This window comes from Vulpes vulpes, chromosome 2 (genome assembly GCF_048418805.1).
Source record: "Vulpes vulpes isolate BD-2025 chromosome 2, VulVul3, whole genome shotgun sequence".
NCBI lineage: Eukaryota > Metazoa > Chordata > Mammalia > Carnivora > Canidae > Vulpes > Vulpes vulpes.
The window spans coordinates 51,821,776-51,964,593 of NC_132781.1; the positions used below are offsets into that span (position 1 = coordinate 51,821,776).

Genomic DNA, 142,818 nt, shown 5'->3' on the forward strand with positions numbered 1-142,818 from the left:
TCGGGCGCGTGTGGGGTGGCAGGTCCCCGCCCAGCACTGCCGGCAGCGAGGAGCGCCGTGTTAGGGAGGCACCAGGTCAGTGTGAGCCCCCTGCCGTGAGGACGCCCTGCGGGGCCCGGGCAGCGAGGCCCGGGCAGCGAGGCCCGAGCAGCGAGGCCCGGGGGCTCTCCGAAGCCTCCCCGCAGACACGTGGCCGCGCACGACGCGCCGGCGGGAAGCGGCGGGGGCTCCCCCTGCGGGGCGGGGGGGGGGGGGCACGTGCGCAGAAGCGTCTAGAAACCCGGCGACCAACGGTCGCTCCGCCGTCCGTTCAGCGGCTTCAACGGACGGAGGGGGAGGGGCGCCCCAGCCTCAGCCCCGCCCCTTCTGGAATGTTCTCCCGCCCGCGGCCCCGCCGTCCGCTCAGTCTCCAGGGACTGGTCCTGCGGTGAGGCCGTCGCTGGCCGCCAGTGCTCGCCTGCGCCCGCCAGCGTCAGTCGGCCGGTCGGCAGCCGCCCTCCGAGCAGAGGCCGCTGGAGGCACCGCGCCGTCGGGGTCAGCGGCAGGCGGCGGCTCGGACGGGGCAGGCGGCGGCCTTCGCCGGACTTCGTGTATCCTTTTTCTGTAACGCGAGGGGTATCGTCTACCCCCACCTCAAAGTAGGCGCGGATTAAATATTATATCTTAGGTATTTAGAAATCAAAAAGCGGAAAAAAATTCTCGATTCGTAACACACCGTGCGGAAGCACCCGAGGCGTCGAAAAGAGAAGAAAAGTCACGGAACGGAAAAGACAGGAGGGTACGCGCCGGAGTCGCCGCGGGGTAGCCACATCCGGGTGCTGCCCTTACCAGGAGGTGGGCCTGGGCGGGGCCGCGCTCAGCGCTCCGCGGCCCACGCCCCCCCGTCCCCCCTCCACGGGCGCTCCCGATTGGCCGAGCCCGGCATCCCGGAAGTGACGTCCCACCCCGGCCTCCCGGCGGAGTCCGGGCGCCTCTTCCCACGTCCCGCCCCTCTTCGCACCAAAACAAGAAAGCGGCGGCCGGGGCGGGGCCTGCGCTTGGCGGACGCCGCGCGCCGGAGGTGGGGGGCGGGGCCTCCGCGCGCGGCGCCGCCGGGTTGGGTGGCCGGGTGGGGACGGAGGCTCCGGGGTGCTGTGCCGCACATCCGCCCTCGGCCGGCTGTTGAGCCGAGGCATGGAGGTGGGCTAAGCCGCCGACGCGAGGCCGAGCGGGGTGAGGAGAGCGGCGAGCTCGAGGCTGCGGGCCCGGCGGCCCTGAGCGCTCGCGCGGTCGGTGGGCGCGGGGCCGCGTGGAGTAACCGCCGCGGGGCCTCACGCGCCCGAGCGGCGGGTGGGGGAGGGGCGGCGCGAGCGGGGCCGCTTCCTCAGCAGGGCCGCTTCCTCAGCAGGGCCGCGGCCGGCGGCGGGAGCAGCCCGCGGGGCCGCCTGCAGCCGGGTCCCGGGACCCCCGGACCCCCGCCCCTCCCTCGCCGTCGTCTCCCCCGCGGCCTCGTGCGAGCTGCCTTCGGTCTGGCCACTGCGTAGTTTCTTTGAGGATGAGTCGGGGGCTCTCCGGAGACCGCGTCGGTGCTCGAGCCCCGGGGTCCTGCTCCCCGTTTCGGAGAGAGTGCTGGTCCCGGATGGCGCCCCCCCTTCCCCCTGAAGGTCCCGGGGCTGGAGGGGGCGGAGGGCGCGGTTGCCCGCCGCTCGCCGACCTGGGGTGTGGGCGAGGTGCCCAGCCGTCTGTGCGCGGGGACCCCTTCCCCGGGCCCGGGCGGGGGCGGATTGGCAGCATCTGCCTCCGCTCTGTAGGATTAACGAGAATGACGCTCACATGTTGTAGAGAAGCCACTTCGTCAGTTTCGTTTTGTTTTCTCTCTCATTTCAGAAATGTTATTTTGGGGCCAGACTTTGGGTATATAGGAGTGCAAATCCTCACCCGTTCACAAATAAGCCTAGGAGTCTCGACTGAGAGGATCACTTCTCTGTAGGCCATTAGCCCAGGTAATTACTTTCTAAAGAAACATTTAAGACGTTTTTCTGTCACTGAATGTGTGTCAGGCACTGGAGTAAAAATACACAGAACGGATCGCTGCCCCGACAGACTCAGAATTGGTGGGGAGGGAGCAAGTAGGTGGTGGGGGTGGGAGACGCAAACCAGCTCCAGCGCGGGCAGGGTCCTCCCAGGCGGAAGGGGGGTGGGGACGCCCAGGGACGCACTGCACACGGTAGCTCTCAGAGCTCTGTCAGAACCACCCGGACGTCGTTTTAAAATAGGGAACCTGAATTTTATGTCTCCTCTCCTTAAGCTCCTTTGCTAACTCCGGTGTGCATTTAGGGTTAAAAACGAGGCAGAGGGACACAGGGCAGATTCGGTTCTCAAGGCAGGAAGGAGCTTCTGTAAAGGGAGGGAAATGCCAAACACTATGAAGCATTTTAGGAAGAGCAAGTGAGGGAGGATGGCAGGAAATGCTGAAGCTGGTTAGGGAGGGCCTTCTGTGAGGAGGTCAAAAATCTGAATTTTATTCTCAAGCTGTGAGAATTGAAAGCTTAGTTTTCGCTTTACCCTTCAGCATTTTGGAGGGAGAATTCATTGGTGATGGATGAAACAAGAGCCAGAGACATTATTTAGGCTTCTGTAACGCACACAAATAGTGGAAATGTATTCTACTAAGGCGGTGGAAGTGTCACTGAGAGTGAAGTACAGATGTAATCAAGGGGATAGACTTGATGGAATTTATCAGTGTGGGGGCTCAGGGTGGAGACTGTACATGGGTAATTACCAGGTTACTGATTTGAAAACTGTAGAGATTAGTGATGTCATGAATATAGGGCACACAGGGCAAGTTAACAGATACAAGGGAGGGGTTTTATTCTGTTTTTGTCTTTGAGGTGCCTGTGAGGTGACTAGAAGTTAACTTCGTGCAGCTGGATATTGAATGTATCTGAGAGGCTAGGATATGCTTCAAAAGAGGCAAGTAATAAACGTTTGGGATTTGGTAATAGGTTATTAGGGACTTGGACTGCTTAGTTCAACATGCAGTGAAATGTAAAGGTGGAAGCCAGATTGCCAAGGAGCTGAGGCAGTGAATCTAGATTAGTTTTTTTCAAGAAGTTTAGCTGAGAAAGGTAGAGGGAAGTGATTGCTATTTGAAGTTTCTGGCCAGCTAATAATGAGAAATGGCCCCAGGGCACGTTGGTCCGTACTTCTGGCAAAGTGTCCTATTTTATTGACAGATTGGCTCCCTTCTTGATGCTCACAGTGTGGCTCTTCTGTAGTTTGAGGGTGGCTTAGTAATGGTTCCAAACAGTTAAAATCTGAAATGAACAAAACTGACTTTCAGAAGAACTAAGTTGTGCAAAAACTTACGTACTTTGTGGTCATCTACCTGCAGTTTTCCCTTAAAAAGAAAAATTTACATTATGTGCCTCATTTAGATTTTTTTGGGCTCACCTATCAGGCCAATGATGATTTTAGATTTGGGGATATAACCACCCATTTTTATGGCCTTTTGAGAGGAATCATGGAAACTTTTTTCTGCTGTTGACATGCTCTATCCTACATTTTGGGGTATGGGAGAAGGCTAGCTCTTTGAGTGAAATAAAAAGACTCTTTAATTTTCTTAATGGAAAGTTTTTTTGGCTAAGTGTTAATTTTATTTTGTTTTGTTTTTTAATGATTTTATTTACTTATTCATGAGAGACACAGAGAGAAACAGGCAGAGGAAGAAGCAGGCTCCATGAAGGGAGCCTGATGTGGGACTTGATCCCCGTACTCCAGGGTCATGCCCTGAGGAGAAGGCAGATGCTCAATCGCTGAGCCACCCAGGCGTTCCCAATTTTTTCAGTTTTGATTGACTGCACAAATCCTGCTTGATACAACAACCATTGAGAAATCTCCAAGGAGTTTCACTTTCTATTTTTAGATCTTCTAAGTTCACTCCCCACTTTGAATTAGATCACCAGAAAAAAAACAGTCTCTGCAGACTTTTAACTTCTAATATTGTGATATTGGTCTTTTAATGTAAGAAACTCTTTCTTTGAATAATTTTATATTATTCAAAACCATAATACCCATTTTGCTATTTGGTGTTCCCTAGTTGGCTGTACACTTGCCACAGGGTGGGCATTAGTAGAAAAAAATTGAATTAGAATTATTGTCAGGAAGGAGTAGGATTCTCCAGCTAAACTAGCCTACTTCTTAAAAAATTTTCAAGTGAGCAGTGTCTATCTCACGTTATTTTTGTTCCTGCATTTCGGGAAGCTCCTCATTTAGGACTTAGTGAAATAGTCTTCTAAATGAGTTTTGATTTGTCCTTTTTAATGTCCTGTTCTGTATGTTTTCTAAATGTCCCTTTTTGTATGTCCTCTTCAGCTTTAATGTTGAAAGCCACCCTGAGTTCTTTTAAGAACTTAGCATGAGAAAAACATACAATTAGTACTTAATAAATTTAAAAACCTCACATGACAGATGCATGTATTTGATTTTACTGAACGCATTTTTACATAATTCTTTAATCGATGTAAAAAAAAAAAAGAAAATTTTTTTTTAAATCAGCTTCTTTTAGGAACTGGCATTATGCCAAAAAAGCCTCAGCAGTGAAATAAAATTTGTATCAAGATGTCATTAATTTTCCATTAGCAGAGATTTTTGTACTCTTGAGCTTCAGGATAATGCATTTGACAACATCACACTGCTGTGTTTCTGTACCCAAATATTCAATGACTTGGTCATGTTTCTTACTTAACCTTTTAGTGTCTTTTCTCCCTCCCTGAAAGGAAATTTTTTAGACCTTTTTTTCCTACGAATTTCCTATGAATTTTTTTTCTTTTTTTTTTTTTCCCATGAATTTTAAACCACCAATACATTATATATCTTTTTAGGTACTTTATGCATATCTGTGCTTTCACATAAAAAGAGGTAGGACTGTTTTGTGTCCCACTAACCAGTTTTTGTCTCCTTGAGGATGATGTCACCACTGATGAGAAATGCCTGGGTTAGGTCCATCCAGTTATGAAATGGCCTTATTGTTGGTGGACACTTGGGTTTCTGACTTGTTTCCCATTAATTTGGCTGATATTTTACATTTGTTGGATAGTTAATTTGAGGTTAAATTTCTGTAGATCAGGCTTGTTGGATATTTTCCTGGCCTGATTCCAATAAATCATTTTCATAGGAAAGAACACTTGCTTAATTCCTCATAGGTGGCGTTTTCTTCCTTGTTGCAGACCGGCTCTTAATTGTATAGGTAAGGGTCACTTTGGCTTTGTCTGATGTTTTTCTCGATCATAGACTGGACATACGGGTTTTGGAGAAGCATCTCACAAAGTTGAAGTTCCTTCCTCAGTACATTATGTGAGGGGTTATCAACTCTGGGGTTGTGAGCCTTGATTACTTGGTTAAGTTTGTATTTGCCAGATGTCTCCACTGTAATGTGACAGTATCCCCCTTTCCATACTCCATTCTTTGACAATGAGTCACCAAGTCCACACTCAAGATGTACCTCTTGGAAGAGAGAGTATCTCTATGTATTACTTGGAATTCTTCTGTAAGGAAGGTTGCTCTCCCACCTTTATTTATTCATTCATTTATATTGGAATGGATTCATGTGTATCTATACTGTGGGGTATAATCCACAATTACATTGTTCGATTTTGTTGATCAGATTGTTTCAGTTTTGGTCATCCAGAGGTCTTTCAGGTTGGCTTCTATGTTCCTTTGACATGCCCACATCCTTTTGTATTTTGATTACTTTATATTTCGAGGCTCACCTTGTATTTTTGTTTAGCCATTATACACTGCTTACTAATTGCGAGCTTTGTATTTACTTTTATATGCATTTACTTAGGGATAAAAAGATTGCATCTTTTTTTATTACAGCTCATTAGAATTGGAGATCTCTTTGGATTTTGGCTTCCATCCTGTTTGCTAATCCACTCAGTGTCATGCTGTCTGTAGTTCTCATAAACCTGCCTCATTCGTGTATCTTTACTCAAATCTTTTGACACATTTGGTTCTTGGGATTTCCTCATTTCCTGGTACCTTCCTGTTACTTTGCTCTTTTTGACACTGCTAAGGTTTGGAAAATTACTTTATCTTAACCCTTTCACATGAGTTTGGTGGAGGCTCTGGTGGTATACAAACAAAAAATTGGAGACAGTCAAAAATTCTAAGTAACAAACTTAGTAGCAATAGATGATTAACATTTGTAGCTGTTACAGTTTACAGTGGGTTATGGGCAGCAGTTCATACACATATGTGCAGATTCTTGTATCCATACTTTTTTAAACCAGAGAAAGTTCCCTGAGTTTTTGTTACTGGTATGAATTAATACTTAAAGGTTTTTACTTTTTCACGGGTTTCTGGAAAACATGTCTTCTAGGAATGTAAAGGTTTCCTGAACTTTTGACTTGACTCCAGTATATCACTAGAACACCGTAATCATTGATAAGTCTCTGTCTCTATAATTTTCCATCAATACTTCCCAGTTTTGAGCTTTATCTGTAGTACAATTATGTATTGCATGATTTTTTTTACTAAGTGCTTTGCCTCATATTTTTTTACGTGTCAAAGGTAAAGTTTTTAAAAAAAGGGCTTAAATTTGAGTTTAGTCAGTCATTGATAAGCTGGCCTGCAGAACATTCTGGATATGGTGGAGTCACATGCTAAGTTGGAGACAACAGTCACACAGAAGATGCCTGAAGTATTATTTTTTTTTTAGTCTTTAGATGTTGTCTTTTCTGGATGCAGGTGCAGAATGAGCACATGTTGTTGGTGTACGCCAGGTGGCATTTCCACCGTTGACTTCCTGCAGCGGTATGCATCCAAGATCTACTCCAGTGAGTTTCAAACAGCTGATGAAGACCTCTGCTACTGCTTAGAGTGTGTGACTGAATACCACAAAGCAAGGGATGAGCTGCCATTCTTGCATGAGGTAATTTACATTTGATGGACAGTACTTTCCAGAGCTTGGTAATGATGAAGAGAAAAAACTGTGAACTCTTTTGGAAGCATTCAGGAAACAAGATTGACAGATGGAATTGAATTGAAACCTAAAGCAGAATTTTAGGATCACTCGCTTTTAGTCATTGTGATATAAAGCAATTTTATGACTTGATGTATGGGGTCTTTTTAGTTTATGTTTTTAAGTCTGTATATTTGACAGTGTTGCATTCATGTGTCTAAATGGCTTGGGTTGTTTTTTTATTGGTTGATTCTTTTTTCTCTTTTCATTTTTTAATGGATAAATGGTATAAACTTTTAAGGGCAAGTGTATTTGCTGGTCATGGTGACCAGAGTGAAACAAATTTAAAAATGTGGCTTTGAATATTTGTTTTATTACATGAAAAACACAATCAGACTGTAGAGATATGTACAGATATATAGGTAGGAGGAGAGGTTAATTATGAAATCTATCGAGAAATTTTCTGTATTTACAGTTTCCTAGTTACAAAGCTAACCAGTATCTTTATGCTGACGCTAATTTTTAAGGTAGGTACCTGTGGCTAGTCCATGGAAGTGAAGACAGAGAAGCTCCAACTTCTCATCCCCTCCTATCTTTTTGGGGGGAGTGGATGGTGGAGCTCATCTCAGGACTTGAACTTATGACCCTGAGATTTAGACCCGTGATCAAGAGTTCGATGCTTAACCAGTTGAGCCACCAGGTGCCCTATCATTCCCTTTTTAATAGTTGATAAGGGATATTGAGATACTTATAGCAAAACTCTGCAAGAGCAGTGTTTACACACCTCATGCTGCATGTAGTCATGTATCATAAGAGTGGCCTTGTTTTAGTGACTGTTTCTTCAGATAAATCTAATGTGATATCTACTGCTTCTTTAAACTGTATTTTTGTACTCAGGTTTCTAAAAAGATCATGACATCCAGTATTTTGTTGATAGTAAGATATAAAACATACAACTGATTCTTCTTTTTCTGTAGGTTTTATGGGAATTAGAAACTTTACGTCTCATAAATCACTTTGAAAAATCCATGAAGGCAGAAATTGAAGACGATGATGAATTGTACATAGTAGACAATAATGGAGAGGCACAGCTGTTTGACTTTACTGGCCAAGACTTTGAAAATAAGCTTCGAGTTCCTCTTCTTGAAATACTGAAATATCCTTATCTGCTTTTACATGAGCGTGTTAGTGAGTATCATGGGTGTTAAACAAGTTTTATTAGTCTTTTTTTTTTTTTTTTTTTTTTTTTTAAAGATTTCACCTATTTATTCATGAGAGACACACACACACAGAGAGGCAGAGACACAGGCAGAAGGAGAAGCAGGCTTCATGCAGGGAGCCCAATGTGGGACTCGATCCCGAGACTCTAGGATCATGTCCTGGGCGGAAGGCAGGTATAAACCGCTGAGCCACCCAGGGAGCCCTTTTTATTAGTCTTATTTTAAGAATTGTAAGAAGTTTTATCTATATTGAAAATTTGCTTGTTAAACATAAAGTTTTAGGATATTAATTAGGATATTTAATAGTTTTTCCCAATATTTAGTATGGAAGTTTCAAACATACAGAAAATTGAATGATATGGTGAATGCCATATATTCAGCACATAGATTCTATAGTTGCTAACATCTTGCCATATTTTCTTTATCACACATTTACTTATTTATCCTTCAGTTAATTTTCATTCTTGTAATTTGTCTGTAGCAGAGTTTTTCAACGTTGGCACTAATTGGTATTTTGGACTGGGTACTTGGTTGTGGGGGCTGTGCTGTCTGTTATAGGATGTTAGTGGTATCGCTGGCCTCTTTTCCACTAGGTGCCAGTAGCACTCTGCTCTTCCCCCTACCTGGATTGTGACAACCAAACTGTCTCCACATATTGCCAGGTGTCCCTTCAGCATTGAGGGGGCAGGAGTGGAGAGAGGCAAAAATATCCATGGTTGGGAACTACAGGTCTGTAGTAATTTCCACTAATTAACTGCAGTATGGCATATTACAGCTGCCTAGATTTGGGTCATTTACATTAGCATTTCTTAACATGAATCTCACAAAAGTAAAGATATTTTTGTGATCCTTTTCCCCCCCCCCACAAATAGCAATACCTTTAAGTTCTCTAGTATGTAGTCCATATTCAGATGTTCCTCATAGTTGCAAAATGAGGTTTTTGGCAGGTTTGCCTAAATAAGAATCCAATCAGGGACCCATATATTACATGGGTTCATATTTTGTATATCTCTTTATTTTTTTTTTATTTTTTTTTTATTTTTTAAAGAATTTTATTTTATTTTATTTATGATAGTCACAGAGAGAGAGAGAGAGGCAGAGACACAGGCAGAGGGAGGAGAAGCAGGCTCCATGCACCGGGAGCCCGACGTGGGATTCGATCCCGGGTCTCCAGGATCGCGCCCTGGGCCAAAGGAAGGCGCCAAACCGCTGCGCCACCCAGGGATCCCCTGTATATCTCTTTAAATCCAAAACCGTCAACTTGTACACATACTCTCTCTTTCTTTCTTCCTTTCTTTCTTTCTTTCTTTCTTTCTTTCTTTCTTTCTTTCTCTCTCTCTCTCTCTCTTTCTTTCTTTCTTTCTCCTTCCTTCCTTCCTTCCTTCCTTCCTTCCTTCCTTCCTTCCTTCCTTCCTTCTTTTTTTAAAATATTTTATTTATTCATGAGAAAGGCAGAGACACAGGAAGAAGGAGAAGCAGGCTCCCTGCAAGGAGCCCGGTGTGGGACTTGATCCTGGACCCCAGAATCACACCTTGAGCCAAAGGCAGACGCTCAACCACTGAGCCACCCAGGCGTTCCTTTTTTTCTTTTATTTGCCATAACCTTGACTTATTGAGACCATATAGTTACCCTGTAGGATAATGCACTTTCTGGATTTTTCAGATTGCTTCCTTGTGATGTTAATTTCTTTGTTCTTTGTATTTTCAGTAAACTGAAAAGATCTTAAAAGTCTTGGTTAGGTACGTCAATTGTTTCTAAATAAGTTCTAAATAATTAGGTTCTAAAATTCTAACAAGTCAGTTTCCAAGCATTTATTGATGGATACTGTATCCAAGAAAAATACAGGAATGATAATTTTTCACCAAACAAACACACCTATGTAGCCAGCACCCAAACCAACCATTAATAGGATCCAAGTGCTTCCTTCATGCTTTTCCAATCATTACCACTGTTCCCCAAAGCTGTCCTCTATCACTAACAATGCTCTTAGAAGTTTGAGAAATTAAAGATAAGGTAAATGTAGGACATTTCTCAAAGATTAGTGTGAAGATTTCCGTAAAGCAACAGAAACAGAACAATGCAAGCCTGGATAGACTTGTGAGATGGTGTTGAGTCCAGAAATGAACTAATCATATTTGGGAAGCTTGTTTGATGACGGTAGCTTTTCCAAGCATTGGAGAAAGTGGAGTAGTCAATAAATGAGGGTAGGACAAAAAAAGCCATTTTGGGGAAAAGCTCACTTTATCACGCTGGTACCAAATAAAGCCCATGTGGATCAAAATGCAAAATACTAATGGACTAGACTTATAACCATACTTCTAAAAAGATACCCTTTGGATATAATTATGCCAAGTGTAAAGAAAAATGTATATATCAGGAAAGAATAGTTCATAGGAGCACACTGTGATCAATTACGCTTAGCTTAGTCTTTCAGATAGGTAAATATTGTTATGCAATGGGCATTTTTAATGCCTCATTAAAAAAAAAAAAAAAAGTTTATTTATAGAACAACCAAAGGAAAAAAGAGTCCCTAGATTTAGGGACTCTTGATAAGCTGATAATATTTATATCTTATATCTACTGTCTTATATTTTCTATTTAGGTGAACTGTGTGTTGAAGCACTTTGTCGGATGGAACAAGCTAATTGCTCCTTTCAGGTTTTTGACAAACATCCAGGCATCTATCTGTTTTTGGTCCATCCCAATGAAATGGTGAGTATGAGTGGTAGGCAATGAAAGGACATAGATTTTGCACATAGCTCGCTATAATAGAGAGTTTGGGGTATATTTTGTTTAAAATATTAAACTGTTAAAAATGTATAATCATAGCTCTCAAAAGGTAAATGTTTCTGTGGACCAGCAATGGAGCAGAAACAGAAAGTGACCAGTGGTGGAAACCTGTAGGCCTAGGTGGCTGTAGGTAGCTGGGGATATAGTTTGTCAGGCTAATAGGAATACAGTCAAGGCCTGTGCTCAACATAAAGGTGAGAGACTCCCCTGCCTGTGCAAGAAAGTTGCAGAAAGTATAGCCAGGAGCCCTCTGGGTCTGGCCTTGTACAGCTATATAGAAGCAGGTCCAGCTGAGCACCCAGGACCTGGGCCCTGCACTCACGGGCTTCCAGACTGATTCTGCAGTGTCCCTTAAGTGACCATTGGTTTGGAGTTCTGAGCTGCTGGTGTTAAAGTGCTGAATGAAGTACTTGAGAGAGAAGAATTCAGATGTTATTGGGAATATATAAAATTGATCGAATACTGTGATAAAGTTTATTTAAAAAAGAAACCCACTAAGATCAAGGAAAGTGAATCAATCAGTAACTTGGACTAGGTAGTATCAATGTGATAGGGTTGGCAGGCAAGAAGATGAAAGATGCGAAAGTATGCATGCTAGGTTTTCAACTGGTTAGGGCAAAGCTAGATAGTGACTTATTTCAAATGATGGATTTATTTTTAAAATGCTTTAAAAGAAATTGGAAAAAAAATAGTTCATACATGTAAACAGGTTTAAACATATCAATATTTAATGTAAGAAGGCTGAAGTTGTCAGTTAAAAGACAAGACTGAATTACAAAAGAAAATCCATATCTTTATTTCTAAGAAAAGCACACCTAAAACATAGGGTACAAAAAGGTTGATGTAAGAGATGGAAAAACAATAGGCAAATACCTAAACAAAGCAGTGAAGCTATTGTAATATCAAATAAAACAGACATTTAGACAAGGATGGATAAGGTTACTTACTACATAGGAACAAAATTTAGTTCATCAAGGCCATATAGCATTTTAAAATAATATGCTAATTAAAATAGCCTCAAAAGACGCAGTTATTGGTAGAACTACAAGAAAGGATAGTAGATTTGTTATTATAAAAGATTTCCATGTCCTTTTTTTCAGTATTGAAATCAGTAGACAAAACAAAAACAAAAACAAAAAAACCCCAGCAAGAAAGGGAATATGCATATACACTAGTTTACAAACATAGCTTAATAGATATATATGTGAGCTGGGCATTTAACCATTTTTTCCAATATATGTTGAACATGATAAAAGTGATCACATAGCCCTGATAAATGTTTTTTTTTTCTTTTTTTAAGATTTTATTTATTCATAGAGACACACACAGAGAGAGAGAGAGAGAGGCAGAGACACAGGCAGAGGGAGAAGCAGGCTCCATGCAGGGACCCCGATGTGGGACTTAATCCCCAGACTCCAGGATCATGCCCTGAGCTCAAGGCAGGCACCAAACCGCTGAGCCATCCACGGATCCCCAAGATAAATGTTTCAACACATTTCAAGGACTGCCATGATCTCTGATCATAACACAGTTTATATAGAAGTTAATGAAAAGATGAATGAGTTTCCACATTTTGAAATTAACACATACTAAAAAAGAAATCATCAAGACTTTAAGAATATCTAGAACTGAATCATAATGAAGATGCTACATAAAAAAATTATAGGATGTAGCAGAAGAGGTGCTTTCAGGGAAATTTATATCTTTAATTATGGAAAAGAAGAAAGCTTCCAAATTAATAAGCTGATTATTCATAATAGATTATCCTGCTTTTATGTATGTACTCCAGAAAAAGAATACTCTTAAATTTATTCTATGAAGCCATTATGATACTTATAATAAAAACAAAACACCTAACACATTAAGAGTAAATTATGGTCATTAACGTAGATACAAAAAATTCTAAACAAAATACTAGAAAATTTGGAAATAGAATTTCACCTTAGTAACAAGTTAAAAAATCCATGTTGATTGGATACAGAAAAACCATTTGATAAAATTCAATGCCCATTCAGATTAAAAATGCTTATCAGATCAGAATGGAAGGGAATTCTAAGATACCTAAAGAAAACATCCAAATTTAACTTTTAGCGAATCATTCCCTTTATTATTATTATTATTTTTTTTTTTAAATAAAAGAGACACAGGCAGAGGGAGAAGTAGGCTCCCTAGAGGGAGCCCAATGTGGGACTCAATCCCGGGATCAGAATCTAAGCCGAAGGGAGACAGTCAACCACTGAGCCACCCAGGCATCCCGTGAAGCATTCCCTTTAAAATCAAAAGTAAAAAAATAAAATAAAATAAAATAAAAAATCAAATCAAATCAAAAGTAGACAAGGGTGTTCACTATCACCACTTTTTGTAGTGTTGGCTTTTTGTCGATGCAGTTAAAAAAAAAAAAATCGAGAAAATGAAATTAAGAGGCATTAGAATTTGAAAGGAAGAAATAAAATCCTGTAATTTGCAACAGTAAGATCATTTACAGGGATCCCTGGGTGGCGCAGCGGTTTAGCGCTTGCCTTTGGCCCAGGGTGCGATCCTGGAGACCCGGGATCGAATCCCCCATCAGGCTCCCGGTGCATGGAGCCTGCTTCTCCCTCTGCCTGTGTCTCTGCCTCTCTCTCTCTCTCTCTCTGTGTGACCATCATAAATAATAAATAAAAAATAATAAAATAAAAAAAAAAAGATCATTTACATAGGAAACCTTGAAGAATCTACAAATTTTGAGAAATAGGTGTTTGTTTAATAAGGTAACTAGATAAAAGATTTTTTTTTTTTAAGATTTCTTTATTCATGAGAGTCACAGAAAGAGAGAGAGGCAGACACAGGCAGAGGGAGAAGCAGGCTTCATGCAGGGAGGCTGATGTGGGACTCGATCCCAGGACTCCAGGATCACACCCTGGGCCAAAGGCTGATACCAAACTGCTGAGCCACCCAGGGATCCCCAAAAGATGTATTTATAGAAGTCAGTAGTCTTTCTCTACACAGCCAGCCAAAAATTAACAAAGATAAGTTTCCATTTATTACAGATTGACAAAATATTAAATACCCAAGCATAAATCTAACAGATATAAAACTTCCACAGGAAAAATCACAGAACTTAATTAACAAATGAAAGGAAACCTATATAAGAAAGACCCTGTGTTCATGGATACGAAGGTTTAGGGGGATCCCTGGATGGCTCAGTGGTTTAGCGCCTGCCTTTGGCCCAGGGCGCGATCCTGGAGTCCTGGGATCGAGTCCCACGTTGGGCTCCTGGCATGGAGCCTGGTTCTCACTCCTCCTGTGTCTCTGCCTCTCTCTCTCGCTCTATCATAAGTAAATAAATCTTAAAAAAAAAAAAAGGTTTAGTAACAAAGATCTGTCCATTTGCTCCAGATCTATAGATTCAGTGTTTTAAATAAATTACAGCAGAGTTCTTGATGTAATATATTAAGATGGTTCTTTTTTTTTTTTTTTCCTTTTTTATTAAGATGGTTCTAAAACATGTATATAGAAGAGGAAGGATCCAAAGTTGCCAGGTTGTTTCTGAAGACTAGGGAGACTTACTATGGAACTATGGTAATTGAGACCGTGTGATATTAGTGTGTAGACAGACACTTTGGCCAATGGAGTAGAATAAAGACTCAGATTCACTGATACTTAGATCTTTGGTATTTGATAGAGATGATGCATAAGATCAATGGGAAAAAGGAGTGGAAATGGAAATATACAAAGATATCTCTATGGGGAGAATCATATATATACATTCACACACACAGACATACACATAAACATTTTTTTAAAAGATTTTTGTTTATTAATTTATTCATGAGACAGAGAGGCAGAGGGAGAAGGAGGCTCCTTGTAGGGAGCCCAATGTGGGACTCCATCCCAGACCCGGGATCACACCCTGAGCCAAAGGCAGATGCTCAACTGCTGAGCTACCCAGCTGTCCTGAGAATCATATATTTGAATCATATACTTAAATCATCATGTATTTAAAAACTCTAAATGGATTAAATGGCAAAAATAAAATGGCAAAAATCTTGGCAGAAAATACACATATATGTCATTTAGATCTTAGGGCAAGATCATTGGTAATGAAAGGAAGGCTGATAAATGTAACTATATCAAAATTAAGAACTTTTATCAAAAGACATCTTAAAGTGAAAAGACAAGTTAAAAATTGGGAGAAGCTATAAATAACACCAAAACCCCAGAAAGAAAAATGGAAGAAGACCTGAACAGGCATTTTCCTGGAAGAGAAAGCACCTGTGGCCAATAGACACATGAAGGAAAATTTAACATTAATAACAAGGAAATAGTAAAACCACAGTGTATATTCTGTGGTATGTGCGAGTTTGATGCTACTAGTATTAGGATGTGGATCTGTAGGACCTCGTTATTGCTGGTAGAAGTGTAAATCAGGGCAACCACTTTGGAGAGTAGTTTAGCTTCATCTAAATTTGAACATTCATATGTCCTGTGATGCAGTAGTCTCATTACTGAGTGTATATGTAAGAGAGAGATACTCTTGAACATTTGTAACAGGAGGCATATATAAGACATTTCATAGCACACTACTCAGAATTCACAAAACTTTCAAACAGCTGGGATGCCTGGTGGTGGAGGATCCATAAGTAAACTGAAATACCTTAACACAGAATGTCATGTAGCAATCTAAACCATCAACTTGAAACAATAGGTGAATCCTGGTAATATAATATTAAGGGAAATAAAGTCTCTAAAGATTACTTATAGGAGGAAACCCTTTTTATAAAGTTAAAAATAAAACATTTATTTAGGAATATAGCTAGATGCCATAACTTATATTTCAGAAAACAAGCAAGGAGGATGAGGAACATGTTATTCGAGATGACGGTTACCTCAGGTTGGAAGGGGCAGGAAGATAGGGGGATGGGCCCCATATAATTAGATGCATGTTATGGTAAATAGGGCCTTAGTTTTGTATTGGATGATGAGTTTATGGATGCATGTTGGATTAGTAATAAAATTTAAATGTGGGCTATGATGCATGGACCAAAGATGAAAGTGTGTCATAAATGAAAGATTATAGTCTTAATTTTGAGGTCTTCTTCCCTAACCCTCATCCAAAAAAGATGTCAGCAAAAGACTTCAATTTCTGACAGTCTATTGTCTCTATAAATTGAAAAAAAGTGCTCCTTAGATATGCCAGATAAAATATGACAGGTTTTATATGCTTGTCCAAGAAGGCAAGAGTATAATGGACAGGGAACTGGAACCCAGAGTAGAGGTGGACAGTGAAGCCACAGCCACCCAGAGATGCATTAGCCAAAGTTGGTAAAACCTAAAAGTGTGGGTTTAACAGATGTATAGTGAGGCATTGGGATAGGGAGCTAGAGGCTCTACCATAAAACAGACTTTTGATGAGCCACACCTTCAGTCAAAAGGATAGTGGAAAATAATTCCGGGTGACAGAAATATGCCTGTCTCTGAAATCCGGGTGGGGAAAAAAAGGCTTCCATGAAAATTTTTAACCAAAGCCCTCTCTTCATAAGAGAAGTTCCTGTTTGCATAATACTTGCAGAAACCATTAGCAGCTCTTTCCAGAGAGACACATCATCAGCTGAGTCCTTGCCAGTTTCCCACAGATATATCCCAACTAATGGTGCCAAAATTAAAACAACAAAACTACTGTGCATGAGTGGTAATAAAAATAAGCAAGTGTACCCAAAGAATTCCTTTATTAGAATGAGCAGATACAGAATATCAAGTGCTTCAATAGGAGAGAGACTTAAAACCCATTATCAAAAGATCCAGGAGTATTTTTTAAGGATTAATTAAAATATGTAAAAATGAAACCAATTAAACACTTGGATTGAGTGGCTAGTTAAGTGTGGCTAAAGAGAGAATTCATGAATTTGAAAGGTGAATAGGTTACTTAGCCAACAGACAAAGGGATGGAGGGGGGAAAGCTGAAAAGGGCAGGATACAGTGGGAAGGTCTAATCTAGTTCACTCTGTTGGGAACAATATAGAGGCGATAGTGGTGTGTTACTTTTCAAAGCCAGTGAAAGACCAATAAGCCTGCACAGAGCTCCTGAGGTGGAAAGATAAAAGAAAAACCCACACCAACTCACACTATAGTAATACTTGAGGACACTGAAGACAGAGAAGTCTTAAAGGAGCCAGGGAAAAGATCGCCTACAGGTGAGCTACAGTTAGCTTCTCAGTACAAGAGTAAAACTGGAATGATAGTGGAGACTGTATCTTCCCTGTGCCGAAGAATGGTAGCTGTCGGATCTGGAACCAAGTGCACAAGAGAGAAGGGGAAATAAAGACCTTTCAAACTAGCTGGGGTGCTTTGCCACCAGCAGTCTCTGTGCAGAGTTAATGTCAAGCCTTTTCATGTCATTTGGACAATCCCAAGAATTCCATGACATGCTGCTTGTTTGGTTATGGGTTTTTCATGACAGTAAATATTTAGGTCCACTCTATTTCGGATGCACTATTGTATAGTTTCTGGATGCCAGCTCATTTAAACCTTACAGCAACTCTAAGGCAGGTCATGCCCACATTTCATAGATGAGGAAACCAAATCAGACTTGTCTAGTCACACAGGCTTGTGTGTGGTGGTCTGGGTGTATATATGGGCAGCTGAACTCCAGAACTACTAGCTTTGGTTTTGTAACTGTTTGGAAATACCCTCACACTTTGAGAAAATTGTCAGAAAATAAAAACAGTAGAAAATATTATGTTTAATCTTAGGCCATAATCACTAATTATTAGTGTTTCACTCCATTCAGTTTATCATTTACTTTCAAGTGAGACAGCTTTTTTTCCTGAACCATTTGTTTTTTTTTTTAAAGATTTATTCATGAGAGACACAGAGAGAGGCAGAGACATAAGCAGAGGGAAAAGCAGGCTCTCGCAGGAGCCTGATGGGGAACTCGATCCCAGATCCTGGGATCATGACCTGAGCTGAAGCAGCTGCCCAACCACTGAACCACCCAGGCATCCCTTTCCTGAACCATTTGAAAGTTGCTTGCATCCATCAGTGTGCTTTACCCCTAAATACTTGCTGTGTATATCTGAAGAAGAGGCTCTTTTCTTTCTGTAACTACAGTGTTGTTACAAGCTTCAGGGAATTGAACACTGATCTAGTAATGTCCATCTTCATTTGTACTTTGTGCCCTAGCATTCTTCGTAGCTCTGATGTCCAGTCCAGGATCAGTTTTTATACTGGACCGTTTCCTTAGCCTTTGTCTTTGATGACATTTCTAAAGAGCATAGTCATCCCTGCCCCCACCCCCTTTTAAAAAATAGAATGCTCCTCATTTTGGGGTTGACTAATATTTCCTAGTCTTTAGAGTCAGGTTATGCATTCCCAATTGGGATATTCCATAAAAGTGATATTAGGTCCTTCTCAGAGTTGTCCTATATAGGTGCATGCCGTATCATTTGCCCATTGTGGTTACGTTAATTTTGATCAGCTAGTCAAGATGTTGTCTTGTTTCTTCACTGTGTAATCTCTTTTTCTTAGATACTGGAGATCACAGAACTGTCCTCCTCATCATAGTTTTCTCCTAAATTTAGTGTTACCTGATGCTTTTGCCTGAACTAGTTTTTCTAAGATTATAAAATAATTTTCCAGTCCCAGCACTCTACCCCTTTGCCAGTTAGCACTTGACATTGATTTTACTATAATCAAGAGCCTTTTGCCTTTTTCTCATTTATTTACCTATTTATTACAGTGTAGACTCATGAATTCCTTTGTATTTTTCTAAAAGCTTAAAATTCATTACTTACGATCATATCCATTAGCTCTGTGTTTTTCAAACTTTTTTTACCATAACCTATAATAAAAAATGTTTTTCTTTGGGTATGCATGTAAATATGCGTATGTAATGCAAACATTTCCTAGAATAATTCTCCATGCAGGATGCATGCTGAAATTTATCTGTATTTTCTTTATTTGATTATTTTTTGTTTTCTTTATTTAGTTTTAAAAGATGGGTTATGATTACTAAATTTAATCCATAGCCCACAAGAAAGTTTTATACGATTAATTACTGTCGAGAAGAGTATGCATGCACATGCATGGGGCTGGAGGGAGCAGAGGGAGAGGAATAGATATTTTTTTTTAAAGATTTTATTTATTCATGAGAGACAGAGAGAGAGAGAGAGGCAGAGTCACAGGCAGAGGGAGAAGCAGGCTCCATGCAGGGAGCCCAACATGGGACTTGATCTGGATCTCCAGGATCAGGCCCTGGGCTCAAGGCGGCACTAAACCTCTGAGCCACTCAGGCTGCCCAGGAAGAGAGAATCTTTTTTTTTTTTTTTAATTTTCATTTATATATTCATGAGAGACAGAGAGAGAGAGACAGAGACACAGGCAGAGGGAGAAGCAGGCTCCATGCAGGAAGCCCGATGTGGGACTTGATCCTGGGACTGCAGGACCACGCCCTGAGCCAAAGGCAGATGCTCAACCACTGAGCCACTCAGGAAGAGAGAATCTTAAGCAGGCTCCATGCTGAGCTTAGAGCCCCACTCGGGGCTCCATCTCATGATCCTGAGATCATGACCTGAACCGAAACCAAGAGTCGGGCACTTAACTGACTATACCACACAGGAGCCTCTAGCCCATGAGAAATTTAATATCACTTCCCTATGTTATATTGACATTTAGAAATGACTTGATTTCTTTTGAGGCTCCATTTCCTCTCCCCCTTTTAACTTTCTATTATGGAAAATTATAAACCTACAAGAGTAGAATGGTATAATGAAACCCCATACATCCCATCACTGAGTTTTAGGAATTATGAATACATGGTCAGTATTCTGTTCCTTTTTGAATTACTTAGAGCAAATCTTAGACAGTAGAGCATTTCATCCATAAAATACTAAGTATCACCATCATACCTAAAATAATTCCTTAATATATATCTAATCAATGTTTAAATTAATAGAAGTGACTTATATCCTAAATGTATTTTTAGGGTTAGTTCAAATCTGGATAAAATAGGGCCCAACCATTGCATTATTAGTATCGCAGGTCTTTTAAAGTCTATAGAGAATCCTGTATTTTTAATTAGGTTCTTACTGCTTGTAGACCATTGTTTGTTGAATGAAGTAGTGAACATGTTATGCCTTTAGGTTCGGCGTTGGGCTATCCTCACTGCCAGAAATTTGGGAAAAGTGGACAGAGATGATTATTATGACTTGCAGGAGGTTTTGACTTGCCTTTTTAAAGTCATCGAGTTGGGGCTTTTGGAAAGTCCAGACATTTATACTTCTTCTGTCCTTGAGAAGGGTAAACTGATTCTTCTGCCCTCACACATGTATGATACCACCAACTACAAAAACTATTGGTTAGGTAAGTATTGTTCCTCCACAAATATATCTAGCATTTTTCCATAATTCTTAATGAGTATTCCACAAAGGATGTAATTTCTTTGTGATCTGATCAAGGATTTCATAGTTCCCAATTCTTGTTCTGTTGTTAAATTGACTTAGCCATTACACATATTGTTTTTAAACATTATTTATCCTAGAAGCCATCTTCATAAGAGGTGCATGTTTGGGTATGGCAAATCTCCTATGTAAAGCAGTATTACGTATAACAAAATCTTAGTATAGCAGTTTATTTTAGGGGCTTGATACATTTTAAAGAGATTTTCCCATCTATAAAGTATTTCCTTGATTGAAAGAAGTATTAGCTTGGTTTTCAACAAGTTCTATACTGATTCAACAATGTTCTACCCTACTTCGCTGCTTCTGAGTCTTATAGTCATGGGCCTTTGGCAGTGATTGGTACTCAAAATATGGTGATCTTAAAATTAAAGGCATCTTAGATTTGAGGAGATAGAAATTTTGTGGCAGTCACCTTAGAAATTGTTTTCTAACCAAGTTTGTACCATTTTCTCTCTTGATTTTCAAATCAGTTTAAAGTCCTGTTACTTGGGAGCAGTTGTGTATGAATATCTAAGACTTAAATGTTTGAGGAGTTGGATACTGGTTTGCTTCATTTTACCGCCTTGTTACTCTTTTGCCAACTGAACCAGAGAAATCATGAAAGCAGTGTTATTTAATCAAGTTCAGAAAACTGTAAATGAAAAAAAAAAAAAGAAAGAAAGAAAACTGTAAATGATCTTACAGGTATTTGCATGTTGCTGACCATTCTGGAGGAGCAGGCCATGGACTCACTGTTGCTCGGCTCAGACAAACAGAATGATTTTATGCAATCAATACTTCACACCATGGAGAGGCAAGCAGATGGTAATAACTTTTATTTGCTAACTACTTCTTGAATACTGTAAAATGCTAGTGTCATTTTAAGAATTTGGGAGTACAATGTGGAGAAAAGAAGTATGAACATTTGTTTGGTTAAGTCACAGATTCAGATTTTTAAGTTGGAAGGGACCTTTAGAGTTTAATTTCAATACCTTACCTTCATAAAGGAGGAGACAAGCCCAGGGAAGTTAATTTAAACTGTTTCATGTTTTTTTTTTTTTTTTTTTTTTTTTTTTTTTTAAACTGTTTCATGTTGAAATGGCCAGTTAGTGGTAGAATCAAGACTAGCAGATAAATTTCTAATGACATGGTAGTCAAAATTGTAGAGAAATCCTCCCCTGTTCCAGTGTCTTCCTTTTTCTTCATTTAACTTTGGTTCTCTAGGGTTCCACTGTCCAGCACTATTAGCCAACTCTGGCTATTTAAACTTAAGTTAATTTTAAGTTAAATAAAGAATTCAGTTTTGCAGTCCCACGAGCTATACTTTGAGTACTCAGTAGCCACATGTACCTGGTGGCTACTGTATTGACCAGTGTGGATAAAGAATATTTCCATCAGCACAGGAAGGACTCTTGGACAGTGCTATTTAGGTAGTCTAGAAAATAGGGTGTAAAACTTGTAGTAATGTTTATTATCATACCTTAACTTTCTTGTGCTCATGGTTGTATCAGGCTGATCAGGGAGGATCTGTACTGAATATTTCTAATCTTGATGAAATGAACAAAGGTCAAGGATGACACATCCTGTGAAAACATAATATCATTTCTCCCCCACATTCACTTCTCTTTAGACAACTCCAGCGTAGATATAAACTTATCTGTGCAAGATTCTAAAAGAACTGTGTAAATGTTAATCTTTTTGATTGCATTTATTTTCTTGTTAGATTAATCTTGAAGCTATTAGTAATTTGTTGTCCAGCATTTACTACATTAATAGTTCGTTTCTTTTTGGCTTGCCCCTACAATACTGTCTTTTCCTTTAATCCAGCTCCCCTAACATTCCTCGAGATGAAAGTTCTCTCTTTAAGAAGCCTTTCATAATGGTCTTCACCTAACTGATGACTTTGTTCCTTACTTGAGAGCTTACTAGGCCTAAGATACTGTGTCGGTTGTAGCAGAGAATAAGAGAGTGTATGAGAAAGTCTACACAAATGCCTATGGTAAAGATAGTAGAGTTTAAGACCCTTGAAGGAAATAAAGCAGAAAATTCTGCAGTGACCAGATAACCTATCATCAGGAACTGAGTGAGTGAGAGCACCTGTGTCAGAAGAGTGCTAGAGAAGAGTGACCAGGGAACGTTTGATGTAGTAGGAGCATATGAGCTGGGCTTGAAGGATGGATAGGATTCTGAGAGGTGTTGGCTAATAGTGAAGACATTCTGGTTCTGACTTGGGAAAAAAGCCAGCTATTTTTGCTATAACATAGAGTGCTATGATTGGAGTATGAAAAATAAAGCTGGAAAGAAATAGAAGAATAGGATGTTCTCTAAGTGGATGACTGAGGACTTTGAATTTTCTTGGAAGACATTAAGGAACAATTGAAGGCCTTTGAGTAGGGCAGTATTTTACTACTGCATACCTGATAGAGAAGAGGGAAAGGACTGGAGGGGAGTAATGGAAATTCTGACCAATTGGATGAAAAGTACATAGCAAAGCCAAATTGAGATATAGATGGATGAAATGTGTGTGTATCTGCCTAGCCTAATATTAGCTAAGGGCTTCAGTCCTTTACAGCAGCCAGATGGGATACATCATTCAGATCATGTTAAACCAGAATTTCTGGTATCATGGGCTTTTATTCAGTAGGAAGGGTTGTTTCAGGTAAAGCAAAGAGGGTAGGGGAAGTGAGTTTACCTACAGTATCTCAATTTGTTCCCCATTAAAACATTTCTTAGAGTTGTATAGTATCAAATGAAAAAAATGCAAAAATAGCTGTGAAGCTTACCAGGTTTTTAAAACCTGTGGTTGGCAGCACTTTAAAGTACTTGCTGCTTTGCTTTCAGTTTTATTGCTACCCAGATAAAGAATGCTTCATTCTCAGTATGTTTTAATATCTTTTTCTAATCGCTTTGTGTAATCCAGCAATTATTTCATTGTATTTCAGATGATAGTGTGGATCCTTTCTGGCCAGCGTTACACTGTTTCATGGTGATTCTGGATCGCCTTGGATCTAAGGTCTGGGGTCAACGTATTGATCCTATTGAGGCATTTCAAACCATTATCAACAATGTGAGCTACAATAGAGAGATCCAAAATATACGGAACAGCTCTGTAAGGTTAGTTCAGTTAATGCATCAGGATTTTAAAAAATAATCCCAATGAGGAAATCTGTTGTAATTGACTTAACAATAGGGTTTTTTTGCTTTTCTTCTTCATTTCAGTAATTTCTATTTATTCTTACTCTTTAAGGACCAAGTTAGAGCCGGAGTCATATTCGGATGATATGGTGACTTGCAGCCAGATTGTATACAACTATAATCCTGAAAAGACCAAAAAGGTATAAAACATTTTGAAAATTCAGATGACCCTGTATTGCCTTTATTATTGTGTAATTGATGTTATAGATAGTTAATTACTGATGTTATGATAACATTGTTGTACTGAATCCATTGCTGCATAGGGGCTTTCTGATTGAACAGATGTATTGTGCATGGGGAAAATGGACTCTCGGTACAGGGTGCACACTTTGGAAGATTAAGGGCAGTTAGGACGGGTGGAAAGGTTGCAGGATGGAGGAGATAAGTAACATGACTAGAGTCAAAACCAGCAAATGGAAGGAAGACCAGAGTACATAGAGGTGTACTCATGAACCCTTGACCTTGACATTGAACTGTGTTGTCCATTTCTTGGAAGTATGTGTATAAATGTGAACCAAAATAGGAAAACTGGGCTATTTATTTTCTTGTTTACAGCCATGTGTTCAACCCATCATGAATGCTGCTTGCTTATCTGACGTCAGTATTTCTTTCATTTTAGGATTCGGGGTGGAGATCAGCTATTTGCCCAGATTATTGTCCTAACATGTATGAAGAGATGGAAACATTAGCCAGTGTGCTTCAATCAGATATTGGTCAAGACATGCGTGTTCATAACAGCACGTTTCTGTGGTTCATCCCTTTTGTTCAGTCCCTAATGGATCTTAAGGATTTGGGTATGGCTTACATAGTAGAGGTTATTCATCATCTGCATTCCGAAGTCAAAGATGTCCTCAACCAAACAGATGCCGTATGTGACAAAGTTACTGAATTTTTTCTTCTGATTTTGGTGTCTGTGATTGAGCTGCATAGAAATAAAAAATGTTTGCATTTGCTGTGGATTAGTTCCCAGCAGTGGGTAGAAGCCGTTGTAAAATGTGCCAAACTTCCTACTACGGCATTCACAAGGAATTCTGAGAAATCATCTGGAAATTGCTCCAAGGGAACAGCAATGATCTCATCTCTGTCTTTGCATTCAATGCCGTCAAATTCTGTACAGCTGGCTTGTGTGCAGTTGATTAGAAGTCTCCTTAAAGAAGGTTATCAGCTTGGGCAGCAAACTCTATGTAAGCGATTCTGGGATAAGCTCAACTTATTTCTGCGTGGAAATTTATCTCTAGGTTGGCAGTTGACTACTCAGGAGACCCATGAATTACAAGCTTGTTTAAAGCAAATTATTAGAAACATTAAAGTCAAAGTACCTCAATGTAGCAATTTTGTGGATCTGAGTCCTACATGTAAAAGCTCTCCTGTATCTTACAATAAAGAAGAAAGTGAACAAATAGAGAGGAAGTCTAAAAAAGACCTTTTCTGTCTGGAAAACTCCAGTCCAACATTTCCTAAAGAATCAGTAAAAGCTGAGATGTATCAAATGCAAGAGAACATACTGATTAAAGCAAGTAACACCGTAGAAGAGGATAATGAACAAAATTACATAAAAGATTTGAAGCTAGAAGATCTCTCAGCTGAGTCATGCATAAAGCAGAGTAGTAAAAGCCTTTTCACTGAAAGAGCTCAAGATCAAGTTTGCATAAAGCAGAGTAGTAAAAGCCTTTTCACTGAAAGAGCTCAAGATCAAGTTAAAATAAGTACAGGGAAGCTGAAGTCTGTGAAAGAGAATTGTACTTCAAGAAGTGTACTGCAGAATTTTACTTCAAGAAATGGTCCAGAAGGGGCATGTGACGGAGGAATAATAACACATTTGTTGACCGATTCTAGCACCGATTCTCTGGAGAAGATGTCCACATCAAATGAGGATTTCTCTTTCAAGGATGATGTTCTTGGCAAAACCTCAAAAACAAAAATTAAGTCACAGAAAGATGAAATCTGTGCTAAGTTATCACATGTAATAAAGAAGCAACACAGGAAAAGTACTTTTATCAATAATATTGGTAACTTAGAGGAAAACCTGACTGTATCTAATGTTGACAATTTCTATTCAAGGAAAGATTCAGGCGATCAGAAAGGGGATAGCTTCATGCACAGTCTCTCTTTAGACCCTAATGGCATTCTAGATGATAAAAATGGGGAACAAAAATCTCAAAAGAGTCTATTGCTGAAAAAGAAACAGTTAAAGAGTGAAGAGTTTGATATCTTCTCTTACCATGAAAACAGCTATCAAATACAGGAATGTCATACTGATGATAAAGATTTGGTCTCATTTACAGAAATGACCAATACTTTTGTGAAGAAAACTTCTCCCTTCAAAGATCCTGTGACTATTCTTGAGTCAAGAGATAAGGAAATTAGCAAGAGTACCAGTCCGGTATCTTCTCACTTGAGAGAACGCATTACTGGCCTCAGTCCTCAGTCTGACACCTTAACAGATTCTCAGATAGACAGAGACCTCCACAAGTTATCTTTAATAGCTCAAGCCAGTGTTATTAAGTTCCCATCAGATTCAACTCAAAAAAGCTCCTCCCAGCTACGAAGAAAAGTAAAAGACAGAAGTTTCCTGGCCAACCAGAATAATACTGGCGAAGCCTGTTGGGGCCAGGTTATCATTATTTCAGATTCTGATGATGATGAAGAAGAAGAAGAAGAAGGAATTCTGGGTTTTGAGAAACCTATAAAACAAGATAAAATAGGCATCAAGAAAGAATATCTGGAGCAGCATACTTCAATAGCTAGTACGAATGTGGAAAAGAAGCTAATGAAGGAAGAGGAGACCCTTCTGCAGTTTGAGGAATCAGATTCTCAGTTTTTTGAGTTTGAAAGTCCATGTGAAGTGTTTTCAGTTTGGCAAGATCAGGAACCCGACAAGAATTCAGTTCAAGAGGGTGAAAAAAATTCACGTTCGACTGACATAGCTGATCTCATGAATGATTGGGGTTATGAGACAGATTATGTATCTGAAGAGGTTATTAAGAAAGTAGCAGAGGGCATTGAAAAACACACAGAACCACAGAGTAGTACTGTTGGGGAATTTTGTAAAATTGAAGTAAAAAAACGTAAGAGAAAACGATTTGAGAAACCTATGGCTGAAGATCCTGTACGGCCTTCATCATCTGAGAGAAATGAGGACCAGCCTGATATTCTTAATGGGAGAGGTCTGACTGAAAATGATTTAAAAAATAGGGACCTGAGGATGGCAAGTCCCAGTTCAAGTGCTCGTAGAGACAAAAACACTACAGTTTCACTAAAGAAGTCTTCTCCAAAGCTTCGTACTTATTCCAAACCCATTAGGAGAGTCCCACTTTCTAAAACTCCCAAGAAGACACATTCAGATACCAAAAAAGGACAGAGTAAAAATTCTAATTACATAAGTTGTAGAACAACTCCTGCTGTAGTTCCACCGAAGAAATTTCGCCAGTGCCCTGAACCAACTTCGACAGTTGAGAAACTTGGCCTGAAAAAGGCTCCTCGTAGGGCATTTGAGTTGTCCCAGCGATCTCTAGAGTATTTAGTTCAATTACGTGACCACGGCAAAACTGTTGGAGTGGTTGATACTAGAAAAAAGACAAAGTTAATTTCTCCTCAGACTCTCTCTGTCAGAAACAATAAGAAACTGCTGACCAGTCAGGATCTTCAGTTTCGAAGGCAGATGAGACCCAAATCACAACAAAATAAAAAAGGACTTTTGGATTATGAAAGTAAAGAGACTACAAGAGCAGGTCCTCGTCCAGCACAGAATTCTGACATACTTGTCCCAGAATCCGATAGCTCAGATTATAGTTCTAAAGGAGGAACTGAGGTGGTTGCTAACAACACTGGGAAACAATTAATAAAGCGTGTGTCTTCGGAACCAGAACCCATAGAAACAAAATATGCCTCTCGAGTGACTGATGATACTTGTCTTTTGAACCAGTGTGCCTCTGTTGTGTTAAATGGAAGAATACCAACAAATGAAGTCATTGTCTCTGCATCAGCGGACCCCTTAGCTGGAGGTGACCCAACAATACATCATTTAGAGTTGGCAACTTTGAAAGAGGGAGAGCCTGAATACAACAGTGATCCAGAAGATGAGAATATATTTCTAACCCAGCACCACCCTGAAGATATGGATTTATGTTCACAGATGGAGAATGGTAATGAGAAACTCATTGAAATAGTTCATAGAAGAGATACAGCTCAGGTGGAAGAAGATTCTGTAGGTCAGCCTCAGTTGGCATCGTGGAGTAGCACAAAATGTAAGTACAAAGATTGTGTTGAAACCCCGGAAAACCAGGGTGAATACTGCTCAAAACACTGTGAAGCTAAAGCAGCAGATGAAGATGTATTTCGTAAACCTGCCTTGCCTCTTTCTGCATCTAAGCCTTCGAGACCTTCCACTGCTAAGATTTTTAGCTCCAGCAGCACCTCACGAATTGCTAGTCTTTCCAAGTCTTTGGAGAGTTCCTCGGGGCTTCCACCAGCTCTAAAAAATAAGTCAAATGGGGGACAGGCTATTTTGAAAGCCCCACAGCCAACCTCTCTATTGTCTCCAAAGGCAGTGGGCGAAGTGAAGAGTCTGTGCAATGTTCTTCATCCTCAGACTCCAAATAATTCCAACAGGCAGAGTTACAAACTGACATTTGGTGAAAACAAATCTTTCTCAGCTTCCTCTCCAGTAAACATTCTCTTGTCATCACAGTCCATTTCTGACACCTTTGTCAAAGAGATCTTAAAATGGAAGTATGAAATGTTCGTCAACTTTGATCAGTGCGGGCCCCCAGCAAGCCTTTGTCAGTCCATCTCAAGACCTGTGCCTGTCAGATTTCAAGATTGTGGAGATTATTTTAATGTTTTCTTCCCTTTGATGATATTGAATACTTTTGAAACCGTAAGTATATGTTAATTGTACACCTGCCCAGACTTTGAAGTTCCTTCCTTTTTTTAATTTCAGTAGTAAGTAGAGTATTGTTAAAATAACTGCCCTCATTTTGATTTAGATGTAGCTCTTAGATTACATGTTGAATGGGCATTTTTGCCAGATGTCGTCCTAGACGCCGATGATGCAGAGAAGCACTCTTAACCTCTGCCCTTCTGGAGCTTCTAGGCACAATTCAGAGTGCTAATGAACCAAGTCCAGAGGTAGCATGGGAGTGTTTTCTGATACAGAGGGAAGGGAAGACTTCTCAAAGGAGATAGTCTTTCTTTTGCATTTTTTTTTTAAAGATTTTATTCATGAGAGAGGCAGAGACACAGAGGGAGAAGCAGGCTCCATGCAAGAAGTCCGACATGGGACTTGATCCCAGGATCCCGGGATCACGCCCTGAGCCAAAGGCAGACGCTTTAACCACTGAGCCACCCAGGCGTCCCTGCATTTATTTATAAAGTAATAGAGACCTTTACTGAAGTTTTCTTGAGGAAGTGGCCCTGAATAACACAAAGCAGTAAATCCTAAATTTCCCTTTATGTATCTGTCTTCCCAGCTGCTTACTCATCTTAGCAATTGCTCTCTCCCTTTAACTGCCTCCCCTACTTCATTGTATCCCATTCTACTACTTCTGTCTTCCTTACTCCTCCTGACTGGGATTGCCCCACATAAAATGCAAGATTCCCAGTTAAATTTGAACCTCAGAAAAGCAGCTAATAAATCTTCAGCGTAAGTGTCCAACTGCATTTTGAAAGATGGTTTTGCTATTCTCAAAGTTGGCTAGGGATCAGAAGTTAGATTTTTACTTTTTCAAGTTATTTTAAAAAAATAACCTGAGTGTGTAACAACCTGAGATTCTTAAAAACCAAGAACACTGAGGTAAATATTTATGTATTCATTTACCTGCAAGATAGTCGGGTGCCTGATAGGTGCCAAGTTTTATTACAGGCCTGGGGAGTAAAGTGGTAAACGTGGCAGACAAGGCCTCTGCCTTCTGGATGTGATCGTTCCAGGTCAGGAGAAGGGCTCTTGTGTGATCCAGCACAAAAAGGACAGGGCACTGCTGACGGGAATGTCTGACAGCCTCTGCAAGGAGTAGTATTTACACTGAGATCAGAGTAAATAGAAGGAATCAACCATGGGAAGCATATTCCAGGCAGAGTGAATGCAGACACTAAGGTGAGGTCAAGCTTAGTGTGTTGAAGGAAAGAAAAGGAAATGTATTGCAGGAAGGGGCAAGTATACTACATAAGGTCATCAAAGAAGTCGTGAATATTTGTTATAAAATTTTAATCAAAACATCCTTAAGGGATCCCCGGGTGGCGCAGCGGTTTAGCGCCTGCCTTTGGCCCAGGGCGCGATCCTGGAGACCCGGGATCGAATCCCACGTCGGGCTCCCGGTGCATGGAGCCTGCTTCTCCCTCTGCCTGTGTCTCTGCCTCTCTCTCTCTCTATGTGTGTGTGACTATCATAAAAAAAAAAAAAAAAAAATCCTTAAAATGGGACTTCTATTCAATTTATGCCCCCAATTTTAGCCATTGTTTTAAAAAGACTTACTTTAATAGCATTTCAAAAGCATTAGAAACAACTATTCAATAAAGGATCTTTAATATCTCCATAAAATATCTCCAACAAAGTGAAATATTGATTTAGTATTAGAATTATTTTCTTCCCATAGAAAATTTCTTGGCTCAGTAAACAGCATATGTAGTTAAATAAGTTGGGAAAAATAAGTTTTATTCATTATGAAGCTTAGTAATTTTTATTGTTGCTGGAAAGCACTAACTCACTGAGAAGCTATTCACAGCCCTTATATTTGGGACAAATGTATTTTTTTATTTCTTGTTCCCTGAGTTAAGAGGTAATCCTACAAATCTCTATAAGGTTTCTTCCTTTCAGGACATTTTTGTAACTCTAGCTTTTTCAAAACAGAATAGGCACAAGTTCCATTTATACATAAAGGTTTTTATTTTTTTAAATTTATTTGAAAGAGCACGAGAAGGGGCAGAGGGAGAGAGAAGCAGACTTCTCAAGGAGCAGGAAAGCCCAGTGGCTCTGAAGCTGGGCTCAATTCCAGGACCCCGAGATTGTGACCTGAGGTGAAGACAGATATTTAACCGAGTGAGCCATCCAGGCACCCCTTATGTAAAGTTTAAAATAGTCGAATGCTTTTGTGAAAAATGGCAGGGCACCCCTTACCCCCTCGGTAACCAGTTTTTAATTATTAGTGGATCCTTATGATATTTACTTCCATATTTCTAAATAATAACACATCACTGTTGTGACTTCTTAATTTTTCAGTTTTAGGCATCTTCTTTTGCTACAGGTAGTACTTTTTCTTCTAGTCCTGTATTCTCACACAACTTTGCTGTTCCCTCATCCTCATTTTGGATTTGTCTTAGGATTTTTAGGTCAGTGTTTGTCATTTTGACTTTATAAACGTGCCTACAGCTAAGTCCTGTAAGTATGCTACTACTTTTCCTTTCCTTCCCAGCTCTTGGTTTTCTCTCGATTTACTGTCTGATTTTCTATATGCTTAATATAACTAAATTAGCTTCAGACTCTTTTGGATGTTTTAAATCTCTCATGATCAGGTACATGAGGTAATCTGAATTTCATATTCTTGGTTTATAATGGTTATCCTGAAGTACTCACGTTCTTCATCCTGGGGCTTGCATTATCCACCGAGCCACCCAGGGATCCCTGAGAATAAAATGTTTTAATAGTCACTTTGAAAAAGAAAAAGAAGCAGGGACACTCATCTTACATAAAGATATATTTCAAAGCATAGTAGTAGATAAGAGAGGGGCATGGGGGCAGACAGCTCACTGAAATGGAAGAGAGAGACCCTTTGGCTCCTGAGACCTAACTCTTCCCTGCATGTATGACAACTTAGGAGAAGACTAATAGGCCGCCACAAGTCAGCAGGGAAAAGATAGATAGTACTGGGAAAATTGGCCTACTCCAGAAAAAAATTAGCCTAGATCACTGCCTTACAGCACATAATTTCAATTAACACATATATTTGAAGGGTAGAATTACATAAGATAGAATAAACTATCAGAAAATACGTCAATTTAGGTGACTAAAATCTTAAAAACCCAAGACATCTTAACCACAAGATGAAAATACGGATTTTACTCTGTCAAAGTTAGGAAATTTTCAGTGAAGGGCCCCATATTCATAGTTAACAGATGGGAAGAAGAGTTAAAATATTCCAAAAGTGACAAGAGACAGAATATTTAAGAAGCTTTTGGAAATCAAAAAATACAGGGAATATAATAGAAGATGGATAAAAAATACAATTAGTCCACAGAAGAGAAGACTAAATGGTAACTACATGAAGAAGGAAAGTATGTGAAAGTAACTAACAGGGTGGTGAGCCAAAGTTTGTGACCCCTGCTCGCTTCTTAGTCTCACATGGGGTTTAATCACCAGGAGAACATTCCCGTGCCCCCTCCATAGGGATCTGTAGGTCTTAGGATGTTATTTCCAGGATTGTTTATGGAATTGGAACCAGTTAGGATGGATGAGTAAAATAGGAATTCCAACTGCCATCAGTAGCAAAAGATTCAAGGATTGATTGGGGAAAAAAAAAACCTCGTACCTACTAGGATGCATTTTAATAGCTTTATTGAGGGACACCTGGGTGACTCAGTAGTTGAGCATCTGCCTTTGGCCCAGGGCGTGACCCTGGAGTCCTCGGATCGAGTACGGCATCAGGCTCCTTGCATGGAGCCTGCTTCTGTCTCTGCCTGTGTCTCTGCCTCTCTCTCTTCGTGTCTCTCATGAATAAATAAAATCTTAAAAAAATAATAGCTTTATTGAGGTATAATTTGCGTACTGTGAAATTCACCCTTTTAAACTATACAAATGAATAATTTTGAGTAAATTCAGTTTTGTAGCCATCACCATAATCCAAGTTTTAGACATTTCCAGTAGCACTAAAACCATCCCTTGAGCCCATTTTCAGCCATGCCCATTCTGCAGCCCACCCCCTGGCAGACATGAATCTACTTTGTGACTCTGCAGATTTGCTGTTTCTGGATATATCTAATAGATAAAATGATAAAAAATGTGACCTTTTGCATTTGGCTCCTTTTACTTAGCATGATATTGAGGGTCATCCATATTGTTCAGGCCTTTTTATTGCCAAATAATACTTCATTGTATGGATAATATTATGTATGTTTTTCTAGTCACAGTTGATGAACAAAACATGGATTGTTTCCAGGTTTTAGCAGTCAGGAATGATTCTATGAACATAGAATAGAATGTACCTTTGAAGGTGATTGTTCAGACTTGCCATACTGTAGGGCACTCTGGATGTGGAAGTAAGTGATGCAGACTGTACCTGTGTTGGACCAGAATCTGACCTCACTAGCAAATAACACAAATCTAGTGCTCTGCCACATAATTAATTGCTGGAGAATCTTGGTTGGTTAACCATTGTGCAGAAGCAGCTTACCACAAGTAGTCTTTGGTAATAAGTCTCATCATTGATGAAAGTCAATTGTAGTTTTAAGTACTCAATAACTAAACTGTTAACATTTAGATAAAGCACATAATTAAGCCCAAAAAGTAATTTCTGTTAGGTGGATTTTCTTTTTTAATTGAAACCTGAAGAAAAAAAAAAAAAAAAAAAAAAAGAAACCTGAAAGCACTTACTTACACAAGTAGTTTACTTTATAAACTTGGGGTTGTCCTCTTTATTTTTTAGAAGATCCTCAAGGGCGCTTCTGAGTTTGAGGTTTTAGGAAAGGATTGGGAGATAAGTGCAGGGAGTTTTAGAAACTGGATGGCTAATGTAACACATTGATTAGAATTTGTGACAGACCTAGCTAGGTCCTGTGGACTTGTGAAATGGCCTGGCTGGGAAGTAGCATCATCTCAGCTATCGGCTGTCCGATAGTCCTTTAGGCTTTACTGGAAATGCTTGATAGCTACACTGCATTCCCACCAGTAATGAGAGTTCCCATTGCTCCATGTCCTCTTCAGCATTTGGTGGTGTCAGTGTTTTGGATTTTGGCTATTCTAATAGACATTTAGTGGCATCCTCATTTTAATTTTCATTCTGGATTTTAGACATTTTTTTCCATTGTTTACTTGCCATTGTGTATCTTCTTTTGTGAGGTGTCTCTTCAGGTCTTTTGCCCAGTTTTAAGTGATTTTCTTATTGTTGAGTTCTCTGTTTTAAGGGTTCTTTATAAATTTCGATAATACTCCTTTATCAGATGTATCTTTTGCAAATATTTTCTCCTAAGTCTATGGTTTCTCTTATTCTCTTGACAGTGTCTTTCCAGAGCAGAAAATTTTAATTTTAACAAAGTCCAGCTTATCAATTTTTTCTTTCATGAAATATGCCTTTGGTGTTATATCTGAAAACTTGTCACCATACCCATAATGTTTAGGTTTTCTCCTGTGTTATCTTCTAGAAGTTTTATAGCTTTGCATTTTACATTAGATCTATGATTATTTTTGAGATAGTTTTTGAGAAAAGTGTAATGTCTGTGTCTACCTTTATTTTTGTGGATGTGGATGTCCAGTCGTTCACCATTTGTTGACAGAGACCATCTTTGCTCCATTGCCAAAGATCAGTTGACTGGAGTCAGATCATTTATGGAAGTCTATTTCTGTGCTCTCTGTTCTGTTGCATTGATCTACTGTTCTTTCATCAGTACTACATGTCTTGATTACTGTAGCTTTATGGTAAATCTTGAAATTGGGTCTTCTGACTTTATTCTTCAATATTGGGTTAGCTACTCTGGGTCATTTGTCTCTCCATATAAACTTTAGAATTCAGTTTTTTGATAACTTACTGGGATTTTTATTGGGATTGCATTGAATTTACAGATCAAATTGGGAAGAATTTTTTACATTTTGACAATATTGACTCTTTTTATCCATGAACTTGGAATATCTCTCCATTTATTGAGTTCTTTGAGATTTTTCATCAGAGTTTTGTGGGGTTTTTTCATATAACTCTGACATGTATTTTGTTAGATTTATACTTAATTTCATTTTAGGGAGTACTAATGTAAATTGTTATATATTGCAAGCTCCACTTATTACTAGTATATATGGAGTATTCTTGTATTTTACCTTATATTCTGCAACCTTACTAGTCTATTGATCATATAGATTACATTAACTGATTTTCAAATCTTGAACCAGTGTTACGTACCTGGATTGATCCCACTTGGTTGCTGTGATGTATAATTTTTTTTTATGTTGTTGGATTCCATTTGCTAATATTTTGGTGGGGATTTTTACTTCTATGTTAGTGAGAGATATGAGCTATAGTTTTCTTTTCCTGTAATGTCTGTCTGGTTTTAGTATTAGGGTAATGCTGGCCTCATAGAATGAGTTAGGAAATATTATTCTGCTTCTGTATTCTGGAAGAGATCGTAGAAAATTGGTATAATTTCTTCCTCAAAAATTTGGTAGAATTCACCAGTGAATTCAGCTGTACTAGGTGTTTTTTGTTTGGGAAGATTCTTTTTTTATTGATTCTATTCTGGATGTGGCCCTATTCATGTTGCCTGTTTCTTTTCTTTTCTTTCCTTTTTTTTTTTTTTTTTTTTTTTTTTTTTAAGATTTTGTTTATGAGAGACAGAGACACAAGCAGAGGGAGAAGCAGGCCCCACGCAGGGAGCCCAATGTGGGACTCGTTCCCTGGTCCCCAGAATCAGGCCCTGGGCTGAAAGTAGGCGCTAAACCCCTGAGCCACCCAGGGTCCCCCCCTTTTTTTTTTTTATGTTGTCTGTTTCTTGTGTGGATTTTGACAGATTGTTTCTTTCCAGGAATGTGTCCATTTTACCTACGTTATCTGATTTGTGGTCATAGGGCTATTCTTAATATTCCTTTGTTATCTTTTTCATACCTGTGAGATCTATAGTCCTATCTCCTCTTTCATTGCTGATGTTGGATTTTTTTTTTTTTTTTTTTTTTTTTTTTTTTTTAAGATTCATGAGAAACACAGAGAGAGGCAGAGATACAGGCAGAGGGAGAAGCAGGGAGCCCGATGCAGGACTCAATCCCGGGACCCCGGGACCACGCCCCGGGCCGGAGGCTTGTGCTAAACTGCTGAGCCACCCAGGTGTCCCATGGAAATTTGTATCTTGTTTTTTTCTTGGCCTGGCTAGAAGGCTCATCACTTTTATGATCTTTTCAAAGAACTAGCTTTTGGTTTCATTGATCTTATTGATTTCCTATTTTCAATTTCATTGATTTCTCCAATTTTTATTATTTCTCTTTTCTGCTTGCTTTAGATTTAATTTGCTTACTTTTTCTAGTTTCCTAAGGTGGAATCCTAGATTACTGATTTTAAATCTTCTTTTCGAACTTATGCATTCAGTGTGGATTAATTTCCCTCTAAGCGCTGCTTTTGCTACATCTCAAGAATCTTCATAACTAAAAAAAAAAAAAAAAAAAAAAAAGGGATCCCTGGGTGGCGCAGCGGTTTGGCGCCTGCCTTTGGCCCAGGGCGCGATCCTGGAGACTCGGGATCGAATCCCACATCAGGCTCCCGGTGCATGGAGCCTGCTTCTCCCTCCGCCTGTGTCTCTACCTCTCTCTCTCTCTGTGACTATCATAAAAAAAAAAAAAAAAAAAAATCTTCATAACTTGTATTTTTTTAAGGTTTTATTTGTTTATTTGAGAGAGACCGAGACAGCATGAGCTGGGGGGGAGGGGCAGTGGGAGAGGAAGAAGCAGGATCCCTGCTCAGTCCCAGGACCCTGAGATTATGACCTGAGCCAAAGGCAGATGCTTAACTAACTGAGCCACCTAGGTGCCCTTTATAAGTTGTATTTTTCATTTTCATTTACTTCAATATATTTTTAATTTTTTTCTTGAGATTTATTCTTTGACCATGTGTGTTTAATCTCCAAATATTTTGGGTTTTCCAGTTATCTTTTGTTGATTTCTGGTTTAATTCTGTTGTAGTCTAGAACAGACAGTGTGTGATTTATTCTTTTAAATTTGTTAAGGTGTGGATTTTGGCCCCAGATGTGGTCTGTTTTGCTGTGTGAGCTTGAAAAGAACATATAGTCTGCCTCTGTTAGTCTCCAGATGTCATTTATTTCTGGTTGATGGATGGTGCTTTTGAGTTGTGTCTTTCCTAATTTTCTGCCTGTTAGATCTGCTCATTTCTGATAGAAGAGTGTTAAAGTATTTATTTTTTTCTTTCAGTTCTGTGTTTTGCCTCACCTATTTTGATTCTGTGTTCTTAGGCACATATATATGAAGGCTTATTATGTCTTCTTGGAGTATTGATGCATTTATCTTGGAGTAGTGATTTATTTGTCAAGCACATGATATCCCTCTTATCCTTAATAACTTTCCTTGCTTAAGGTCTCCCCCCCCCCTTTTTTTTTTTAAGATTTTGTTTATTCATGAGTGGCAGAGAGAGAAGCAGGCTCCACGCAGGAAGTCCAATGTGGGACTCAATCCCGGCACTCCAGGATCATGCCCTGAGCCAAAGGCAGACACTTAACCACTAAGCCACCCAGGCGTCCCTTTTTTTTTTTTTTTTTTTTTAAAGAGAGCTCTGCTCTGTTGGAAATTAATATAGCTTCCCTCCCACCCGCCCTCCCTTCCTTCTTTCTTATTTAAAATGCTCTTTCTGTTGACTCTTAGAAAATGTAGATATGTTTTTTTTTAAAAAAATACTATCTGGGGCAGCCCTGGTGGCTTAGCGGTTTAGTGCCACCTTCAGCCCAGGGTGTGATCCTGGATGAATGAATAAATGAATAAATAAAATCTTTAAAAAAAAAAAAAGATTAAAAAAAAAAACCTACCTGGTCATTTACTAGCTGTATTGTTTTGGGCATGTTATTTCAACTGGAACTGGAATCTCCTAGCAGGTGGAGTTGTGTTAAATACACGTAGATTGCCTCATGTGATAACTATTCCCTTTCCTTTGATTAGTGTTAGTATGGTTTATCATTCTCTGTCCCTTTACTTCTTTTTTTTTTTAAGATTTATTTATTTGAGAGAGCGTGCCACAGCAGTGGGGGAGGGGGGAAGGGGGAGAGGAAGAGAGTCTTAAAAAGACTCTGCTGAGCACAGAGCCTTTCGTGGGTTCAGTCTCATGACCCTGAGATCATGACCTGAGCCAAAATCAAGAATCAGGACGCTTAACTGACTGACCTACCCATGCCCTTCCATCCTTTCACTTGAATCTGTAGTGTCTTTATATTTAAAGTAAGTTTCTTGTAGACAGCATATAGTTGGGTCTTGTTTTCTGATTCACTCTGACAATCTTTTATTTGGTATATTTAGATCATTGATGTTTAAGATGATTATTGATAAAAGTGGACTAATTTCTCCTGTATTTAACTGTTTATATGTTACCCTTGTTCTTTGTTCTTATTTTTGTCTTCCATGCTTTTTTCTGCCATCATGTTTTTTTTCTTTTTTTAGAGAGAGGAGGAGTGGAGAGGGGCAAAGACAGAGAGAATCTTTTTTTTTTTTTAAGATTTTTATTTATTCATGAGAGACAGAGAGGCAGAGACATAGACACAGGGAGAAGCAGGCTCCTCACAGGAGCCCTGAGCCAAAGGCACTCTACTGAGCTACCCAGGTGTCCTGAGAGAGAGATCTTAAGCAGGCTCCATGCCCAGCCCAAGGCAGGGCTCAGTCTCACCACCCCAAGTTCATGACCTGAACCAAAATCAAGAGTTGGACAGTTAACCAGCTGAGCCCTCGGACACCCCTCTGCCACTGTGGTCTTAACTGATCATTTTATATGATTCTATTTTCTCTTTCCCCTTAGCATATCATTTTTTATTTTTTTAGTGGTTGCCATAAAGCTTACAATACATATTTACAACTAATCTGAATCCACTTTCAGATAATACTTCATGGGTAGTGTGAGTACATTATAATAATAAAATATTACTGATTCTTCCATCCCTTTTATCATTGTTGGCATTCATTTCACTTATGTATAAACATACATATACACACCTAAGCAAATGTAATTGAATATATCATTGCTATTATTTTGAATATTAGATCAGTTAAGAAAAAGAAACATAAAGATTTTAATTTTACCTTCATTTATTCATTCTCTGATGCTCTTTGTTTCTGTAGATCCAAGTTTCTGACCGATATGATTTTCCTTCTCAAGATCTTTTTTCAACATTTCTGGCAAGATGGAATTTTTTTTTTTTTTTTTAAAGATTCTCTTTATTTACTTATGAGACACACAGAAAGAGAGGCGGAAACACAGGCAGAGGGAGGAGCAGGCTCCATGCCGGGAGCCCGACGTGGGACTCGATCCCGGGTCTCCAGGATTAGGCACTGGGCCGAAGGCAGCACTAAACCACTGAGCCACCTGGGCTGCCCATGAGCCACCCCAGCTGCCTGCAAGATGGATTTAATATGACAAATACCCTTAGTTTTTCTTTAGGAAAGTCTTTATCCTTTTAGAGAATAATTTCATTTTGTTCCAGATTTTAGGTTGGTGGTTTTTTTTCTCTCAACAACTTAAATATTTTGCTCCACTTCCTTCTTGCTTGCCTGGTTTCTGAGACGTTAGATGTAATTCTTGCTCTTATCTTTTCTCCTCTGTAGGCAAGATGTTTTTCTCTACTGACTTCTCTTATATTTTTTTCTTTATCTTCGATGTTTCAGATTCCTGAAGTAGGAGTATGATATGTGTATGTATAGTTTTTGACATTTATTCTGCTTGGTGTCTTCTGAGCTTCCTGGATCTGTGATTTGGTGTCAAATATTAATTTGGGGACACTTTCTGTCATGATTGCTTCAAATCTTGCTTCTGTTCCTTTCCCTCCCACTCCTGGTTGTCCCATTGCGTGGATGTTGAGTCTTTGGCACTTGCTCCATGTTCTTGGATATTATTTTTTCTCCCGTTTTTGTTCTCCTTGCCTTTCAGCTTTGGTAGTTTCTGTTCCTAGATTCTCAAACTCAGCAGTTCTTTCCTCAGCCTTGTCCAGTCTACTGATGAACCCACCAGAGGCATCCTTCATTTCTGTCAGTGTTTCTTGATCTGTATAGCATTTCTTTTTTACTCTTAGAATTTACATTATTGTCTATTCTCTCTCTCTCTTTTTTTAATAGAGTGAAGGAGAGGGCGAGAGAGTATTAAGCAGGCTCCATAGCCAGCTTAGAGCCCAAGGCAGGACTTGACCTCACGAGTCTGAGATCATGACATGAACCAAAATTAAGAGTCAGGCGTTTAACCAACTGAGCCACCCATGCACCCCCATTATCATCTCTTGTGTGCACTACTTTCTTCATTAAACTCTTAGTATATTAATTACAGTTTAATTTCCTGGTCTAATAATTCTAACATTCCTGCCATATCTGTCTCTGATTCTGATGCTTATTTATTCTCTGTTTTTGGCCTTTGAGTGTGCCTTACCATATTTATTGTAGGGTGGAAATGATGTAGGGAAAAGGAACAGCCAGCAGTAAGTGGACCTTTAGTAATGTCGTGGTTGGTTGTGGAGGAGGGGCATTGTTCTGTAAATCTGTGACAGGTTACTTGCAGTCTTTGGTGAGCTTTGGCTCCTGGACTGTGAACCATACACATGCTTATCAGTTCCCTCCACCACCTCAGGTGGGATAGGATGGCCAGAATGGGCTGTAGTTGGTTATTTCTCTTTCCTCAAGTAGTTTGACTCTGGTAATAAAAGAATTTCTCCAAGATCAAGCCTTGGTAAGATCAGAATGTTCTAGGGACGCCTGGGTGGCTTAGCAGTTGAGTGTCTGCCTTTGGTTCGGGGCATGGTCCTGGGGTTCCGGAATCGGGTCCCATATTGGGCTCTCTGCATGGAGCCTGTTTCTTCTCCCTCTTCTTATGTCTCTGCCTCTCTCTCTGTGTGTCTCATGAATAAATAAATAAAATCTTTAAAAAAAAAGATCAGAATGTTCTGGTATATTTCATACTGGTCTCTTTTCTTCTCCTTGTGCTGGAAGCATGAAGGGATTTTCTCTAGTACTCAGTGTAAGAGCTTGGAGGGGCTCCTTAGAGGTAGAACTAAGCAAACTGTGGGGTCCCCCTTATGACAGGGTCCCCCTAGATTTATTGTTGCTCAGAGCCATCCATATTGAGCCTCAAGCAGCTCATCTGTTCTAGTTCAGGGTTTCCTCTCTCCTGGCACTGACTGGTTGTTGATTTTTTTCAGCTTAATTTTTTACTTAATAGGATGAAATGGTGATTTCTAAGTTCCATATATGAACTGGAAACCAAAAGTCACAAATTTTCCATGTTTTTCCCACTTGGAATTTTAGGTTCTGGATTTTTTACTATTGCTTGTTTGGGGAAACTTCGCTGTTTAACATTGACTTGCCAGAATGTTTTTACTTTCTTAATATGCTTTTTGCTGTGTATATAGGTGGCACAGGAGTGGATCAGCTCTCCAAACAAAGAGAAATTCTATCAGTTGCATTTACGAAAATTTCCTGCTGATTATAAAAAATATTGGGAGTTTGTGGGTAAGTTCGTTCTTCTGTAATTTGAAATATATGGTAACTGGAGATATCTATTTGAGGAACTCTCAACCTCATTTAAATTTTCTGGGATCTAGGATTCCTAAGATCCTAGAAATTGTAATTTGTAATCTCTTACACAGAATGTTTAAAGTCTTAATTAATGATATTAATTAGTGGGACAGTTACAGATATAAAATTCATGGTTTTAACCATTCTGTAGTTAGAATACTACAGGCCAAAGTGGAAGCTGGACATGGAAGAGAAGGGTGAGTGAAGGGAACTTGACAAGACTATAATAGTGTTAATAGATTTTCTGAGTAAATCCTCCTGCTATCATCTACTCATTTCATCATTGGTCTGAAACACTTATCACACTTAGGCATTAGTTATAAATCAACCAAACATTCAGAATTCTTTAAAAAATTTTGCTTTCCCCACTCACCCCTAATCCATCCTACTCCATAGAATGACTTAAAATAAAAGGCATTTATTCTTTTGGGAAAGGTACTGTATGTACATTGTAGGACATTGAAATAATATTAGCCAGCAGAAAGATAAATACCACCAATTCCCACTATTCCAAGATAATCCTATGAAAATATTAGTATATATCTTACTGTGACACTGTCTACTCACCTATGTGAATTGTGTACATGTGAATGTAGTAGGGTCATTTTACCTATTTTATGACCTTTTTCATTCATTGAGCAAATATTTATTGACTTTATGGTACCTAATAGGATATAATCCTAGATGCTATGTATATAGCTGTGAAAACATAAGATTCTTGCTTTCAGAAGCTTATATTTGACTTAATTTTATTTAATATATTGTAAATGTCTCTCCAGCATTATTAAATAATTGTATTTAATATTTGTAATTCCATTGTAAGTTTATTCCACAGATCTGTTTAACCAGTGGTGTCTACTTAGACATGTACGTTGTTTATAGCTTTTCACTGTTACGAACACTGAGTAAACTTTGCTAGGTCAAACAGCGTGCACATTTTAAGACTTGATCATATTGCCTTTGCTTACCAAAAGGAATCTGTCTCACTTCTAACATGAAAATGTAAGAATGTAGATCTCCCTCATTTGCTAGTTTCAACTTTGTTTTCCAGTTTTATGTCTGAAAAATGTATCTCATCTGAGGTTGTACTTTCCTCCCTGAATCTTTTCTGCCCATGTATATTCTTAGGAGGAAATGGGGGTAATTGTTCTTGCCCTTTACCCCTTCTTTTAAAAAAAAAAAAAAAGGTGTTTGTTTTTTTTTTTATTTTGAGAGGGTGAGCATGGGGGGAGGGGCAGAGGTAAAAAGGAAGAAGGAGAGAAGCCGACTCCGCTCCTGCAGGGCTTGATCCCATGACCTGAGATTAGGACCTGAGCCAAAAACAGGAGTTGGTTGATACCAGGTGCCCTCCCAAGCCCTTTTTCTACTAAGGACCTTGTTTTCTTCTTAATGTGTATGTATTGTTGTAGTGTGCTTTTTGCAGTTTGTTATTCAGTTTCATGTGGAGATTTTGATTTTAAACACATGTTTAAAAATACCATATTTACTTCTTTATGGTTCTGACGTTGGTCCTAGAAAATGGATATTTTCATTCTTTTTTTTTTTTTAAAGGATTTTATTTATTTGAGAGAAAGAGAGAGAGCAGGGGGAGGAGGAGAAGGAGAAGCAGACTCCCCACTGAGCAGGGAGCCTGATGTGGGGCTTAATCTCAGGACTCTGGGATCATAACCTGAGCCAAAGGCAGACACTTAACTGATTGAGCTCCCCAGGTGCCCCACTTTCATATTTTCTTATAGTGGTTTTATATATATATATATATTTTTTTTTTTTTAAAGATTTTATTATTATTATTTTTAAAATATTTATTTATTTATTTATGATAGACGTAGAGAGAGAGGCAAAGACACAGGAGGAGGGAGAAGCAGGCTCCATGCCAGGAGCCCGACGCGGGACTCGATCCCGGGACTCCAGGATCACGCCCTGGGCCAAAGGCAGGCGCCAAACCGCTGAGCCACTCAGGGTCCCCTTAAGATTTTATTTATTCATGAGAGAGAGAGAGACAGAGACATAGGCAGAGGTTAGAAGCAGGCTCCATGCAGGGAGCCCAATTGTGGGACTCCCATCCTGGGCCTCTAGGATCACGCCCTGGCCCGAAGACAGGTACTCAACCACTGAGCCACCCAGGCGTCCCTATATTTCTTTTTAATATTAATATTTAAGTTATGAATTTATCTGGCATTATCTTGATCTTCTGTTAGAATCACATAATATCTATATCTGGCTTCTTTCGTTTAACACATTATGTAAGATTCATTAATTTTGTGTGTCATCATTATAGTAATATTTCAATATGTGAATTTGTCCTGATTTTACTGTGTGGTTTTTGGTTTTGTTCTGTTTTTATTATTTTACTGTTGATAGACATTTTTTTTTCAGTAGTTTTTGGCCTGTGTGTCAGATCCCCAAAGTTCAAGGACTTCCTAGGGCAACTCACAGGTATTAGCATATACTCATGCTCATGTGCCTATTATGTTGAGACTACGAAGCAGAATCAGCAAGGAGAGAAGCGCATGGTGTGAAGTATGGACAATACCAGGAGTAAGCCTCTTAAAGAGTCTTCTCCCAGTAGAATCAGTCCAGAAATGGATTGTCAGAATGTGTGGCATGCATACTGTTACCTCCTAGGGAAGCTTATTTGAAACTTAGTGCCCCAGCCACCCTCTCTGCCTGGCATAAATTCCTGACTTCCAGAAGGAAAGCAGGTATTTGGTATAGACCATATTCTTTTTGCAAACAGGCACAGCGAGGCATTCTCATCATCAAGCAATAATCCCGAGATCCAGGATCCCAGTGCTAAGGGCCAACCTCATAAGCAGACTTACCTTTCTGAGGATAGTATCCTCCGGCATGCTATGTTAAGTCTTACATAGCATTTTATGAGCAGTGCCACTGTGATATTCCTGTCTCAATGTTTGTGTGAGGGCATTTTTGTTGAGTCCTATATCTAGAGTGGTTTGTGAAGTCTCGGGGTATGTGTATGTTCAAGTTGACTAGGAAATGCCCAGTCCATTATACATTATACCCACCAGCAGTGTATGAGAAGTCCCATTGTTCGAGGTCTTCACCAGCACATTTGTATTGATTGTTGTGTTAGTTTCAGCTATTATGCCATGTTTGTATTGATGGCCTTTTGTGGTTTTATTTTGTCATATCCTTGTTATCAGTGAGGTTGAGCACCTTTTTTATATATTTAGTAGATACTTCAGTAATCTCTTTTGGGAAGTGCCTTTTCAAAGTTACTGTTAATTTTCTGTTATCTTTTTCTTATTGATTTGTAGTAGTTCCTTATATAATCTGGATGCATGCCATTCTCTCAATCTGACTTCCATTTTGATTCACTGATGTCTTTAAAAGTTTTATTTTTATTAAAAATTTCTTTTATGGATGTATGTATGCAATCTCTAATCCCAACCTGGGACTCAAATTCATGACCCCAAGATTAAAAGTTGCATGCTCCCCAAATGAGCCAACTAGGCACCCCTAGAATTTCTTATTTTTAACATAGTAAATGCATCTTTTTTTTTTTTTTTTTTTTTTACTGAAAACTCTGAGATCAAGACTGGAGCTGAGATCAATAGTCGGACGCTCCACCTACTGAGCCACTCAGGCACCGCTAATTTTTTTTTTTTTTTATGGTTAGTCTTTGCTTCATTTAGAAACCTTTCCCTGCTGCAGATCATAAATATATTATCTTAACATCTAGAACCAGGTGTCAGCAAATGACAACTTGCAGAACTACCCCATATCCTATTAGTGGACTGCCTTGGGGTATGATTTATACATTATTTTAAAGAATTTTGGAAAAAGTCTATGAATATGCAACAGACTTTATGTGTGGCTTGCAAAGAAAACATTTGACTCTTGACAAGAAGTTTGCAACCCTTTTCTAGATGATTCATTGTTTTGTCAACCTGGAATTTCTTTTTATGCATGAATGGGATGTATAGGGAACATGTTTCAGTTTTTTTTCCAAATGGAGTTGTGGTTTTCCTGGTGTTACTTATTGTTGAAAAGACCATTCTCGGGATCCCTGGGTGGCGCAGCAGTTTGGCGCCTGCCTTTGGCCCAGGGCGCGATCCTGGAGACCCGGGATCGAGTCCCACGTCGGGCTCCCGGTGCATGGAGCCTGCTTCTCCCTCTGCCTGTGTCTCTGCCTCTCTCTCTCTCTCTCTCTCTCTCTCTGTGATTATTATAAATAAATAAAAATTAAAAAAAAATTTTAAAAAAAGACCATTCTCTCAATGTTCTACAGTGCCATATTTGCCTAAATCTAGTATCCATTTAATTCATGGATTTTTTTCTGTACTGATTTCTTCTTGATTGGATCATTTGCCAACCCTTGTGCTGATATCACGTTGCCTAATTACTTAGTTCAGCTTTATAATGAGTTTTAGTGGCCACTGAACAGGTCCTCCTCCTTTGTTTTGCCTTAAGAGTGTCTTGGCTATTCTTGTTCCTTTGAGTTCCCATATAAATTTAAGAGGAAAAATTGGGGGAAATTGGGCAAGAATTAACATCTTCTCTCTTTTTTAAAAATTTTTTTTCACTTATATTATATTTTTAAAATATTTCATTTATTCATAGAGACAGAGAGAGAGAGAGAGAGAGAGAGAGAGAGGCAGAGACACAGGCAGAGGGAGAAGCAGGCTCCATGCAGGGAGCCTGATGTGGGACTCGATCCCGGAGATCCGGGATCACACCCTGGACTGAAGGAGGCACTAAACCTCTGAGCCACCCAGGCTGCCCTCTCTCTTTTTTTCTTAATATGAGAATTGCCATCTTTCTAATTAATTATTTTCTAATTCATGAATTCAGTTATTTTGGTTTATTTTCAATAATGTTTTATAGTTTACAGTGGGGAAGTTATTTTTTTTTTTAAGATTTTATTTATTTGAGAGAGCAAGAGCATGGGTGAGAGGGAAAGCGAATCTGAAGCAGACTCTGCACTGAGCACAGAGCCCAACGTGGGCCTCGATCTCACAATCTGGAGATCATGACCTGAGCTGAAACCAAGAGTCAAAAGCTTAAACAACTGAACCATCCAGGCACCTCTCATGATGGAGAGGTTTTACAGATCATCTTTGGTTTGATTTTGGGGCAAGCATCATTTGTAATTAGATTCAGTGAATATTTCTGGGAGATACAGACCTAAAATTTATAATAAGGTAACATTTTATTGCTAATATTGTAGTCGTTCCTTAATATCAGATAGCCAGTCAGTTTTCAAATTTCTAATTTCCTCATAAATAACAATTTTTTTAAAAGATTTATTTATTCATAGAGACACAGAGAGGCAGAAACACAGGCAGAGGGAGAAGCAGGCTCCATGCAGGGAGCCTGATGTGGGACTCAAACCCGGGTCTCCAGGATCACGCCCTGGACTGAAGGCGGCACTAAACCGCTGAGCCACTAGGGCTGCTCATAAATAACCATTTTTTCAGTCACTTTGAAACTGATGCTAGTTGATGTGTCTTTTTTTTTTTTTTAAGATTTTATTTATTTATTTATGAGAGACACAGAGAGAGGCAGAGACACAGGCAGAGGGAGAAGCAGACTCCACGCAGGGAGCCCGATGTGGGACTTGATCCCGGGACTCCAGGATCACACCCTGGGCCAAAGGCAGGCACTAAATCCTTGAGCCATCCAGGGATCCTGATGTGTCTTTTTTAACTACAATTTTTTCTTCCTATTTTTCCCCCCTTTGTAATTTGTTTATTGAAAAAGTTGAGGCGGTGAGCCTTTAGAATTACTGTCTGTACTCATTGATTTGTCCCCCTGGTGCTTGTTAGTATGTTTTTTGTCCTCTGCATTTCTTGTAAATTGATAATTGTATCTAGAGACAACCATCGATTCTAGTTTGATTTATTATTTTTGGCAAGACTATTTCATAGATAGTGTTATGTGCCTTTATCAGGATGTGTATCATCTCTAATTTCTCTTTTATTAGTATTTACAACTGTTGATGCTTAATGCCTAGGTTAATTTATTAAAGTTGTGAGGTGATGATACTGTTATTTGATCATTTATTTATTAGCTGCAATAATTCTATGAAGAAATTTCTCTGTATTATCTGGTTACTCTCTGGTATACTTTATATATAGAAAGGTAGAAAAGTACTTGACTCTTGACCAGTTTTTAAAATAATGAGTTAATTCACTGCAAGCACTGGTGTTGACCAAAGTGCTTTTTAAAAAAAATTTCATAAATGCATGGACTTAAATATACTTGTGTTTCTGTCTATTATAATTTAAACCCTTTAGGTAGGACCCTACAAGTTTTTGAGTGGCTGTCTGATATGACCGATATCCTCTATATTCTTTGATCCTGTATCTGAACTTGGCAATTCGCTAAGTAGCCTTAGCATCCTGTAGAAGAAAATGGTATTTCAATAATAATATAGTATGGGGTGTCTGGGTGGCTTAGTTGGTTAAGCATCTGTCTTCTCAGATCATGATACTTGGGTCCTGGGATAAAGCCCTACATCAGGCTCGCTGCTCAGCGAGGAGTCTGTTCCCTCTGCCCCTCCACCCCCTGCTCATGCTTCTCTCCCTCTCTCTCAGAAAAATAAAATCTTCCAAAAAAAAAAAACAAAACAAAACAGTATAATAATACACTATATGTATTACGTGTAGACATAAGAATACAGAAAGGTTGGGAAAAAAAGATTGGAGAAGGACACTTATGCAAATTGCACTAAAAGAAGATGTGTTTAGGGGTGTTTCAGTCGGTTGGGCATCCTACTCTTGATGTCAGCTCAGGTCATGGTGTCAGGGTTGTGGAGTCCAGCCCCATTCAAGGCTCCATGCTCAGTGGGGAGTCACCCACATGTGCACATACTTTCTCTTTTTCTCTCCTCTAAAATAAATAAAATCTTAAAGACATGTTTAGCTCTGTTAATATCAGACTAAATAGACTAAGACAGAAAATACTACCAAAGAAAGATCTTTTCATAATAATTTTAGTTCAGCAGAAGAGATGACAATTCTTAATGTATATATATATATATACATAATAAAATATATAAAGAAGTATCAGATAGAATTAGAATATACTTTTTACTCATATATGAGGCTTTGAACCATTAAATTACCAAAAGTGAATTAAAAAAAAAAAAAACATGAGACAAAATAGAAGTAAATGAACCTGATTATATATTACATGTATTACCTTTTGTTTTAGTTGAAATCTTCTATTTTTTTTTTCTCATTTTAAAATTTCTTTTATCTTTTTTTAGTTTGGAAATTATACCTCAATTTATAAATCTTTAGCTATTTAAAACAGGTTAAAACTTATATGCATCCTTGATTATCAAAGTCTGTAGTTTTATTTTTTAAGTTTTAAGGTTTTTTTTAAGTTTTTTTTTTTTTTTTTTTTTTTTTAACTATTGATTCATGAGAGAGACACAGAGGCAGAGATATTGGCAGAGGAAGAAGCAGGGTCCCCAGGGGAGCCTGATGTGGGACTTGATCCCAGAACCCTGGGATCATGCCTTGAGCCAAAGGCAGACACTCAACCAGAGCCACCCAAGTACCCAAAGTCTGTAGTTTTAGTAGCTCTTTTAAGTGTCTCCATAACTAAGGCAAAACCTTGTAAACTGTGTGAGACATAATCTGTAGCTCCCAGGACAGTCCTTTGTTGTTTATTGAGTTTTTATCTTCTCCTTGTGCTTTGCTTATTTTTGGTGTGTGTTGGTCATTATCTTTGAAAAGTCGTTTATAAAAATAATTTGAGGCCTAGGATGATATTATCTTCCTCCAGAGAGGATTTTCCTTTACTTCTGCCAGACTTCTGGGGGCACCTGCAATGTGGGATCATCTGGTTTAAGGGATTGGGCTTTTCTCAAGCACCCAGGTGTTTGGAAGCTGGGCTGTAGTCCATGTCAAGGTGGGTTTGCTCTTAGTTCATCCTCAGGTGTAATCCTAAGTCCTTTGTAGTCCCAACCTGAAGCATATTGGGCTACCAGGGTCCCTACTCTGCAGGCCCCAGACTCCACAATGTTTGTCTTTTTAGTCCGACAAAGCTGTCCCAGGTATGGCCTGGCTTCTAGGCTGCCACTCCCAAGAGTAGTTCAGGTGTTTCTAGGGGAAATAGTGGGCTGACTCCAGTGGATTTCCACATTCTTTTGAATCCCAGCAGTAATTCTTCACTACTGTATTTGATCTCTGATGCCTTCAAATAGATAGTCTTGCCTGCCACATTTCATTTATTTGTTTAGAAAGATTTTATTTGTTTTGGGAAAGATAGTACACAAGTGTGACGAGAAGAAGAGGGAGAAGCAAACTCCCTGTTGAAACCCGATGTGGGGCTTGATCCCAGGAATCTGAGATCATGACCTGAGCCAAAGTCAGAAGTTTAACCAAATGAGCCACCCAGATGCCCCTTACCTGCCACATTGTAAAATCTTGTTTTGATTTAGTGGTCCTGTCTACCCAATCCCAGTGCTTGTATTTTAGTCATTGTGTTGTTGCTGGATCTGGCAGTTAGTGCTGAACTTTCTTGTTCTGGTGCTTGTTCCGTTTTCCCAGCCCTGGTAGTTTACAACTAGCCTTACCCCCTTATTTGAAATGCCACTACTAGTAGGTTCAAAATTCTTATATGTCCTTAGATCCGTTTGTGAGTTTTCTTCTGGGATTTTGAAAGTAAAAGTGAGGAGCAGAAGAGAAAATTCCTTGGTTAAAAACTAAAATAAACTTCAAGGAAATTTACTACTTTTGAATATTATGATTTTATTTTGGCTTTTTTAGCCGTTAAACATTTTATAATACTGTATAATCTGTATTTGAGAATGTTAACTGGCTTAGAGTATCATTTGGAAGTATATTAACAAAGTCTAGTGCTGTACACTTGCTTGAACTTAGTACAGGGATTTAATATTCTTTAATCTTACTGAAAATAATTCTGTTAGAGTCAATGCCAACTTTTTATTGTTTCATAGTTCATCTTGAAGAATGTGAACTAGCTAAACAGCTTCATCCAAAGGAAAATGATTTGGTGTTTTTGGTTTCTGAAAGACAAAATGGAGAGAAGAAAGATACAGAGAGAAATAGCATGCAGGATCTCCGTGAATATCATTGCGGTTATGTTCATAAGTTTCGCCGCACTTCAGTCAGTAAGTAGATAATGTAAAGAGTAACATGTCTTTTAATTTTTATCTGAGTTGTGCTGTGCTTTACTAGCCACATGTTTATTACACATATTCGAAACATGTATTTGCCAGGTGGATTAGCTGTCATTCAGAGTCCTTTTTTTAGTTTTTCTAAATTCATCTGGGAAATGCCCAGTTCTTATTACTCTAGACTTAGGAAAAAAAGCTTTCTTTTGTAATGTCCTCTCTTTCTCTGATACATTCCTTCATTGTGTTTGTTATTAAACAATTTGCAAATCATCTGTTTTTTATATCTTAAATCACATTCCAACCTTGGTTTTATGGCTAAGTATCATTAGAAGACCAAAACATGTAAGTCATTATAAGACAACTTGAAGGTTTTGCTGTTTCCATTGCTCCCATCCCTTATTTTGTAGGGACCCTTCTGGGAATAGCATCTCAGAAGTAGTGTACCTGCTGTATACCAGGCCATGTGCCTTGTCCTTCCTGGGCACATTTATCTTCCTCAGAGCCTTATAAAGCAGTAAGGTTTATTTGTCTTGTCCTCATCAGGAAATGAGGGCTCAGGGATGTTCAGTAACTTACACAGTGTTATTCTCCGTATTAAGTGGTAGGCCTAGAATTGAAACCTGCATATGTTTTGACTGCAGGGTAGTCTGCATTCTTTATTGTATGCCAGGCAGCCTTTTTAACATTGCTGCTTTCTTAGTCTCAATTATGTGAAGAGAACATGAGTTCATTATTCCTTTGCCTTTTTACATCCAGTCTTAAAAACAGAGCTCCTTAGAGTTGAGCGTCATGCTGCGCTGTAATTGGTGTGCTGTATTTCTATCATAATTGTGGTCCAGCCCCAGTTCTTCTGTGGAATGCATATAGGGGAATAGCAGAAGGGTATATAGCTTAGTCTGTGCTTTTGACTCTTGGAAGTGATGACACTTGCCGTATTTATATTTCTAAGGTATTCTTCTAAACTCCTCAGTTGTCCAACTATTTAAATGGACATCTCCATTTAAATATCTTTTAGACAAAAAAGACCAAAGGAGGCGCTTGATGTTCTGCCTGACATCAACTATTCCTTCTTTTTTTCCCATCTCAGTAAGTGGGGCTTGCATTTTTCTAGTTGCTCAGGCTGAAAACCCCAGTCATCCTTGATCTTTGTCTTACACCCTACATGTAATTCATCAGCAAATCCTGTTGACTCTTCCTTAGCAAAGTACCCAAAGTCCAAGCCCCACGTCTGCTACTACATCCTGGTCCCCATGACCATCAACCACAGTGGCCTCCTGAGTGTCCTGTTTGCTTTTGTGCTTTTCCCATTGCATTTATTCTTCATCGGCAGTAAAAGTGATTCTTTTAATATTAAGTTCAAGCACGTCTCTTCTCAGTACAAAGCTACCCTGTGGCTTCCTACTTGACCCAAAATAAGGTTCAAATTCAGTATCGTGGTCTTGCAGAGCCCTTTAAAATGGAGCCCCGTTTTCTTCTCTACTCTTGTCACACACATCTCCCTACTTTTTCTTCCAGCCATACTAGGCTTGATCCTATTCCTGAAATACTCCATTCACATCTCTACTTCTTGGTCTTTGCATTTGCTGAGTCTTTACCAGTAACACCCTCTCTCCAGATAAGGACGTGGCTTACTCATTTATTTCAAGTTTCTGCTCAGATACCATCTTATCAGGAGACTTTCCCTGACTCACCTATCGATGGTAATACCCCTTGCATCCCTCATACTTCTTCATTCCCTTTCTCTGCTTTCTTCATTGTGCTCATCACTACCTGATATGTTTATGTGGTTATCTGCTTCCTTCTTCTAAAAAATAATTGCCTGATTCTTGGGCATTTATTTCACATTTGAGTGAATTACTTAAATAATATATCATACAAAAAATAATAATATATCATACCAAAACATAAGTTATAAAATACATAATTCTGAATAACCTTTTTATTAGTTGGATCACATTATTCACTGGCAACTGAAATTGTTTTTTTCTCCTTCTTGATAATAGTGCGCAACGGGAAGTCTGAGTGTTTCCTTTACATCCAGACTCAAGATAATTTGCCAGTCAATTTAAATGAATTCGTGAAATGTGTTGTAATCAGTTCTCTGGTAACTACGCAAAGGAAGTTGAAAGCCATGTCTCTGTTGAGTGGACGGAACCAACTGGCCAGAGCTGTTCTTAATCCAAATCCCATGGACTTCTGTACAAAAGATTTACTAACTACAACGTCTGAGAGAATTGTGAGTCATGGTTAAATGAGAATGGAAAGTCAGAAAATTTCATGTCAGAATGTGACATCATTTTGTGTTTATTCATTGCATATTCCTTTGTATCTGGGACAAAGACATATCCCTGTGCGTGCACAGTGATGTAGTATAGTGCTCCATCTTCTTTAAGTTGGCAGCCTGTGTTATGTTACTCAGCTTACCTCAGGAAAAAGGCATAGTGCAATAAAGAATTGAAAATATGCTTAAAGAGCAGCATTAAAATGTTAGATGAGTATCCTACTTAAATGCTTGTTAGGGAATTAAAATTCAGAGGTAGGAGTGGGTTAATAGAGTTAATTTTGCGTTTGAATGATTGAAAGAGAATTTACAGGTAAAGTTGCCATTTTGCATGAAAACATGTTCTAGCTGTGAGAGCCATATAGTCACTCCAGGAGATTAATACAGAGGAAGGCAAGAGAAAAGTAATAGTGTTTGAACCACTGCTGTGTGCTAGAGCTTTCCTGTGCAGTATCTCATTAACTTCTTGTCCTCCCAGAAGTCCCAGGTTTAATGGATGACAGAGGCATAGGCTGAGGAGGTTAGGAGTTTGGAGACCTAGCTTTTGTGAGTGAAGCTGAGGTTTAAGTTTAGGTCTGACCCAAAATCTGTGCTCTTTCCACTGTAGCACTTGAGTTAGGAAAGAAAGTCTTGGAATTTTTTTATCGTCAAAGGAAAAAATAAATAGAAAAGTATAGAACAGTTTATTGTGATCCTCTTTGTAAGAACCACAAATACAAATGCAGTTTTAGTAGTTGTAGATGGGGTGAAGCCTGCAGACACTCATAAATAACTTGATAGTAGTGAAATTGTTTCTTTAGATTAAAGGTCATTTTGGGTGATCATCATCAAAGCTTCTGTTTTATAAAGGCTAGAAGAAATTCAGACAGAGGTTTCCTCTTCTTGCCACTTCAGGAAGAGCAACTCATTTTCACTAATGTCTTTTACACAGGTCGCCTACTTAAGAGATTTCAATGAAGACCAAAAGAAAGCAATAGAAACTGCATATGCCATGGTCAAACACTCCCCGTCAGTTGCCAAGATCTGTCTGATTCATGGACCACCAGGAACAGGGAAATCAAAAACTATTGTTGGCCTCCTGTACCGCCTCCTGACAGAGGTAGAGTATGTGAGGTTGTCATTGCTGTTTGCTGAGAGCATTGTTACACACGGATTAATTGATATGTGTAAATAACTACTATCGGTCTTTTCCCCTGCACTGTGTGTATCTTTCTGATACCATGTGAAACCATATCAGAGAAAGAGGTAGCAGGAGAGAGAGTATAAAGAGTGAAGAGGGCAGAAAATGCTGGCCTGTGTGACAGTGTTCTGAAGGGCTAGAATGGTGGCCTCCTGGCTTTGTTATGGGTCATGTATAATGCCAGGAAACTGTCTGGATTGTATTGTATTGCTGGGCTACATTTTGGTTGGATTGAATATGGAGTAAAATAAGTGGACATGAAGTGAGGCTCAGGGAAGCTATGATAAAGTGTCCTGCTAGAATAATTTTAATGTCCATGTAAAGATGTAGGTGCTCTTACTTTATTTTTATTTTTTTTAAGATTTTATTTATTTATTCATGAAAAAGACAGAGGCAGAGACACAGGCAGAGGGAGAAGCAGGCCCCATGCAGGGAGCCTGATGTGGGACTCAATCCCGGGACTCTAGGATCACACCCTGGGCCGAAGGCAGGTACTAAACCACTGGGCCACCCAGGGATCCCCTCTTACTTATTTTTAAATATTCATAAGGAGGAGCTTTCAAACATAATGGAAGTAGAGAAAAACTGGAAAACTCTGTAACAGAGCTCATCAGTATTTTTTGTCTGTTTGGCATGTGTGTGTCAAATTGTAGAACCAGAGGAAAGGGCATTCAGATGAAAACTCCAATGCCAAAATTAAACAAAACCGTGTCCTTGTGTGTGCACCTTCCAACGCAGCTGTTGATGAACTTATGAAAAAAATCATCCTCGAATTTAAAGAAAAATGTAAAGACAAGAAGAATCCTTTGGGTATGATACTTACATGGCTTTTAATTTGTTTTTGGTTTTATTCTCTGTTTAGTATGGTCAATTTTGAATGCCAAAGAGCAAGCCAGTTTGAGTAATAACTTCTGCTTGGGGCTGTGGCCCATATGTACTCATCAATTCATCTAGCAGATTTTATTAGGCACTCTCTGTGCCAAGGCACTGTGCTAAGTACTGACATTTCAACAGTGAAACCTTCCAAGAGACAGTAATGAGGAAGCAGATCAGTGGGCAATTAGAGTATAAAGCTATACGTTCTATAAGAAAAGAAGAAAAGTAAGATGTGGCTACTCTCAGACACCTTAAAACGGCCCTTGGTCCAGTCATGGGAGGGTTAGGGAAAGCTTCTGGAAGAAATGATGTCTGAGATGAATCCTGCAGAGCAATTAGGAGTTAGCCATGGGAAAGGATGAGGGGGATGTGGAGAACTCTAGCAGAAGCTTCTATTCACTAGAAATGACTAGAGGTGAGAGAAGCTCTGTGTAGTACAGCTAGAGTATAATGAGCCCCATGAAGGCGAAGGTTTGGGGGTTTGTTTACTGTACTGTCTCCAGTGAGATACAGGTGGTGAGGGCAAATAGGTACTGTTTTCATTGGGGAGGTGTGTGAGTTCGGTATTGGGTTTGATGTCAAGTGAACTTCATGTGATAGGTCAAGAGTTTATAAAAAACCTTGATCTTGCATAGGTAGACCTGGAAGTGAAAATTCTGTGTTGAAGGATTTGTGCATCTTCAGTTTTCTAAGTAGTGCTAGATTCTTTTCAGAAGTGGTTCTAACAGTTTACATGCCCTGGAACAGCTCCCATGCATATGCATTGATGTGATTTTAACATTTCCCTGGCTGAGGAAAGGTGAGCACTCTCACATGTGTGCTGACAGCCCAGCAGGGCTAGGATTGAGACAGGGCCACATAGGCATCCGGGTTGGATCTTCAATTTTGGTGTTTTTTGTTTTTTTTTTTTAAGATTTATTTATGATAGACCTAGAGAGAGAGAGAGGCAGAGACACAGGAGGAGGGAGAAGCAGGCTCCATGCAGGAGGCTGACGTGGGACTCGATCCCAGGTCTCCAGGATTACGCCCTAAGCTGCAGGCGGCTGTGAACCTTTGCACCACTGGGGTTGCCCTTCAATTTTGTTAGAAAATAGTGTCTTCTGGCTGTAGGAAAGAACTTTGATCTTTTACACTGCATTCATATCACTTCTTTTCACTACTGAAAAGCTGTCCTTGAGAGTCTTTATTTTTTATTTTATTATTTTTTATTTACTCATGAGAGACACAGGCAGAGGGAGAAGCAGGCTCCACACAGGGAGCCTGACGTGGGACTCGATCCCGGGGCTCCAAGATCACGCCCTGGGCTGAAGGTGGCACTAAACTGCTGAGCCACCCGGGCTGCCCCTGAGAGTCTTTAAAGAAATGTCTTGGACATCTCGCCATTAAGTAGGTGTTGATTTCTGGGGTTTAGTATTTACCCTTTATCAAGATAAAGAAGTTCCTGTGTCAGTTTCTATCTTGAAGGGCCATTGAATTTTATTGCATGCATTTTTCTTGTTGCATTTTCATGAAGCTTTTTTCTTTAATCTGTTAATTGGGCAAATTACAATGTTTTTGTAATGTTAAAGTATCTTTGATTTGTAGAGTAAGACCAACTTGGTTATGTATTATTTTTTAACACATTGCTGGATTGCTATTTTATTTAGGATTTTAAAACTAGAACTCATGAATGAGGCCGGCCTGTGACTTTCCTTTGTCACATCTTTGTTTTTTGTTACACTGACTTTAAAAAGGGAATTGGGGAGAATTTTTTGTTTATTCATGGAATGATTAATATATGACAGAGATTATCCATTCCTTAAAGATTAATTTGTTTTTAGTGTTGTTTATTGTCTTTTTTTGACAGATTGTAAATTCTAATCTGCTGTTCAAATGTCTTTAACTGTTACAGGCCTATTTAGGTTTCTTTCTTTTAGTGGATTAGGCTAATTTTTTTTTTCTTTCAAGAAAAATTGACACTTCCTCTTAGTTTTCAAATATATTGGCACAAGGTTGCCCATTGTATTCTCATTTTAAAACTCTCAGTATATTTTGATTGGGTCACCTTTGTCATTCCCTGTATTATATATTTGGTCTCTAAATCCACATGTGGCATGGGCCTATGGTTGGAAAGTCCTGGAAGATAATTTAGTTTTTCCCAGCTAAGCCTCGGCACAGTTAGATTCACTTCATTTTCATCCTCCCGTCTCTTCCAGACCCTTTTCCTTTCCAGGAGTCTTTAAAATCCAAGCCTCTTAAAAGTTTCTTTGTCTTCATTGGAATGATAGTTTTGCCAATATAGACATTTGTCAAACTCCGTAGAACTAAAGATTTTTAAATATGTGCATTTCATTGAGTGTATGGGGAAAAAAATTCTGAGCACCTAGACAGTACCAGCCCCAACTCATCCTGTTCCCCCAGGGAAGCCTCTGCAGTTCATGGGCTTTCAATTCTGGTTTTGAGCTTTTTCTTTGTTTTTGGCTCCTAGGAATTTCTCTTCCATTTCTGTGAGCTCACCCTGCAGTTTAAAAGATGTCTGTTTTAATTTATGGAGCATTTCTAGGTGTTTGTAGTGGGTGAGTTTCCAGGTAATTTCGTCTTCGTTTATCATGGAAACACAAGTAGGTTAGCAGTTTTGAAACCTTCAAGTAAATCTTGGCCAGAGATTATGGCTTCAAATTTAGAAGAATGAGCTGAACTAGGAACAAAAATATGTTGTAGATACCTGCTTTAATAAGTTTTTCATTCATTCAACTTATTGTACTTCTGTGCCAGCTGCTGAAGTAGCTGGCAACCACAGCAAAACCCTATTCAGTGGAAGGAGATTGACAATAGAAGAAGTACGTGATGTGTCAGTTTAGGATAAGTGCTGATTGCTATTTTAGCTCAATGATGGAGCTGGAGATTTTTAGATTAAATAACATATAAAATGTGGTGACCTAAAATAAAGGTGTGGTTAATAACCACTTAAATGAGATTTAGTGTTGGCAGTTCTCTACTCCACGATTTCCAGCACCTTGTGTCCCTTAGATTCTGGGGTAGCAGCATGATGTTTGGAGTAAAGTTTCAAAAACTTTGTTGTGAATATACCACAGAAAAGGATTTGATAGTTTTTACTAAATGATTCTTTCTTGGAAATTCAAATATGTATTAATATATGAAAATCTTTACATATCTGAAATATCCTGTGGTTAAGAAGTTTCTTATTTTACTCACCTTTCCCAAACGTATTTTACTTTGGAATGTTGTACAGAACATAGTTTGAGAAGTGTTGATACAATTCAGTCTCAACTTTGTAATGTCCTGTTTATGCAACCTCTGTAGCTTTTATTTGGTAGAAATGGTAAGTACCCTGTAGGGTGGTAGTGAATGTCTAATGTGTATGAAGCCTCTAGTGGAGTTCAGGTGTGTAGTTGATATAATTAATGTTGGCTCCCTTCCCTGATTGTTAATATGCTTACTTGCCAATAGGTTGGCAGTGTCCTTATTAATCTGTAAGTATGATTTTTTAATCAACAGGAAACTGTGGAGATATAAATTTAGTTCGTCTGGGTCCAGAAAAGTCTATTAATAATGAAGTCCTAAAATTCAGTTTGGATAGCCAAGTTAACCACAGAATGAGTAAGTACTAATTAAGGCACATAGTAACATTACTTCTAATTCCTTTTACGTGATAAGTAATGTCTTGGGCATTAAAGGTACTTTGGAGACAATTGAAATAGTCTTGCTTTGAGACCTAGTTTTTCTTTTCATTGTGTATGCTTATTTATGTATTTGTCAGAATTATCAAATAATAATTTTTTATTTTATTTTATTTAAGAAAAAGACTTACCCTCTCATGTTCAGGAGATGCACAGAAGAAAGGAATTTCTAGATCATCAACTTGATGAACTTTCCCGCCAGCGTGCTTTATGCCGAGGTGGAAGGGAAATACAGGTATCTAAACATTTCTTGGTGAATATTTTTTAATAGTTGATAAGAACACAAGCTAGTGGTGAGTATTTGATCTCATTGTTTTATCATTGCCTTATATTAGGGATTAACAGACTTTTTCTAAAAAGGAAAGGTAGTAAATAACTTAGACTTTGCAGGCCAAAGTTTACTCTGTTTCAACTACTCAATTCTGCTGTGGTAGCATAAAAGTAGTGATAGATAATACATAAACAAATGGATGTGGCTATGTTCCAATACAACTTTATTTATAAAAACAAATGATGAGCTGAATTTGGCCCACAGCCTGTAGTTTGCTGTTGCCTGCTTTATATTAAAGCTGTAGTGAATTTATTAGATATCTTTTAGTTGCAAGTTAAACCCAAATTAGACAAAGAGGGAATTCATGGACTCATATACCTAGGAGCTCTGGGAGTGATTAACTTCAGTGTACCTGGATCCAGAGGCTCAGATGATGTCATTTCTCCATTCCTTGATTTGTTTTTCTGTGTGTTAGACATTTCTCATCTTGGAAAAGACAAGTGCCACCATTCTGGGTACCACCACCCCAGCTTAGAAAACCCTTGGGAAGGATGCCTGGGTGGCTCAGTTGGTTAAGCATCCAACTTTTGATTTTGGCTCAAGTCATGATCTCATGGTTGTGGGATTGAGCTCGGAGTTGGGCTCCATGCTCAGCAGGGAGTCTGCTTCTCTTCCTCTTCTCCCCACCCCCCTGACTGTGCAGGCAGGCACTCTTTCTCTCAAATAAATCTTAAAGAAAAGAAAACCCATAGGGATGGAAGGGGTTGCTTTCCACACTATCCATGCATCAGTTCCATGGAAGGAGTTTGACTAGTCCCTGGGTGTACAGGTCTAATCCCTGTTTAAGGAAATGTGAACCATAGTTTACCAGGCCTGTGTTATATGCCCATCACTGTGGCTAGAGGAGTGACTGGGATGTGATTAATAACCTATTTGAAGCACCCAAAAATTCATAGAGAAATGAGTCCCAGGGGTTGGACTGCTTAGACAGAATAGCATACATGGGACACACTGGACAGAATGGAATCTTGTATAGGGTTAAGGGTTTATCAGAAAAAAAAAAAAAAGGGTTTATCAGATTAATGCTTAATTTCTCTGTGGTCTGGCACCCCACAGAGAAATTGGAATTAAAAGTTTATTACTCATAGGTTCTGGAGGAAGTACTCGTCCTGCCTCAAGGGGCCACACAAGGAGGTCAAGGCAGAGTGCAGAGAGGCAGGATCTGGGGTGCACATCTTTGTTAGGGATCTGTGGGTGGGGTGCTTTGGGGGTTCTGGGCTAGGGCTGGATTGGTCAACTCAGACCACAAGAGTGGGGTTTTGGTAAGCTACATGGGGATGCATAAGGCACACAGGTGCCAGAGGCAGGGAAGACTGCTGGTCATGAGGGCAATTGGGGAGTCCTGTTGGAGCTTCCATTTGCTGGGACTGTGGCTGCTTTCCTGCCTGGTGCCTGTGTTTCTGTGAGGGCTGGTGTCCAAGGAAGGTCTCTGTAGGCTGCTTGGCCAGACAAGATGGATGTGAGGTTGCAGTACCACAGGGTAGTGTGGGAGCAGCACAGCATGGGTGTCAGGTCTCTGTTGGTGAAGAGAGAAGGAACTGAGTGAATAGCATGTCTGTTGGGCAGATTGTAGTGTCACTTGAATGCAAGGCAGTCAACTGGAAAGCTTTTTAAAATGCTCAGTTTAACTTTAATGATTCCACTCTAACCTTTTCCAGAGGCAAGAATTAGATGAAAAAATTGCGAAAGTTTCAAAAGAGAGGCAGGAACTAGCTTCCAAAATTAAGGAGGTAAGTGGTTCACCTGTAGCATTTTTCAGGCTTTTCTCTCTTTCTCTTTATTATGAATTATTTCACACAACTGATGGGCTTTTCTCAATTGCATTTAAAATGTTTATTAAAAACTTTTTTAAATGTTAGAATAGAGAAAATGGTACAGTTATGTACGTGTACATTTGCTTTTTTTGCTTCAGCCTAATAATTCTTATCATCACCTGAGATTTCTGAGAAAGAGGTGATTTTAAAATACCTTGTTCTTTTCTAGGTCTGGGTAAGTATTAAACTCCCTTGTTATGTGCTCCTCATGGCCCCACCACTAAAAAGTGCATTATGATAATTATCATCAGATGAATAGTTAGTGAAAGTAGATTTGAAGGTGTTTTCCCTATCAAAAAGAAAATAAAATTTGTGCCCACCCAGGGACACAAACACAAAGAAAGAAAGGAAGATCACATGTCTGGATTCAAGTAGAGTGACAGTGGCTAGGGATTTTTGCATAAGAAAGTACAAACTAAGTGTTTTACAATTCTTAGCTGAAAGCATAAACTTACATTTGTTTTTGATCGTAAGAATCTGTAGCATGTGTCATATCTTCCCTAGTATTCTTTGGATATAAAAGTACCAAGGGGCACCTGGCTGGCTCAGTCGGTGGAGCATGTGACTCGATCTTGGGGTTATGAGTTTGAGCCCCACGTTGGGCATAGAATTTAAAATTCTTAAAAAAAAAAAATGAACAAGATTTAGATGAATCAAAGCTGGGAAGAGTCAGATGTATATCCTCATCACCAGATTGCAGCCCTAATAAACCAGCGGGGGCCAGGGAGAACAGGTTATATATAGCAGCTGGTAACAGTATTTTTAAGCTGAGATTTTTCTCTTGAATGTATTGTTAGCCTTCCCAATAGAGCTGAATAAATATAGTTGAACTTAATCCATATTTCCATTAGTTGTTTATTCATTTAAATAAAAAATTATGTGGAAAGGTTTTTATTAAAATTAATCTGAGCCCGAGATTAATCTTCTCAAATTTAAGGATGAAGTCTGTATTTGCATATATTGTGGCAAGTTTGCTGCTCATCACCTTGTTCTGTGGGCCATTGAATTAATTGTAGTTGGGACGCCTGGCTGGCTCAGCGGTTGAGTGTCTGTCTGCCTTCGGCTCAGGGCTGATCCTGGAGTTCGGGGATTGAGTCCCACATCGGGCTCCCTGCATGGAGCCTGCTGCTCTCTCTGCCTGTGTCTCTGTATCTCTTAAAAAGAATCTTAAAAAAAAATCTTAAAGAATCTTTTTTTTTTTTTAAGTTTTTTTTTTTTTTTTTTTTTTTTTTATTTATGATAGTCACAGAGAGAGAGAGAGAAAGGCAGAGACATAGGCAGAGGGAGAAGCAGGCTCCATGCACCAGGAGCCTGATGTGGGATTCGATCCCGGGTCTCCAGGATCGCGCCCTGGGCCAAAGGCAGGCGCCAAACCGCTGCGCCACCCAGGGATCCCTTAAAAAAAGAATCTTAAAAAAAATCTTAAAAAATCTTAAAAAGAAAAAAAGAATTGTACTTGTCAGTTTCCCTCAGTTGATGGCTGAGAGGAAAGGTATATATATGACCATGCTCTCACGGTGCTCGTGGGAGTGCCACAGTTGCCACTGTCTCCCTGAAGCTTACACACGTGCTTGGGGGTCCAAGTCTGTGGTTGAACAAATGCACGGGGATGAACCAGGCTCATAGAATCTCTGATAATAACACTGGTTTATTAGGTTGGAGGTTAGTGGGACTTGCACTGTCTGGTGCCAGTGATGGTATCTGTGTGGCAGGGATAGACCGAGGTAGTCTTCCTATTGTGCAGGCAGAGTGCTCCTCATTTTCACAGCATTGTTGTTGGTACAAGCTATTGTAAAAGAACATTATATACTTAAAAACAGAAAAGTATATGTTCAAGCTGAGTTTTGACCCCAGTTTAACTCAGATAATTGCTTCACAACTATCTCTACGCATTCTGATACCTGCCCACGTACATCTGCTGTAAGAATTGTAATTTGCTTTGACCAAATCAAGCCTGAATTTATTTTTCCTAATGTGCTAAAATCCTGTTCTGAGCTTAGACTGTAGAGCAGAGCAGCATTCTCTCGAGGGGTTTCTGCCATTCTCTAGACTTAAGGTTTCCCCTCAGCACTTGCCTAAATATCTTTGCATAATAAATGGTGGACATTTTATAGTAAAAATAGGCCTATCATAATTGAATCTCTATGTGCTAAATATCAATTAACCTTTCTTTGTTGTCTTAGGTTCAAGGACGCCCACAAAAAACACAGAGCATCATCATCTTAGAGTCCCATGTTATCTGCTGCACATTGAGCACGAGTGGTGGTTTACTGCTTGAGTCTGCTTTTCGTGGGCAAGGGGGTGTCCCCTTCAGTTGTGTCATTGTCGATGAGGTCAGTAGGTAGTTGGCCGTGTGACTTGGATGGTATCGTGAGAGCGAGTCTGGGGGAACCATGCTGCTCCCAAGATAGGGAGAGCAGAGGCCTTTGCAACTAGCTTTTACCTGCTGTCATGTATGTGTAGTCTCTGAGGTTGAAACATGCTGCTAATGGCCCCCCATAGTTAAAATGGCTTTTCCAGAATTGGGATTATAGTCTTAAAGATGCCTGATTATTCCCAGCAGATCCTTCCCAAGAAGTATCTCGCTTCTGCTTGGAATAGCTCTGGTTCCCTTTTGAAGCAGTTTTAATATAACTTTGGACAGCCTCAAACCACAATATTTTTAGTTAACATCCTTTATTCGTAGTTCATTCACTGAGCAGACATTTGTTGGGCACTAGCCGTTTGCCAGAATGTAGAGCCAGAAGAGAAAAGACACGGAAAATGAGATACAGAGGATCAATCCAAGATCCAGTTTCACCAAAACCAAAGAACAGAAAGCATGGAAGTGATAAAATAATTGAAGAAAATGTCATAGAAGGGAAGCTTGAGTCTTGCAGTTGATGAGGCCTACAGGGAACAAGGAAGAAAGGGGGTGGCAGATAGAGAGGGACACACAGCCCTGCAGTTCACTTGGGCATGTGCCCAGCAGGAACAAAGAACAGAGCTTGGGGCATTACACGCCTTCCTGCTCATGGCTGGTTCCCAAGTGGTCATGGCACCCAAGTGGTGCTGACTTAATGGCACAAGTGCGGTGGTTCTTTCTAACTGATTGTTTAGAGTGTTTCTGTTGTTGCTAGTTTATTTTCTAACTTAAAAAAAAGTCCTTATTTTTTTTCTCATTTTATTTTTCTTATTTTTTAAGTTATTTTAATCACTTGGTGCTCATCATGATAAATACACTCAGAAATCCTTATTTTTGATACTCAAGGCAAGAGGAGAAAATGTGATAATTGTCTGAATGTTCCAACTTTTATAAATTAGATAAAGTGTACATGGATAAAGAAACCGCAAAGATGATTAAGAATACTTTCTCATTCTATACTTTCTTCCTAAGGCCGGTCAGTCTTGTGAGGTTGAGACTCTGACTCCGCTCATCCATCGTTGTAACAAGCTCATCCTCGTAGGAGATCCTAAACAGCTCCCTCCCACCGTCATTTCTATGGTAAGTTAGTTTCACATTCATACCACTTTAAAGTAGAAGAGCCTTTTTTGTTTTTGTGTTTGGAGGGGGTTTTTCTTGGATCATCACCTCTTATTTGGAGGGAAAGGTAGGGAATGGCTAAGAAAAGAGAACCACTGTTTGAATTTTAATAGTAAAGGTCTGTGAAAATGTCGCTTTGTTCCTGATTGTGCTTATGTGCATGTGTGACCTGAGCAGTGTGAGCGTCAGGGACCAGAAGATGAGAACGACCATGTTCCGTGTGTGTGTGTTGGGCTTTTTCTTTGGGAAAGGCAGCGTGTGATTTAAATTTTAAGGGCTGTATCCAGTCCATTTTAGTAACACAAACACCAAAACAGTAATAAAAATTTTACGTTTCCTAACCTCCTGATTTATATTTAAATGTATGCAAATTTGAGGAAAACATTTTAAAGAGTACTTTAAATGTACTTTTAGAGTACATTTCCAGTTTTAGAGTTCTGTGTCTTGTCGTAGAAGAAAAAAAAAAAAAACCGCCTTGCCTCTCCCATCCTCTGAAGTGCAGCTTCAGGAAAAGAAAAGGAGCAATGAGCCCCGCATGTGGGAAGGACCAGCCAGCATCTCTGCTGTGGCGTGCTCCTCTCTGTTATCTCACAGGCTCATAGAGGCTCATTGAAATGCATACCAGAATGGGACTTGGTAGTTGTTTTGGGTAATCTGAATAGGTGTAGACCATGGCTCCGAATTTAATAATAGTTGTATATTTCACTAACACATACAGAATAATGGATGCATTAACAACCAGAGGACAGATCATTTAACAGCATTTCTGTTCGGTTGGGGAATGAAAGCAAGTGGGTATTGTCATTACTGTGTTTTGACTTCAGAGTTACTGAAAATGTGTGGTCCCTCACATCTGAGCACACGTGTGTGATTGTGCTAGGGCGTTGTCCTAGAAGCACACCTGTCTCTGAGTGGAGAGCTGTGTCAGTAGGGAAAAGCTGCAGGTGATTTTGTTCATGGAAAATAATGAAGAACCAACTCTGTATTGCATTTCTCTTATTTTAATAAAAAGTAAATAACACAGAATTTCACAAATTTACTGATTTAATTCTCCCAGGACCTCAGCATGTAGTGAAAAGGGATTGTTGATGGGCCCCAACTTTACTGCCTTCTTTGGTGATTGATAAAAGCAGCAAAAATGAGAAAAATCTGCGCTTTTTATTTTTGCTACAGAAGCAATATAGGCTTATGAGAAAAATTTAGAAAACAGTTACAAAGTTAATTTTCTCAACATGCTTTTCTGTCTACCTGTTTCTAAGAAGAATTACTGTGAACAGTTCAGTGAGTATTTTAACAGATTTTGCTGGGCATGTGTTCGTTTATTCATTTCTTTCTCTCAGTATTCATTGAGTGCCAAGCCTAATTCAAGTACTGTTTTAGGTGCTGGTGTTAAGAAGGTGAGGAAAACAGGAAAAATCCTTGCCCTTATGGAGTTTGCATCTACGGGGTAACAGAAGTAAATAAGTCACTAAGTTATGGTATATCAGGTGGCTGTAAGACTTGTGTGTGGTTGTATATATATATGTAAGGTTTGCTTTAAAGGGAGCAGAAGCATTCTGTACCAAGTTGTCTTTTTTCCAGTTGGTAAATAGATCAGGAATATCCTTCCTTGACAGAAACATAGGAATCTGTGTTATTCTGTAGGATAAACTCAGTTTTTTTCTACAAGTGGAACTGTACCCTTTTCTTTTTCTCAAGAGAGAAGATTCAAAATAGGTTTTGGCTAACTTATGAACAGATCAACTTCTGAGGATGTAGATAAAATTGTTGAACGTCTACTAATAATATTTTTTTTACTTACACAAACCTCTTTAAAATCACATATAGAAACAACCTATGATTTAGGAAGTAATGCCTTTTCCCCCCGCTCACTCATTATTTGTGAAATAGGTTTTTCAAACTTTGCACATACATCTTCAGTGCCATGTCTTGCAGCATCACGTGTGAAGAGCGCATATCCATTGTCTTAGGGCATTTTTCAGTGCACATTTGCTTCTAGATTATTTAAGACCATAATACTTTTTGAATATTTATATGATGTTGACATTGAAAAATATATCCCTGGGCACAGCTATGATAACATTAAAACTGTCTCCTCATTTGTCTTTTAGGTCACTGATTTTTCAGATCAACTCATTAATGGGTTTATGAAATCAACTTAGTAATTACTGTCAGTTGTCTGTCCCGCCCACTGGAAATTCTGTGGCACTTGATCTCATTCACCTTAGCAGTCTCAGCACCCCAAATTTTAGGTGCTCAATGTATATTGGATGGATGGATGGATGAGGAGATTGGTCTTTTAAAAAGGCTTGTGTGTGGGCAGCCTGGGTGGCTCAGCTGTTGAGCACCGCCTTCAGCCCAGGGCGTGATCCAGGAGACCAAGGATCAAGTCCTGCGTCAGGCTTCCTGCATGGAGTCTCTTTCTCCCTCTGCCTGTGTCTCTGCCTCTCTCTCTCTCTCTCTCTCTCTCTCTCTCTCTGCGTCTCTCATGAATAAATAAATAAAATCTTAAAAAATAAAAAGTCTTGTGTACAATGACAGCCAATATTTCCATTTGTGAGAGAATACCTTAGAAATAATTGTTAAAATCTGTATTGCAGTTGTTTCTTTTATCATTGGTTCTTTCAGGTGACCTCTGTTAGCATTAAAATAGCTTCGCTTATGGCCATTACAAGGTCACATCTTTTCCTTTTCCTTTTTTTCCTTCCTTTTTTAAAGGAAGTAGGTGCCATGCTCAACATGAGGCTTGAACTCACAACCCTGAGATCAAGGGTTGCATGCTCTACCAACTGAGCCAGCCAAGCCCCCCAGATCACATGATCAGTATGTGGGTTTTGTAAATAAACTTGTATAGTCACGCTACATGGCTTTTCAAGGCCTGAAGTCAGAAACATCTTGATCTGAATCTGTGGTTGTTGGTCATCTTATGTTGCTGTTTTCACTTAAACCTTAAACCTTGCTGTTTACATATTAGAGCTCAGTCACTGTTTTTATAATAGTGGGAAAAGTATAGACAGATGGTTGGAAATTGTTGTTCTGTCCTTTTGCAGAAAGCACAGGAATATGGCTATGACCAATCAATGATGGCACGCTTCTACAAGCTGCTAGAAGACAATGTGGAGCACAATATGATCGGCAGGCTGCCTGTTTTACAGTTGACTGTTCAGTACAGGATGCATCCAGACATATGTCTCTTCCCCTCTAATTATGTTTATAACAGAAGCTTGAAAACAAATAGGTGAGTTCCATTCATTGCTCATTAGCTTATTTGATTTGTAGGCTTAGGTGCTTGGGAAGAATAGTTATTTTACTGTGTTCTTATGTTTTGTCATAAAAAGCATAAATCAAAGGTTTAATAATTTTTCCTAATTACAAAAGCCATGTTGATTTTAGCAAATGCAGATAAAAAAGAAGAGAACATTGCCCTTATTTATGCTACCCAGAAATAATCACTGGTAACATCTTGGTATATCTATTTCCAGTCCTTGTACTATGTATATCTTTTTTTACTTTTTCACTTTCTAAATTTTTGAAAAAAAGCATCACACCATACTCTGCATAGTACAGATCTTTTTTGACTTAACGGTGGAGTTATGTCCCACTAAACGTATCATAAGTCAGAATTGCATTTAATACACCTAAGCTACCAAACATAGTCTCGTCTACTCAGATGTGCTCAGAACACTTATATTAGCCTACAGTTAGGCAAAAATCATTTAATACAAAGCCTATTTTGTAATAAAGTGTTGGGTATCTTGTATAATTTATTGAATACTGTACTGTTGGTGACAGAACAGTTGTCAGCATAGAGGTTGGTTGCCATTGTGACTGTGGGGCTGACTGGGAGTAGCAGCTCTCTGCTGCCCAGCATCCCATGAGAGGATGGTACTGCGTGTTGCTAGTCCTGGGCAAGATCCAAATTCAAAATTCCAAGTACAGTTTCCACCAAAATGTATTGCCTTTGTACCATAGTAAAGTTGAAAAATTGTAAGTCCCCTAAGTTGGGGACTGTCAGTATTCTGTGGCTTGCTTTTTTCTCACTTAACTATATTGGGAGTGACATTTTAATTGCAGTTATCTTTAATTACAGGGAGATCACTCTCCCTCACCTAGAACAGAAATAAAATTTGTTTTTTACCTTTCACTAAAACACATTTTGGTCAAATAAAGTATTTCTTATTCCCAACTCCCTCCCTAACAAAAAATTAGTAAGAAAAAGAAAACATTTTCTTATAACTTATCTCCTGAATGGTGGCTGCTTTTTTGTAGACAGACTGAAACCAATCGGTGTTCATCAGACTGGCCATTTCAACCTTACCTGGTGTTTGATGTTGGAGACGGTTCAGAAAGACGGGATAATGAGTATGTTCTCCTCTCTCTAATCCCTGGTGATAGTCCCACAGTTGTTATTTTTGTTCATATTTACACGGAAAACATTTTTCCTACATCTCTCTGCCCAATGCTAGTGCACATTCTTCTGTACCTAGGCTACTAGCTTTTCCTTTTTTTTATTGCAAATTACTAATCTCTTTCTCTGTACAATTCGGCCTTTTAGTTCTTCTTAACTGTATAACGGGAATTGTAATCCCTAGCATGGTAAGCACTTGAGTAAGTACATGCTAAGATCACAGCTGTGAGTAAGACAGGCCCCAGTGCATGGCTTTTGTGATCTAAGAGGTGAGACAGACATACCTGGGTAATCATCAAGCTACCACCAAGATAATTACTTATTCCTGGGGTAATAAGCTGGGGTAAGCGGTGTGAGGCTCAGTATAGATCCATTTGAATTAAGGTGGGAGACAGAGGGGGCAGTACCTGATGTGTGGGATTGTGATTAAGGTAACACATGCAGGTGGTCTGTGAAGGACGGAAAGGAGTTGTGACCGCTAATAGGAGAAACTGCAGAGGAGTCCGGGCTTCTCGGGAGAAAACAAAGGAGTAACAGTTTGGAGGCAGCATTTGTTAACATAGATCCTCACATGGAGCACAGGGAGATACAGATGTCACCTCTTTGCTGAGAGTGCTGTAGGGCAGGTGGCATCCTCAGTTAAGAATTAGGTATTAGGTGAGCTACCCAGGTGGGAGGAGAGGACATTAGGGATACAGAACGAAGCAGTTGCCATAGAGCATCGTGGGGGTCACAGAGGAGCATTGACATGAGAGGTGACTAAAGAAGGTAAATTAGACTTCAGGGATGGAAGAGATAGTCGGCTAGGGGGCCTTTTTGTGGAGTGAGTCACAAGTTAAGATTGTATTTGAGGCTGTTAAAGTTGCCTCAGGTGCGGTGCATGTTGCTCTTAAAGCAGCAGGGAAGGGAGGGGGGGTGCATGTAGTTTGGGAGATGAGCTGGGAGTACAGGAGGTGGCCAGTGGGGAGGCCAGTAAGGATGCAACCCCGCTGTGAGATTCCACGCTGTTCACCTCTAGGGGCTGCAGCACAATCTGTGTGGACAGCACTCCTTTGGCCGCACAGCACAGCTGGTGCTGGGGATGAAGGACGATGATACAGCTAAAGCACTTTTCTCAGTGTGTGGAAGATAGTTCTTAGTGTTAGCTCTTTATTATTCATATCTTTGTTATCATAAATACCTTCTTTCTGTTGCTAACCCTGTTACAACAGGGATCAGTGAGTAAACTTCAGTTGATTTCAGAGCCTTTTGTTTCTTACAACTCCCTGTTTCACTGAGTGGTTATAGGTCTTCAAGTTTAGGATATTAATGGTTCATTGTAACAGCTTCTTTGAGCACAGATGACTGAATAAAGGTGAAACCTCCCTGCCTGCTCTTGCTGTAACGGAAACAAAGTAGCACAGAAGCTAGCAGTTGGGCTGCTACTAGTTTTGATGTGTTTGTTTGTTTGTTTTTTCATCTTATTTAGCTCATATGTAAATGTTCAAGAAATAAAACTGGTAATGGAAATAATTAAACTTATTAAAGACAAAAGAAGGGATGTTACTTTCCGGAACATTGGCATAATAACCCATTACAAGGCTCAGAAGACGATGATTCAGAAGGATTTGGACAAAGAGTTTGATAGAAAAGGGTGAGGCATCTATATTTTTACAGATATTTCCAGTATTTCTGTTGAATTAAAAAAGAAGAAAGAGGGGATAAAAGGAAATCTAACTCTAGGAAATGGTCTTAGTCGGTGGTAGTATAGCAGGAGGAGACTCAAGGCTCTGGTCATGCTGGGTAGGGAATGCTCACACTCCCAGCCCCACAGACCAGCCTTGGACAGAGTACCTCCTGCTGGTCGCAGTGTCCTCACCACCGCTATTGGTCATGGAGCCGACTGAGAAACCCTCCAGGCCTTTTCCTTCAGTGCCAGGGCTGGTTAATCTGAATTCTCATCTAGTAAGATTTGCGAAGTAACACTTTCACTTAGAATAAAGTGTTTAATCCTTTCCGTGCCTTTATGTACAGGGGAAGATGATGTTTTTTGACTCCTCAACAATAAAATTAAAGATTAATTATTGGAAATCCATTAACTCAAAAATTTCTTAACCTAGGAACATACAAAGCTACCAAAATTGGCTCTAGAAAAATAGAAAATTTGAACAAGGCCTGTAAAAAAATACAGAGATGGGAGTTAGTAATCAAACACTTCCCAGCAAAGGAAAACCCAGGACCAGCCTTCACTGGTGAATTCTACCAAACATTAAGATAAGAATTAACACTAATCCTTCTCAGACTCTTCCAAAAAATAGAAGAGGAGGGAAGACTTTCTAACTCCTTTCATGGGCCAATATTACTGTACCAGAGCCACAGAAACACATCACAAGAAGAGAAAAACTACAGGCCCGTATTATGATTATGGATGTAAAAATCCTCAACAGAATAATGGGAACTGAATTCAGCAGCATATTAAAAGGATTATATACCAAGACCTTAGTGGGATTATCTGGAATGCAAGGTTGGTTCAGCATACAAAAATCAATGTGACGCACCATATTAATAGAATAAAGGGAGAAAACCCACATGATCGTCTGAGTAGATATAAAAAGAGCATTGGACTAAATCCGACACCCTTTCTTGATAAAAACACTCAACAGACTAGGAATAGAAAGGAACTTCCTCAACCTAATAAAAGGGATCTATGAAAAACCCACAGCTAACATCATACTTGATGGTGAGACGGAGTGCTGCCCCCCTCCCAGGATCAGGAAGGACACCTGCTCCCACCACTTCTGTGCAGCACTGTATCAGAGGTTCTAAGCAGAATAATTGAGCAAGAAAAAGAAATTAAAGGCATCCATATTGTAAAGAAGTAAAACTCCATATTATAAAAGAAATAAAACCATCCTTTTTCATAGTTAGCAAGTTAGCAGGACCTTAGAGATAGAAAACCCTAAAGAATCCACATAAACTATTCTAATGAGTTCAGCCAACTTGTAGAATGCAAGATGAGTATACAAAAATTAGTTGAATTTGTACAATAACGACGAGCAATCTGAAAAGGAAATCTAATTCTGTATATAATGGAATCAAAAAGAACAAAATAGGAAAAAAATAGTGAAGAAGTATAAAACTTAAACATTAAAAAGTACGAAACATTGTTGAAGGAAGTTAAAGAATACCAAGGTAAATGGAAAGACAGTCTTATGTCTGTGGATCAGAAGACTTCATGCTGTTGAGGGGGCAGTACTCCCCCAGAGTGATCTACAGATTCAGTGTTGTCTCTGTCACAGTCCAGCTGCCTCTTTTATAGAAATGGACAGTCTTGACTTAAAATTCACATGGAAATGCAAGATACCCCAAATATCTTGAAAAAATATTGTTAGAGGGTTCGCCCTTTCCTATTCCCAAACTTACCGCAAAGCTGGTTATCAGAACTGATATTGTCCTAAGGATAGACCTGTAGACCAGTAGAATAGAATTGGGATTTCAGAAATAAACCTATTCATTTATGGCCAGTTGATTTTCAACAAGGGTGCCAAGGCCATTCAATCAGGAAATAATAGTCTTTTTATAAATGGTGCTGAGCCAACTAGATCTCCACATGCAAGAGAATTTTTTTTTTTTTTTGATAGTACGCTAGTGGGGGTGTGAGAGGGGCGGGCCAAGAGAGAGGGAGAATCTTGAGCAGGCTCTGTGCCCAGTGCTGAGCATGGAGCTCTATCTCACCACCGTGACATCATGACCTGAGCCTAAATCAAGAGTCGGACACTTAACTGACTGAGCCACCCAGGCACTGTGAGAATGAATTTTGATTCGTGTTTCACACCATATGGAGTATAATGAACTCAAAAGTATATCAGAACACTGAATTTAAGAGTTAAAATTACAAAACTCGAAACAAAGGTATACATCTGTGTGACCTCATTAGACCATAATTTTTCAGCGTAACACCCAAGCACAGGTTACCAAGGAAAAAATAGGTAAATTGAGCTTCCTAAAAATTAGAAATTTGTGTATGTCCAAGTACACCATCAAAAAAGGGTGAAGACAGCCTCCAGAATGGGAAACTATATGTCTAGTTCCTAACTTATCATGGTTTGACTTAGAATTTTTCATCTTTACGATGGTGTGAAAATAGTACACTTTTAGGAGAAGCTATACTTCAAATTTTGAATCTGGCTCTTTTCCCACGCTGGTGATACAGCACGAGCCTCTCTTGTGATGCTGGTCCATCAGCAGCTGCAGTTCCCAGTCAGCCCCTCAGTCACCAGGGTAAACGACCAGGATGACAACCATTCTGTACCTCTTCCAGTGTAGTAAATAAATTCTATGAAGTGGCCATCGCTTTATTATAAGGGGTTTTGTATTAGATGATTCTGCCCGACCATAGGCTGATAGAAGTGTTCAGAGCCTGTTGGGAAGTAGGCCAGGCTAAACTACAGTGTTTATCAGTGGGTTAAGTGTAGTAAATTACATTTTTGACTTAGGATATTTTTAACTTCTGATGGGTTATTGGGATATAACCCCATCCCAAGTCAGGGAAAATCTGTACCTGCAAATCATGTATCTGATGAGTCATCTGGATCATATAAAGAACTCAACTCAATAATAAAAAGTTGAATAATTTTAATAGGCAAATGATTTGAGTATCATTTCTTAAAAGGTTATAAACAAAACGGTCAAGTACATGAAAAGACATTCCACATCATTTGTCATTAGGGAGAGGCAAATGAAAACCACAGTAGGGTCTCATTTCACCCACCTAAATGACTAGTAAGGCATTAACAATAACAAGTTTGGGCAAGGATGTTGGGAAGTTGGAACCCTAACGGACTCCTGGTGAGAATGTAAAATGGCAGATCACTATGGAGAACAGTTTGGCAGTTCCTCAAAAAGTGAAACATAGGGGCTGAGTGGCTCTATGGGTTACTTGTCCTCTTGATTTCAGCTTGGGTGGTGATCTCAGGGTTGTGGGATCAAGCCCCAAGTTGGGTTCCATGCTGGACATGGAGCCTTTATGAGAGTCTCTTCCTCTGCCTCTCCTACCATTCATGTGCAGGAGCTCACGCGGGCACTCTCTTTTTCTCTCTCTCTCTCAAAAAAAGTGAAGCATAGAATTCCCATACAACCCAGCAGTTTCGCTCCTAGATTCATACTTTCAAGAACTGAAAAAAATGTTAGCACGAAAGCATGTAGTAAACATTCATGGCAACATTGTCCTTAATGGACAAAAGGGGGAAACAACCCAGATGTCCGTCAGTTGTAAATGGATAAATAAGTCATGGGGAATCTGTACAAATACTCAGTCCTAGAGGGGATGCAGTGCTATTACACGCTATGGCAGGGATGGACCCTGAACATGTTCTAGGTGAAAGAAGCCAAGCAGGAAAGGCCTACATGTTATGATTCCATTTATATGAAATTTCCAGACAGAAAGTAGATTGATGCGTGGTTGCCTGTCCTGGAGAGAGGGAAGAATCGAGATTAACTGCTAATAGGCACAAGTGAAGGAAATGTTGAAGTACATAGTGGTGATGGTTATACAACATAGTGAATATACGAAAAACCATGGAATGCTGTACTTGAAAGTGGTGAATTTTGTTACATGAATTGTATGTTGATAAAAGATACCATGAAAAACTGAAAAGTGCTACTATATAAATCTGCATATTTAATAATTATCTTAACTTATTCCAATAAGCATATTTGTCTTTTGTAAATAGGCCAGCAGAAGTAGATACCGTGGATGGGTTCCAGGGCCGGCAGAAGGATTGTGTTATTGTTACATGTGTCAGAGCAAATGCCATGCAGGGCTCAATTGGGTGAGTGTCATTATTGGCTTTTTACTTGTCTGTAATCTCGAGTCAGATCTGTTTTGATCACTGTTGGAAAATACCACGATTTGTTATATTTTCCTTTATAAAAACTTGGATAACACCATGAGAGTCTCCTTTTTCATTTGTGAAGTTGATGCCCTGTCAGATCTGTTTCTCTGGGACCTGGTATGTAACCTGCATCCAGGGACAGTCTGTTCTTTTACTTCCTGAGTGACCTGACCCCTGGCTCAGGGGCAGTTTGCAGGGGCCTGTTCTCTCCATGATCTGTCACAGAGTGGCTTTTCGTCTTCTCTGTGTTTTTGTGCTTTGGCTAAGTTTGTAAACCTTAATAACTACTGTCAGTTTACTCACTAATGATGCCAAGAACACTATAATGAATGGCAGAAATGCCCCCTGAGTCTTGGAACCCTGAGACTCTTGCGCGAGCTGTCTTTTACTGCTGCTGAGCAGCAGGTAAAATTTACAGGTTTTAAGTATGTTTACTTGCTCTTAAAGAAAATAGTTCTGTGGGTTACCTCTGCCCTGTTTGGAGCAAGTCTGCATAGACCAGTGGAGGCGTGGGATCTCTGGAGCGTCCTGTGGATTGGAAAAGTTACTTTTTCCATACAGCAGTTCTGTTATTTCTGAGCTCTCCTCAGATCTGTTGGTGCATTTTTCTGTTTCTGCTCCGGCTCCACAACCTTTTTCTGATCCTCAAATATATTTCAATTAAGAGTAACTGATCTAGGAACATATTTTTAGGATGTTTGTAAAGTTTAAGAATGACAGTGTTAAAATTCCCAGCATCTCATCCAAGTCAGAATAGGAAATTGACGGACAGGTGCATCACTTTGAAGGAAAGCTCCAGGCCTTTTGTTTGCTGTTTTTAATGGGAATTGCTTTTTTGTGCTGGGAACTCTGTTGGAAAGAGGGAGACAACGATGTACCGTTAAAGAAGGAGAAGGAGCCAAGGAAAGCTGTCTGAAGTAGTGTCTGGGTCTCACCTGCGCTTAATATATTAAGTCATTCTGCAGAAAGGAACTTTTTTTTTTTTTTTTTTTTTTTTGCTTTTTTTTTTGCTTAGATTTCTGGCAAGTTTGCAGAGACTGAATGTCACCATCACACGAGCCAAGTACAGTCTCTTCATCCTCGGACATTTAAGGACCCTGATGGTAGGTGCATTCTCGGGATCAGAGTACTCCAAAGTTTGCCCATTGTTACTGATGCTGGGTTTATGTTTTTATTTTCCATCAAAATGGAATTGATTACAGGATTACAAAATCATGAACTTTGTTCCCCTTGGTTGTCCTGTCTCTCAGCAGCGCCTGCCTGGGAGCTTTTACACATGTAAACTTGTAACCCTTTTCCCATCAAAGGCCAAATATCCACAACAGGTTCTCAAGATGACTTTTTTTTTTTTATGTCTCCATCATAGAATTATTGAGATAAATAAACCATGCATGTAAAGTGCTAGACCAATTGTTTGCTCTTAGCACTCAGCTATGTGGCCCAGCTTAATGCCAGTAGAGGGAGTTTGCAAGAGGAAGCTTGGATCTTCTTTTCTGTTTGGGCACTTAAAGCAGTACTGTTTGCTCTGTGTCAGTTGGCAGGAGGGAAGCCATGTCAGAGCTCCTCTAGCATAGATGGCAAGTTTCCATCAGTAAGAGAGAGTGTGGCCTCATTCACTGGCATCACAGCTCTTAAAGCAGATGTTTGCTGCTTGCCTCATTAGAGGTCAGGACCCTGAATTCTTCTAATTTCTGTATTTCACAAAACCATTGGTTATCTTAGGACAGGAAGCTAGCACATGAGATTTTTTCACTACTTTTTCCCTTATTTCCTGGTTAGTACCACCAGAGGGCATTCAAATACAGTCTTTCTCATTTAGTTCTTACCCACATTTGTGGTCTTTAAAGCTGCATACCACCTTTTTTTTTTTTTTTTAAGATTTTATTTTATTTACTCATGAGAGATACAGAGTGAGAGAGAGAGGCAGAGACACAGGCAGAGGAAGAAGCAGGCTCCATGCAGGGACCCCGATGTGGGACTCCATCCCAGGTCTCCAGGATCACGCCGTGGGCTGCAGGCGGCGCTAAACCGCTGCGCCCCCATACCACCTATTTTTAAGTTGATACTGAAAATTTATTATTGTAAGTTGAAGTATTGCTAAAGATTTTGTTTTGAATGTATTATAAATACTGGCGTAAAATAAAACTACAATTATTACAGATAAATCATTTACCTCAATCTTAAATCCAGTGGGACAGATAGCAATATGAGTCATTTTGTTCTTTGAAATTGAATTTCCATTTGTACTTGCTTGGGATAAAATTCAGGAAGATACATATTTAAAAGCCTTCTTGTTATCTCACTATATTACGTTTCTCTACCACAAAAATTTATATACAAATTGAAAGTTAAAAAAATATATATTTTTATAAGTATCTGGGGAAGCTTTGTGAACAGTACATAGAACTTCTCTGCTTTTTCTACAGCTTCCTATGAACCTATACTTACCTCAAAAGAATAGACTTTTTATAGAATTGTTTTTCCTGGGATCATAAGGATCTAAGTGTTAAAAAATGATTTCTTATCAACTGGTTAATCTATTAGAATTATTATTTTTACACAGTTGAGTTTTGGTAATGTTTTAACCTGAAAGGTAAAATTTTAGAGCTGCATGTCTCCTAGTGACACCCTGATTGAAGGAGCCTTCATAGGCACCCCTCTCTTGACTGCCCCATCTCTTTGGCTCTTCTGCATGTGCCTGGAGTGGTCAGCATTGGGGTGGACGAGCTGGGACCATGAAGGATGGAGTGGGGCGGGAGAGTCCCAGGAGCATGCAGGGAGCTGGGGTGTGTCTTCACAGGAGCCACTGGTGCAGAAGGACACAGAAGAAATAGAAAAGGAAAACTTTCAATTTACTACCTGGTCTTTCCAACTGACTTCTGTGGTCCTTGGAGCTTTCTTCCCTATTTATTTATTTTTTAAAAATAGTACGGTTTCCCTTATGGAAGTAGAATCAACAGGGAAAGCACTTGGTTTGCTTTGAGAAATCAAGAGGAGTTGCCCCTTCTCAAAACTGTTTTTGTGATCCTAGGATCAGATTAAATACCAAGTTGAGGTGTTGTCAACTTGGCAAAAAATAGGGCCCTCTGCTTTATGTCCTATCTATGTTTCAGACTCATGGTGAGGATCTCTAGAAGAGTGCTCCAAAGTGAGGAAGGGCTTCGAGCCCTGGGGCCTGCCCAGTGCACGCTGGTCCCATACTCGTGAGTGTGTACAAGACTTCCTTTAGCCCTCACAGAATCTCAGCTCGTCAGATTCTAGAAGCCATTATGATAAGAATCATGATTTTCATGGACTACTATTAAACTGTGACACTTTATCTTCACTTAGAGTTTTTGTATTAAAAGAATTCTTTTAGATTTGTTTCAACAAGACAGACTTTTATCCTCTCATCCTTGTTCATTCATAAAAGAGAAAATACAAAATGAATAGGCTGAGATCTTTCTGAAGGGATGTCACTTCCTGAGTCTTGCACTACAGGATCAGTTCCCAGGTCACAATCACGTGTGGGCTTGTTCCTGCACAGACTGTCCCCCCTGTGTGGTCAAGAGGGTTGGCGACTCCACACTTCCTAAGGGTGCCTTGCCATGGTCTTTACGATTCTCTTCCAACTCCTGGTCTCCATTCTCCCAAGTGTTAGCACTCGTACTTTCTTTTTCTTCTTTTTTTTTTAAAGATTTATTTGTTTATTTATATAGAGAGAGCGAGAGAGAAGCAGGCTCCATGCAGGAAGCCTGACGTGGGACTCGATCCCGGATCTCCAGGATCACACCCCGGGCTGCAGGCAGCGCTAAACCGCTGCGCCACTGGGGCTGCCCGCACTCATACTTTCTTATCAGAAGGTATCAGTGGATAAGTTTTCATGCAAGAGCTGGGACTCTTTTCTTTTCTTTCTTTTCTTTTTTATTTGTGATTTTACTTATTTATTCATGAGAATACACAGAGAGGAGAGAGAGAGGCAGAGACACAGGCAGAGGGAGAAGCAGGTTCCACACAGGGAGCCCGACGTGGGACTCGATCCTGGGACTCCAGGATCACGCCCCGGGCTGAAGGTGGTGCTAAACCGCTGAGCCACCCGGGCTGCCCTCATTCTTTCTTTAAATGGTTTATTGATTAAAAGTCAGGGAGTTGTGGTTGCCTAGCCATGAATTCTTCAGGATTAGGTCCTTGGAAACTACTACCTGGCCAGGAGGTGACCCAAACTAAGAAATGATAAAATGTGAAAACAATGGGTATTTTAGCATCAGTTAAATAAGACATGCCCATTTTACAGATTAGGAAACCGGCTCAGAGAGGACGAGTTGACCAAGGACATGCAGCAAATATACTTGATTAAAAAATCTTTTTTAAAAGATTTCATTTATTCATGAGAGACCCAGAGAGAGGCAGAGATATAAGCAGAGGGAGAAGCAGGCTCACCATGTGGAACCAGATGGTGGGCCTTGATCCCAGGACCCCGGGATCACAACCTGAGCTGAAGGTAGACGCTCAACCACTGAGTTACCCAGGCATCCCAGTAGTTGAAATTTAAATAGCTGCTTGTGTCTGCTGGCAGCCCCTACAGTCTGCAGAACTGCTGGTTGGTTACCACATGGCATGGGTCATAAAGTAAAATGGTGCAAGTTTTTTCTTAAAGGTGATGACCAGTGCTCTTTCCTGCTAACATGGCTTCATCGCTCTGTATTTGGACTTATTTTTCCTTTAATGGATTCTTGAGAATCTATTCATGAAGTATATTTCTTGTTACTCAGGAATGAAAACAAACTTCATGCTTCCCAAGCATGTGAGTGTCTTTGATGTGTAATTATTTCTCTTTTCTCTATTTCAAGGAAAATCAGCACTGGAATCATCTGATTCAGGATGCACAGAAGCGGGGCGCAATCATCAAGACCTGTGACAAGAACTATAGGCACGATGCGGCGAAGATTCTGAAGCTGAAGCCTGTGCTGCAGAGAAGTCTGACTCACCCTCCTGCCATAGCCCCAGAGGCATCCAGACCCCAGGGTGGCTTGCTCAGCGGCAAGCTAGACAGTGAGTTTGCCAAGACCTCTTTCACGTCTTCCCTGTATCACACGGCATCTGACTCCAAGGAATCTGCTGGGACTGTCACTACAAAGGACCCCGAAAGGCCTCCCATTCAGGACCGACTGCGGGACCCACGACTGCTTCGGAGGTTGGGCATGGACCCCGAGGCCAGAGGGACGTGCCTGCGGGATCCGCAGCCCCTGAGCCCCCAGCATCTTGGAGCAACACCTCCCTCAGGAGAGCCAGGCTTCCCCATGAGTCACCAGGACCCAGGGGGTGTGCCCCAGGCCACCACCCGAGGAGCCACGCCAAACAACCACAGACCTCACGTGCAAGGCGAGCCTCCAGCGGCGGGCACAGATGTTCCCACAAGTAAGAAGAAAGGTGACTGGGAAGCAGGGCTGAGCCACAGAAGAGAGAGCAGGGCCTTCAGTGAAGGGGACCAGGAGAGCTGGAGCCCCGACAGCAAGCACTCGAGGAAGAACCTGGACTGGGACAGGAGAGGGCTGGAGAAGGATGACAGTGGCTCTAAGAAAAGAAAGCTTTTATAGTACAGCCTGGTGACACGGGCTGCAGCCACAGCAGCGTGAAGACTTAGGTGACCAGTGATCGGGACTGTTCACATAATATTATTTTGTTTTCCTTAAAGGAGTTGGTGTGCTGTTGGAAAAATGGAAAATGTATCCTAACACCTGTGCCTCTTGGTCATCTTCCATAGTTTCTGTCAGTTGTAAAAGCTTTGGAGGGCCTCCGTGTGTTGTAATGTCCATAAAGTGGGAGACTTGAGATGTTGGTCTCTTGTCCTTCTAAGATAAGGACTCAGACTGGAGTGGATGTTGTAAAAGTTGAAATGTATATTTGTATAGCAAATAACAAAATTGTTTTAAAATTTAACCTAGTAGACCACTTTTCTTTCCCCTGCTTAAAATGTTAAATCATTTTCAACAGAACAAACTGTATATTTAAAAAAAAAAAAAAAAAAAAGAGGAGGAGGGCAGGGCAGGCCCTTTCAGACACTGTCAGGGCAGGACAGACCTCTTCAGAAGCCCAGGTCATCTGGAAGCAGCGGAGTTAATGCTGGTAGGTCAGGTGGCTCTGGTTCTTTTTAAGAAAACAAGTGGAGTCTCCTGGGGGAAACTTTGGGAAGCAGAGTCATGTTAGGTAAAGTTCTGCTGTTGTTAGAAATTTGCAGCTGAGTTTCCTTGGCACAAGATGTTTCATTTCTCTGATAAGTCCATCCACCTATTTCAGAAGCACATAGTTTTCTAGCTAAAATTCTTAGAATTTTAGAATTCAGAAATTCTTAGAATTTCTGGCTAAAATTCTTACTCTCCTTGGAATAGATAAATACAAAATGAAAGAATAATTCTTGACACACCACTCAGATGCCCCCAGCATATAGTGAGTGTCCTGTAACTGGTGGGTTATGGGTCCCGTGGTTCCCGGGTGCTGGGTCAGCCCTCGAAGAACTCAATGCTTGTGTGCACAAGCTTGCTGCTTGCTTGGAGAATCCAGTCCATTCTGTGGGGAGCCTGGGGAACTTCATGTTAGACCTCTCCCCAGGGGACTCCACTCACCGACCCGGCAGCTTGGGATCCGGGAGGGTAGGCCAGATAGAATACTGGAGGCAGGGGAGAAACACCTTTTTAAAAGAGAAAGGTGAAGGGAAGGGCAGATACTTGAAGTTGGGACCCCAGAAGAAGAGAGTTGACAGGTTTCCTGTGATCTTTGGAGACTGTTAACTGATGAAAAGACACCACTGTTGTAGGGTCACCTGGTTAGAGTGGGTTGTGCTCTGGAACAGGGTGCCATGGTGAGTTGATGTTGGAGTACCTGCACAAGGGGAGGCTCTCTCATTGCAAAGTCCAGTTTTCCAAACAGACACAAGAATATATGGTAGCGATATTTGCCACTTGTCAGAACTAGTGGTTGGGAGAATGCCATGCAGCCCATTAGCTAATTTGAGGAGGGAAACAGACCCCTGAAGGTTAGTGCACACCATTCAAAATTTTGCCACCTGTTCTTTAAGCAAAGAGGGCTTTGTGTCAGAAATTCTACTCAAGCCGATTGTTAAAAGCATTAAAACAATGTTTGCCAAAAGTTCAAACATTCTGCTTCTTCATTACCCACATCTTCCCCCCAACACTGGGGTCCAGACGTCTGTTGACGTGGAGCGGATGCTCTTGGCACTCAGGGAGTACCTGCTCCCTGTTTGTAGAGTGCTGGTCCTTGGCTACACAGTGTAAGAAAGTGCAGGACGAGCCGCACCCTGTCCAGGTCCAGGGCTCTGTAAGCTTCCTGCTTGTGCCTTTGGCGAGAAATGTCACTGTAACATTGCGTTGACCTCCTACTACTCTCTTGGCAAAGTGCTTGATTGAGCAGATTCTTGGTAGCAATTTAAAAGGTCTACAACTCTTTCGGCTGAGAAAGGAGGCATGACAGCCACAGTTGGGGTCAGGAAGGTTCCCCCTCTGCTGGTGCAGCCTGGGAAGAAAGAAAGGTTCCCAGCCTGCAGACTTTGCTGCCACACCTGGGCCACATTCCTTCCCCCTTCCTGTTGAGTGTGATCCCTCTTCTCACCGCACCGTGTCCACGGGCTGGCTCCCCACTCTCCCTGCCTGAGCAGGGGAGCATCTGCAGCCTCTGTCCTAGCAGCCTCTTCCCTGCAAACACATCCTACCTGACACTGCATTTGAAACCGTTTGTTATTCCAGTTGGTAAAAAAATAAATAAATAAATGTTGGCATAAAACATTTCCTATGTGTAACAGGGCCTTTCTTGATGTGGCTGTCATAGCTGTGTTGTTGATTGGTAGTTAATCTTCTCACAGAGTGAAGAATACAGCTGTTTGCTTCGTCCTAGCTACGGTGTTACAAGGAAGTGTCCTGTCTTCAGTTTCTCTTCTTTTCGACCTGAATATATTCTGCTTAAAAACTTGTTTTGCTTCTCTGTGTATAATTTTCCTTGGATTTATATGCATGGTTCTGTTTTCATATATTTCCAGGAGCAAATTTGATAAGTACATGTGAATAACCTCCTGTAAATGGATTTTATAACAAAAATGTACTATTTTCTAAAAGTAGTTGTGTAGATAATTCTTTGCTGCAGCTTTGACTCTACATTCTCAGTTCACAGCTGGGATTTGGTAAACAGTAGCCCTCTTTAAAACCTCTTTAAAAACCTCCACTTAAGAGAAACTGGTGAAATTAAAAGTGGACACTGGAAAACTGGCCTGAGTTAGGTGGGGTTCAGGGGCAGTATGCTCCTGGTGCACTCAGCCTGCTGTTGGTGTGGTGTGTCCTCTACAAAAAGCTGGAGGCCCAGATTGGCTTTATTCAAGTCTCTTCTCCAGTGCCCCCTCCTGGCTCCCTGTGAAACCTGCTCCATGATGTCACAAGGTGTGTCACAACAGCTGTGGTGGCCAGTCCTGTGTGGAGACTTGGCCCTGACCCAGAAGCGTGCTCACCTTTAGGCAGAGGCTGGGGAGGGTGATGTCCACAAGTGGGCCACGCTTCTTACGAGCAGTAGCTCCAGAGTGTGGCGTGGGACTACCGTGCTCCTGTGGGATGGCACCTGCTCATTCCAGAGTCGCGCACACAGGTCCCCGAGAGGGCCAAATGACGGATGGGGGGAAGGGGGCATCCTAAATTAGCCAAATGACCTGGTGAGAAACCAGGGTCCTGATGGCCATTTTGTCTGCAGAATTCATTACTGCAGCATCTGTAGTGGTGATTTTTAAAGTCCCTCCTGCTCAGCTCACCCACGCAGTCCCCACCACCTCCCAGGTTTCGCCATTCATTGAGGAATAAATAATTCAGGGAGGAAACTAAAATTTTGCTTCAGCTAACATAGAATTTACGTGTTGTGCAGAGCCACAGCAGCACTTTCTGTGCACAAGGGACCCCTCCATCACCCTTAAGGGACCTGAGTTATTGTCGCCCAGTCCTGTTATGGAGGCATTGGCCACATCAAGTGGCATACACGGTGTCCACAGACAGATGGGGTGTCTGGAGTCCCGCAAGGCAGTCCCCGTGTGCCTTGCTGCCCAGCACTCCAGCTCGGCTGAGTTGGCTGACGCGATGGCCTTTGTATTTCAGACACATTCCTGCAAGAAGTATTAATGTGCAGTTTTCAACCTGGGGACGCACTTCCGAGTCTCCTGGGGAGCTTTTGAAAAATTCTCCTGGGCTCTACCCGAGAATTTCTGATGTCATGGGTTTAGAGCCCAGCGCTTGCTGCCTTTTTTTTTTCTTTCTTTCATTCTTTTTTATAAACTATCTTAAACTCACTCTCAGATAATTCCATTGAGCAGCCAGCCTTGAGGCCTGGCGCCTAGGGCTCGGGAAGAGAGAGGAGTAGCCCGAAGGCCCATGGGGGTCGTGTCTGCTTCCTCAATGCATCATCTCCCCCAGGAGCCCTGGACAGGGTATCTGGACATCTTCGCTTGCGTGTTCAGGAGGTCCCCAAGGACAGCAGGAGGCGGGGAGAACTGGAAACCTCTCCGGTGACTCCTGGTGCCATCAGAAGGGAGGAGATCCACAGCGAGTCCATGTGGCCAAAGAGTCCTCAAAAAGGCGACCAGCCTGTGCTCGCCCCCCAGGGAGCCCTTGTGATTGTGTAAGCAAGGAAGGCTGAATCAAGACCATACACAGGGGGTCCTCGAGGCCCGTGTCCCCGCCGCACGTGATCCTGGAGCCTTCCCTCCAAGCACTGATGTCCAGACCACCTTGTTGCTGGAGGTTTTCCAGTTCAAGCTCCTATGGGTGGAATGAGTTGCCCGGGGCGAGAGAGCCAGGAACCAGCACAGCTCTAGTTCTGGTGACCAGCACTTGTTTACAAGCCCAACAGAAGGTGCCAGCAGGACCAAATGCCAGCCCAGGCCTGTGTACACACAACAGGCCTCGGAGAGACTTGGTGTTAGCTGCGGGGAGGCAGGTCCACCTTAGCTCTGTCCTGGCCACCAGCTTCCTACAGCTAGCAGCCTCCGTGGGCTTTGCTTTCTTTCCCAAAGTGGAGATTGGCGTTTGAGTTCTTTTTTCTGATTCTTTTCATAAGTAAGTTCCAAAATTCTAGGCCCTGATCCATGAGGTTCTGGGGAGAAAGGCCAAGAGGGTGATGGATTTCTGTCCTAGCCCATTTGGGCTGCCATAACAAGTTACCAGAGATCAGATGCCTTATAAACCACATTTATTTCTCAGCTGCAGAGGCTGGGAGTCCAAGATCACGACACCAGCGGACAGTGTCTGGTGATGGCCTTGGCCTTGCTGTGTCCTCAGGAGGCGCAAGGGAGCACTGGGTATTATGCTATGTGTTGGCAAATTGAACTCCAATTAAAAAAAAAAAAAAAAGGAAGCTCTCCAGGGACTCTTTTGCCTCTTTTGTAAGGGCACTAATGCCACTCGTGAGCTCCTACTGTGTGACCTAATCACCTGCCAAAGGCACCACCTCCTGATCCCATCACCTTGGGGGGCAGAGTGGGGGAGGAGGAGACACGAACATTCCTTCCGTGGCCGTTTGTACGTTTGTACGTCGTCAGTTTGAGCAGGCTGAATTCCCTGCAGGTTTGCTTTAGGAGGGACTGCAGGGGGACACCGTGTGAGCTCTGAGGCCAGGAAAGCAGCAGCCCTACCATCACAGGCTCTGAAGGCTGGGACAGGCCAGAGGCCTTGTCAGAACTCGTGCCTCTTGTCACCACTGGCTCATTGGCATGGGGCCTGCAACTGTCGTTGAGCTTGTCCACTACTTGGGCCAGGTGGCTGTTTGGCCCCAGCTTCTCTTGGGGGACGCCATGTCTCCAAAATAGTGGGCAGACTGACGCAGGCTCCAGTGCACCTCGCAGATTGCAGCTTGCCTTTCCTTTCCCACTTCACGTACGCCTTCCTTCCCCGACTGCCCGCCTGTAGACTTTAAGCTCCAGCAGGAGGCATGAGGACAACCATCTCACCGGGATGGTTCCACCAGCTCCTAACTGCATAAGGCTAAGTCCAGGAGATAATACCTGACGTTGATTCTTTACAGTGGTTCTGCTTAACTGAACTCTCAGTCACTAGAACCCTCTGGTCCCTCCCAGTAGCAGAGTGGGTAGTCCCCTCTGGTACTGAGACGCAGCTGGATATTGTGGAAACGTGTGACTGCAGAGGTACGAGCCTCTCTCTCTCTCTCTCTCTCTCTCTCTCTCTCAGACCTCCTGCTGTGGGGGAAACCAGCTGCCTTGCTGTGAGAACACTGAAGAATCTCCATGGGAGAGGTCCTTGTGCAGAGGAACCGCCTTGTGCCAACAGCCAGCAGCATCAACATGGGCAGTGAGGGCGCCATCTTGGAAGTGGACCCTCCAGCCCCAGTCAGGCCTTCAGATGGTACAGCCCTAGCTGACACCCCAACTGCCACCTCAAGAAAGTCCCTGAAGCAGAAGCACCAAGCTAAGCTGCATTAGAATTTCTGACCCACAGAATGCCATGAAGAATGCCATGAAGAATGAGATAGAAGAATGAGATAGTGTTCTGCTGCGTACCTGGGGAGGAGAGAAGGCTGACTGACAGATGACAGGTAGAGTAGAAGTTGGCATTGCAGACAAGGGCGGGAAGCCCCAGTGAAAGAAGAGCATGGTTGGGTCTGAGAACCCAGCGGCAGGAGCCAGCAGTGAGGCGGCGGGGGGGGGGGGGGGACTGGCTAAGGAAGGCCAGCTCCTGCAGGTTCTTCTTTGGCTGGTGAGCAGCCAGGTGTTACCCAAAGGGCAATAGGGAGGCCTTGAAGGTTTTAAAGCAACTCAAATGCCTTGATTGGAACCCTCATATCTGGCACTCTCCTCCCAGGTCTCATGGGGCATAGGGACTGGTCCTGCAGCACCAGCCACATTACAACTGCCTGGTGTGCCATTATAACTAACAGCAGTGGAGTGGCGAATGATGGTACCTCTCTGGGGCACAGTGACAGACCCCCAATATAGTTTTCAATTATTTTTATTGACCTGGAAAAGGTTCACAATATTGTGGTAAGGTGTGGTCATATTTTTGGTGTGTGCATATGTGTGTGTGTGTGTGTGTATACATACAACACACAGATTTTTGTCATAAAAAAAAAATCCTAGGGGCGCCTGGGTGGCTCAATGGGTTAAGCATCGACCTTTAGCTCAGGTAATGATCTTGGGGTCCTGGGATTGAGCCCCAAGCTGGGCTCCCTGCTCAGTGTGGGGGATCTGCTTCTCCCCTGCCCCCCTCCCCCTGCTCATGCTCACTCATTCTCTCTCTCAAATAAATAAATAAAATCTTTAAAAAAAATACCTAAAAGAACATTTGCCAACGTGTTTAACAAGGGTTAGATAGTTGGGTCTTTAAAAATAGTTTTAATTTCTTAGAGCATTTAGGTTCACAAGAGGAGAGGAAGGTACAGAGATTCTCCAAAGACCCTCCTCCCTACACTCATCCACAGCCTCCCCAACTGCCAACACCCCTCTCCCGGGTGTAGACATTTGTTGCAGTCCATGAGCCTACATTGACTAGGTTGGTATCACCAAAAGTCCATGATTTACATTAGGGTCCACTTGCTGATTTCCATGGTTCTGGATGGCCCCGTGATGACACCCATAGGACATTCCAGCAGCAAGCTCCAGGATAGTTCCAAAGCCTGAGAAATCCTCCATGCCCTGACTATTCCAGGGAGTAAATGCAAGTTTATTTTGTATACCTTTTTTTTCGTTTTTCCCTTTGTTGTCCAGTGAGCATGAATTATTTTTGTAATAAAAATAATTGTATTTTAAAGGAAACACCAGTTCCTTTGGTCGTTCTCTTTTACAAATAGTGTTGCCCTGGCGCCTAAAGAAAGGCTGTGTTAGCAAATCTTCCTCCTGCCTGATGATCCACTTGCCCGCGGTGGGCTCCTGGGCTGTAGCCGCCTTGTGCAGGTGCTCATCATCCCCCCGGCTCCTGGGCTCCTCCACGGCCTCAGCCACCAGGCCCCCTGGCCTTCCCTCTCAGGACCTCCAGTTCTAGGGGTGCAGCAGGGGCTCACAGGATGAATGGTTGGGTGGGGGCAGCTGCGCGGCAGGGGACACGAGCCTCCGTTGCCGCCCAGGGTCCACATCAGCTGGATGCTACACCAGGGATGCCGGTGGTCCCCACAGTGCCAGGTGTGCAGGCCAAGTGTGCCAGTGCTGGAACTCACCACCAGCAGGGCGGCGCTGTCGGCCTGCCCCCAGCTCCCTGGGCACATGGAGGGGACCTGCCTGGGGATCTGCACCCCTGCTCAGTTCCAGGTGGACCATGGTGACAGCAAACAGCGCTGCCACCCTGCAGCCTCCACGTACAAAGAGCAAGAGGCAAAGAGCAAGGCAGAGCTGAAAGGAGCTGGCAGGTAGGGGAGCAGATTTTCCTCCGGATACACCCCCCGCGCAGTTGTGCGCCACGATAAATGTAATTTGTTCTGCAGTCTTGGTCGAAAGGTGTGAATTTTGTCCATCTCATTGGCTGCTCTCAAAGTTGGTTAGACCTGGAGCCCCTGATGGCCTCTGCCAGTGTCCCCACAAGTCCCAGGGGAGGAGGGGCAGAGGGAGACAAAAGAAAGGCATCTAGCGCCATTGCTGCTGGCACTGGATGCATTGCTTCATCAGGGAAGATGCGCCAACATGCGCAAAAAAAAAAAAATCTATAAACTTCAGGCGCTGACTTCTTTAAACGGCACAAACGTGCGCCACCAGGGGGGCTTCTGGCCCCACTCTGGCTCTAGTCGGGACTCTGGGCAAATTGATGCAATAGTTTTGTATGTTTTAGCCTTTTTACGGAGGATGTGATACTAACTACATCTCTCCTGTGATTTGAATTTGCAGCTCAGCACTGTATTTTAAGAACAACCCGTGGTGAGGCATATAGCTCTGATTTAGTGGTTCTCAAGTGAGGGGGGCAGTTGTTGCAATTTGGGGGTGGGTGCTACTAGCATCGATCACAAGCCAGGGGTGCTGCATAACATGGCATGGTGCACAAGGACGGCCCCCCGCTGCACAACGATCCGGTCCCAAACGCCAGCAATGCTGCAGCTGTGGGACCCTCTCCCAGTCATCCCCTGCCACTTCTGGATGCTACCCCAGCACAGGATGCCCCCGCATCTAGCCTCTTGGGGAGAGGCATCTGGATTGTTCCTGTATATCACTCACTGTCCTATACTTCAGGGATCACTCTTGTATGGATACTCTTGATCCTCATGTGGGGTTTTCTCTAGAATGTATGCCTAGGAGTGGAGTCACCAGGCAGAGGCACATTATACGAGATCATATATTTATCATATATTTATATATCATATATTTATTTCCCCACCAGCAGCCCATGTGAAATCTTATCGCCTCGCGTCCTCACGAACACAAGGTGTTACCAGACTTTTCAAAAAGCTTTTTGGCCAATCTGATGAGGGTAAAATTTGTATTTCCCAGATTCCCACTGGGTTGATCTTTGCAGGTAAAATTTGTATTTCCCAGATTCCCACTGGGTTGATCTTCTCTTAGGTTTGTTGACAATTTGGGTTCCCTCCTCCAGGATTTGCTGGCTCTCATCCTTCACTCATCGTTGCTTTGAGCTGTCTTCATTCCTGTTTTTTTTTTTTTTTTAAGAAATTCTTAATATATTTTTAACATTAATCCTTTATGTCTTTCACGCATTTCCAAGATCTTGTCTCAGTCATGGCTTGTGCATTTTTTTCCCGGGGGCTTTAATCTGGGAAGAGAAGATTTTTATTGTAATGGGGTTGAATTTATCCATCTTCTAAAGGTTTCAAAGCATTACTTTGCCTTTAACCTCTTGAATTTATTTTTATGTATGACAAGAGGAAAGGATCCAATTGTATAGTCCCTGCTTCTCATAAATAACAGCCAAATAACGCTATTATTAATGAGTTTATTTTAAATCTCTTACTGTTTTCATCCGACTTTTTGTTTTGAAATTTTTTAATGTAAAGTTAAAATAGTGCAGTGAAGAGACCTAAATTTATAAAGACCTAAAGTACCTGGATTCACCAGTTCTCAACACCTCACCATGTTACATTGTCTTTCTTGCTCTATTCATCCCTTTATGCTTTTGGTTCTCACTGAACAGTTTCAAAGTATATTGTGATATCATGATCCCTCACTCCTAAATACCAGAGAACACACCAGAGAACATATTTCCAAGGAATAAAACATAATAGTAATGCTGTTATTGAAAACTGACAGAATTATCTAGTTTGTGTTCAAATTTCAACAATTATCCTAAAATGTCCTTCATTACTGTATTTTTTTAAGATATTAATTCTGGGTCCAATCAAGGATTACATATTGCATTTAGTTGCCGTCTCTTCTACCTCCTGTGTGTAAAATATTCCAGTCCTTTAAAAATTGTATTTTGTGTCAGCCTGCCATGATCCGCACTTTTTTATTTTAAGATTTTTATTAATTTACTTGAGAGAGAGAGAGAGAGAGAGAGAACAAGCAGTAGGGAGCGGCAGAGGGAGAGGGAGAAGCAGACTCCCCGCTGAGCAGGGAGCCCAATGTGGGAGTCGATCCCGGGACCCCAGGATCATAACCTGAGCCAGAGGCAGACGCTTCACCAACTGAGCCACCCAGGCGCCCCAATATAGACGTTTTTGAAAAGTAAAGGCCAGGAATCTTATAGAATGCCCCATAATCTGGATTTGTCAGATTGTTTCCTTGTGATTAGAGTCAGGTTACCTATTTCTGGCAAGAGTGGAGGTGGTGGGGTGTCCCTTCTGCGGCATCAGACCGGGAGGCACCAAAGCGTTCCTTTGCCTCATTGTTGGTGATGCTGAGTTTGGTCATTTGGGAAAGGTGGTGCCGACAGCTCCGTTGTTTGTAGTTAACCCACAGTTTGGGGGTTGAAATGCTGCTCACGAACTTTCCAGCCGCTGCCCTTAGCGTCCACAGATGACTCTGCCCAAATCGGCTGTTGCACTGGTGGCTGCGAAATGGTGATTTTCCACTGGCCGACTCCTCAGTGTGTCATCCTACAATTCTATGAAGAAGAGTTCCTCACTGCTTGCCCCCTTCACTCCTGTTTCTGAATATCACCGTGGCCTCAGGATTTCCTTTTCTTTGAAAACAAAACTGTGGGGCACCCGGGTGGCTCTGCAGTTGACCTGTCTTCAGCTCAGGGCGTGATCCTGGAGACCTGGGATCAAGTCTCACATCGGGCTCCCTGCAGAGAACCTGCTTCTCCCTCTACCTGTGTCTCTGCCTCTCTCTCTGTTTCTCTGATGAATAAATAAATAAAATCTTTAAAAAAAGCTGTGAAACTCCATCTCTGTCACTATCCTTGTTACACCCCAGTGATTCCCGTGGATGCAGCCTCTCCTCTGAGGACCGCCTTACCTTGTGATACAAGAGGTTCCAGGCTCACCCCAGACTTTCTTGGTCCTGTGGTGAAATCAGGATGCGAGAGTGTCCCCATCTTTATCTCCAGATCCTTTCCTGCCCTTGCCTGCCCGGTTGGCCCCCACATTCCACTGTTTTAGGGACCAGACACTGGAGCCCCTGAGTGGGAGCTTCCTCTATGTGCCCGGTGCCTTGGCCTTGGACATGGCAGTGATGAGGATGGGTGCTCTCTGTGCCCGGGGTAGGGGCAGGGGCAGAGGCAGGGGCAGGAGCTGGGGTCAAGGCAGGGACAGGGGCTGGGGCAGGGGCTGGGGCCAGGGTGTCCACCTGCCTCCATGGGCCCTGGGGCCTGACACCGGAGGTACTCAACTATATGTTGAGGGTGGGAGGAGAGCTGAGTGACACACCTCTCCTGGCTGGGTTCCCAGGGCCACCTGCTTGGACAGTCACGGAAGTGTCCCCTGGCCAGAAGTCATTGGGAGCCCTGCTGCTGCAGGTACTTCCACCTGGTCTTCTGGACTTGGGCCACTCTTGTAAGACGGCGCTGTCTTCTGTGCCACCAGGAACACAGTCACAGAGACTCCAGGGGCCTGGCCCAGGTCCTGTCAGGTAGGAGGAGCCCATGGGGTCTGGCAGAGAGTTGCTCTTATAACAAGTAGCTGGAGCCTTCTTGCCCCCAGAGTATGGGTTCTGGGTGAGGAATAATGTACTAGGTGGAAGCAAAGAATGAAAGGATGTGCTTTTACACTTCTTTTTCATTGCAAAAGACCCCCGTCGATATTCAGAACATATTGCTAAATTGTATAAAGCAGGGTACAAAGAAGGGTGTGTATAAGATGAGACCATTATTGCCTTAAAAAATAAAACAAAATAGAGAGAAAGGTGGCAGAGTGCAGCTCCATGTTAAAAGCTTGGTTCTGTGCCAGAGAGACTGGATTTGGATCCCAGACCTTGCTTCTTCCTGGCTGTGTGACTCTGGGAGGCTTGCCCACCCTCTCTGTAGCTGGATAGTCATTGTTTCTTTGTGCCCTTCCTCTGGCTGGGGAAGAGAGGCCATCTCCCTTGGTGGAGGGCGAAATCCTGGACACTAAGCTGTGTGCACCTGCTGAGGACCCAGCAGGAGGCTGGCTTGGGGTGAGGGTCCCTCTGGCCACTGTGGGCTGGAAACTGCCGTCCTGGCTTTGTACATCTAGCTCCCCTGACATGTGCCTTCAAATAATCTTTTCTGCTTAAGTCACCCAGAGTTGGGTTTTGTGCTGTGCCTAAGCTCTCTAACCAGGACGTTTCCTGAAGCTCGGTGTTGTCAGCTGTAAAGTGGCTCTACTGATAGAGCCATGGCCCAGCTTTATTGCTGGGATTCTCAAAATAAGGATGTCGAGCCTGACCCCAGTGCTTACTACTGGGCTTGACAAATGCTGGCCAAAACTGTGTGGGTTTGCTTTATGGAAAAGTACTAGAAATGTATATCAGAAAATATTAACTGTTATTAGCTCCAAATGGAGGATTGTGGGTGATTTTAATTTTTGGAATTATTATTATTTCGCTTTTTTATATTTTCTAACTTCCCTACAGTATGATTTGTGTTTTAGAAAGGAAAGAGAAATAAGTAGAGCTTCCCTTCCCTGGGCCTTTGCCCTTAACTCTTCTGGCCTGAGATGTACTGGGACGTGCGGGGGGTCCCTCTGGGACTGGGGGAGACGGGTCCAGCCACAAGTGCAGGGCCCAGGGCAGGGGTGCAGGCATAGGGTGAGCCCCCTCTGAGCCCTGCCCACCGAGGCTGGCCTGGCGATGCTGAAGGCTGTTCCCCAGACGCCCGTAAGTGCCTCATAACTGTGACGTATGGCAGGGGAGGCAGGAAATGCTAACACAGCAGTTCTGCTTATTTAGAGGGGGCGGGTGGGGGCAGGGGTGAGGTGAGGCTGCCACAGAGGAGCGGGTGGGGAGACATTGCCCCTGACAGCAGAGCTATTCGGATGAAGCCCAGCTCCCCAGGGCTCCTTGCTCTGCCTTCTCTAGAGCCCGCCGTAGGGGCTGCGTGGGGCCCAGGGATGGAGGGCAAAACAGGCAGGAGCGGGAGCAGTGAGGGACCCCTCCCACCCAGGGCAGATGCCCCCCTGCCTGCTGTGGCCCTGGGTTAAATGCTGGGCTCTGGACTCAGCTCCTCCCCCCGGGCTTAGAAGTGTGATTTCAGGCCAGTTCCTTCTCCCCTTGCCTCCCTTGCTGGACCTCCCCTTCCCCTTCTGTGAAATGGGTATGACAGTCCCTTCTGCCTAGGGCAGTGGTTCTCAACTGGAGGGTGGCAATTTTTGCCCCCAACTCCCGGTGCCTGGAGGCACTTTTAGTTTTTGCACAGAGGAGGAGGTGCTACTGGCATCTAGTGGCTGGAGGCCAAGGCCCGGGATGCTGACAGCCTCCTGCCGAGCCCCTGGGTAGCCAGCCCTAATGTCAAAGGCAAGGAGGTTGAGAAACCTGTCCTAGGATGAAGACGAGCATTTCCTGTACCCTGTGCCCAAGGATGCCGGCTGCTATCCAAGCCTTGGATACCTTGGCCTCTCAGAAGCAGGTGTCAAAACCCGATCTCCGGGCCAGGATGTGCTGTTTAAGGGAGGCTGGGCTATGGCTTCCGGGCCGGCTAACCTTGTTTTCTCCTTCTCCCTGATGCCTGGAAAATGTCAGAGTTTTCCAAATGGTCGCTGGCAACTCTTCCTCCACCCTCTGGCCAAGGTCAGGGACTGGGGCCACTGCTCTCATTTATGATGCTCTCCACCTCCCTGCCTCTGCTGGGAGCAGTCCCAGGGGGGCTGACACAGTGCTGGTCTGGCTGAGTGCTGCCCACAGAGGCCCCTTCCTCCTAGATCCCCGGGACTCTTCCAGGCAAACACCCAGGGCGACACAAAGGGAAGAGTGTGTTTGCGTGTGTGCAAGTGCAGTAGAGGTGTTGGTGCCCAGCCCAGAACCTCTTTATGGGAGCGCCTTCCACCTTGCTGTGTTGGCCTTAAGGCCTCCCACCTCCTGTATGGGGGGTCCCGATACTGCAGCTCCCCCAAAGCAGCATGAGGCCAATGACTTGAAGCTGCCGCTTGCCCAGATATGGTGCATGGTCCAGAGCCCCTCAGTGGACCTGGCTGAGGAGAAACATCAGTGCTGGGCCTTCCCCCGCCTCACATCCTAATTCCCTCACCATCTCAGAAAATGCACGCCTGAACCCCTGTCTCAAGTTCTGCTTCTCACATGGGAACCACCGTGTGTGTGTGTGTGTTTAGGGGTATGTTACTGTGATGCCTTTGTAGTTTAACACTGTGAGGAGGAGGAGGAAGGCGCCACTGTTTGCAAATCGCAGCCAGCAGGTACTGTTTGCATAGCGCAGCGTTTGCTCAGCCTGCCCACACTCCGTTGAAGGCGGCTCCTGTCCGGGAGAGAGGTGCTTGAGACAGCAAGGCCTGAATGCCGCCGTAGCCCAACGCTGTAATGGGTTGTCCTCGTCAGCGGCAGTGTTGGGGGTGCTGCAGCCGAGAGACAGAGGGTGTCAGTGTCTCTGGCCTCAGTGGATTGTGGCGGGGGGGGGGGGGGGGTAGGTGGTGTGGGGGGGAGAGCCTATAGCTTAGGAACTGGTAAGTCTGCGTGAAACAGAAAAGCCCAATTCCAGTGTTTTAATTACATCAAGATTTATTTTTTCTCACACATGAAGAAGTGCAGAGGTTGGCAGGCAGGCCTGGTGAGCTTGGCTCTGCTGAGTTCCTCGGCTCCACCATCCTGAGGAGGATGCCCTCACAGCACCGGGGTTGCCAGAGGGCCCCTCCCTCCCTTCTGCTGGCTGAGCACCAGGGGGAGGGGCAGGAGAGCAGGGCGGGTCCGCAAACTGGGCCAAATAAACCTTGGTGGGGGGTAGAGAGGAGCAGGGCTTCTAAGGACCTTTCCAGAAGCCCCACTCATCACTCCTGGTTACATTTCATTGGCCTGAACTGTGTCACATGCCCACCCCTGTATACCAGGAGCCCTGGAATGTCTGGTTTTCCCTGGGGTGCTGTAAGGAAGAAGGTGAAGAAGCCAGGGGGGCCTGAGGGAAGGCACTTCCTTTAGGGGCTGGGAGCTGAGCTCTGCAACCTGGTGTGGGGGATGGATGCCAAGAGGGGTAGCAGGGTTGGCCTCTGGCCTTGAGGGGCCTGGAATCCTGTTTCATATCAGGATTGATAGGATGTCCTCAAGGCCAAGTTTTGTTGAACTGACTTGCTCACCTTGCTTTGGGGATTTGAGCAGGGTTGGTGGGGGGCAGGTCTAAACTTCTCAGCCTGGGTAGAGTGGCCGCAGGTGCCAGGAGGTGACTGCAGGTGGGTGCTGCAGGAGCAGCTAGGAGCCAGCACTGACCCATGGTGCTGAGAAGCTTCTGGGACAAATCTGGACCTTCTTGAGAGTCAGCAAGGGGAAAGTGCAAGCACCCAAGGGCAGGAGAGACCCGAGGAACCCTCCCATGGCACAGGGTCTCAGCTAACGGACCCCATTCTTCAGAGTGTCCTCTCACAACTCTCAGGCTGCCCCTGCGTCCCTTTGGCCTCCCCGTGGGTGATCTTTGGGAGGGGAAGGGGAAGGAGAGGGTGGCCAGCCGCAGACTCCATGTAGATTCCAGCATGGAGTGCTGGAGGGAGGCTGAAGCAGCAGACAGCAGGCCCGAGGCTGGGGGTCCCACGGGTCTCAGAGACACATCCATCCTGATTTATAAACCACCAGTTAGTTCCCTTCCCTTGGATTTCTCAGCAATGATGCCAACATCCACATGTGCTTTTAAATTCAAGGACAGCTGAGGAAAAGCGTCAATGAACTTTGGATTTTTTTTTTTTAAGGGAAAGGACGGAGAGGAAGCTCCTACTGTGGGTCAGGGCTGGGGTTAAGGGGCTCTGCTAACCACACCTGCGGGGAGGGGCCCTGCCCGGTCTAAGGCACAGGAAGGCCTGCGCAGGTGGTGGCCTTCGCCGGGAAGGGATGCTCCAAGACTACTTTGTGGGCTTCCTTAAGCTCCAAACCTGCCGGGTGTAAAGGAACACAGAAAACAGGGCCTGGAGGCAGCAGTGAGCAGACTCTTTACTCCGTCGATTATACACCATCAACCACCTGCAGCGGTTTATGTCCTCCTGACGCGGGACGATTAATACAAACAAAAATAGTTCTCTACAAAACAGTTTCCAGCCCTCCCAACCCTCCTTCCTAACCCCTCCCCCAGACGGTGAGTTCCTTGGTCACCAGGCCTCACGGAGTCTGGCGGGCTGTTGCAAAGGAAAACAAAGACAGAAGAGTCGTAGGCAACTGGACCTCCGGGTCCTCCGGCGACCCGACCCTAAGCCAGGGACGGGCAGGGGTCTCCGCAACAGTCGCGCGCGTGAGAGTGAGTGTGAGTGTGTGTGCGCGCGTGTTGGGAGGCGGGACCTGGAGGCGTGGAGGGGAGCAGCGTTTCCCCCCACCCCCCCACCCCCTTCCCACCGCCAGCGAAGAAAAGGGTGGGGGCGGCGGGTGATACGAAAGAAAAACTAAGACCCAAGTCGCGGGCTGCTGGGGCCGGGCCGCACAGCGCCCCCCTGCGGCGGCGGAGGGCAGTGCCGGGGCGGGGGCGGGGCGGGGCGGGGCGGGGCGGGGCCACTGGCCGCGGGGGAGGAGGCGGGAGGACTCTGCGGAGTAGCACCTGGGAGCGGCTCGGGCCGCACCCTTCTCGCCGCCCCGGCCTCGGACGCCTGCCTCCGCACCCCCGGGCACCACCGTCGCGGCTCCCGGGGCGCAGGGTCCTCCGGGCCGGGCTCAGCAGCCCAGGCGGGCGGCCAGCCCCAGCAGCAGCAGGCAGCCGAGCAGGGTGGCGGGGCGCGGGGCCGCCCCGGGCGCGCGGTCGCAGTCCAGGCCGCCGTCCTCGGCGGCGGGGTCGCAGCGGGGCTGCTCGCAGCGCACGCCGGTGTAGCCGCGCGGGCAGGCGCAGCGCTGGTTCTGCAGGCAGGTGCCGCCGTTCTGGCAGAGCAGCTGGTCGTCGTCGCACACGTTGGCTGCGGGGCGGAGGGGCAGTTAACGCGGGCGGTGGCCCGTCCACCCACCTCGTTGGAGCTTTGGCGACTGAGACGGACCAGCGGGTGTTGGAGGCTCAGGGCGCACTTGGTGCGAAACGCCCCTGGCGAGGCCTGGCCCGGCTCCTTTTCCCGCCACTGCCCGCCGGCCTTGGGACGCACCTGCTCCCCCTCCTCCAGAGCTTTGCACCTGCTGTCCCCTGTGCCTGGAGGGCCCTTCCATCCCCCTCCCGAGGCGCCGGCCCATCATTTCCTCGGACAGCCTCCCTTCCTCCCTCCCCACAAACTCGTCGGGGCCAGCCAAGTCCCACCAACCGCCAGCTCCACCTTTGCCTCCACCTCCCATCTCAGCCAACCCCCGACCTCCCTGACACCCACCCCATTCTCCTGTCGCATCAGGCCCTGCCCGCCGCCCCGGACCCCGCTCCTCGCCCCACCCACAACCCACTCTCCGCCCCCAAACAGCAGGCCCCTCCTTCCATCCTGGACCACGCCCCTCGCCCCACCCACAACACAAGCCCCGCGCGCCCAGCTTGCACTCACGGTAGCAGCCCTGCCGCCAATAGTGCGTGGGGAGGCAGTCGTCGCACTTGGGGCCCGCTGCGCCCTCGCGGCACTCGCAGAAGCCGGTCTCGTTGCACCGGTCGTGCACGGAGCCGATCTGGTTGCAGTTACACTCTGGACGGACACGTGCATGGCGTGTGGTCAGGACAACCCGTGGGCGTCCTCGGTGCACGGACCCCCACCTGGCCCAGGGCTGCATCCCTCCTGGCCCAGGGCCGCATCCCTCCAGCCGGCTCCCCGCACTTCCCCCGGTGGTGCACCCCACACCATGTCCACGTGAGCCCACGGCTGCCCGAGTGTCCAGATCTTGAGGGAAGACTGTACTGATTTGTTTCTCTAGCTTCCATTACCCATGCCCTCTCCCTGGCCTCTCTGGGCCTGGGTCTCCGTCTGTGTAACTGGAGGGAGCGCTGATCCTTCCCACCTCCAAAGGGCTGTAAGATTCTTCACAGGTGGGAGGAGCCTCATCAGAGGCAGGGCATCCGATTAGGGATTTGGGGGGCTGTAGCCCGCACCTGCATCTCCTCTTCAGGACGGATGGAGGAGCAGCCCCAGAGGCTTGCAGCTTCCCCCTAGGCCCTTCCCAGTTGGTTTTCTGGGGCATCTGCTCTGCGGGAGAGGGCAAACATGTCCCCACTCGGGGAGTCCTTGAAGCCCAGAGCTGGGCCCGGGTGAGGAGGGTATTGGGAGGGGGGAACGCTTCTCCTGGGATCCAGAGGCCCCACCCTGTGCCTGCAGCTGGCCGGTGTGACCTGGCCAGCACATTCTCTTTGGATAACTTTAGAGTTGATGGAATTCTCTGAAGTCCAGGGCCATAATCCAGACTGACAAGGGGCTCCAGCCTTGTGTGCAGCCCTTCCTCTGTGAAGTCAGAGCTGACCTGGTGGTGGGTGGAGGATAGGCAGTGGGGTGCCCAGGGGGCTGGGCACCTAGGACTGAGCAGTGACCTCCACTGGAGAGAGAGGCAGGGGCGGTGGGCAGCCCTTCCAGGCTGGTGGGTGTTGGCCGAGGCCACGGGTTTGGCCTTTCAGGTTGTCCTGCCCCTGCCCGGGCCCCCCAGGGATTGTTTCTCTATCCCAAGGCCGGCCAGTCCTGCAGCAGAGTCTGAAGAGAGCAGACCGAGTACCCATTGGGTCTTATAAGCTGGGCCTCTGCTTATAAAGCATTAGAAGAACTTCATTGGAAGAAAAGCTTCGGCCCCAAAAACGGAGTTGAAAACCTTTGGTCTAATCCACTTCCGCATTTTACAAGCGGGGAAACTGAGGCACACAGCAAGCTCCAGAACCGGTCTTTGACTCTAACTAGTGGTTCTGAATTTCCAGTGCCCGTGGGGATGACCGGCAGGGGTAGGTTATTAACAAAGCAGATTCCGGAAGCTTCTGTCCTAAGAAGACGCCTAAAGGAAATGGGCCTCCCCTCCCCCAAATGAAATTCTCCCGGGGCTCCCCCCGCCTCCCCCGCAGGCTCTAGGGTCTCCCGACCCCGCCCTCGCCCCGCCCCGCCCTTCGCCGCTAGCTCCGCCCCCGCGGTCCCCGCCCCCTGCGCCCCTTCCCCGGCCGCAGCCCAGGGGCTCACCGATGCACACGTTCTCGTCGTCCAGCTCGGCGGAGCCGTTCCGGTAGTAGCCCAGACGGCAGTGCTGGCAGTGCTGGCCTCGCGTGTTGTGCTTGCAGCTGACACAGGTCACCACGTTTAGGAAGTCGATGTAGCTGCAGCGGTTGGAGTGGCCGTAGCACTCACAGTCTGGGCCGGCCGAGCGTGAGAAACACCACGGGTCAGTGAGCCAAGGGAGACTGTGCCTTCCTGCCACCCCCTGCACCGTGTATTAGGGGAAACTGAGGCACAGGGCGAGGACAGACCAGCCCCCCGACATGCAGGGAGGCAGGACCTGGCACAGGAGGGTGTCACAGGCCTCCAACAGCACTTCGGTACCATTTGGGAGGAGGCAGGTGTGTCCCGCCCGCTTTGGGCCAGAGCGAGGACCAATGTTGGCCCCACCCACCAATTCCCACCTGGCCCTGGGGGCAGGAATCCAGGGAGGGCCAGGGGACCAGCACCTGCCTGGCGGGGCGCCAGGGTGAGGTGCTCCCAGAAGGATTCCCAACAGATGCCGGGGTGGCTGGAGGTGATTCATGCAGGGAGGATGGGGTCCTGCGGCCAGCGTGAGCTCGAAGGACAGTGCCTGGGTTCATGGCCTTGTACCCCGGGACTCAGTGAGGGACAGATGCATGCACGCGAGCCAGGCAGGATGGAATGGGCCAGGAGCTTCCTCCACATGCTGCTTTGGAAGATGGTTGGAAGGAAAACGCCCACCTGCCAGACCTTTTATTATTAGCCTGAGCTGTTCTGCAAATCTGATTGGCACCAGAGGGCCTCCTCTTGCACAACCCTGAGAATGAATGCCATCTTAGGGTTCGTGCCCCGGGGCATCTCGTTTTGCCTCCTGGTCATCTTGGCCTGGCTTCAGACTCTTACTGCCCGTGCACGGCTCCAAAATGAGGACAGGGATCTCTGTGCCACCCTGCTGTCTCCTCCAGCCCTCCCCCTGCTCTGGGGACTGGGCGAGTCCTATGACTGCCCAGACAAGGCATCGTGAAGACCCAGGGCTTTGCTCCCTGCCCAAGGAGGCGACTGTCCCTTGGTGGTCAAGGGCAGGGGAAACCTTGGAGAGATGAGCCTCAGAGCCGTGCCCGGGAGGTGACAGGGGGCAAGCCACACCTTGGGCCTCCTGGACCTGCCCCCTTCTCACCTGTCCCTCCAGGGGGGACCTTCCGGTGAGGCATCCAGGTGTCTCAAGGAGTAGTGTCAGTGACCCCTGTGTCCCAGCTCTTGCTTCAACGGAGACGAGCCCCTGGGCCACACCTCCCAGGGGAGCCAGGACAGGCTATTTCTGGTAGCCTCTCTGCCTGCCCTGTGCCTGCCCACTGTGCTTCTGACTCATACCTGCTCCCAGCTCCCTTGGGGAGGGAGGACAGAGGGAAGAGAGGCTTGGTTTCACCTTGACCCAGCTACTCCAGGAGGGTTTTCTGAGCCAGGCCTGGGTCCTTCGTCCTGCATCATTGTTTTCCAGTGGAGGCGAGGGGAGAGGTGGTGGAGGAGGGCTGGTCCGGCCCGGGGACCTTCCTCTTACCTTGGAACTCTTCAATGGGCACCACTTGAGCAGATTTGGGCTTGAGCTGGAAAGGTTTGGAGGCTGGGGCAGGGGCAGGGGCGGCGGCCGAGGTGCCCACAGCTTGGAGAGATGAGAAATAAGCCTCCTTCGTCGCCATGGTTCAGCTGCCCAGGGCAGGCTGTCAGGGCCCAGGGAAGGCCCGACAAAGGCTTCCACCGTGCCCTGGGCATGCGCTGGGGCAGCCTTGTCACCTCAGATTTGAGGGGACACGGCACACCTAGGAGTATGTGGAAGCAGCCCTGCCTTTGGTGTCCCTCCAGAAACCACGTACACACTCATGTATTAATTCTCCCACGTTACTTCTCTACCTCCAGCATCCCCTGACAGCGTGCAAGATGCTTTGCTGAAGCTGATTCTTTTTTTTTTTTTTTTTTTGACTGAATGCAGATATCACTTTGCTCTCTCCTCTCCTGTCCTAACTCCTGTGAGCATTAAGAGTGTGGACCTGGCTCACAAGGCTTTTTGGCAGCTACCTTTCTGAAGCAACCTCTCTGCTCCAGCCAAAGTGCGTCCTTTACTATCCACGGATTCCCTGCTTGCAGGGGTTGTGAGCCATGAGCACAGACCTGGCCTGTCTTCCGCATGGAACCCACTGGGGCCTCGGCCCTATCTTGGTGAGTGAGCATGACGCTGTCCTGGCAGCAAAGTCAGTTCGGCTTCCCTCTGGGAGCCTGCGGTGCCCTGGTCAGTCCAGGGCAGGGAAGTGATGGTTCCAGGAGCTCCATCACCAGGGAGGGTACCCCACTCAGCGCCTGCTGGTCGCTGGGAACTGCAGTCCCTCTGAGTGCGGTTCCAGCTCCAGAACTGCCTGCCAGCAGAGGGCGCTCAGAGCCCTGCTCGCTGCTCCCAGAGGGGCCGGAGGTGTGGGGCCGGGGTGCTCCACACAGGCATTAGGACCTAATGGCCAGGGAACAGGTGAGCTGGGATGGGTACAGGCTCCCTTCTCAGAGAGTCGAGCAAGGCCCTGTGTGCTTCCTGCGCACGTCCATCTGCGGCTACCAACAGGCCCACGCGTGTCTCCTCCCACCGCTATGGGAGACTGAGGCTCTGCGCTAGGTATCCAGTGCCTTCTAAGACACCCCCTGCCCTGCTCACTGCCATCCCCCCACCAAGCCTTTGCCCTTGCTGTCCCTGCCACCTGGAATGCGCTATCTTCTTTCATCTACTCATAGCCAGCCCCTCGGTCTGGGTCTGACTATCACCTGGCTCCTGCACTGACTCTGAGCTCCATCCCTGTCCCCAGTGTCCTGTGGCTGACAGTGGCAGGACAGGATTCCTGTTATCAGGGCAGACTCTACACTTGGCTCCAAAGCCCTTGAGGGGGAGCATCTCTAGAAAGGTGAGAGTTGGGGTGGGGGCAGGTAGAGCTCCAAGGCCCCTCCCCTTCCGCTCCCACGGGGCCCCCTCCCACCCCAGTTCCACCTCATGCACCTGCTACCTCCACTAAAGAGGGAGGGGCCTGCAGTCTAAGGAGCTTTCTGGGGTGGGGGGGTGTCTAATGCCCGTGGAGGCCCTGCCCCCCATACCTTCTGCAGTGGAGGCCATCTGGGGCCAGGGGTAGCTCTCCCCAAGGGGGGCAGCGGTAGATGGCCTGATCCACTCTTGGGGGAAAGAAGAGAAGAAACCCAGTTATGTGACTGGGTGGGGCTGGGGGGGTCCTGGAGACACACGGAGGCATCACACGCCTTTAGCAGCAGCAGCAGTGAAAGCAGTGGCTCTATCTACACTGGCCAAATGGGAGTGGGTCCAAATCTACTGGAGAGGCAGCATCTACACAACTACAGCCTGTGGAGGGCACACGTGGACTTGAAGCCAGATAAGGGGAGCGGGGAGAGCCCAAGAATCTGCATGCTTTGGGTAGTCCTTCCTTCAGTGGAACACCTGATTTACCCGACTCTTCCAAACTCCCTGTGTTGTCCCCATTCCTACTGAGGGTAGAGTTGGACCCAGTCCTGTGTCTGGGCCCAGACCTCTCTGTGCTGAAGTCCCTGGCTAGTGACTGTAAAGGGGGATGTGAGTCATCAAAATGTCCAGAAGGGTTCTCGAAGGCTTCTGGTCCATCACCAGTGTGGGGACAGGAGCCCCTCCACCAACCCACGGCCAGGACCCGTTCTCACCCGGGACCCCAGTGTGAGTCAACCCCGGGTGCCTATCTCCTAGACTCACTGGACACAAAGCTGGGGAAGCAGGCGAGGCATGGCTCTGCGCTGAATTTCAAAGGACAAACCCAGAGGGACAGGGGAGAAATCAGATTCTTTCCGCTTCTTAAAGGGATTACGCACGATGCTGGTTGGTGGGGAGAAAAAGAAAACCTACCAGCTAAAAAATGCAGGAGACTTTCCAGCTGGGAGCTGGGAGCCTTTGGACATCAAATTGACATTAATATGGTGCTCAATGAGAAGAGCAGGCTACAGGGCCCAAATTGGCAAGGGCTTAATTAGAGCCGCGATAAAACCCGCCCCGAAGGCTTTTTGCTTTGGAGCCTTTTCTCCCACCACCCTCTGTGGGGGAGGATTAGTGGTCTTGAGCAGCTTTTCCTGCCTGGCAGCCCCTGCCCTCCAGACAGCTTGACATTGGCAGGAGGGAGAAACATCTGGGCCAGAGGTTCACAGGCCCAGCTGGACTCTGGCCAAAGAGCCTGGAGCACCTGTTGGGAGGCAAAGGGGGGACTTGGGACCTATCTGGGGGCAAGAGAGACCTCTGGCTGGGCTCTCTGGGGCACGCTCAGGTGTGCAGGAGGAACAGTCTCGCAACGGCCTCTGTTGTGTGCCAAGGCCAGATGGAGGCCCCGTCTGTTCCTTTGGAATCGGGGAGCTATACCAGCCGAGTTTTAAAGACAGGTACCAGCTCACGGCCTCTGAGGCTGTGGGGTGGCAGCACTGGGTGGCCAAGGGGGCACCTCGCCTCTGGAGTCAGTGAGCCCTGAGTTCGAAATCTGTCTGGGCGCCTTTGTAATCCTATTACCTCCAGCAGTTGCCTCTTTCTTTTTAAACAGCTTTATTGAAGTATAATTTACACACTTTGAAGTCCAGCTGCTTCTTCCTAAGCCTTAGCATCCTCACCTGTGGGGCCAGGAACTGCCTATCTGAGAGCTGTGAGCCCAAGAGAGGTCCACGCTCTGACACCTGGAGTGATTGTCATTATTAGCGGGGGTCCGGGTACATGGGGCCCAGGGCACAGGCTTTAGTTACTAAGAGGAGCAATGGCTCCGGAGACATGGGCTGCTCGGGCCATTGGCTGTCGTGCTGGAGCCACCTTCTCCCCTGAGCACCCTGCTGCCTGGCACTGGGCTTAGCATGCAAAGCTGACTACAACCCACTGAATGCTTGAGCAGTGCCCTTTCTCGCCACTTGGGTCTTGGGGACCCTCACGATTCAAGCCCACCTCACCCTGACTCGCTGCCCTGGCCCTGGACTCTCTCCTTAGCTTCCAGTTGTGAGGCTGCCTATACCACTTGCACCAAATCAGAAGCAGCTCAGAAAATGGATTCAAGGTTTCTCAGTGTGTGTGTGTGTGTGTGTGTGTGTGTGTGTGTGTGTGTGTGTGTATGTGTGGTGATAGAGCATTTGGTCTCCCACCCAGACAGGCCACTGTTTGCACGCAGACATGGCACCTGCTATAGCAGAGTTTGGCTCCTTTCTGCCCATCACAGGCTTAGCACAAACAAGCACTGGCCAAGGATCAGGTGGCTGGGCCAGCTTACGTCTTTCACCCCAAAGAGGATCCCTGGGCCAGGAGGCTCCCCTGAAATCCCTGAGTCTCCTGACTAGACCCTGCCTCCTGTAAATGCCTCTCATGGAGAAGGGTGGAGGGAAGAAATCCAAAGAGCTGGATTGTGTCACCCTCCAGGTCCTATGGGGGGTTCAGCAAGATGGCCCAGGAATGAGGCCAACTTTTCCACAGCACTCACCCAGCATGGAGAGGGCTGAGTCCCAAGGGGGGAGAGGCTGAGTGCGGATCCCTTCCCCAGCTAAAGGTGGGGGGAGTTCCTGCCCATTGGAGATGTTGTCCGCCCCTCCACATGTCCGTGTGCAGATAGGAAGGGTCATGGCACTGCCCAGGAGTGAGGAGCTCCTGCCATCTCCTCTCTGCTGGGACACACTGCAGGGGCACCCCTTCCTTGCTGGGGCTGGGAGGGATTCCCTTAGACACAGCCTCCTGACACTCTCTGGGAAGGATGTGTCCTTTCAGACTCCTGGCATTTGCAGTGGGCAGGGCCAGGTAAACCCAGAGGGCCACACCCCAGGCCTCGAATACGCACCAATCCAGCTTTGGAGGGTAATTAAAACCAGACAGCAGGTGTCTCCAAGGGCTGCTGTGGCTGATGTGGGACAGGATGCTGGCCCTGGCCTGGCCCTGCCTCACATGCTTGGTAGTCCCTAGTCTACACAGCCTGGCCCGGAGGTGCCTTTCTGCCTTGCTGATTAGAGGAGCTCGCCTTCCTGGCTAACTCTGTGCTGACCATTCCTACGGGTCGGCTGCTTGGGTTCTGGAGGCAGAGCAGGGGGTGGGGTGGTGGGCCAGCTTCGTGGAGCACTGAGGGAGGAGCTCCCCTGGGAGACAGGCTTTGGGTGAACCTTGCGTGGTCTTGATGCTTCTCAGCATTACCCTCTTCCTCAGTCACCCTGTCTTCTCGGCCATGCCAGTCTTGGGACCCTCCTGAGTGGTGATTTGGGAGGAATAAGCATCCAGGGGCTTGAAGTGAGCCCCAGATCTCCTGGCAGCTGGGCCCAGACAGCCTAGAGGCCCCTCAGCCCCACATTCTTGTGGCTCGAGGGTCTAATGTTCTCTACTCTAAGAGCCAAGCCCCAGGGCTGATGCCTCTACAGCAGCACACATCACAAACAGAGGCGGGGACTTGGTGGGAAGTAGGGAAGAGCAGGGCAGCTGGGCTGTACCTGGGCACCCACCTGTGGGCTGCAGGGTGCTGGGGGCCATGGGGGCCTGCCCAGTGGATGTGGAGGGGGCAGGAGTGCTGGGGTCCCCTCTCATGGCCACAGTGGCCACAGGGGCTTTGGGGATGGGGTCTTTCTGGGGCCTGCTGATGCCTGGCAAGAGATGAGAAAAGCAAGAGGGTGGGGAGTTGGCAGGTGTGGGGGAAATGCAGAGAAATGACTTCTGGCCTCACTAAGTGGGCCAGCATCCCCTCCAGGATCCAGCTTCCTCTGGGACCCTCTCTGCCCCTCCAGGGGTCCCAGCAGGGAGCAGCCCAGGGTGGGCCATGGCCCTCCCTCAAGCATTTCTTAAATATGAGGTGGGCCACCGGCTGGCCCTCTGACACTGGCAAGTACTCTCCTGCTGACTCTAAAAGTTGGCAGATCCCACCCGGGGGGAGGATGCCAGGAGAAAGTGGGGTACCAGAAGTACCCCACTAGCCAGTGCCTGGCGCTGTGAGCGCTGGAGGGCCAGCAGCTTGCTGACCACTTGTCAGCCTGCATGCACCCCCGCCCAACCCTCCCTGGAGCCCCCCCCCCCCACTCCGTCCCACGGTCTGCCCCCTCTGAGCTGGCCTGCAGGTGGCAGGATCCCGGCTTACCTGCAAGCTGCCCCAAGGCAGCCAAACCCCAAAGTCAGGCTGGGGGGGCCTTCTGCCTCTGGCCAGGAAGAAGGGATCCCCGTTCTTGCCCGAGAGGAGAGGGTGGCATGGGGAGTTCACCCAGGGGTTGTGGGGCCCTTTCCAAAGCAGCACTGACCAGGAAGCTCAAGGGGAGAAGTGTGGGAGGTGCTGGCTGCAGGCCACAGCCCAGGGGACAGGAGGGAGCAGGGACAGGCGACGGAGTGAATGGGGTGCGATGGGAGTCGTCAAGAGGCTCGTGCACCGGGGGCCTTCCCCAGGGCGGGGGATCTGGAGCATACTTACTGCCAACAGCTGAGCCTGCAGCAGCACCTGGGGGAGAGAAGGAGGGTCACAGGGCCTCCCCTGCAGGGGGCAGGAGGTGGCAGGGCTGGGGATGGAGACCTAGAGGCCACATGTAGGGCTGGCCCCGTTTATCCCATTTCATCCCCACAGCCACCCTGAGAGGGATGGGCTGCCTTACTTAGCTCATCTGGCAGATGGAGAAACTGAGTCTCAGAGCCATGACTTAGCCTGGGGGACCTGCAGGTAAGTGTCAAACACTCCCCTGGGGGCTTCGCATGCACCATTGTCTTCGATGTTAGACACTCAGAAGGCCCACACAGGCCAAGGAGGAGGGAGATCTTTTGAGGGGGCCCACTGGGATGTCAGAGAATATGAGGGGCACCAGCACGGGGGCAGATAGGCTTACTGGAGGCGCTGATGGAATTTGTCACCAGAGGGAAAGCACAGTGTGGGTTCCAATCTGGGAAGAGGTAGAGAATGCCCAGGGACTCACAGAAACAGAATCGTAGCAGCTGCCGCATGTGAGCACGCCGTGTGCCAGGCACGTACTCAGCATGGGCTCCGCGTGGGCAATTCAGTCCTTGCAAAACCCCACAGGGGGTCGCTAGGGTCCTGATTCTACGGATTGGGGAAACAGGGCTCCAGGTAAAATGACCTGTCCAAGGCCACACAGCTCTGAGGGGCAGTGGCCTTTCTGTATGTGTGTGTCCAAGCTCTGGGGGCCAACGGAGGCCTAAGGTCAGGGGTTGACCAGGGAGTCTTGAGAGACTAGGGTAAGAACATCAGTCCCAAGAGAAAGGAACTGTTGCCAGGCTTTCCCAAGAAGACCAGAGGGTGAAGACCCCCTCCGTGATTTGGGAGGCCCTCCAGGGTTGGGGGGGAGGCTGTGGTGTGGACAGCAGGCTGCGTGGCACACAGACCTCCTGGGGTGAGTCCAGGGGACAGCCAGGGAGGCCCAGGAGGGTGATTTCATGGGGCCTTGTGTAGGGCATGGGGGCTGGACCGGGTTAGGGTTTGATTCTGAGGACACCCAAGTGAGGAAGGCCCTTTGCCTGCAGCCGTGGGGAGGATGGGGGGGGATGGGGAGGAGGAGGAGGAAGGGGAGGATGGGGAGGACTAGGAGGACGGAGAGGAGGGAGAGGATAGGAAGGACTGAGAGGATGGGGAGGAGAGGGAGCATGGGGAGGATAGAGAGCATGGAGAGGATGAGGAGGACTGAGAGGACAGCGAGGACAGGGAGGATGAGGAGGATGGAGAGGACAGGGAGGACTGAGAGGACGGGGAGGACAGGGAGCATGGGGAGGACAAGGAGGACTGCGAGGATGGGGAGAATGAGGAAGAGAATGGGGAGCATGGGTGGAGAAGGAGGAGGACGGAGAGGACTGGGAGGATGGGGAAGATTGAGAGGACGAGGAGGACAAGGAAGACTGGGAGGACAGAGAGGATGGAGAGGGCGGGGAGGGCAGAGAGCACGGGGAGGACAGAGAGCATGGGGAAGACAAGGAGGACTGAGAGGATGGGGAGGACAAGGAGGACAGAGAGGATGGGGAGCATGGGTGGAGGAGGAGAAGGACGGGGAGGACTGGGAGGATGAGGAAGATTGAGAGGACAGGGAGGAAAAGGAAGACTGGGAGGGCAGAGAGCACGGGGAGGACAGGGAGCATGGGGAGGACAAAGAGGACTGGGAGGACGAGGAGGACAGAGAGGACGGAGAGGATGGGGAGTATGGGAGGAGGAAGGGGAGGAGGACAGGGAGGATGCAGAGGACTGGGAGGATGGGGAAGATTGAGAGGACGGGGAGGATGAGGAAGACTGGGAGGACAGAGACAATGGAGAGGACGGGGAGGACGGATAGGGAGGATGTACTGGTGGGGCCCTGACGAGAGGGCCGCTCTTGCCACAGCGAGGGGGGATGCAGAGACCGAGAGGTGGCAGTGGTGGGCAAGGGTTAGCATCCATAGTGACCCCCACACTTGCAGCCTGGCCCCCGGTGCTGGTGCCATTTCCTGAGATGGGGACACGGGGTAGGGGCAAAATTAACCTGGGACTTGTTTCCATCTGTGTCTTGGGGGCTGTTTTCTCCTGCCATCCTAGAGAAGGTGGGGGTCCCGGATGAGAAAGCTTGAGGCTGAGGACACAGAGCACCTCCAACCTCTGCTCTCCTCTCAGGCATTCCAGAGAAAGCCCTCCTTCGCAGGTGAGGGGGACTCTGGGGAAGCAGGGACTGGCTCCAGGAGCTCCCCCAGACAGAGGGGCTTCGCCTGGCCCCGCAGGACGGAGGGGAGGGGGTTCAGGGGCCAAGGTGGGCTGTGTGTGCGTAGGCGCATCTGCCCCCGGCGGGCTGGACATGGGGTGGGCACCACAGCGTGCAGCCTGCGGGTCTGAGCAGGGGTGTGAGTCAGGAGACCTCAGGCAGATCCTTCGGGAGGTGGAGTGGACAGGGGAGGAGGAGGCCGCAGGACAGAGGACGGGAGGCAGGCTGCCAGTCAGAGGGAGGTGACAGCCACTAAAGAAAGGGCTGGAGCAGTGGCTCCAACAAAGAGATGGGTTGGCCAGTTGAGGAGGGAGCCGGGAGGGGTGGCTGTCAGCGCCCGGGGCTCTGGGTGCCTTTGAAGGCCCAGAGTGCTGTGAGCGCCTGGCAAGTCACCCCTTCAAAGGCCTGTCGCCCAGCACAGGCACGACATGCCTGTCATGGCCTCGCTGTGAGGCTTTCAGCTTTGATCAGCCTAAAGTCACATAAATCTTTCAGGTTGGTGGATGGAGGGTGCCAATGGAGCAGCTCCTGTGGGGTGCCCAGCAGGTGGGTGGTCCCGGGGCAGGGGGGCTGCCGCCCGGCTCTGGCTTTGGAATCGGGCCCAGTGCTGGCGCATTGCCTGCTGCTGGACCAGGGCTGCTGGGCCTCAGTTTGCTCGTCTGGAGAACGGGGAAATAATAATTACACCCACGGGGCAGTGGTAAGCGCTGAGGGAGAAGCTGTGCACCAAGTGCCTAGTGCAGCCTCTGCCAAAGAGCCTGACAAATGTCAGACATCAGTGAGGTCACCAGGGGGCTGGTCAGGGAGAGTCCACCCTAGGGACCAGCCCCAGCGCCCCACTCCCCACTGCAGCTTGGGGGCTCCCTGGGATCTGTGATTTCAAGAAAACATCCATGGACTATGCAGAGGACCTCTGATGATGAGTGGGGCCCCCTCAAAGTGGTGTTCACGATGCAGACCCATGTGGGTGCACCCCATGGAGCACTACCCTGGCTCGGGAAGGCTGAGTGGGAGGAGAGGACCATGGAGAGGAAGGAGGACCAGAGGGTGGGGGGATCTCTGCCCAGGGCCTCAGAGGACCCCTCTGTAAGATGGGATGAAAGAGACCCACTTCTGGAGGCTACTCTGAGGGTCAAGGGGGCAGGGATGGCACAGCAGGTGGTACCTGCATGGCAGGTTGTAAATGTCCTGAAAAGGCTGGTTGTGAGGGACAGGGCTGCTAACCACAGCCTGCAGTGAGGGGTCTCCGCCACCCCCTCCTGATGCCCAGGGGTGCCTTCTCTCCAGCCCACAGGGTCAAGAAGCAGAAGGACAGTGGGAAAAATACCGAGCAGCTCATCTCGGGGTTCCCTGGGGCAGGAAGGGCGGCTTAGGTGTCACAGGAGGCAGGTGGGCACGGGTGTGTGACCCACAGCTCCCAGGGTTGAAGAGTGGGGGAGACCGCAGCCTCGTGGGCCGGGGCGGAGGGGCAGGGGCACCCTGGCGGTACGTACAGGCATTGGGAGAGCCATGGGGCAGCGGCAGGTAGGAGCCGGCGCGCCAGGACCGCGTGCGGAAGTTCCTCTTGCACCTGCCGCAGTCGGGGCCTGTGGTGTTGTGCTCACACTCACACTGCAGGCTGCCCTCCCGCACAGAGCACAGGTTAGCGTGCAGGTTGCACTTGCACCTGGGGGGGGGAGGACACAGAGGGCCAGAGAGGTCAGTGAACCTGGGGCAGGTGGGCACCGCCCTGGGGGAGGGAGAGCCCAGCCTGGAGGGTGCTGGGAGGGTGACCCTGGAGGCCACCACCACGCCCACCTGCTGGAACTCTCCGTCAGGACAAAGATGCCCCGATCGCCCTGCTCTTCAGAGAGCAGCACCATTTCCGACCTTTCCAGAGATAAAGCTGCCCCTGGATCCTCTACCATGGGTCTCCACCCCCTGCCCTGATGCTGCTGCCAGGGCTTTCCCACCTCCCAGGGCAGGGGTACTGGTGACCTTGACCGAGATGCTGAGTCCTAATCCCCTCTGCTCCTGACTGAGGCAGGCTGGCAGGTAGCAAGAGCTGCTCACGAGCCCTCCCCTCCCCGTGTGGGCCTGGCCCCCGCCCAAGGCTGTGCCTCTGCCCACACTCACACCCTCCAGGGCAGATGGAGAGAACCCCAACTCCCAAACCCCTTTCGGTTCATCCACACATGTATTATTCATTCATTCATTCAAATATTTATAGGCCGCTCATTATTCTGAAATCCGGTAAATAAAGGGAGAGAATCAAGCATGTCCTGTGTAAACTGTACCTCTGGGTAACCAACTATGGTTGAGGGAATGTTTCTTTTTATAGAAGCATCCAGCTAATTACCAAAGAGGGAAGGTAGGATTAGAAGGTCGCCATGTAGCAGCCCTGCCACCCCCCACCCCTGCCTTCGTGAACAGCTCTATGCTCTGAGCATCAGCAGCCTGCCATCTCACGGTGACAGCCGACCAGACAGAGCTTCCCAGCGCGAGGACACATGGCACCCTGAAGCCATTGCACCAAAACACCCTGAACCTGAACCTGAGGGAGCCTCCGCTTCCATCTACGGATTCACAGGAAACATGGAAGCAGAGGAACGAACAGAGCAACAGCAGCAGGACGCTGTTGGCCAAATGCAGGCAGAGGGGACTCCAGGAGTGACGAGCCAGCCCCTTGACCAGCTGGAGTGCAGGAGGCCAAAACCAGTGAGGGAGCACCAGATCAAAAGAAGCCTCAAAGGCATCCGCTGACTGCAACCTCTAAACTCAAATAGACAAATGTTCACAAAGCAATTGGAAATCTGGAGACCGTATTTGATGATCTTAGATTACTGCTGATTAGGTGCGGGGATGGCAGTGTGGTTATGTTTTTTAAAGCCCTACTCTTTTCAAGATACACACTGAGGCATTTACAGATGAAATGATCTGGTGTCTGGGATTTGCTTCAGGATAACACGGAAAGGAATACGGTGGCCGGAGATGGGGATGAAAGCAGAGAGACCACGAGTTGATAGCTGGCCAAGTCGGGGGACAGGTATATATGGAGGTCCTATATTTGCATCTGCATGTTGGAAATCCCCCATAACAAAAAGAAAGCCGGCATTCTCTAGGTTCTGATACAAGGTATATTGTCATTATTTGTAAAAAGCAACTTGTGGAATAAGGTGTTGAGTAGAATCCTGTTTTTATTTTAAAAATGCAAAAAATAGAGAGGGTACCTGTTATGTGCCAGGCTCTGGGCTGGGGAACACAGAGTGGAATGGTCAACAAATCAGGTGGGCCCCCTGCTCTGGAGTATATAGTCTAGAAGGGCAATGATTGAAACCAGTGGCTGGGGTAGGGGAGGAGAGAGGAATAGAGGAACAGGTGGAGCGTGGGGTATTTCAGGCCAGCGAAGCGATTCTGTGTGACACTCTCTTGGTGGATGCAGGACACTGTGCATTTGTCCAAACCCACTGAGCTGACAACCCTGACATGACCCCTGATGTAAACAGTGGGCTCTGGTTCATAATAACACATCACTGCTCATCATCTGTAACAAATGTACCACATTAGTGCAAACAGTAGTGACAGGGGGAGCTGTGTCCAGGGTGACGGGGGCTACTGGGAACTCTCTCTACCATGGGTTTGATTTTCCGTAAGCCTCAAACTGCTTCAGAACATGAAGTCTATTAATTTGACAAAAGTCACTGAGCAAATCCTTAATTAATGGCAATTGTTATAGGTGCCCAAGCATCATACAGAGGAGAGGGTATTGTGGTGGTGGTGGTGGGGGGTCCTAACTTAGCCTAGGGGGAGCAGGATAGGCTTCCAGGAAGAACAGACCCTCCCCTGAAGGATCAAGAGTTTGCCAGACAAGGAGGAGAGAACCTTCTGGAAAGTGCAACAGAAGGAAGACCTTAGGCCTGAGAAGAACCCCACCCATGAAGTCTGAAAGGAGCCCAGCAGGTAGGAGGAGGCCAGCCCAGGACACAGAGGCCGCTGGGAGGTTGGAGGCCATCCACCCTAGTGCAAAGTTAACATCACCGTGGTGGCTCCGTGGAGAATGCCCTGTCTAGGGCGCCAGAGCAGGGCAGGGAGGTCAGCTGGGTGTTGGCCAGCAGGAGAGAAGAGAGGCCTGGGCTCAGGTGGAGGCACGGAGGCCCAGCAGTGAGGCCTGGCATGGGTGGCCTTCCCCTCATCCCAGACTGTTTCCTTCTCTGGCTCACAATTCCCTTCTCTTCATCCCTCACCTTCCAGGGGGACTGCTTTTCACTCTGCACCGTCTGCTTTGAGGCCTCTGGGGGGTGTCTCCCCTCGGCCTCCATTCATCCACACGATGGATATGTAACCGTTGTGTCCCCCATCTTTGCACACCAGGCCTGCCGCACCCTTTGTTTTGGCTCTTGCTGCCTCCCCTCAGGTCCCCTTTTGCTTCCATCTGCCCAGAGCTCTGTGTGGGGCCACCCTCCAGAGCCAGGACTCCCTGCCTGGTCTGTCCCGGGTCCCCCCCAGCCGTGCAGCCCCTAGTTAACCTGTGGTCTGTCGGAATGGCCAGGGCTGCCTTTCTTCTTGCAGCTTCTCACTGCCCTCAGACGATCCTGTGTACTGGTTAAGGATGTGGAGGTGTATCAATGCATTGAACTATGATAGTGTTCTGGAATGTCTGGAATGTTCTGGAATGTCTGGAATCATATTTACCATTAATATATCCTTAATACAGTATTAGAACAGATCAAACATGTTGTTAAAGGCTATCTCGAACCGTGGGGGATGTTCCTAATACAAATGAAAAGCCCCTACTTGCTGAGAGCTTCCTGCCTGCCAGTGCGCATCTCACGCAATACCTTAATGACCTTGAGAGTTGGTACCCCTGTCGCCTTCATTTTACAGACCAGGAAAAGGCGGCTCAGAGAAGGTAAGCATCTTGCCCAGAGTTGCAGGGGCCCAGAAATACGGCGGAGACTGGAACTCAGAGCTATTCAACTCCAGCAGCGCCCAAGCCAATGTGGGAGAGAATATGGGTTTACCAGAAAGTAGGTTCCCCAGTTGTATGTCAGTAGTGTTAGAGGTTGGTGGTGTCCCCACCCCCCCAGATCCATGTGTTGAAGCTCTAACCTTCAGGGTGACGCTCTGTGGAGATGGGGCCTCTTGGGAGTAATTAAGGCTAAATGAGGTCATAAGGGTGGGGCCCTGACCCGCTAGGGACAATGCCCTTAGAAGAAGAGGGACGCCAGAGCTGTCTCCCTACCATGTGAGGACACGTCTGCAAGCCAGGAAGCCAGCCCCTGCCAGCCCCCCGATCAGGGACTTCCAGCCTCCAGAACTATCTGAAAATAAAATGTCCAGTGTTTAAACCAGCCGGTGTGTGGTATTCGGCTACAGCAGCCCAGGCCGACTAATCTATGCATCTTCTGGTTACATTTAAAATACACATAGCGGGATCCCTGGGTGGCGCAGCGGTTTGGCACCTGCCTTTGGCCCAGGGAGCAATCCTGGAGACCTGGGATCGAATCCCACGTCAGGCTCCTGGTGCATGGAGCCTGCTTCTCCCTCTGCCTGTGTCTCTGCCTCTCTCTCTCTCTCTGTGTGACTATCATAAATAAATTTTAAAAAAATTAAAAAAATAAAATAAAATAAAATAAAATAAAATAAAATAAAATAAAATAAAATACACATAGCCATACCTAAATAACCAGCAGAAAATGTGTCTGGCTACCAGTGTGGTTGTCCTAGGTCAGAAGGGACAGGATGATAAATGGACTTTCTTTTTTGTCACATTGCTCGTTTCCTACGTTCCTTGTCTTGAGCAGTTATTACATTTGTAAGTAGATGACAAAGGTTATTTTAAACCAAGCAGTCAGGTTCAGGGTGGGGAGGGCAGTTGGTTGCTGAGCTCACACACACCTTTCCTCTGGGGGAGGACAGAGAAGTGGGTCTCTCAGGTCTCGGAGGGGGGCGCTGAGTGGGAAACCCTGCTCCAAGTCACATAGCACCCGCTGTTTATGACTCAGTTCTCGGGTCCAGGGATGTCTCCCAAATTCTCTGGAAGGGAATTCTGACGCAAGGCCCCGTCCGTGGGGTCAGCAGGTGCTGAAGTCTGTACTCTGAGCTTCAGCCCTGCCCTGGGCATTGACCCCGTCGAGCACACAGCTGGACTTCAGTCTTTCTCCGGAGCTCCAATCCATGGCCACATACGTGCTGTGGGCCTACCACATGCTCGCCGCTCAGAAAGGCCCAGGGGGTTGAGCAGGCACCTGTTGGCACTGGCGACACTTCTTCCTAGGGACACTAGACCCCAGAGCTAGTCCTTGGCAAAGAGATGTCCTGTGCTTAACTGTACTGGTCAGCACTCCTCCCTGATCGCCCCCATGCACAGCACACATTAGCATATGACAGGCTCTGACAAGTCCTGCAGGAAAGAAAACCTGTCTGACTTTGTCTAACAGAAGTTTGTTTGCAAAATGTATTTGACCTCAGAAGATTTTTTTTTCCCTTCTGAATTCCTATTTAATATCCCACTGAGCTAGCTGGAGAGGAACACCTCAGCTGTGTGGAACCAGGAATGTACTCCATGCCTCTGGCCTGAGGACGGGATATTTTTAGATATCAGCTACATAAAGAAAAGATGGCCATCTCAACTTTGGGCGATAACACTGACCTTGGCTTGTTAAAAAGGCATAAAGACCAGCTGAATCTGAGAAGACCAGCTGAATATTGTAAGGATGATAGCAGGGAGTTGGTGGTGTCAGAGCTGGACAGGCCTGTGGGGTCCTGGTTGGGGAGAAGCCAAGGCCATGCAGCTGGCTACTCCAGACCCAGACCCTGACCCCAGCTCTGCCCAGTCCCATGCTGGCCAACCATCCTCAGGCCTCCTCTCCCAGAGGTAATCTTGGCTTCTCCACCATTCCTAGCCGAGGCCTGGAATGAGCTCAGTGCCTCCTCCACCAAGAAGAGAAGTTCCCTGTTGGGCATGGCTGCCAGGAGAAGCCCACATATGGGGGAAAGCCTCACCAGGGCTGGCACAGAAACAGAACCCAGTCAATGGAGGTGCTTCTTAGACTTCCTGATTTTGCGGGAAGGTCTGTGTGACGCTGCCTCTGTGTGTATGCACGTGTGTGTGTGCGCATGTGTGTGCACACACAGGTGCATGGGGCTTGGGCTTTCTGGCTCTCTCCTTGTGTCCCTCTCTCTCTATCTATGTCTCTTTACAGCATATGTCCTGTTCTCACCTTAATAGACCTCTGCATATGCTGTTCACTCCACCTGGAGTCCGCTGCCAGGCCCTGCCCCATTCTCCTAAAGGTAACACCTGGCCAAATGTCACTCCTGCAGGGGGACTTCTCAGAATCCCCACCCCGTCTGCCTCTGTTATGCTGTCCCTCACCCCAATAAGCGTCAGCACCATCACCGTCTCCCACAGCGGAGCACAGGATGTGACTGCGGGAAACGTAGGTGTGAACCGTAAAAACAGTTTCACGGTTAGTATTTCTTTTGAACACATGGTATTTTTTTTTTAAAGCAACAAACTAAATAAATAAATAAATAAATAAATAAATAAATAAATAAATAAAGTGACAAGTGCATCAAACCTGGGATCTTAAAAATATGATTGCCTTGGTGAGGCAATGAAGTATATGCATTTAAAGCAACGGTTAAGCAAGTAAATACATAATAAGGGATAACCACATGCATGGGAATGAAGTTGCACCACAAACAAAAATGAACTCAAAACAGATCAAAGACCTGTGTGTATGAGCTAAAACTAGAAAAATGGCAAGATACGGGCAAGTCTCTGTGACTTTGGGTCCAGTGGTGGGTTCTTACCCATGACACCTAGAGCACAGACAACAGAAGAAAAAAAGGTACACGTTGAATTTTATCAAAATTCAAAACTTGTGTGTGTCACAGGCCATGGTCAAGAAAGTGAAAAGGCAATTCATAGAATAGAGAGAAATTTTGTGAATTAGATCTTCTATCTAGACTACATAATGAATGCTTGCACCCCAATCATAAAAGACGCAGCCCAATTTTTAAAGTGGGGAAATGGTCTGCATAGACCTTTCCCCGAGAGAGACACACACAACCAACAAACACTTGACAGGATGCTCAGCATCATTAACCCACAGCCAAATCAGAGATCCTGTGAGTTACCCCTCCACGTGCATGTTAGGACAGTTATCAAAAACACGGTTATTAGCCAGCATTGGCAAGGATGTGGGGAAACTGAAACCCTTATCTCCACTGCTGGTGGGAAGGTAAAATGGTGCAGCTGCTTTGGGAAGCAGTCTGGCGGTTCCTCACAAGACCAAGCACAGAGTCTTGGACAGGTGTCTGTCCAGCACCAACACGTGACCCAGCGATCCCACCCATAGGCACACACCCTGGGGGAAACGAGAGCGTGTCCACGCAAAAACATGTACACCAATGTTCACAGCAGCGTCCTTCCCAGCAGCCAAAGAGCAGAAACATCCCCAAGTGTTAATCAACAGAAATGCAAAGTACACACAAATGGAATATTCTTGGGCCATACAAGGGAATGAAGCTCTGACACCTGCTACAGCACAGATGAACCTGGAAAGTCTGACGCTCAGCAAAACAAGCCAGACACAAAAGGACAAATGCTGCTTGATTCCATTTATACAGAATGCCCAGATTAGGCAAATCCACCGAGATAGAAAGTAGATTAGTGGTTGCCAGGGGTTGGTGGGGAGGAGGGCAGGGATTCTCTTTAAGGTGATGAAAATGTTTGAGAGTGTCACCCTGGGGATGGGTGCATGCACCTGTGAGTAGGTTAAAGCCATGGAACTGTACACATCAAACGGGTGTGTTGTGTGCTATGCAAATTATATCCCAGTAAACAGTTAAATGAATGAATGAATGATAATTGGGATATGGGAAAATTGTGAAGGGGTTACCCAAGTGACTGAAGCCTGGGAAACAGGGTTTTATTATAATCTCTCTCCTAGGAAACTTCCGAGGTTTGTTTTACTATTTTCAGTAACCTATTGCGTTGTACCTTAGAGAGGGCTGCTGGGTGAGTGTGGCTGACACGCAGCACCATTCTGAGAGCTCCCCGTGAATTAGCACACTGGCCTTTCCTAACAATCCTATGAACAGCATACTGTTATGATAGCTATTGAGCAGGTGGGGACACTGAGACCTGGGATGGGGAAGTGAACTGCCCAAGGTCCCCCAGCCCGAAGGGCAGAGCCAGAACTCGAATCAGCCCGATGCCAGAGCTCACACTCAGTGCCTGAGCTCCCTGGTGGCCAGTGGGGGTGGGGATACCACGGAGCCCTGGAGTCCCGGTTTTGTCACCTGAAGGGGGGGCAACAAGACTGCTTCTCCCCAAGGCTGTCATGAGGATCGGTGGCAAGGGTCACTCGTGAGTGAGGGAACGGACAAATGGACAGAAGTAATGCACCTGCTATATCACTAACTGTACATATAGGGAGGCCGAAACTGAAGCCCTTGCACACGGCAGCGACCATCCAGGGTCTGTGCCCCTTTCTGGCCTGGCCCTGGCCCCCGGTCACACGAGCCTGGAGTGTTTGGCCACTTACTGTGTGACCTTAGGATGGTTGCAGAACTTCCCCATGACTCAGTTTCTGATCCGTAAAGTGGAGATGACAGTAGAGACGCCTGGGTGGCTCAGCAGCTGAGTGTCTGCCTGCGGCTCAGGGTGTGATCCCGGGGTCCCGGGATCAAGTCCCACATCAGGCTACCCGCAGGGAGCCTGCTTCTTCCTCTGCCTGTGTCTCTGCCTCTCTGTGTGTGTCTTTCCTGAATAAATAAATAAAATCTTAGAAAAAAAATTCGAGATGACAGTAGCATCTACCTCCAGGGCTGTCATGAGGTCCAACTGAGACGTGGTCTATAAAGGACTTGCTCACTACATAGAAGTGTTTCCCAAATGTTAGTGTCTGCTTGGTTTTTTTCATTCTTTAAACTTATGCGCTCCTGGAGACAGGGATCTTGAGAGCGTTCCATGAATAAATGCGCCCACTCTTCACTAGAGCCTTATGGGGGTATATTACCATATTACTATCATCTCTACTTTACAGGTAAAAAATGAGGCACAGAGAGGGTAAGTATGTCACCCAAGGCCACACAGCCAGTGAGCCTCACTTTAGAAAGAGCTGCAAGCAGGCAGGGGGCAGTGGCCTGGGGAGTCCCCGGGGCTGGCGGTCAGACAGACATGGGACACAGAGAAGTCTGACCCACCCATGGTCCCTGAAACACAGGCACGTCCCTTCCTGCCCTCCCTCCGACTGCTTGCTGTCCTTCCGGGATTTCTCTTTGCTATTTCAGAAGGCCCTCGGGAGGTGAAAAAAAAAAGTATGTATCAATAATTTATTGAGCACTCATATGTGGACAGGCGCTGTGTAACGTGCATTGTTAACCAAATCCTTGTGAAAACCCAGAAGGCACACTGTCCCTACATCACAGGTAAGGGTGCAAGATTCTGGTAGGTCAAGTATCAGTAACTCAACCCAGGTCTCTGGGTGGGATAGGCGAGATATGAACTCAGGGTTGTCGGGTACCTGCAGTGGACCTCGTGGCCCGTGTCCCACCTCGAGGGTCTTGGAGCTTGCCTCCTGCTGATCGCACAGAGAGGACTAAGGCCAGGAGAGGGGACACAAGGCTCTGCCCCTGCCCACAGCCTTAGCAACTCTGAGGCCTGGCCTTGGCCTAGGAAACAAGCGGCCACAGAAGAAAGAATTCCCTTTCCCACTTGCCCTCCCGACACTGGCTTCTGCCCGTGTGCAGGCCTGGGTGGGTGGTACCCATGCCCGGCTGCCCTTCCAGCCCAAACGCTGCCCTGCATCCAGGGGATCAATTTTCCCAAGGAATTGCTTTCTGAATCTGACCTTTGAGGACCATCAATCTCACCAGAAAACCATCACCTGAGCCACCTGACCCCGCTACACAGCACTTTCCAGCTCATCCATCAGGAAGCATTATTTAATAATGAACAGAGGGACAGCGTGAGGCCAGCCAGCCCCAGGGGGCCTGCCACCGGCTAGCGGAAGCTCCCAGCCCACCAGGGTGGCCCTCCCCACCCCAGCCCTATCTCTGAGTCCCAGGCTTTAAGTCTATTGGTAGAAGAGGAGTAGCTCCATGAGAGACAGAGAGAGGGTGAGAGGAGAGAGAGAATGGGAAGACGGGAGGGGAGAGAGAGAGAGAGACAGAGAGAGAGAGGAGGAGGGGAGAGAGGGAGGACAGAGACACAGAGAGAGGGACAGAAGGAGAGGTGCTGAGTCAGCAGCAAGACTCTTGGCCAGGCCCTGCTCCTAATTTGCTGAGTGACCTTGAGCAAGTCACTTCTCTGGGACTCAGACCTTTCCTTCGCAAGTTGGGAGGGTTGAATTACATCAGAGATTTTCAATTCTGCTATTTCATTGCTTGCCAGTGCCTGACATACTGCTGGGCACACAGGGGGCTCTTGGTATATCTTGAATGCAGGAAGGAGCAGCTACTCCCTTAACAGCCAGCGATGTCATGGCTGGAGCAGTGTAGGGTAGCAGGTGACCAGCCTCAAGGTGTTAGTCTCCCCTCTGACCGGGCCGTCGGGAGGGAGGTGCGCTGTTACATGGGGCTCACAGCCCAGGGTCCTGCGCAGAGCGAGTCCTGCACAGATGTCAACTATTACCTTTGGTTCCCTTGCCAAGGGCTGAGTGGTCACAGGGGTGAAGTGTGGGGTTCCTAGGAACAAAGATTGGCCTTACCTGGCAGCCCCCAGGTGCCCAGCCTGAGACAGGCCCCCTCATCTGTCCTGTCAACATCCTATCCTGGAGCCTGTCAGGAGCCAGCAGCTCCCAGGTCAGCTCGCCCATTCTTCAGGCCTTGGGGGTCCCCACCAGGGGACATACCCACTGTCATCTCGGAGCCACTTTCCCAAGGAGCCAAATCTGGCATATAAAAATATAGGGTGCCTGGTTAAATTAGAATCTCAGGTAAACAATGAATGGATTTTTAGTATAAGTATATCCCATGACATATTTGGGATATACTTACACTATAAAAATTTTTGTTGTTTATCTGAAATTCAAATTTAACTGGGCATTTGATCTGGCAGCTGCACCCACCACCCCTACTCTTGTATATGGCAGAGTCGTGGCCCTCCAGCCTACCCCCTGACTCCTCTTGAGGCCTGGCATGGGGTATATACCCACTTGCCCACTGGCAGCTGGCTCTGCTGTCCACCCTCCAGACGGAGGACCTCAGCCACCTTCTCAAAATCGATGAGTCCCTAACGAGCCCCAGGGGACCACACGGTTTGCAGGCAGGGCCAGGCCTCACCTCCAGGGCAAGGCCATCCGAGACATCCCCAGTTCTCTGGGACCGTGCTCTGCTCCCGCCAAGAGGTGCCTGGCACACCGACCTCACCCCCTCCAGTCCACCTGCAGGGCCTGGCCAGGCCAGAGCGTGCCCTGCCCCACAGGGAGGGCGGGCGGTGCCTGGGAGCTGCCGGCAGGAGCACCATCTGGCCTCGGGCCTGGCACCAGTGCTCCATGAAAATCGTGAGCGGGTCCTTCCCTCCTTGGGGCGAGAGGAGCGGGTGTTTGGAGCGCCTCCCAGACAGGAGGGCGGGAGGAATGTAGGTCAACGCCTGGCAGCCGGAAAGAGTGATGTCATCGCTCCTGGGCAGGGGTGGGGGGGATGAGAGGCGGGTGCCGGAGCCCAGCAGGGAGCAGGGAGGAGGGGCCTGGGGCTGGCTCCCCGCCAAGGTCAAACCAGCCAGGATTGCAGGACAATTGCAGGGACTCCTGGACATGAGGCACAGGAGGGGCTTGGGGGAGAGCCCAGGGTGCTGGTGGTTCTCAGTAACAGGTTGCCTCTGCCTGGCGTTCCGCGCCCCCCGCCCCCGCCGCCCTAGCTGGCTGCTGTCCCTGTGTGTTCACACGCAGGGTGAACGGAGAGTGGACCTGCATGTTCCCCATGCCCTAAAGGCTGGAGCTATTAGGGATAAGCGACTATTTTTAAGCAGCAATGGTGTCTGCCCATTTCTCTGCCCAACAGAGCCTGTACCTTTGGGTAAAGATGGTTCTTTTTTGCAGAGGGAGAGACGTTTCAATGGGCTGCTGGGTTTAGAGGGAGGCACACCCCAAACATGGGCTGCCCTGGACATGTTGGCACAAGAGGGTGGACACAGTGCTCTGCAGGACGAGGGAGAAGGTGACATCTGCAAGGGCATGTCCCTTGTGGAGGGGCTCAGCATTCAGGGCTAGGGTCTGCACTCCCAGGAGGAAGGATTTGGCCTTGGAAGGGGGGCTGGGGCTCCCTGGAGGGGTGGAGGTGGCTTCCCCTCCCAGCCAGCAGGTGGCCATGGAAACGGCTGGGTCTCAGGGTGTGTGCTGGCCAGAGGTCATCCTTTGATGTGTTCTTTCTCTACCCACTGGAACCTTAGACCTTCTGTTGCGGGGAGGAAGGAAGAGACCATGTCCTTGGCTGGGGCGCAGCAGTGGAGAGGGATGGGCAGCTGTTGCAGAAGCAAGCCCTGGTCAGGAGAAAAGCTTAGAGATCTAGCTGGATCAAGAGGTGACAAGGGACCAGAAGGCCCCAGTAGGGATGCTTCACCTACTGGTAAAATGCTGGACTTCTCTAGGGAATTAGCAGAAGGGGGCAGGGCTGGGTATGGGAGAAAGGGAAGAGGGACCTTGGGTGCTGGAAAACTTGAACGAGACCAAGACCCTGAGACCAGAGACCACAGAAGGCGGGACCTTGAGGGCAGAGCTGCAGGGAGGGGTCTGGCTTCCTTGGGATAATGTGGATAAATGCTGGCTGCCTCTCCTCCTGGAACGCAGTCAGGCCGGCAATTGAGTTCATTGGCCAAATCAAATTTGGGCTTCTGTGCGAAGTCCTTTTATATTAAGTGCTTTAACGTACATCACCTCCTCCAGACTATTGATAAATCTTATTACCCATTATAAAGCCAGAGGCAGCCTCCCAGCCACCGGGAGAGGCTGATGGAAGGGAGCCGGGGGGCCTGAGAGTATGGCTTGGGGGTGGCACAGGGGGTACAGCCGGGGAGGGCCAGGCTGTAAGGAAAGGCCACCCCCCACCCATTGCAGCCTGGCCAGGCTGTTGACTAAAGCCAGATCAGTGTTTCCCACCCCCCACCCGCCATGGGAGGCCCCAGCTCCCTGGAGAGAGGGCCAGGCCAGGGTGACAGGCATTGTTGGGTGTGATGGTGGAAGGGTGAGCAGCTGCAGGTTAGGTGTGAGCAAGCCCAGCTGGCTTTGCTCCCCGCCTGTGAGCTGCTACTGCCACTTCCTTCCTGCTCTGGAAGGAGCCACTGATGCGAGCTCATTTGTTCATGGATGAATGAGTGAAAGAATTCAATAAATACATAGCAAGCCCACCTGGTTCCCGGTACCAGCCGCACTGGGTGGAGAAGCCAGACCCAGCTCGCTCAGCCCAGTGCCTGGGGTGGGGCAGGGGGACAGGGGTCACAGGTATCCGTGGGTGGCCGCTGGAGCTGTGGCAGAGCAGTGGGACCACCATGCTCCTTGAAAGCCAGAGTGGGACACCCACCTAGGGGTGGCTGCCCAGGTCTCCAGCCTCTGGAAGCCCCAAGAGAGGTGCTGAGCCAAGCCCAAGGGAAGGGGACCTGGCCAGACACGAGGGCAGGGAGGGCAGAAGGGACAGCAAGTCAGGGACTCAGGTCTGGGGCCCTATCTGTGAGGACTCAGAGCCCAGGCTGTGGCAGGAAGGGAGGAGAAGCCTGTGGGCACTGTGAGCAGAGCGGCAGAGGGCGGGCTTGATTCTAGGGTCAGTGGAAAGCCACTGATGGGAAGCGACATGGCTGGACTTGTATTTGGGGGAAAAAATCTCCACACAGGAGGGCAAGACTAAAGAGAGAAGCCAGTCATATCCCCAGAAGAAATTCTGGTGCTGGTGGTGCCCCTCTCAGGGGGGCAGGAGGGTGGTGATGGGAGTCCTCGTAAAGAACCTGCTCACGGCCCAGAGTCGGGGGAGAGGGAGGGCACTGCCCCGCAGAGCGGAAAGAGGCTTCCAGGATCCCAAGCTCAGAATGGGCAACTCTAAAAGAAGGAGGGAAGCCCAGAGACACCCCAAGTCCCAGACAGCCAAGCCCAGCCCCCCCCCCCACTCTGGGCTCCCCCCGAGACCTCAGGGCATCCTAGGGCTGGAGTCTGGGAGCAGCGTGCACTCAATGGCTCAGTGAGTGGTGTGTTAAGTAACAGGTGCTTGTGGAAGTGGATTTCTGGCTGTGGGTGGGCAGGTACACACACAGGTGCGTGGGGGGGGGGTGTCGGGGTTGCAGAGGGAGCAGCTGTGAATGACCCCGTGCTTGATATGGGGCAACTTGCCACCGAGCCTTCAGAATGACACCCCCTGCACCCCCCCGCCCCCCCGCCGGCTCCCTCTGCGGAGGAGGCCAGGGCCTGCAAATAGTCTCAAATCCATCTGCCTTCCCCCAACTCGCTGCCCCTCCTCGGCCCTGTGTGTCCCACCTACACCTCCAGGTCTTGCAGGTTACAAAGCTCAGGGGTGGGCAGGGCACAGCGCCTGTTGGGGCCTGGGGTTTGTCTGCAGGGGGCTGCCAGGCTGGGGGGCCACACTACCTGCTGTGCTGCTGGCAGTAACATTGTCTTCCCAAGTCACTTGGGCTACGTGGGACATTTCTCCCTGCCCACCAGCGGGCTCTGTAGGGGGTGGCAACCGCACCCGATGGGAGATGAGACCCAGGGGTCCCACTTGGCTGGAGACCACTTGGCTCCTAGTGGGGGACGCACCTGGGAATGAGGTTTGTGCTCAGGTGAGTTGAAACTGACTCCTTCCAGATAACAAGGGTGCCCCGTTGGCCTTGAGTTAACCTGCAAGTGCTGGGACAATCCTTACAACAGTGGGATCCCATCCTATAGGTGGGGAAACTTGCTTCCGGGCTGGGAGACTTGCCTTGGCCCAAAAAATTGAAACAAAAGAGTCAGAAGCACATGTAGGCTTCCCTTTGACACGGAGCGCCCTGTCACCACCAAGAGACCTCTTGGAGCCGCGGGGCGGGGAGGGGGTGCCATCCTTGGTTGCCAGAACTGACATCAGGTCCTTAGAAGTGTTGGGAGCTGGGTTTCTGTCCCAAATATTTCGTCCTACAGCGTGCACGTGCCTTTCCCCCTCATGTGTGGTGCAAGTCCCCCCCCAGCCCTTTCCTGCACCCTGTTCACTCTCCCCACACTGGTTCTGGATTATTCCAGCAGAACCCCAATGTGCTGCGGTGCCTCCCCCATTTGTAGGAACAACTCTCTCCTCCTTGCTTCTCCCCACCAGCTCATGCCTCTTTCAGGGTTGCACTTCTTAAATGCCTTGACAACACTCCCATTTTTACCCCTCATTCATCTTCTTTCACTTTTTGGCATTCACCCTGGAGCACACCCCGAGACAGCTTCTGTCCCCTGACTCCACCACGAGGTGGAAGAGGTCACCTTTGACCTCCCTGTTGCCAAATCCGTGGGCCTGCCTTGCACTCCTGTCTGGACCCCCCAGCAGCATCGGACACAGTGGCTGCTCTGCCTGGACACGTTCGTTCCACTTGGTTTGGGGCACTGTCCTCCTGGACTTTCTTCCCTCCTGGCTCCTCGTGCTCTGTGTCTGGCCTTCACTATCCAGCCTCTCCGGGCTCCATCCCAGGCCCGACGCTCTCCCCATCTCCCCACCCTCTTGGGGTTCGTGAGTACTCCCACAGAGTTGGGGTCTCCCTAAGCCCCCAAGGCCCCAGGGCCCAGTCTGGCCCAATCTGGCCTGCACTCTAGACATGGACACCTCCAGGGCGACCTGAAGCAACAGGTCCAGAGCAGAGCCTCCTCTTCCCCACATGCAGCCCTTCTAGAAAACCTTGTGGCGGTTTCTCATAACATGCAACATGCACTTATTGTAGGACACTGCGATCCCATGCCTGGGCAATTACTCAAGGGAAATGAAAACTATGTTCACCCAAAACCCCTCTCATTAATGTTTCTAGCAGCTTTACTTACCATCACTCCGAACTGGAAGCAGCTGAAATAACCCACAACGGCTGAATGGCCAACAGGAAACAAGGTAGAGCCAGCACATAGTGGGTGCACTTAGTGGGACACCACTTGGCACACAGAGGGACACCACTCAGCATACCATGGGATGCCACCCAGCAGAGAGTGGGTATACACAGAGGGCTACCACCTGGCACACAGTAGGGCACCACCTGGCACATTAGTGGAACATCACCTGGAGCACAGAGGGACACCACTTGGCACATAGTAGGACACCACCTGGTGTACAGAGGGACACCACCCAGTACACAGCCGGACAGCACCTGGCATACAGTGGGTGCACACAGTGGGACACCCCAGCACACAGTGGGACACCACCCAGCAACAAGGAAGACCATGCTTGACAGGTAACTGCACCGTGTTCCTCAAAGGCACTGCGCTGAGTGAGGGAAGCCACCCACATGCTGCCTGACTGCACCCATAGGACATTTCCAGAAAGATAACTGCACCAGCAGAGAGCACAGCTACAAAGGGGCAGCCAGAGGGAGCTCAATGGGAACATGGAAGTGCTCTGTGTCTTGATGCTGGAGGGCTGGAGGCAGTCCCCTGAATCTGTACATGTGTTAAAATTCACAGAACTGTGCCGCGCCCCCCCCCCCCGGAGGGTATGGTTTTTACTGTATGATAAAATGAAAAACAAAATGTAAAAATGTAAAAACAACTTCCTCCAGAAACTTCTTCCCCTCATGGCTGTCCACCTGTGACCAGGTAAAATCTCCATTGGCCCAGTGTCTCAGGCCAGCATCCCGGGAGGCCCCTGGACGCCTCCTGCTCTCCCCACCAGCCACACGGCTGACTACTGCCAAAGGCCACCCATCCCCGGGTGGCTCCCGGCTCCCACCTCCACCGCCAGAACCAGTACAGGCCACTGTCAGCCTTGGAAGAAGCTGCCTGGTTTCCTGCCAGTCTTAGGTCCCCTCCCCACTCCAATGTCTAAGCATCAGAAATCAGATCACGTCACTTCCTCCTAGCATCTGGCGAGAGCTTTTACTGAACCTAGAATGAAACCAACTCCCTCCCTTGGTGGCAGGGCTGGTAGGGTCTGGCCATGTCCCTTCTCTTGCCTTTCAGCACGTCACATTAAATACTTAGAAAGCGCCATGTGTGTAGAATGCAGGGCCTTTGTACCTGCTGTTCTCCTGCTGGGAAGCCACCCACGCCCCTACCTGCTCCCATTCACCCTTCAGGCTTCACCTTCAAAGCTGCCTCCTGGGAGAGCTCTCCCCAACCACCTGGGTCCTGGTGACAGGCCGGTCTTCCCAGCCACCCACTCCCACGCTCCCCTCAGTTGTATTTCCTTCCTAGCACTTTGAGGTGGTTTGTTTTGTTTATTCCTATCTCCCTACTAGACTGTGAACCCACGAGGCTCTAGGGCCTGTGGTACCTGTGTCGGCCCATGTGTGGAATTGTGTTTTCCAAAAAGATATATACTGGTGCATGAAATTATATGGAAGTAGGGTCTTTGCAGATGTGATTAAGATATAAGGTAAGATGAGGTGATACAGGCCCGAGAATGGGGCGACCCTAATCCATCATGACTGCTGTCCTTCCAAGAAGAGCTGCAGAGCACACCAGACAGGGCAAGTGGCAGGGAGGAGACAGAGGCCATGCTGGACGGACGCCTCTACAGCCAGCCATGCCAGAGGTTGCTGGCGGCCCCCGAAGCCAGGAGGGAGGCGTGGAGTGGATTCTCCTCTACACATGTCAGAGCGAGCATGGCCCTGCCCACCCCCTGATTTCAGACTTCAAGCCTCCAGAGCTGTAATACGATATGTTTTGGTTTTTTCAAGCCCGTCTAATTTGTGGTACTTGGTTATGGTGGCCCCAGGACACAAATGAAAGCGTGCACTCAAAATAATTGTTGAATGAATTAACACGGTAGTGAGAAAGCTCCCAGGAAATCCTTCTCCCTTGGCAAGAGCAAGGGGGGCCCGGTTCCCCGGTGCCGTTGGGAAGGCACGGCTGTTGGCGCTCCCGTCCCCCAACCCACCTGCAGGTCTCCCCGCATCTTCTGTGACCAGGACAAACCAGGAGCCCCTCGAGCCACCTCGTGCTGAGATGGGGCCACGCCTGGTAGGTGAGCAGAGCGGAGGTGTCGGGAGGAGCCGTATGGGCAGGGGACCCCCACGCAGCTCTCAGCAGATGGACGGTACCGTCTGAATTATGCGGGAAGCTCAGCAGATTCAGCGGCTCAGTGGTGGAGCATCTGCCTTCAGCTCAGGGCATGATCTGGGATCTGGGATCAAGTCCCGCATCGGGGCTCCCTGCAGGGAGCCTGCTTCTCCCTCTGCCTGTGTCTCTGCCTCTCTCTCTCTCTCTCTCTCTCTGTCTCTCTGTGTGTGTCTCTCATGAATAAATAAATAAAATCTTTTTTAAAAAATCACTGAACGGGGGGGCCCCACCTCCTCTGCCTCAAGTAGGGTCCCAGCCTTACAGGGAGGTCACATGCTCTCTTCTCACCCTGGCTCCCTGCAGAAAGGACCCAGGGAAGAGTCTAGAAGGAGGGCAGGGCGCACAGGTTGGACCAGAAGGTGCCTCTCTCTCCAATGCACCCCCCCCCCCACTGTACCCTGGTGCCCTCCACACTCACACCCAGAGCTGAAATCTTCCCTCTTAGGTTTCTATTCTCGTCCTGAGTTCCGTCCACCTCCAGTTACCGGGTGATCAATAGAGACAGGACGTTTGTGGGAGAAGACGAGAAGGCCAGATGCGGGGAAGAGGGGAGGGGGGAGGGGAGGAGGAAACCGGGTAGATGGCAGCCGGCCCAGGGACTCAGAGCAGAATCTGGTGAAGCCAGGTGGCCATCCGGGCCCAACTCTGTCTTGGGGATGTAGCCCGTCTCTTCCCGCTCCTGTTCACTTGATCAACATTTATTATCATGTACAGAACAGGTACACAGGACCTTCATCTGACACATGGGACCTCTTTCCACCATCTCCCACAAACACCACCCTGCTGGGCTGGGATACATCTAGCAACAGGGAAGTCACCCCTCCTTCCCTGTCCCTGGTGGACAAAGGCCCAACTGGACTGGCTCCCTGAAGCCTCCGAGAATTTTCTGAGCAGAGGAATTTGCCCCTGGACAAGACTTCGGGATGAGAACAGGATGACCACCGACTACTCTCTGTCCTACACCCAGAGTAGACAGGACTGGAAACACTGTTTTGCTGGGCTGCCCGTGCCCCAGCTCTGGGTGCCCACCCTGCCAGGGGCCTGCTGAATTCTATTAGTACAGCAGCTACGCTGTCACACCTATGACAAGACAGGAAAATCTCAGAGCACGAGGGGCACACAGTCAGCCCAGGAGCTGCCCCGGGCCTCAAGTGTGTTTTGTTGTACCTGCACAGGGTTTTCTTTTCTCATTTTTTAAAAAAAAAATTATTTATTTATTCATGAGAGAGAGACAGAGAGAGAGAGAGAGAGAGAGAGAGAGAAAGGCAGAGACACAGGCAGAGGGAGAAGCAGGCTCCATGCAGGGAGCCCGACATGGGACTCGATTCCAGGTCTTCAGGATCACACCCTGGGCTGAAGGCAACGCTAAACTGCTGAGCCACCAGGGCTGCCCTACACAGGGTTTTCAAAAAACTTTACAGTAGATGCCAAAATGTTAAAAATCAAGTGATCTTCCAGAGATATCTGTTGTGTGCCTTCTCTTGTAACCTCAGAAAATCTGGCAATATTTGGTCTCTTGTTCTGCAAAGGGTCTGCTCTCCACATTTTTTCCACAGACCACACCCTTCCCTGTTGTCTCTACTGGTCTACATTACCCAGGGGTGTTGTCCTGCAGGCCCCCGTAGACATTTGGGCTTGCCACCACACTGACCCAAGAACCCATGCTTCCCTGCATCTTTTCTGAGCTCCAGTTTCTGGAGGTAGATGTAGCCATGTCCTCCCATCCTGGCAGCTCTGGCCCTATGCCTCCGTCCCTTACCTCTCCTGCCACCTAGCCAGAGGAAAGCAGATGCTAGAATAAGCTCTGCAAACACATAAGCTCACTGGATCCTTACCACAAGCTGATGGGGGAGTTACTCTATTTCTATTTTGCAGATAAGAAAACTGAGGCTCAGCTCTGTGATGGAGCCTCTGTCTCTCCAACTTGCTTCAGAGGCTTTGCAAAGAGATGGCTTTCTGGACCTTGCTCCAAACTTATGGGATCCAAGGCTGTTGGTGGTGGAGCTGGGGAACCTATCATCTTAAAAAGCTCTACTGGAGGAAGCTAGCTGGGTTTGGGCCTTGCTGCACTGGACCACTTGGGGTGGAGGTGGGGGCTCTGTCTCTGCTCCAAGGACAGTAAAGGGATGATTACATTTCCTCCCAAATCCAGATGTCACCCCAGATTTGGGGCATGGTTGAAGCCAGCTGCTGTCCTGCTCCACACCTGAGTTTCTCCTGTGTGGAAGGAGAGAATAGCTCCTACCTCCTTCCTGCCTTCCAGGAATGGGAGTGAATAGGAGGTGGGATTCCCCTGCTCCTTCTCTCTATCCCAGACCCAGAGCGGGCAGGACTGGCAAGGATGTTTTGCCAGGGTTCAGAGAGGAAGGGAGGCAAGGCCAGGGGTGGGGGCAGAGGCCTTGAGGTGCTGGAACCTGTTTTGGGTGGGGTTTCTCCATCTGCTCCTTCTCTCACCCCTGACCCATCCTCATTCCTCATTCCCCAGGGCCCTGGGCCTTCTCCAGCTGCTTTACCTCCCTTCCTCATGACCTGACAGCCAGGTCCCTCTGCTCCCTCCCACCGCTCAATCTGGATCTCCCTTGAAGGTGGAAATAGCTGACAACAGTGGCAAGTTGAAAGCAACCACAGTACCGGGGACCTTTGGATTTGGGAGAGGGGGTCAGAGAGATGGCCTATATAGAGATGCACTTGAGGTTGGATGTGCTTGGGTTGGATCTTGGCTGTCTGGTGTTTAGTTCAGCTGTGTGATCTCCTTATATTCCCTGACCTCAGCCTCTGCATCTGAAAACATGAAGTAGAGGGAAGTGCTGTCTCTGTAGAGAAAGCTCTACGAGGTGGGGATCAGGTCTGGCTTGCTCAATGCCACATTCTTGGCTTACGGGATCTTAGCAATTCAATAACCATTGGGGAATCAAATTAATTAAATAAGAAAATGCACATGAAGCCCTTAACTGGGAGCTCAATGAGACTCAGTCAATGAGACTGTAGCAAATGCTCAATAAGTATCAGCTACTGCTGTTGGCAGGCTACAGAGGGAGGCACTCAGGGCCATGAGACTCTGAAGGAATCCCAGAAAGGGTTTCAGTCTGAGATCCCAGAACCTGAAAGGCCCTGGCGGGGGGGTCCCCAGGTGCCCACTCAGGAACATCAAGGCACCATCTGGGCGGTGCCTATGTATGCCTTTGCCACCCCATCTCATCGTCCCGGGCCTCTCTGGCTCCCTGGCGCTGTTGGGCTTTCCCACCCCAGAATTTAAAAAGGAAAAGCAGAGAAAGTTGCAGCCCTTTGCTGAACCATCTCACCAGTCCTAATTAATCGATAAGCCAAGCTGCTGTTTTCCTGCCAACCGGCCGCCTGAAGAGTACTTACTTTATCTGTGAATTGATTGCCGTCCTTTCGCCACCGCTACGTCTAATCCCCACTGCCCACAGAGGCTGGGTGCCAAGGGGAGCTGGGAGCCGCTAAGCAGGGGCCGCCCTGCCACCTTGCCAGGGAGACATGGGCTCCAGCCGCCCAGTCCTCAGGTTACAGGTCGGACACTGAGGCCCAGAGAGGGCTGCAGAGGGCCAGAGCTGAAACAGGCTCACCCGGCCCCAGATCACCCAGTGAGGTGGAAGGAGGGCCGCTGACCAGACTCCTGGTCAGGATCCCCCTGCAGAGGAGGATCCCCCTGCAGCTGCCCGAGGCAGATCAGAGGGGCTGCTGCGACCCCCAGAAGGTGCAGAGATCTGGTTCCCACCACCATGCTGCTAAGCCAGCTGGGACTGCAGGGTGGAGGGAGGGTCTTACACCCCCGTGGCATCCCCAGGGCAGGCAGGGGTCACCCAGCGGTCCAAAGCCCGGACACTGATCAGAGAGCTCAACCCTCAACCCCCAGCTTCCACAACAGTGGCTGTTTGTCAGATGTTTTCCAGAACATTCCTGATTTAACATATGTTGCCCAAGTATGGGGAGGATTAGAAGTCACAAGTGTCAGAGTCACAGACCTGTGCATATACACCTGCCATCCTTGAGCCTGAACTGCCTCATTCAACCGCTTGCCTTTGCCTTGGCCCATTTGGAAGACACGCGCGTAGTCCAGGTAAAATAAAATGCCAACGTGAGCGGAAGATGACAGCCCCGCACCTTCCTGCCCAACCCCACTCTGCGGGCAGGACCACAGCGATCTGTCAGCACACGAGCTTCAGCCTTGGCCCCAGACCCCCGGTGCTCTTGCTGTGCCTGGACACACTTCTTCCCAATGCCTCCCCAATGTGTAGAAATTATGCACATGGGTGTTTCACACTTTGTACAAAAATAGGATTATACTAGACACACCATGCAACAAATGGCTTTTTCCTCTTATCAGTAATTCTAACCTTGGGGTCTTCAGAGCCTGCTGCGGAAAGATGCCCCCAGCGTATGTTGTCCCAGGGGGTGCTTCGTGCGCGGCCCCTGCCCACACGGCCTGAACCATGCTCCTGATCCTGACTATGCCCCACCTTAGCCCGTTTAACTGTCACCACCATCCGCTGAGGGGGCATGATTGTTATCATCCCCATTCTACAGATGGGGAAACCAGGCCACAGAGGACAGACTTCCCGTGTGGAGTCTCCCAGTCAGTGGATGGCAGCGCCGGGAATCCACCCAGGCTGTCTGATGCCAGAGCCATGCCCCCAACTGGCACACCAGTGTTCTCAGACTTGAACATGCATCAGAATCCCCGGAGGGCTCGTTAGAACACAGATTGCTGGACCCAGCCCTGGAGTGTTGATGCCGAAGGTCTGGTGTAGGGCCCGAGAATTTGCATCGCTAACAGGTTTCCAAGTGCTGCTGATGCTGCCAGTCCGAGAGTCACACTTGGAGAGCATCACATGCTGCTGCCCCTTATCACTGCCCCCTAGCAGACCCAGGGATGTGGCTTCCTGAGCCTCTCTCCTGAGTGCAGACCAGTGTGTCACGTGGCTTGCCCCTACAGACCGGCACATTATCTGGTGAATGAACAAATGACCCAGACAGTGTGGAGTCACTTAATCATCTGCCATCCTTCCAGGGGATCAAGGCTGGTTTAATCTATGATGGTCTTTTGCCTTCCCCCCAAAGTAGCCTTGAAACATATTCTTCTCCAAAGCTGTGAGTAAAGGATTAATTCAACAGGTGGGGAATGTCCACACCCAGGATATTCCAAGAAAAGTTTGGCCTTTAACTGGCTTCTGGGAGGTAATCTCCGAGCCCTTGGAATGTCTTGCCTGGTAGGAGTATCTTTGTTTACCTGGGGCTTCAGGACACATCAGCTGGTTTATGGTAATGCGATTTATGGCAGGGGAGCCTCTGGGTCAAGAGATTGAAGACTAAGGTGCATCATACAGGCAGTCAGCCATACCTATATGATCAATTTCCAACAAAAACCCCAGATTCCAAGGCTTGGGCAAGCTTCCCTGGCTGGTGGTACCCCTCACATGTTATCACACGTCATTGCTGGGAGGACTGAGTACTGTCTCCATGACCGCATGGGGAGATGACATCCAGAAGCTCACACTGGTGTCTCTGGGAGCCCACCCATGCACCTTTTTCTGTTGCTTTTCAGTGTGATAAGCTGTAATCAAGAGTGTAACGGTTTTGCTAAGTCTGTTCTAGAAAATCATTATGCCTGAGGGTAGTTTTAGGGACCCCCCAGACACAAGCACAATTCACTGAATTGCTGGACAGTTGGAGAGCACCTCCTGAGCACCCAGCTTTTGCCCAAGCCCACACTGCCCAGCTCCCCTGGTCTCCTCTAGACCTTCCAGCCCTCCAGGCCCTACAAAGGACAATTATCATCCATCATTCACCTCCCTCCATGGAAAAACCAGGCGTCTTATCTGTGCAGCCCTGGCCACCATAAGCAGCCCCTTTGATGTAATACCAAGTACCATCACAGGTAGAGGTAACATCCCAGAAACCAGGCAATATCCTGAGTATCAGCTAACATCTCAGGAACCAGGTAACATTCTGGGAACCAGGTAACATCCTGATACCAGCTAACATACCAGGAACCGGGTGACATCCCAGGAACTAAGCAACATCTTGGAAAACAGGCGACATCCTGGGAACCAGGTAACATCTCAGGAACCAGGTAACATCCTAAGTACTAGCTAACCCCCCGGGAACCGGGCGACACCCCGGGACCTGGAGAGCGCCCCAGTGCCCCCAGCAGGCCTTACCTGCCAATGACCTCGATGTTGGAGATGGCATAGAAGTACTTGTAGAGGTTCTCCCGCTGCACGTACGTGCCCCCCAGCGCGGGGCGCAGCAGCCGCATGCGCAGGTCCGTGAGGGTGAAGAACTCCTTGAGGCCCTTGGCGCTCTCCAGCCGCGTGTACAGGTTGCCCATGTTGCGCAGGTCGGGGCCGGCGAAGATGGCCAGGCGGTCCCGCACCTCGAAGCGCACGTGCTTCTCCTTCTTGGAGCCCGCCCAGCGCGAGTACTCCTCGGTGCACAGCACGCGGTGGGCGCCCGAGGACGACAGGTCGCGGGCCCGGCGCGCGGCCATCCCGAAGGCCTCCATGCAGTCCTCGGCGTAGAACTGGTAGGGCTGCCACGTGCGCCCGTTGTCCAGGGACTTCTCCAGGACCATGACTGTGGGCCGGCCGTACTCGAAGGTCACCACCACGTCGTCTGTCAGCTCCACGCTCTTGTTCCACGACAGGGTGATGTTGGCTTCTAGCGGGCTCGGGTAGCGGCTCCACGTGACGCTCTGCCAATACGTGGCCAGGCCCTCATCCTCCTTGTCGAACATGAGCCGGGGCGGGTGGGCCAGGTCTGGGTTGGAGGCGTCGCACTCGTTGCTGCACAGGTAGGGGTTCTCCTGCGGGGGGGGGGGGGGGCGAGACGGGAGGGCTGGGTGTGACTGCTCTGGGGCCCCAGGGAGCCTCAGCCCGGCCTGGCCCCCGCACCGTGTGCCCGGGCATCCGCTGGGGGCTGGCTGAGCCTGCGCTCTGGTGTCCGGGCACTGGGAGCCTCTTCTGGGCTGGCGACCTGTACCTGTGTCCCCAAAGCACATAGAAGCAGGCAAGCCTATGGCTTTCTGAGAAAATGTGCACTTGCTCCTGCTCCAGATACAGAGAAGCAAGAAGGGCAGGTGTTAGTCACCTGCTCCCAAGGCCCCTGTGGCTCCTCATGGCCTGCAGGATAGAGTCCTGCCTCTTTCTTCTATTTTATTTTTTAAGATTTTATTTATTTATTCATGAGAAACAGAGAGAGGTAGAGACACAGGCAGAGGGAGAAGTAGGCTCCAAGCAGGGACCCCGATGTGGGACCCGATCCCAGGACCACAGGATCACATCCTGGGCTGAAGGTGGCACTAAACCGCTGAACCACCCAGGTGTCCCAAGTCCTGCCTCTTTAATAGGACTCTTTAGGACTCCTCTCCCACCATCCCTGGAATCACTGTTCTCAGGCCCCCGGAGCCTGGCCCACCTGAGCACTTCCGTCCTCCACACCCAGCTTGTCTGAGCCTCTGAGCCTTTGCAGACGGTATCCCTCTCCTTGACGTGCCCTTCTACTCTGTCTGCCTTGAGGAGGGAGGGCGGGTGGGCAGAGGGAGAAGCAGGCTCCCCGCCGAGCAGGGAGGCCGATTTGGGGCTCGATCGCCAGACCCTGGGATCAGAACCTGAGCCGAAGGCAAATCCTTCACCGACTAAGCCCCCCAGGTGCCCCATTCCTACTCACATTCTTCACTCTTTAAACATCTACAGCAAGAGGCCTTCCTGACCCTTTAAAATAATACCATTATAGCAGCAGGAATGGCCGAGGGAGAGGAAGTCAAAGTCACTGCAAACATCTGCTGAACTGCCACCCAGGGCCAGGGACTCTATGTCTGTTACAGACCTCATTGTCTCATTTCTCTTCTGTCTCCTGTCGCACCTCCAAACACAGAGCGCGAGTATGAGCTCCGTGCTCCAGATGAAGGAACCCCGGGCTCGGCAGTGTCCCTCACCCAAGGCACCCACCAGGAAGCACGGGGAGCTATACCCAGGCCTATCTGATGCAGAGGGTGGCGGTCATGCCCGCCTCTGCGCCCTAGCCCATGTGTCCCCCTCGTACGTGGTCGGAGCACCCTGGGAGGAGGCTGGGTGTCTACAAGCTCCTCTCCATGGGGTGCATCTTGGTGGCGAGTTATTTCCAGGGCCCTGGCACAGGCCTGGCAGGCTCAGTGGGGGACACTGGCTGTGGAAGGCAGGACACAGCCCCCACTTGCTCTCTCTCCTCTCACCCCACCCCAGGGAGGCCGGCAGCCCACTCCTGGGCCCAGCGGGCACCGGCTGTGGCTCCCCTCTGTGGCAGTTCAAATCCATTCCCTGAGTCTGCCCATTGTGTGAACTCGGCCAGAGGCCTTGAAAATGTCACCAATGTGGTGGTTGCCTGGAGTCAGGGGGATAAATAGGTGGAGCCCTGGGGGTGGGGTGGGGGGCCGGTGGATTTTAGGGCAGTGAAGCGTCTCTGTGTGACACTCTCTTGGTGGATGTAGGATACTGTGCATTTGTCCAAACCCACCGAGCTGACAACACTGAGCATGGCCCCTGATGTAAACGGTGGGCTCTGGCTCACAATAACTATCAATGTAGCTCGTCAACTATAACCAATGTACCAAACCAGTGCAAATATGAATAGTAGGGGGAACTGTTGGGGAGCCTGGGTGGCTCAGTTGGTTAAGAGTCTGCCTTCAGCTCAGGTCATGATCCCAGGGTTCTGGGATTAAGCCCTGCATCAGGCTCCCTGCTTAGAGGGGAGTCTGCTTCTCCCTCTCCCTCGGCCCCTTACCCTGTTCATGTCCCCCCCGCCAAATAAAGATTCTTTTAAAAAGTAGGGGGGAACTGTTCATGGGGAGACGGGGGCATTAGAAACTCCTGCCACTGTGGGCTCAATTTTCTGTAAGCCTAAAACTGCTCTAAAACAGTCTATTAATTAATTAAAAAAAAAAAAAAAAAAGCTGTCATGAAGAACCACAGCGCCCAGACCACTCACATCCCTTTTTGATGAATATTTCAGGTGTCTGGTTTGCTCAGAGACAAAACAGCTTGGATCTGAGTTAAAATCTCTTACTCCAAAATGAGCCACTTGGCTCCCACGGGGGGAGTAGGCACGTTGCCTCCTGGGGGGCTGAGCTGGTGCCCCCACCAGCATCACCGCAGCGGCCTCTGGTGTCACTACTGATACCCTTTCGTGGAGGACACGTTCTGCCCAGGGGTCTGGGGTGGGCAGGCTGGCCCAGGATTTTACTGAGGCAGCTTCCACAAAGCCCTCCTTGCCCAAAATAGCTCTGTCCTTGGTCCCCTGTGGTGCCACCGTCCACCCCACCTGGCCCAGGCCCGCTGATTCTCAGGACCCACAAACCTCGGGATGGAAGGGAGATACTGCTGAATCCAACCCCTCATTCAGCAGATGGGGAAACTGCTGGAGGTCCAGAACTAGGTGGGACTGGCCCAGGCCTCCTGGATAGCGGGAGGTGTTTGAGAATGAACCTGTTCCTGTCCTGGAAAGCCTCAGGGCTGTCGGGAAAACATTAGCAACCTCACATGCAACGCAGCAGGGAGAGGGTCTGGTTCAGCTTGTGGGCCCTGCGCTTCCTCCAGCTCCAGCTCAGTGATCCTGGGCCGTCATATCCTTGAATGTGAAGGGGCCGAGAGGCCCCCGGAGATGGCTCACTGGCCTACAGAGGCCAGGCCTGGTGACGGGAGGGCCAGGCTGCTCACACAGGAGGAGCAAGCCTGCCCATGGGGCCAGCCCCTGCCCCAGCCCCTCCGCCGGCACACAGCAGGGAAGAGCTCTCTGTCCAGAGGCATGGTCATGGTCATGCCATTTGGGATGCACCAGGGGGTGGGAGGACACAGTTTGCCCTTAGGTCGGCATCCCCACCTGCCAACCAGCAATCTCTGTGTTCCCACTCCCCAGGACCCTCCACTGCCCCAGCACCTTGTCAGGGGCTAAATTGCAGCTCCCTCCAAATTCATACATTGAGGCCCTAAACCTCAGGATCTCGGAATGTGACTGGTTGGAAATAGGGCCATTAATGGGTGATTAAGTTAAGATGAGGCCATGAGGACAGGTCCTAATGCAACACAACTGGTGTCCCTGTACAGAGAGGAAACTTGGATCCACAGAGAGACACCAGAGGCGAGTGCGTGTGGAGGAAAGCCATGTGAAGAAGCAGTAGGAGGGTGGCCATCTGCGAGCCTGGGAGAGAGGCCTCAGGAAACCAGACCCGCCTTGTCTTCCAACAAACTGCTAGCCTCCAGAGCGGTGAGCAGAGAGATTTCTGTGGTTTACGCCACCTGGGCCCCAGCAAATGAGTATAGTCCTCAGCCGGGAGCTGGGGGTCGTGGGGGCCGGGGATGGTCAGGGTGGGAGGAACGGTCCCGAGGGGCAGGACTGAATTGTGAGTCTTTCATGATCTCCCCAGAAGCTCTGTCTGGGATCCTCCTCTGCAAGCTTGGTTTCCAGCACCCGGGTACCAGGTGACACCGTGCTTCCTTGCCCACCTGGATAGCTCCTATCAATCCAGCTCTGAAGGCTGTGCCTTTTCTCTGGCTGTCCCATCCCCTCTTGCCTCTGATCTTGTGTTCCTGCAGCGACTCTCCCCCTCAGTGTTTTCAGGGCCCTCCCCCCATGCATCTCCTCCAGGAAGCCCTTCATGCCCGACTCAGTATTTAAACCCAGCTCCCTCGTCATCCATCATGGGATGTTGCATGTTCATCTGGCACAGTGTAGGAAAACCTCTGCATAGGGCCTGGACCTCAGTAGCCACTCACTAAATTATCATTATTACAGTCATTATATTAATATATCATCATTATATTAATAACTAATTAATAGTAATAATTATAATAGACTGTCATAATAGTAATAATTATCAATATAATGACAATTAGGTTAATATTAATATATCTCACGCTGAATGCTGATATTATTCCTGCTATCCCCTGACTGCCGTGAATCACCCACACCTCACCTTCCCCAGTCCTTCTTCATCCCCTTGCCCTACCTTCCCTCACCCTGCCCAGTCTCTTGGTGGTCCCCACTGCAGGACACGGGACCCCACACAGCCCCCAGCCGTGCCGGCCTGTCTGTCACCAGGAAAACTGACATGGCCGGCTCTGCCAGGGGACGGGGGCTCCAGCCCGGCTGCCGACACCACGCTGCCATAACCTGCGGGGCCCCCTGGCCCCCCGCTCCTCAGCCCAGGAAGCAGATGGTCAGAAACTAATGAATCAGCCTGTGTATTTACCAGCCCCGCGCCTGCTGCTGAGCGGGCTTAATCAACAGCGAGCACGATAAATAAACCTCAAGCCATCGCCAGCACAACTCTCTCCCTCTCACTCCTATTTCTCTTCTTCCTTCCACCGCCCTCCTGCCCCAAGATCTTGGAGTTCCATGTAACCATTTTGGGGTGCGGGGTTTGGCTCCCGTTCAGGGCGCTGTCCACGCTGCACTTGCGATCCTTCCCAAACACCATTTGCTCTTGCGCTCGCTTTCCTTCTGTTCTCCCTGAGTGAGGTTTCCTGAGGAGGAGCCCAGGGTCAGGAGCCCAGTTTACCCCAACCCCCCCCCCCCCCAGTGCTGTGCCTCAGTCTGACAGCTCATGACGGCAGGTGCGAGGGAGGGGCCGGGCTGGAGGGTGGCGTCTGCCCGCCTTCTTGGTCTACACATTTCCACCGAGCTCTGTGAGATCAGACTCAATGAAACAGACAATCCAAACAATACCTAATGCCTTATACCTGGCCTAACACCTGAGAGAAAGTTAGGGGTGTGGGAGCCACACTTTTAACCTTTCAGGATGATACTGAAGCCACATATGATCCTATGGAAAGCAATAATTATTGTTCTAGACATTTCGTGAATCTTCCCAGAAAAGTGAATAAATAAAAATCACACCCCTGATCAAAAACTTTGAAACTTTCTTAAAAAAAATGCAACACACTGCATTTTCCATGCAAATGGAAATTACTGGGATCCCATCTCCCCAGTTAGGAACCCCCGTTCTGGAGCAGCTAAGGAAACTGGCTTTGGGGCCTGAACATCCTAGGTTTAATCTCAGCTGTATCCCTTGAGGCTGTGTGACCTTGAGAAAGTTGCTTTACATCTCTGAATATGTAGTCTCTCTTTCAACATCGTGTGAAATAATGTGTACGAAATGCCTAGAACACATCTCCAAATGGCAGCAATATTTATTAAACAGCAGCTTCAAATACACTAGCCCAGGGGCTCTCCCAGCAACCTTCAGTGGGAAAAAGTAAGGTTGAGGCCAACCAGTTCGTTAACAATAAAACCAGAGCTTCATACAAGATGCCGACTACCTTGGGGACTGCAGGCTCAGGAGAGCGTGATGATCATGACATCCATCGAGTGCGAACCCTGTGCCAGGGCTGGGCTGGGCACTTCCCACCCACTCCGCATGGCATCCTCCCAGCAACCCCCCTGGGACAGTCAGTGCTACAATTACCTCTTCTTCACAGATCAAGGAACCAAGCGCTTGCTGGCCCCACGTCACCCCCTCTGGACACAGTGGGATCCAGCCAAGGAAATAAATCTTGGGGGAACCAAGCTCCAAGATTCTGTGCCTCTCCTATCTCTGCAGACACACAAAAGCAGGTCACCTGAAAGGTTAGGCAGTGGGGATGATGGGGAGGGGTGAAGGCAGGGGTGCAGGACCAGCGGAGGGCAGGCAGCTGGGACAGCAGTGCCAGAGAGCGGGGTGGGAACAGACCTACAGAGACACAAAGCAGGAGGCTCCTGAAAAGAACTTTTCTATGGAGAAACCATTTCGTACCCCGAAATGTTCAAACCTTTCACTGGTCTCTCGAATGCTTTTGCTCTTATGTTATTTTCTGTGCAAAGGGTACAGTTGGGAGTCAGAGGCCAGGCTGTAAACAGTGTAGATAAGCTTCAGGCAAAAAATATAATTGAGTGGGAAAGCAGGCTGTTAGCAGGGACGGAGGTAACAGAGCCCAGGGGAAGTCGGGCTGTTTGGACCTCTGGATCCCTACCAAGGAGCCTGTGCCTTGTGTCGAGATGAAATTTCAGTTGCTGGACACCCATGGGGCGGGTTTGGGGAATGTGCGGCAGCGTGCCAGGACATAGTGGGAAGGGCTCGGCCATCTGTAGCCAGATGAGTGGGGACAGCCCTCGTCCAGGCTCGCCCTGCCACACCCATGTCTCCCCACTTCCCCGAGTGTCAACTTCTCCACCAAAGGGGAAGCGCCACCAAGGCAGCGGCCTCATCTGCCTCCGTCCTCACTGCAGCCGAGGCCACCCTGGCACTCCTCAAGGCTGCTTGGGAAACCCTGGCGGACTGGATGGAATCCAGGAAGCCGACTGGTCGGGGCCCTTGTGAGGATTACAGCAGGTGTCTCCTAGCAAGCCCCTTGCGTGGCCCGAGATGGATGAAGAGACGTCATCATGGTCATCACCTGTCCTGAGGTTTGAGGACGCAGCAAGTTGCACACCCTGCATGTGCACTGTCCTGGAAGACGGGGCCCTTCAATGAACACTCTAGAAACAGGGAAAGGCTGAACAACATCTCAAGGTCACGCTGCTTCCAAGTGGCCGAAGTGGGGCAAGAAGCCAGGGAGTTGGGCTCGGGGACAAGTCAGGAAACTGTGTCCTTCACCCAAAAGGGAAGGACACTGTCACCCCAAACCTGGGGCCACTCCCTGGAGATGCGGGTTCCACCGGGAGGCAGACAGCCCATCGCTCTGCTACCCCAGCATGTGGGCAGGCCCAGGGAACAGTTTAGCAGCTGACAGATTTTTTTGAACCTGTCTGCCGAGTTGCCAACTGAACTGTCTCCTGCTCAGCCCGTCAACCTTGGCACTGCTGGAGGCATCTGCCTGTGGGAGGCGGAAGGCGGCCACGGAGAGCCCTAGGGAGGGGTGGCCTGGGGCACCGAGGGTTACACCAGGCAGCACCAGCTCCCTCTTGCAGAACAGGACTTAGCGAGGAGCAAAAGTGGTAAAAGAGCCAATGGGTAGCTGAGCTAGCGCCACCTCCACCTCTCATGATGCTTCTAGAACTCCGGGGGAAACTCTTTCAGCCTGAGCAGGTGCCCAAGTCAAGAATAAGTTCCCCTGAAAAAAAAAAAAAAGAATAAGTTCCCCTGACCCACAGGGTCATGGAGCTGGGATTCAGGAGATTGTTCTTGACCCCATGTATGACCTTGGGTGGAGCCTTGCCCTACCTGTGCCTCAGTTTCACCATTCATGAGATGATCGAGCAGCTCTGACACTGACCTCCCTAAGTCCACTTGCCTCAGTCCCCCACACCATTTGGGAGGAAGGGCCCAGGGGCACATCCCCACCTCCCTCTACTCCAGGGAGAAAGCTGGGGTGCCAAGGGATTTCTCCCTAACAAGTTATTTCCTATTTATTGGTAAAAGAAGTTGCAGTGGGGATAAATTATTAACAAAGCGGAAATGAGATTCTGTTGGGAACAGATTCTAATTCTAGCTGCCCGGGTGGGTCTCTAACCATCACCCCGCCCCTGACACTCCCCCTCCTTCCCAGCCCTCTCCTCCTGTGGTTCCAGACCCCAGGGCCCTATGCCCTCCCCTCTCTACCTCCCTGGGCCTGCTTCTTCTCTCCTCTGCCCTTTCGGGTTTCTGGGCAAGGTCACGCCTCCCTGCTCGTGAATCAGCGGAAACCAACCCAAATGGCATTTCAGAGCAGGAGCTGCAACTAGCCAGGGAGGCTTCTCTTGTTGGGATAGGGTTTTTGTTCTTGCTGTGGTTTTGTGGGGTTTTTTTTTTTTTTTTTTTTTTTTTTTTGGTGTTTTTGGTTTGGTTTGGTTTCTTGTTGGAGTGATTTCTTCACAGCCCAGCCACTACTCATAGGTAAGGCCAGGAGCATGGTCAAGCAGTCCTCATCCATCTCAGCAGTGAGCATCCAGAGGCCACACTGGCAGCCATTCCCCACCGACTAGATCACCCACAGACCCTGACTCTGAACCAGCCACAGTGGACATCTCCTGGCCAAGGGTCCACCTCGGACCCCCCAAGCCTGCCCTGGCCTCGGGCCTTCAGCTGCTCAGAACAGTTCCCCACTGCTCCAGTTCCCCAAATTGTTTGGGAGGAAAGGGCGGCCTTTCATTTCAACCTTGCCTGTGATTTACCTCCTTCCAGAACCATCCAACAACTTGTTTGCGTATAGTGGTATTTGCTGAACATCCCAGCAATTGGATCCCACAAGAGTGTTCCTTGGGTGCTTACTCAAGGGGCATCTATCTTCTCACTGGTCTCACTTAGTCTCATTGTTC

The 142,818-nt window shown here is 46.6% G+C and overlaps 2 protein-coding genes across 15 annotated transcripts in view; one reads left to right on the forward strand and one right to left on the reverse strand.

Annotated features, from left to right (window-relative positions):
* The first annotated feature begins 361 nt into the window (after positions 1–361).
* On the forward strand, positions 362–81,873 carry SETX (senataxin). 11 transcript variants are annotated; one of them, XM_072748287.1, is made up of 27 exons: positions 382–778; positions 1,867–1,982; positions 2,871–2,952; positions 6,730–6,913; positions 7,921–8,131; positions 10,767–10,876; positions 20,074–20,293; positions 21,076–21,195; positions 23,313–23,484; positions 23,618–23,705; positions 24,185–28,444; positions 40,849–40,948; positions 49,950–50,123; positions 52,133–52,365; positions 53,342–53,509; positions 54,244–54,400; positions 57,965–58,066; positions 58,266–58,381; positions 60,136–60,207; positions 62,475–62,624; positions 63,668–63,775; positions 66,865–67,052; positions 68,084–68,176; positions 69,691–69,855; positions 73,934–74,032; positions 75,111–75,198; positions 78,925–81,873. In XM_072748287.1, exons 3-27 carry the CDS (start codon positions 2,939–2,941, stop codon positions 79,669–79,671), a joined length of 8,139 nt encoding a protein of 2,712 aa, XP_072604388.1. In that variant the 5' UTR covers positions 382–778; positions 1,867–1,982; positions 2,871–2,938; the 3' UTR covers positions 79,672–81,873. The 11 variants fall into 11 exon arrangements, 9 of the variants coding, with proteins under 9 accessions (XP_025865337.2, XP_072604388.1, XP_072604387.1 ...); XM_072748286.1 differs by lacking the exon at positions 382–778 and adding an exon at positions 1,054–1,179; XR_011999800.1 differs by lacking the exon at positions 382–778 and adding an exon at positions 1,057–1,212 and having other exon boundaries at positions 68,088–68,176; positions 78,925–80,014.
* A 13,646-nt stretch (positions 81,874–95,519) lies between these two features.
* Positions 95,520–142,818, reverse strand: part of NTNG2 (netrin G2) — a 70,522-nt gene continuing 23,223 nt past the window's right edge. For 3 of the 4 annotated variants that reach the window (XM_026009231.2, XM_072748290.1, XM_072748291.1), the window contains exons 4-12: positions 133,734–134,377; positions 109,849–110,021; positions 106,102–106,128; positions 105,152–105,289; positions 101,768–101,842; positions 100,200–100,301; positions 98,645–98,812; positions 97,049–97,183; positions 95,520–96,487 (exon numbers count right to left, since the gene is read on the reverse strand). In XM_026009231.2, the coding sequence (XP_025865016.2) occupies positions 96,252–96,487; positions 97,049–97,183; positions 98,645–98,812; positions 100,200–100,301; positions 101,768–101,842; positions 105,152–105,289; positions 106,102–106,128; positions 109,849–110,021; positions 133,734–134,377 (1,698 nt within the window). In that variant the 3' untranslated portion in view covers positions 95,520–96,251. The remainder of the gene's footprint in view (positions 96,488–97,048; positions 97,184–98,644; positions 98,813–100,199; positions 100,302–101,767; positions 101,843–105,151; positions 105,290–106,101; positions 106,129–109,848; positions 110,022–133,733; positions 134,378–142,818) is intronic. The other variant, XM_072748292.1, reaches the window with a different exon arrangement.

Coding starts and splice junctions, on each gene's coding strand:
- SETX (XM_072748287.1), top strand. Junction 28,445..40,848: donor TATTGAATACTTTTGAAACC/GTAAGTATATGT, acceptor CTGTGTATATAG/GTGGCACAGGAGTGGATCAG. Junction 60,208..62,474: donor TAGCTTCCAAAATTAAGGAG/GTAAGTGGTTCA, acceptor TTGTTGTCTTAG/GTTCAAGGACGCCCACAAAA.